Below are 115956 nucleotides of genomic sequence, written 5' to 3'. Positions count from 1 at the left end.
TACACTCACCAGGAATAAGGTATAACCAACAAGCAAAATAAATCTAAAAAAAAATTTGGGGGGCAAATGGAGAGGTCGTCAATTTTACGATGTGTTGCCCCCCAACGACAGCTGAAAAACACGTATAGGTTTCGTGATTTTCTTCCGAATTAATTTCGTTATTGGTATGAGCTGACACTCACCAAGTTCATTACACAAACTGTCGTATTTAACATTTAGAGGGAAAATTAATAAAATCACAAAAAAACTTATTGAACACATTTTATGATGATTTGAAAACAATAACTGGATAAAAGTTGACGTCTTCTTTTTGAAAATTTGTATTTTTGAGCGTGTGTGCAGTTTTTCGTACTTTCTTGTTACTAATTGTAAATCTTATGTATTGATTATAATCGATATATTGTTACTTGGACGTTACATCAGATTCTTATGTACTCTGATAAAGAAATACTCGCAGCAGGCTAAAATAACGGTTCCCACATCCACCCCCTTTACAATATCCCCTCCCCTCCTACTGGATGCACGAAGTGACCAACAGATGAGATAATAATATTAAGCTAAACTGACAACAATATATCCACGTATATCCTAGATCCATTTTATTGTTAATTATTTTTTACAAGCTACTCTAGCAAATAGTGTCTATATGTTACTGGGTAAGATTTTAGTTTTTAAATGCCTTATTTATGACTAGCGAATACGCCCCTAGAGGTCTTTTGGAGTACTTGAAGTGGCGGGGGGGCCGGGAGGGGGGGTTGAATTCGATCCCGCCATTTTTTATTTCAGTTTTAAAAAAGAAAAAGTAAAACAAAATTGGGCACCCCACCACAAAATAGTGCGTGCCGGGGGGGTACCCTACCACAAAATAATCATAAACCCTCCCAAGGGTATATTAGCGAATTTGGAACTATGAATTATCTAAATTGTAGAATAATATCATAATGTTGAGAAGCAAACCTTTGTTAATAAAAAAGTATTACAACTGTGAAAATTTTAGTTTAGAATATGAAGAACCCATTTTTAAAATAATTTCTAATTTGAGGTATTTTTTTCAGAGAAATCAACATTTTACAATTTATAAAATCGGCCCAACCCTCACTCAAATATGGCAAAAGAAAATTCAAAGCATTTAAACTGGTTTAAATTTGAGGCTTTTCGCGGTTAACGCGCAGCTGCCGGTAACTATTTTTCCCCCTATAGATTACTGAAATATTAATTTTCGTTATTTATCTAATACAAAGAATTGCTGCTTTGCAAGATTATCATCTTTGTTATAATTTGAATTCTAACAGGATTTTTTTACTTAATCTAAACAATGTATATACATATTATGTAAATTAGACATGTATAGTCAGCGACTGATGGTGGCTGAGTCTTATTGAATAGCTTATGTAAGCTGACAAAAAAAGCTTCTATAAATAGCGCTGATGATAAAACTACCGAGCCCAAATTTTAAACCTGTCTATCAATAATACAAAGTAGTACGATGTCTGTCTGTCTGTCTGTCCGTCCGTCCGTCCGTCCGTCCGTCCGTCCGTTCGTCCGTCTGAAGCTTAAGATCTCGGTAACCACTGAACCGATCGGATTCTACTCTTGAGGGTATATACCTATTGGTCCTGTGGTGGTTTTAAGCTATTTTCTTGGGGGGTTGGACACCCCTAACCCCCCCAAAACGAAAAAAATCCCCCCCTTATTTTTCATTTTGCTGAAGATTTCCTAGGTTCTTTAGGTTTTGTAGAAGATTTCCTAGGTTCTTTAGGTTTTTTAGAAGATTTCCTAGGTTCTTTAGGTTTTGTAGAAGATTTACTTGGTCCTTAACGAATTTCGCCTTATTTTTTTAATCACCTCTTGGGGCAAAGCCCCTAGAGGCTAGGGGCGAAGCCGCTAGTTATCCAAAAAAGCAAAGAATACTAAGTGAAATAGACATTTTATTTTAAACTTGGACCTAAATTTTGTAGAAGCTTAAATATTTCTAATCATTAAATGACCAAACATATCTAATGGGTATTTTTTATTCTATGGTCACCATCTTTGCATTTTATAATCAATTGCCAATTCCCTTTGTTTTAATCAAAGCTCGGCAGCTGCGCCTCTTCCGCGCATAAGTCTACAATGTAAAACCGCTTATGCAAAAAAATTCCTAAAAAATGGATTGTTTGATCATGAACAGGATTAGGCATCCAGCTGAATATTAAAGTTGTAATATGACGATTTCACTAAGGCTTACTTGCAGCTTATGCGCGGCAAGCGAGCCAAGGTTTAAATAGCAGTGGCTTAAATATTGATCAGTAGTTTCTAAATCCCTAAAAAAAATGTACGCCTGTAAATCAAAGATCTATGATTTTAAGATAATAAACATATATAATATGTTAGTTTATGCATGTGTAATATGTATATTATAACAATAGTTGACATACATGATATGTATCACTGACTGAACAATAATTTCTCCGTAAATGATCTACTATAACATATAATGATTCCGTCATTTAACACGAATAAAGCGATCTGTGATATTATTTTTTTTAATGAAACAAAAATACTTAATGATTTGTTTTTTTTTGCTTGGACTTTTGATTGGAAATGTGCATTTTACATCACAAGGTTGTCTCAGATAGTAAGGAAAGAATTAATATTAATATGTTCTTCATTAATTGATCAAATTCAAATAAAAAGTTAAATGTATATAAGCTTAAACCAACAAAGCTCATACAAAGAAGTATCTTGGTATTTAATTCAATATATTACAATATCATACTACTAGCGGCTACGCCCCCTAGAGGCCTCTAGGGGCACTTGAGGAGGGGAGAGTCGAATTTAATAACCTAATTTATTATTCTAGATTTTAAAAAGAATTTGGGAGGGGGTAATTTTCTTTTAGGGGTGATTTCTCTTGGAAGGTTGGTGGTGCCCTCCCCAAAAATAGTTACAAACCTTCCCGGGACCTATTAGAAGCTACCCTGTTAAGGAGAACCCGATCGGTTCAGCGGTTAGCGAGATTCTTCGGTACAAACACACAAACATACAGACAAATAGACATCCTGTTACTTTAGTATAAGGATATCATATTTTATTTATCATGGAAAGGAAACGAAGTTGCAGGTTTTATCGTATTGTCACAGTAGCTTTTCTCCCATTTTTAGCCCCAGCGGAGAGCCCTAACCCTGTGGGGCAATTATTACCATTTACCTTTCAATAGCTTCTGTAAAAATACGACGAAACCCGCAACTTCGTTTTCTTTCCATGATCCATTTTATCTAAAACAAAGCACCAATAGGCGTAAAAAAAAATATTTTATTTGTAGGATCGGCTACATCTCCTTAAGTGATAAGTATAAGAAACTCTAGCAAAGTAACAATATGCTGGATGTAGAAATTAAAAATATATAAAAATTTCATTAACTTGTTCTATGATTCTCAATTTTTAAATATTTTTTTACTTTTTTCTTTTAATTGATTTAATATCCCTTTAAGACATTTTTATCCTTTAGTTGCACTTTTTTTTGTTTTAATTTGTTTAGGTTATGCTATTGTGGTGATAGCCTAGTGATGGATGCAAATTGTGCACTGGTGGATGCATTTTAATCAGAATTATTATTTTTTTTCGTATCTCAATTTAATAAAATGATCTGTCTATGATATGAAAATGATTTAAACCATTAAAATAAAATTATCTTTTTCAAAATCAATAGACTTTCAAACAATAAGACATGTTATAACTCATTTACAAACCCTTTATTCATGATTCTTAACAAGGATGACAACATCCATAAGATTAAGTACCGAAGCTCAAAAATTATGAATGGATATCGGGAAAAAGTTTACTATAGATCGAAGCAATGTCATACAATAAACATTAAAGTTAATGAAATAGTAAAATCGCCCAACTTTTAACATCACGATAAATAAAAATTTAGGAATCGATCAAGCACCGCAATTAATAGACAAATCTTAATGAAACCTAATGGAAATATGTAAAATATGAGCATATTCAATCCCTGATGATTTCAGTCATCAATCCTGAATAGGAATAGAGAAAACAACAAAAACCTAAAAATCTGAGAATCGATCTAGCACCCCAATTAATATACAAATCTTAATAAAACTTAGTGAAAATATGTAGAATGTAAAATTTATTAACCCTTGAAAATTTAAGCCCTCTAGGAAAATCTATGAAACGATCTAGCACCCCAAATAACAGACAGATTAACAAAACAATGTAATAGGAATCTACACTAAAAATTTCAGCTATCTATCTTGAATAGGAGCCGAGAAATCACGTTTCCCCCATAGCGTTACGGACGGACTGACTGACTGATGGACGGACGGACAATCAAAGTGGATTATAGAGTAACTTCGTTACTAAAAATGCAAAGGCTAATCATAATTCTAAGAAAATAAAGTTATGTGTCAACAGGCATTTAGAGAAGGGACAAGCGGCAATTAATGGAGCTTTTTTAATGGTTACAGAAGTAGAGTTTCTGTCATGGTCTTCCTATGCTCAGAAAAAAAAACATTTTTGGGTATAGTCTTTTTCGTGGCAACGCCTCTTAAGGGTCGTTTACTTGTAGCTTTTCACGGTAGCTTTTGAATATATTTTATAATATTTTAGGTTAGGAACTTCCCGCAGGGGCTAGAAATAGGAGAAAACCTGATATGAAAATAATCTTTTTTTAATTTGGTTTAGTTAAAACTTTATTGTCTGCTATGGATTGATAATTTCAAAATGCCTAGCTGCTGAAAGAATATTTTTATTGGCATTCTGTGCTGGTATCCAAATTCTTTAAGATAGCCAAAATAAGAAAAGATTGCCTGGTTATAGACCCAAAGTCTAAACAACCATAAAAATAAGTTTTAGATCAATTTCTCAACCCTTTATCCCTGATTGCTAAACATTATTTTTTTCAAAAAAAAATTAATTACTTCCTATAGCACATTTTTTTGCTTTTATAATATAAACAAGGATTCCTTTTTGTCTGTGTACAAAATATTGGCACATAATGATGCTGATTTCTTTAGAAAAATTTCACGTTATAAAACAGAAAAAATTGGGTGATCACTGTTTGAATAACAGTGAACAATCACATGCTATAAGTAACATGCTTAAAGTGATTTAATATTATACCTAATTGGTATAGGTCTTGTTATAGTGGTTTGATATTGAAAAAAAAGAAACAAATGTCCGAAGCGGACATAAAGTAACTGTGGAAATGCTTCTCACTTAATAATGTGCATATACAATATATCATTCAGATTTATAAGTATTGACAATAGCTTTTTGTCGTGCTAAATTTTTGAAACTCATTGTTATTGTGAATTTAGAGCCATTCTATGACAAACTAATTGTCTATAAGGGATAACAAAAAAAATTGAGGTGGATATTTAATTCTATTATATAAATGACTACTGGCTACGCCCCTAGAGGCCTCTCGGATTACTTGAGGTGGGGATGGGAGAAAATCAACCCCGAACCTTCCAATTAAGTTTTAAAAAGAAAAAGAAACAGATGAAATGTGTTGGTACCCTCCCCCAAAATAGTTATAAACCTTCCTAGGACCCTTAAAAAGCTGAAGTGTAGTTCAGCAGTTAGCGAGATTCTTCGTTACACACACTCCCAAATCCTGTTATTTTATATCAGGATTATTGTTTCTTTGTTTGTTCTTTGGTATCTTACTAACCATTAAAAATATTTAGCTTCCATTTCAGAAACTTAACAAAGGGTCTACTTTATTTGAAGCTGGACAAAGTGTCTCAAAAATCAGCCTTGTGACGTCAAAAAAATGATGGATTATCCATCCGTTTTTAGGGGTTTTCTTTCCCACTTATTCTCTCGTCTCTCTCATTTTTATGACGTCACATGGGTGATTTTTGAGACAATTTGTCCAGCTACCCATATTGGGATGGCTTTAGTCTATTTAGCTTCTCTCCTTCCTCCTCTTCATCCTTTTCCTAGATGCTAGGGGCACATCCATTAGTTGTTTTTATAAAATTATTAACCTTAGATACAAACAAAACCATTCTAATTTGCTAGAACTAATGTTTATTCACTTTTTGTGAAAAATATTGAAATACCTTTATCCACTATGCCTTCGAAAACCGACTATTGTCCCTTGGATTGGAACCGGTTCACAGCCATATTGAAAAATCATGTATAGCGTCGTATTACAGACAATTTTCTACGAATATTTAAATAAAAATCATAAAATTAATACCTGTTAGCACAGGCCTTCGGCCCCTCAGGCCTTACAAAACTGGTTTTAACCTTATAATTTTGATTTTATTATCCGCGGAATCCGGTCTATAAAACGATGCGATAAATAACTAGACTTTTGACTTAAGCTATTAATAGCTCCAATTATTAATTTAGTTTTGTTTTTATTGTTTCACAATCAGGAAAACACAAATACAAAGTGCATCATTTCTGTATATGTATATTGTATGTTAGTAGCGAAGCTACATTAGTAAAGGTTTTTTACATTTAAAGATAGATAGCGAAAAACAATAAGCGAGCAGATTTCTTTAATACTCGTCCTTTGGGGATATAATGTATGTATATGTCATGATGCAATATCTTAAGAAAGGGTTAATGGCTAATGGTTAAAATTATAATTACCGTAGAATATAATTGTTCTTGTTAGTAACTAGGCTACTCTATAATTCACTTTTGTCTGTCTCTCCGTCAATCAGTCAATCCGTAACGCTTATTGGCTAATGTAATTTTCTAGGCTGCTATTTAAGATATGCAGCTGAAAATTAGGGTTAGGCCGGATATCCGGTGTGGCCGGATATCCGGCCATTTTCAATATCCGGCCGGATACCGGATATTGAAACTATCCGGCCGGATATCCGGCTCTATAATTTTTTATACTTTACACCAAAAATCTCTGCTTTTTAAATATTAAATGGCTATAATATTCTTATTATTGAAGCTAGAAGTACATTTTTTCTGAACAAGTTTAACTTTATGTAAATTTATATAAGATTTCGGATGAAATTTTTTTTTTGCTTCTTTAATATCTGGTAATTTGGCCGGTTATCCGGCCGGATATTCGGTAATTTGGCCGGATAACCGGATATTTGCCGGATATCCGGCGTTGGCCGGATATCCGGTCGGTTACCGGATATCCGGCATTTGAAATCAGCCGGATATCCGGTATCCGGTATCCGGCCCAACCCTACTGAAAATATCAGTGAACATTTATGTGACCTTATCGCATCTAGTCTATACATTGTTCTGCCTGTCTGTCTGTCGTTCATGCTTTAAAAACCTAAACACTTATTGTCAAGGTTTCGTGGTTTTCTTACATTTTGCTTCGCACATTTTTGGTTTTCATTACAACTGAACATCAGCTTTCTAATTCACTTTTTCTGTTTGTCAATCCATGTTTTTTTGTGTCTTGCTATTTATGAAAGTTGTCATCCTTATTAGTTTGTATTAAGTTGCTATGCCAGAGAAAGTAACGCATATTTCGTCTTAATTCGTGCGTGTTTATTGTCACATATGATGTAAATAAAAAGATATTATTGCATGATATATAATTTTATTGATGAATGTATTGATGACATACATGACTTGCGTACGCTTGTTAATGGATAGATACTGAACCAAGACTGCGTCATAATCAATTAAATAAAGATATATATGAATTTTTTAAATCTAGGCCCTGAAACAGGCGCTGCATAGTAATAAATCCAGCAATGTCAGCTAGTTGTATACATTTGTAAGTGTCAATTATTAGGGTTTTCTTTTTAATAAAATCCCACACAATAGTGTTTTTGCTTTTTAGAATCAAATCATTGAAAACTTGGGATCTTAAATTTTTTTTTAAAGCACAGTCACTACAGAACAAATTGTATATCATTAGAAAATGCTGTGTTTGTCAAGAAAAAAAGAAAACTTTTATTCTTGCTACATTAGTACATATAGTTTATATATTTATTGTTTAATCTTATGGAAGTAAGTAGAATAAACCAGAGTTTGATAAAGTTAAGTTTCGAACCATAAAACTGATGCTGTAGTTTCCAGGAATAAATAGAAAAGTAAATGACAACATTTTGTAAAGGCTTTTTCTACTCAACTCATTTCAAAATATATATTATGTTACTCTTAATAATAATCATTCTGTAGAAAATCGTTCATAGTAGACAAGTAAATATTATCATATCTGCTAATATGGTCCCTTTAATACAGACCTCTAGACTGAAACGTTTTTTCCAGGGGAAACTAAGAGAAAAATAGGTTTGAAGATGTAATCAAAGGGAAGTAGGTACAAAGAGGAGAAACAAAAGTTAAAGTATAGGTTACTTGATTTGATTTTCTATTCATTTCATAAACAAAATAAACAACATTTTCAACTCAAAAATTCAGTACTGCTAATATAACGCCGTGTTCATGTTCTGATGGAAAATAAAATTTTCTGAATATTAATTGAGAATTATAAAATTTGCAACTCAGACCAAATGATTGGCAAATTTTCTTGTTCTTGTATCTATACATTGTTGCATTCCCAAAGGAAAAGGTTGACATGATGGATGGTTAAGTACACACAAACACAACAGAGATTGTTCTTGCATGAAAACACAATTTTAAAGTTTAAACATCATATTTTCTAGAAAGAAAGTAGCAGGTTGTTCTATTTCAACTCCCCTATTCCCATTTAGTTGAGAAGATTTAATTGGTATACTGGACCACTGGTTTAGGATATTTATAAAAGATACTTGGTATATTACTATTTAAATTTGAGCGTCTTTTACTTATTTTTACTTATTGGGTTTTAATCTTAAAGCAATAGATCAAGTAGTTAAAAATTTCAAAAACTAATCCTACTGCTACTATGCAAAATGTTTACACCAAATATCTTTTTTATTTTATGTTAATTTTTATTTCTTCCTAAGCCTAATCCTGAAATTAGGTACACATTTAGTATTAATATACATTCATGTTATACATATGATGGTGACTTTTTATGCGAAGAAGATAGAGATGATCATTTATCACCTCAGCTCTGTTCTTGCACACACAAGACAACCAAACCTTATTCTACACTATTCTTTAATGTTAAAGATATTCATAGAAAAATAGGAAAAATTGGCTACAAAAAAATCAGAAAACTACATTTTTTGTCTTTTTCATTGATTGAAATATATCATGTAAACTTGATTAAAATCTAGTGAAAGGTTTTGTGTTTTAATGAAGATAAATTAAAGAAAATTTTTCTATTTTATTCAAAAGTTTTGGATTTGAAACTCATAAATAGTGAAAAGTTTGCAAGTCAATCTTAATATTTATTCTCTTTTACATTTATACTACCCAATCTTATTTTAAGTTTGAGTTGAGGAAATACAATATTTACCCTCAGAAAGAAACTATTTTTCCTTAAATTACCACAAACCAGGTGAAACCACATGAAGAAAAAAGTTGGTAAGATGTTAATATACCCAACTTGTCATGTGAAAAAAAAAGTAGATGCAAACTCACTCACACTAACATGTGAACCAATGCACACATATCATGAGTTTATTATAAAGGTGCATAACATACAATTCACAAAACACCAAAAGAAAAATGTTTGGTGAAACTATTTTTAATTAAAAACTTACATCTTAGGCTAATGAATAAAGATTAACTAAAAGTATGTACAGTAAAGAATTGTTTTACAACTAATTAGCTTACAGGTGCCAAGACTAGCTTAACAAGGTGTCAAAAAAACCATCTCATAGCTTAAAATGTGTTTACATATCTCCAAATTAAAAAGCAACGAGAAAACAATTATTACTGACTTATTAGCAGCTAGCAAGTCCACAAATGATACAATTTGCACAATAGCAAAATTTCATCTTCTTTGTGAAAAAAAGATTTATTTATAGACATTAATAGTAATGTAATCACTCCCTGTTTGCAATAGTTGCAATCTATTTTCTTTCTTTAAAGATTCTTGCAATTCTAATGCAGAATTAGCAAAAAGAGTTAGAAGTAGGATTTTAAGGATAGCAAGAGCATTATTAAAATTTATTGGAAAAATTGTAATAACTGAAAGTCTGAAACACAAAAGATTTCTTTAGTAATGTAAACATGAAACATTATTAAGATTATTGTTGTTGCTTATTTGAACAAATACAAACTGTTAACTTAATAGATAAGCAAATCTGAATTTTTAGATTAGAAGCAGTGCCTTTTATTTTCAATGGTTGTTCTATGCTTGTAATATATGAATGTGTCCTATGGTTACTACATATTTTTAATAGTTAATTTGCTAAAAATCAGTGCATTTGAGGCACAAGAACTAAAAATTATAGATGAATCATAAATATTTACAAATCAGAAAAAAACTCAATAGAATAAGTACCTTCCATCACTTTTCTCATAATTTAATGTTTGATTATGCCAAATTAACAATTTTTCAAAGGGTTTATGTAATAATTTTATTAAAGCATAATATTCGGTAGAAATTATTTATTTTTCTAAAACCAAAAATTTATATTAAAGTTTTTAGGGAATTAAAAAATGGTCTACATGCAGATAAACTTAGGATGCCAAGCACTAAATTTTTTATTGCAACATCACTAATTAATTTTTATGAGTGCATTATTTTGGTTTAGTTTACACATCTCTATATCCCTGACTAAATGGGTGTTGCTTTGAGGAGAGGGAAAGAAAGAGAAGAGAAGATAGAAAAATATATAAAAGAGATGGAGGGGATGGAGGGGATCTCATGAGGGTCGATGACAAATTAAATCCACGCTGTATCACGGGTTGGGGGCGTGATTGAAATGTGAAATATACTCCTTTGATTAAACTCAATTTACGGGTTTTTATATAATTGCAACGTAGTTATAAGACTTTTGGTAGCAATAAATTGAGACGTTGGGTATCCCTCTAACTGAACCGATTTTTGATTAGTCAACGGTCTAAATTTGACTCGGCCAGGATATGATTAAAAGCCTAAATCGGCCAAGGAATAGCCGATTACAATATTTTTAAACTTAAAAAATTAAAAATAAAGAGCTAAATGATTTATTGCGTCTTTCTCTTTTTATCGACAGACGCACTTGGATATATTATTTTCATAATTAATTATATGTATTTCCCATGTTAACGTCACCTTATGTGTAAATTTGGTGAGCTACGTTATTGAGTAGCGTTGTTAAGTTAGGATGGAAGAATTTTGTAATGAAAGCAAAAGTGGGGTAGAGGATAAGGGATGGGGTAAAACGGGTTATCATAATGTTTTATTTTCTTGACTTTAAGTTAAACTCTATCCTCATGAGATTTACTGGCCGAATACATCTTAGAATTAGTAACTGGACAAAGTGTCTCAAAAAGTTTGCAAAGTGACGTCATAAAAATGAGAGATTAGCCATCGCTTTTTTGGGGGGTTTTCTTTTTCCTTTCATCTACCTTATTTCTATGACGTCACATGGCTGACTTTTGAGACACTTTGTCCAGCTACATCTTAGAATTGCCTTGGCGTCAATTTATATTTATTTTCTATGTAGTTACAGTTTCTGCAAAATTACAATTTTTATTAGAAAAACAGTGCTATTTAGGAAAATGCACTATTTGTACAATTTTTTTCTTAATTAAGTTAAAGATCACGCAACCTTAAGCAATTTATACACACGTCAAAAAATATAATTTTTATAGAAAAAAATAAACAGATGCAAACAACAAATCGGTTCAGCGGTTAGCGATTCTTCGGTACAAACAAACAGACAGACATCGTTCTACTTTGTATTATAGATAGCCCATGAACGTTTCTAAAATAACAAAAAAACGAACTTGCAAAATTGTAATAACCATAATGATCAATTTTAATATTCATGAGAAAATATGCTCTCACTTGAAACATACAAATTCTTTCAAATAAATACTTTTTTAAACGTGCATTTTCTCTGTAGTACGTCTCTTGTACGTTTATTAATTCCTAAAAGTTAATTATTCCTGATTTATTGGCGAATTAAAATCTCAAATGTAAGAGAAAATTTTTTATCCTTTAAACATTAAAGTAAAAAAAATCATGATAAGAATATTATTATTTAACATGTAATAACAAAACTAATTAAATTATATTTTGGTAGCAAAGCTAATCTATAATTTACTATGTCTGTCCGTCCATATGTAGGGCTATTGGGATATTATACTTCATACTTGTTTAAAATTAACCTTAAAAAGAACAAAATAGAACGTTATAAAAATCTTACTAAAACGTTTTTATATTGTTTGACATTAAGGCTTCATAAATATTGGATTGTACATCATAAATATAAAATGAATGGAAAAAATGTAGAAAAACATTCCCATTATCAATGTATAACTTTTGTATGAGTGTGTGTTCAGTTGGGAGGTTGATAGATATTTCCAGTTTGTCTTCGAAACCGATTAATCTCTGCAGGATTAGAACTGGCTCTCCGCCATACTGAAAAATCATTTATAACATAGTATTACAGACAGCTTTCCGCGTATATTAAAATAAAAAGCATACATTTAATATCAGTTTTGTTAGTCCGGGCTTTCGGCCCCTAGAAGTTAACAAAACTTGCTTTAATCCGCGGATAAAATACGATGCGAGAAATAACTATTATCGTTTTGGATTATAAATAGCTTTAAGCGAATAGTAAATTCCGGTTTCAATCCAAAGGAAATTAATCGGATTGAGAGCTAAACTGGAAAAATAATCCAATTACTAAAACAAATATGGGGAGTGGCATAATTATTATTTTAAGGGACAAGAAAAACAATCATCCTCTCAACTGGTTCAGATATTGTAGCAGAGTTATTACTTTTTATATATAGTGAAAGAATCACATCTATGTCAGAATACAAATTAGGTTTCACCAGCAATGTAAGTCTAATAATTTGTTGGTTTGTTAGACACCAAAATAGGGTCATTCGGTGCGATTTTGTAATGATCCACACCCTGTGCGTGCAGAAGGGGGTGTAAAGGAAATACACACCCCCATGGAAATTTACGGAACTGGATACACCCCCCGTAATGTTCAATCCACCATTATGGAGTCAAAATCCTGTGAATGCCACGGCGATTTCCTTTGAATTACATTTGGATTAAGTTAAAGTTAGAACCCTAGAGCAATGGTAATCGTAGGTAGGACCCTGCATGGTTATAGCCCCCTGCAGGAGATATATATATATATGTATTAAATATTAGAAATAAGAAACAACTTTGATTTTAAGTACAAGAGATTCCAACAGGACGCTATATGTATGAATGTCCACTCCAGTAAAACCACTGGATCGATCGGTTCACAATTTTCAGCATACAGTAATGGTCTTAGGCAGAGTTTGGCTATTTTGGTGGATGAAAGTAGTTAATCACCATGTAAAATAACAACTACAAATTTATTTTGATATAAATAAAAACATAAATAATTAGTCTAATTAAACACAAAAGTTACCCTAATCTGTTCCTAATTACACAATATCTAAGAAGAATATATTTAAACAGTTTCATAAAAAGATTTGGTTAGGTAATATAAAGATGTCTAAAGAGGTTTATTTAAACATTTATACCAAATTTTAAATATTTTTAGTTTGAATCTTTGATATTAGATAACTAGAAAGATAATTGAATCTATAATATAATAAATATAAAAATCTTGAATTCTTTAAAGATGGATTAATTTTCACTTAGTGGCTAGGGGCGAAGCAACTAGTATTGAATAAAGAAATAAGAGTTCTTTAGCCTGGAGCTTAAGATTTCGATATCATCTGTACAGATTCTGTTTATCATTATAGGGAAGCTTTAAAAAGGTCTCCGGATGGATTTAGGCTATTTGTTTTAAAATACAAGTTTTGTTATGGTTATAGGCTATAGTTTTGACCCGCCCCCCAACCCTTTACATACCCGGCCCCAAGATGATTAGGGCACAGTCGCTAGTTTATTTATATACATGAAATGTATCTCCAGTTAGTCTGCACAGGCGAGCCTGAGAAAATGTTACAAAATTTTGCTAGTTTTGATGATAACCAAAATTATGTGAGAGACAATTCTCATAACCAAACATTAGGGATCAACTCATATTGTCTCTGACTTCCAGGGATATTAGGGGATAAGACAATCAACTCATATTGTCTCTAACTTCCAGGGATACTAGGGGATAAGACAATCAACTCATATTGTCTCTAACTTCCAGGGATATTAGGGGATAAGAAAATCAACTCATATTGTCTCTGACTTCCAGGGATATTAGGGGATAAGACAATCAACTCATATTGTCTCTGACTTCCAGGGATATTAGGGGATAAGACAATCAACTCATATTGTCTCTGACTTCCAGGGATATTAGGGGATAAGACAATCAACTCATATTGTCTCTAACTTCCAGGGATATTAGGGGATAAGAAAATCAACTCATATTGTCTCTAACTTCCAGGGATACTAGGGGATAAGACAATCAACTCATATTGTCTCTAACTTCCAGGGATACTAGGGGATAAGACAATCAACTCATATTGTCTCTAACTTCCAGGGATACTAGGGGATAAGACAATCAACTCATATTGTCTCTAACTTCCAAGGATATTAAGGAATGAGACAATCAACTCATATTGTCTTGTTTTCAGAATACAGGGATAAAACAATTAAAGGGCGATTCTTCGTTTTTTTCACAGTAACTTTTCTTCTATTTCTAGCCCCTGCGGGGGCTCTAGCCCTACGGGGCCAATTGCCTAACCCTGTTGGGCAATCACCTAACCCAATATAACGTAACCTAACCTAAATTAACCTATCAAAAGCCATTTTAAAATACGACAAATCGCCCATTAAGGAGCATTGCCACGAAAGAGACTATTCCCAAAATATTTTTATTTATTTTTCCTAGAAAAACGTTTTTTTATATATATATAGAATATACGTGGATATTATGACAGGGGGAAATGTCGTCAATTATGGTTGCTAACATTGACATCATTTATTGGTCAGTTTTTTCATCCTGTAGAAGGGGAAGGAATAGAATGAAGTGGGTAATTGTTGTTTTGACCAATTACAAGTTTCACTTTATTATGAATAAAACAAGATAATCTGGTGTATGATCAAAGTAATATTAAATCCATTTTTTATATGTTTTGGCAAAATATAATCTTTGCTTAAACTTACTTAAACTTGCTTAAACTTACATAAACGTTGTCATATGTATAATAATTGAATTTGAAATATACATACATACATTAAAATGAAATAAATCAATAAGTTAATTTAGTTCGTTACTTATTAATATTGTTCAGATATTATTTTATAATTTTAGTTGTAAAATTCGTTTTTAAAGTCAGTTTATAACTCATTTAAATTAATCTAAGTTAAAAAACTAAGCTGGTAGTGCTTTTTTGAATTCATAGTTTAAAATGTAATATTTACTTCTTAAGACGTATTATAGTCATAGTGGAATTGTCTGTAATAGGATGTTATACATGAATTTTCGGTATTACTTAGAACCAATTCTAATCCTAGTACTGGAAAAATGTTTCTTATTCCTTTTTTGTATGAAAATAATTTTTTTTTTAAATTGTATCACTCTGCAGGTTGGCTGTTCACTTTACAACTATCCACATAAACCATATAGTAAAACCAGGATTCAACAAATACACACTCACACACACACACACCCACACACACATAACCTCTCATCGGAGTAAGAACCATTTTTTCTCTCGGTGAAACTATATGTAGAATGAAAAAAAGTACCGAAATTTTACACATCATCACGAAGAGTAATTTTAAGTTAGAGCGTATTGTGCGTACAGTATTTAACAAGGATGATACTTGTATATTTTAGCGTAGATAACATCTAATCATGGAGAAATGATTAAATTTGTAATTTCTTAGGTATATAGGTTGATGACATATATATAGGTTTCTCATAATTGGCTGAATCGAATGAACTGGATATTCACGTCTTGCTTGAAGATCTTTTGTTAAAAATATATACTTTGTATGATAGTTCTATATGGCATTCACAAAAGTTATGGTTAACAAAAGAGAAAAACAGAAAAAATTAGAAGGTATAAATTAAAGGTTCAATTTAAACAGTACATTTTCTGTACACATGGGATTTCCTACGATATCTATGATTATTTTTTAAAGGGTTATTTGATAAAATGTAAAAAAGCAAAAAAAATGTTTCAAATAAGTACCTATAATTATATGTCTTTTTATTTTATTAAATGTACATAAATTTTAAAAATCACGAAACCTTTTTAAAAACGTATTTGGCCAAAAACTAAATAAACTATTAATATCGTGCTTTGATTACTTTAATGCTATAAGAATTTTAAAAAAATAATGTAATCAGTGGCATGCGGTAGGGAAGTTATCGGGGTGTCAACTCCCAAATTAAAATTGAAATAAGGAGGGCCAAATTCACTATTTTTACCCCCCTAATGGTTTCACCCCCCCCCCCCTGGTGAATCGCTGAGCACACCACTGCATGTAATTATTATCTTAATTTCTAAATTGCCAAAGTTGGATGATTTTTTATGATAAAGTTTTGTGCTTCATCATGTGAAGAAGAAAGATTAAACTATCAAATTTCATTCAAGTTTCAACATTCCATGCTAACAAAATTTTATAAGTACATAGAAGGTTTTAAAAGGCGAAGCATTTTTAAATGCGAAGCTTTTCTCTATCTTGGTTTGGCCCTTCCGTCCGTCCGTTACGGTTAGCTCTTTGTCCTATTGTCCTATCGACTTCAAACTTTGCATGATGATTCCTATAACAGTTGGGTAACAAAGCGCAGCAACTCTATAATCGCTACCAGAAAGTCCGTGTTGAGTTTTTACTTTTTTTTAAACAAATTTTTGTATGCTAAAATTATCCGATTCATCTGCTTTTTGGAATACTGGTTCCTATTACAACAAGGTACAATGCTATAAGCGAATCGTCTTATATGATCTTAAACAGTATCATGTATTCAAGCAGTTTTTTAACAAATTTACTTACAATTTTGCATTAATATTCTGCTTATTCAGTTCTAACACTCTACAATTGTTAATATCTTTTGTCCTTCCATTTTAGAGCTTCGCTTTTATGGATGTTGTCATCCTTGTTTGATTAGGGTTTATACAGTACTTCTTTAAAAAGGTAAAATAAAGCTACTCTGTTATTAAGAATGTTAAAGACAGCTTTCCGCGTATAATAAAAGGAAAAATTATATGATTAAAACCAGTTTTGTCAGACCTGAGGGTATATGCATCCGCCTAGTAAAATTAAGGCGGGTGGAAAGTAACCTACACCCCCCCCCCCCCCCCTACACACATTTGAAAGGGGTCTATAACCCTATAAAACAGCTAAGGGGATGTCAAGTTAAAAAAGTAAAAAATAGTGAGAGAAAAAATATGTATGGGTTGGACACTAAGGGAGGTATATCCACCCCTAACCATAAAATCACTTCTCTTGTTGCCTTTATTATACAGTCTACACCCCCTCTCCCAAACTAGATTTTGTTTAAGAGAATGTTTCTCGTGCACTTTATGCACCCACCTGATAAACCCCAGTGCACGTCCCTAAATTCTTTATAATTTCATTTCATCGTTCCTTTCTGTTTTATAGCATTAAATTTTCTTATCTAAACTGCGCTTACCTCATCAGCAAATTTAGCTTAATTTGGGCTTAATTTAGCCGTCTTTAAAAAGACATTTTAAGATGCCTAGTATATGAAGACAATCATGTCCAAATTAATTTATGAGAAAAAAGAGCAGTTAACTGTTAAAAATTATAAAGGAAATATTATAAAAGTAAAAGGTTCAGGACTACGGATTGTCTACACAAACGAAATATGTAAATGAGGAATAGGATGATTCACTGATAGTTTTGCGAGAAAACAGCAAATGGACTTTAATTATGAAGAAATAAAACAAAGTAAAATTCTTTTATGGTAGCTGAGAAAATTGACATATCCTGATTTATAGAGCATGTGTGTATGAATAAATATCATAACAACAAAGCAAAACATTTTTCTGTTCTAAAATCAAATGTTAATTGTTATTATTTGTCTTTAAGGCCCAAGTTTATTTTTAATTTTTCTAGTTGAATATCTAATATAATATTTTTTCACTATTGCAGTATCAAAATCTAAATAAACACACCACCATGAAGTGTTAACAAAAGAAGATAAATATTTTAGATAAATTCAGCTGTGAATCATTTTAGTGGTGAGCCAGATCGGGGTGAGCCAACTTTCCACCAATGAGAGCACAGCATTTTACTAAATGCCGCGCTGTGATTGGCTGAAATTCGGCGCACCCCGATCTGGCTCACCACTAAAATGATTTAAAGATCCAGCTCAGTATTCCTTTCCAGGGATATAAAGGAATAAGACAATGATCAATAAATTTATGTTTATCTCACTGTAGATTGCAACTAGTGGTTGAAACTTTTGGAAACTCAATTTAATGAACCAACCAATCAAAATTCAATAAAAGTCTTCACTGTTGTTAAGCCAATGCATAAGAAAACGGTATAAAACTTTAGGGACTAAAGTAAGAGTAATAAACTGCCCAATGTTCCCTCCCTTTCTGATTCCTTTCATAGAATATACAAAAGGCTAAACAAAAATAATAAATATGACACAAAATGAATTTGATATTTTAGGTTATTATTAAATTAGAACAAAAGCATAGACGTCTAAAGGTTGGGGTAAAGGGGTATTTTCCCCCCTAAAAACCTTTTCAACCCTTTATTTTACCCCCCTCAAAATAAAAGCTTGGACGTCCCAGGGTTGGTTCTTTCAAATGACCGCCCCAAAACTCCTCCCAATATTTTAATATTTTTAAACAACTTAATTTAAGCCCCTTGGGGTTCCCTATCCCTAAGTGGTGCTAGCCCTGCGAGGCTTTCCTAACCTTTGTGCCTAACATAATTTGAAATGGGTTTCAAAGTTACTATTTTTACAAATGTTTGTTTGTGATTCTGATATGATTTGGCGGAAGGTTACTGGAAGAAATATTTCCTTTAGAATTGAATATTAAAGTATAAGAATATAATGGTCTTGAGCTGTATGTAACTCTCCCACAGGGCAAGGACCCTGTATCGATTTTGTATAGGGTCCTTTAAATCAGCTAATAGCGTCGGAAATATAAAAACAGCCTAGTCCCTAAAAAAGAACAAAAACAATATTCTAGCAGACGATAAGAGTCTCTGCCATTTGAGACAGGTAGTTGTCTGGATCATACAACTGCACTTATACATTTATTGGTAGAATCTTGGTCCCTTATCCCTGGGTGTAATGCATTAAAAATAGCACTTGTCTTTATCAATTTTCATTTTGCAAAGGATTTACCCACGAGACAGCCAGAACTCATACTGATAAGTACTGGCGTGCACAGAAATTTATCACGGGGTATGCTAGATTTAGAAATTGTAAACACTCTTATCTTTCAAGGACAAAGAAGAGGGTCCTGTAATTTTAATTATTTGGTCCAGCGTGCAGAGTCATAAATGGAGAAAAAAGAACAAAGTACTCCTTTCAATTTATTTCCTACAAGCCCCAAACCTTTTAGAGTAATATTTTTTTACAGAAAGACATTTTCTTAAAAATATAAGGGCAAATAAATTAGCAAACAAATTTTAAAAAAATAAGGTGCATATAAAAGGAATTGTACCTGCGGCCATTAAAAATGGATCGTAAAAGAGAGTTATTAATATTAAAAATATATTATTCTTTGCCATATAAAATTTTCTAAACACATCCACTTAAATACTTCACTCTGATAGTCAGGACATTTAGTTTCTAGCTAGCGAACAGGGAGGGAGAGGACATAGGATTGTAAATTACATCGGTACCCAAAGTTTTTTAACCAGGTTATCTTATTCATTGGCTCAAAAACTTTGGGTATCTTTAGTAAATCTAAATAGTTGGTCCCAAAATAGTAGTGTATAAACTTTGAAACCAATGAACTTATCCTACAAAATGGGTAATTTTGTTTATAATCAATATCATTGGGGATGTATATAAGTTTTTCGTCCATTGTCTCATCAGCGACAAACGTGCAGAATGGGACACAATTATATAACATTCAAATGTCAAGCTTTAATTTTTAAATGATTTACACAATTTGTTTATATAAGAGGATCTTTGAAGTTATACAGCTAGACATCGATTTGAGTAAAATTTCTAAACATTTCGAGCCACGAAACTGATTGATATATGCAGGATTAGAACCGGTTCTAAGCCATACTAAAAAATCTTGCATAGCATCGTATTAGACTAATACCAAAACTGGTTTTTATGTTCTTTATTTTAATATCCGTGGAAATCTGGAAATCGCGACAAATGTAGTCTATAAAGATTAGAAAAAAGTCTTTTTACACTTTTATTTCCTTGTTTTTCATAAGATTTTCAAATGTTTATTTTTAACATAATTGTTTTATATCATTAAACATTAAAAGCTTTCAAATTACAAAAAAAATTATATCAAAGGCTTGTGTCAAAGTTTGTCTTTATATAAACAACAAACACACAAGAATGAAAACATCCTTAACAGAAAAACTTTATATTAACTATAGATTATAATTTTCAAAAGACTCAGTTATTGATGAAATCAAAGATATATTCTACCCTAAACCTAGCTTTGCATTTTTGAAATGCTTCATTTATGAAGATATAATAAGGACGACAACATCCATAAGTAGTGGGGGAAAATATGTGTGGACAAACGTACAAAGTTAGTTAAAGAGCATATGGTCATAAAAAAGAAAAGGAAATAGAAAGAAGTATATGATAAACTAAAAAATAATATCATGAAACCTTTATGAATGAATATATTTTTATTTATTCTTTTGTAGCATGATCGACGGTCTGACAAAGTAAGTTGTAAACTGTATGCACATTGGTACAGGAATCTTCACACACAAAATTATGCTGTTTATCTTGATTAGCTGCTGAGAAATTCAAGTTTCTCCGATTCCGTTTCTTACAGGGTTGGACAGACATTTCTAATTATAGAGTAGCTTAGATACTAAAAAAAACACACTGTAAAACGGAAATAGCCACAGTGAGAAACAAAAAACTTACATAAATCAGGAACCGATAAAGTGATATGTACATCAGTACATTTCTGGTGTGTTTTCTTCCTTGTTAGACATAAAGTGATGTTCTTTCCCTCAAAGTGACTTATCGAGCATTTTTAATGAGATTAAAAATAAGGGGGTTAGGGACAGTTTTTGTTTGTTACTTTAGGTAATATTGGGTTAGGTTATATTCAATTTGGTACTGGGTAGCTCCGCAGGGTTAGGGCACCAAGCTAGTTTCGGCCCCCCAGGCTAAACCCCATCCCCAAAATTATTCCCCTCTTACTAGATATACAACTACCTGTCCCAAGTGGCAAAAGACCTTTTCGTCTGCTATCACATTCCTTCTTCTTCTTTTGTTGGGGCTCAGCTGTATTTATATTTCCTACACTATTAGCTGATTTTAAAGATTCAATACAAAATCGGGACAGGGTACCTGCCCTTAGGGGAATATTACTCATAGCTTATTATTTTACTTTACCATTGACCTATCCCTTTATCCTCACTTGATAAAACTAAACTTGTTTGTGAGATTTGATACGAGTGACAAAGTGACAACAATTTAACATCATATTTTAAACATTAAAAAAAGTGAAATCTTTTTAAAATTCATATGTTTGTGTGTTTTTGTGCATGACACAATTTATATTCTAATAATAAAGTAACAGGATGCCTGTGTGTCTGTCTGTTTGTTCTCATAGATCCTGGGGAGGTTTATAACTATATTAGGGGAGGTTACAACCACTTTCACAAGATAAATCGCCCCTAGAAAAAATTCCCCTCCCCCCCCCCCAAAAAAAATGGTTTATCGAATTCAACTCCCCTCTCCTCAAGTGCCCCTATCTTCTATATCCTATTATATAAAGTAGTAAGCTTTTTTTGTCTATAGCGAAGGAGCTCGCTAACTGCTGGACCGATATAATTATCCTCTACTGTGAAGCTTCTTATAAGTCCTGAGATGGTTTTAGTCTATTTTATTTTAATAAAAAGTCCAGGTATGGTTTTAGGCTATTTTTCTGTCCTTTCATATCCCTAGAATATCGAGACCCTATATGCTAGGGGCCCAGCCGCTAGTAAAATACAAAGTAGAACGATGTCTGTCTGCTGTTTGTCTGTCTGTTTGTCTGTTTGTTTGTAGCGAAGGGTCTCGCTAACCGCTGAACCGATCGGGTTCTCCATTACAGGGTAGCTTCTCATAGGTCCCGGAAAGGTTTATAACTATTTTCTTGGGGGGTGGGACACCCCCAACCCCCTAAAAAACTGAAAAATACCCCCCCAAAAAAAAAAATTTCTTTTTAAAACTAAAATTAAAATAGTGGGGTCGTCTACCCCCCCCCTAGATATACCACACTTTTCTGGGATCTTGCTGAGTCAAGTATCAACTGTTGGGAATATCAAAGGATGACTCCATGCAAAATTTGAGCCGGATCCGGCCAAAACCGGCCGTGAATTTTATGAAAAACCGTTTTTTTCCGGTTTTTAGGGGGTATCTGTAAATCGATTCAGCTGGAGCAAAACCGGTTAGAGGTACAAAAAATTTTACTTCACATGAAATTTAGCCAATGCAATTGCGTACAAAAATGTACTTCATCATCAACTTGATTGGACAACTCTTTCCCCTCCTAAATGTCCATTAAAACCTCGGAAACGGCAAAAATCGCCAAAAATCACGCCTTCGGCGGCAAATAACGGCTAAACGGTCAGCCGGAGGCGAATGAAACATAAATAAAGAAATGTCTGCCTCAAAAAGTTGTTCAACATCAAAGAGATGCTTGAAGTCTCTAAAACGACTCCTTCCCCTCCTTTAAGGGGAAAAACTGAAAAAACGTGATTTTCAAAAGTATGCCCACTTTGTGGGTGTGGGGGGCACTGAACCCGTCACCCCAGGGTCACCAAATATAAAGTCTAGGCGGCCCACAATGCTGAATTTTCACCAAGTGAAAGTCTTGTGTCATTATCTCTTATGAGAAAAAAGTTATTAATTAATTAAAATTTCAAATTGTGATTTTTTGATGGATTTCTTTGATGAAATGATAGGCTGGTCAATTTTTAGGCCATTTTTTGCTGTTTTCGGCCCGCCACGACCAAACGGTTTGAGATAATCTCACGGGACCTTTTGCCTGACCTAAGCCTGGTTATTTGTAAGGTCTAAGAAAAAAAAAATCCCGGATTAGATGAAGCACGACGTCGCTGCGTGCCGTCAAAAATCGCTGGTCGGCTCATTTTGCCCCCTTAAACCCTCACCTCGTGCCATTTTTCTGTGTAAAGATTATAATTATAATCTTTTGCGTAAGTCTGTTTTTTCCTAGACCTCACAAATAACCAGACTTAGGTTGGGCACCCCAGGGTCACCAAATATAAAGTCTAGGCGGCCCACAATGCTGAATTTTCACCAAGTGAAAGTCTTGTGTCATTATCTCTTATGAGAAAAAAGTTATTAATTAATTAAAATTTCAAATTGTGATTTTTTGATGGATTTCTTTGATGAAATGACAGGCCGGTCAATTTTTAGGCCATTTTTTGCGGTTTTTGGGCCGTCACGCCCAAACGGTTTGAGATAATCTCATGGGACCTTTTGCCCAACCTAAGTCTGGTTATTTGTGAGGTCTAGGAAAAAAAACAGACTTACGCAAAAGATTATAATTATAATCTTTACACAGAAAAATGGCACGAGGTGAGGGTTTAAGGGGGCAAAATGAGCCGACCAGCGATTTTTGACGGCACGCAGCGACGTCGTGCTTCATCTAATCCGGGATTTTTTTTTTTCTTAGACCTTACAAATAACCAGGCTTAGGTCAGGCAAAAGGTCCCGTGAGATTATCTCAAACTGTTTGGTCGTGGCGGGCCGAAAACAGCAAAAAATGGCCTAAAAATTGACCAGCCTGTCATTTCATCAAAGAAATCCATCAAAAAATCACAATTTGAAATTTTAATTAATTAATAACTTTTTTCTCATAAGAGATAATGACACAAGACTTTCACTTGGTGAAAATTCAGCATTGTGGGCCGCCTAGACTTTATATTTGGTGACCCTGGGGTGACGGGTTCAGTGCCCCCCACACCCACAAAGTGGGCATACTTTTGAAAATCACGTTTTTTCAGTTTTTCCCCTTAAAGGAGGGGAAGGAGTCGTTTTAGAGACTTCAAGCATCTCTTTGATGTTGAACAACTTTTTGAGGCAGACATTTCTTTAATTATGTTTCATTCGCCTCCGGCTGACCGTTTAGCCGTTATTTGCCGCCGAAGGCGTGATTTTTGGCGATTTTTGCCGTTTCCGAGGTTTTAATGGACATTTAGGAGGGGAAAGAGTTGTCCAATCAAGTTGATGATGAAGTACATTTTTGTACGCAATTGCATTGGCTAAATTTCATATGAAGTAAAATTTTTTGTACCTCTAACCGGTTTTGCTCCAGCTGAATCGATTTATAGATACCCCCTAAAAACCGGAAAAAACCGGTTTTTCATAAAATTCACGGCCGGTTTTGGCCGGATCCGGCTCAAATTTGGTATGGAGTCATCCTTTGATATTCCCAACAGTTGATACTTGACTCAGCAAGATCCCAGAAAAGTGTGGTATATCTACCCCCCCCCCTAATTTTTAATTTTAGTTAAAAAATAAAAAAAATAAAAAAAAAATTTTTTTGGGGGGGGGATTTTTCATTTTTGGGGGGTTGAGGGTGTCCCACCCCCCAAGAAAATAGTTATAAACCTTCCCGGGACCTATGAGAAGCTACCCTGTGAAGGAGAACCCGATCGGTTCAGTGGTTAGCGAGATCCTTCGGTACAAACAAACACACAGACACACAAACACACAAACATCCTGTTACTTTAGTATAAGGATTTGTTTGTTTGACCAGATAAAACCGGCGGCGCAACCAATTAACGACTATGACTAACCCATTTTCTTAAAAATATGCTTATGTAATCAACAAAATTGTAAGAAAAATCAAACATTCATAAAAAAAAAAAGTATTAATTTTTGTTAATTTACTTAACACTTTTACACAAAAAAAAACTACATATTCCATAAGCATTTGTATATAATTAGCTATGCGTGGGAGGGGTAGAGAGACACTTTTATAAAATCACAAACACACAGACACGCATTATGTGGACAGTCGCACGTCAGTTTCATGCCAGGGATATAAAGGGATAAGACAATGGCTGATAAATGGATGTACATCCCGAATGATGATAAACAAAATTGCCCCTACTGTAGATTACAATTAGTGGTAGACAATTCTAGGCACACAACTTAATGAACCAACTAATCAAAATTCAATAAAAGTCCTCGAGGTTGTTAAGACAACGAATAAGAAAACGTTATTATAAGTCTTTGGTGACTAGTGTAATAGACAGTCCAATGTCCCCTTCCTCCCTGGATTCATGCACTGTTCAGGCAGAGCGCAGTTCTGCGTAGAGGAAATACGTCTAGTTATATTTCATTTTTTCTTGCATAAACAAAACGTGAAAATATATTTCAATCATCTTCAAAATAGTTAACTTTAATACATAGTGATTATTTTTAGTTGTTATAATTTAGTGATTTAGAATGAGACAGTTTAATGAGGTAGAAACTGAAGGAATGAAATGTAAAGAATGTATTGTATAGTTTTTGTAAAATTTTATAAAGGCAGAAAATAAACAATTGAATATTACATCTTAGCTATTCGTATAAATCATTGGTGGCTTCGTCCATAGCCTGGATGTGGGAGATTTCTTTTATTTGAGGCGTTTGGTGACACAACCCCCAGAAAAAAATAGCTTAAAACCAAAACAGGACCACTAGATATATTCCCTGAAAAGCACAGACTAAATTTAATTGCCGTTAGCAATATCTTAAGGGAGAAATATACGAACGGACAGACATTTCTCTACTTTATCCCTATTTATCCATATTAAAACATCCGATTTTAAAGTTTTAAAATTAGTTTGAAAAAAAAACAATGATGATAACATACTGCATAAGTAGCTATGCACAAAAACATCATAGATTGCCAAACGGACAACGTGAGTTGCATTCATTTTAAAATGTCAGATAGACCGACGGACGAAGTGATTTATAGAATAGCTTCGCTACCAAAAATAATTATGCAAGTGGATTCATTTAATTTATATAGCTTGATAATAATCTATATTAGCTTAAATTATTGTATGTTTAGAATGTTTGATAAGAAATTTCCATGTATTTCAATAATACTTCAAATACATGGAGGATTTTTGTCCAACAATAAATTATTTTATCACATTTAGTGAAAGAATATTCCTATTATCATATTCAAAATAAATGTTGGAATAAGCCTTAAAATATTTAAACACTAGTCTCTCATTGGAAACGAAATGACATCCAATAAGAAAAAGGAATAAAAATATTGGAAAGAAAATTATTTTTTTTCAAAATTAATTCTTGGCATTTTGGAATAAAAAATATAGGGGAAAGAATAGTTATTTCTCGCATCGTATTATAAACGGCTTTCCGCGGAAATAGAAAGTACAATTATGAGATTAAAACTAGTTTTTTTGGCCCCGAGGTGCCGGAGGCACCGGCTAAAAAAACTAGTTTTAATCTTATGATTGTACATTTCTATATTCGTAGAAAGCTGGATATAATACGATGCTAGACATAGTTTTTTCGTATGGATGAGAACCGGTTCCTATCCACCGGATTCGAATGAATACGAGAAAATTTTTTTTTCAAATTTATTTCTGGTCTTAAAATAATATTTATTATTTCATTTTAAATCGAGTGTCAACCAATAAGAAATAGGCATGCTCTTTTAAAAGTTTGGAATAAAAATTATTATTTTTTGTCAATTCCTTTTTTCAGAGTATGAAATGAAAATAAATTTTCCATCATTATTATTGATGTTTAGATTAACATTGCATACAGAAATAGTTATTTCTTGATTTATTTGGCATTCTAAATCAAGTTTCATAAAAATAATAATACTGTTTTTAACCTATTTTTGAATGATGGGTCAAAAATATACTAGGACACCTATAGAATCAGACTGCAGAGCCCAAATTTTAATTAAGTCCCCAATAAACTTTTTTTGGGGGATTTAAAGATTAATTTTTAGTGTTGCTGTAATCATTTTGACCAGAGCAAAAGCTCTTTTTTTACTTCGGGTAATATTGTGGCTTACAGAACATTTTTATATAATTCACTTTATATTGATACAATAAAAAAACATTACTCTGTTCATTGGAAATAATTTTTTTTCTCGTATTCATTCGAATCCGGTGGATAGGAACCGGTTCTCATCCATACGAAAAAACTATGTCTAGCATCGTATTATATCCAGTTTTCTACGAATATAGAAATGTACAATCATAAGATTAAAACCAGTTTTTTTAGCCAGTGCCTCCGGCACCTCGGGGCTAAAAAAACTAGTTTTAATTTTATAATTGTACATTCTATATCCGCGAAAAGCCGTTTATAATACGATACGAGAAATAACTAATCTCGTATTCATTCAAATCCGGTGGATAGGAACCGGTTCTCATCCATACAAAAAACTATGTCTAGCATCGTATTATATCCAGTTTTCTACGAATATAGAAATGTACAATCACAAGATTAAAACTAGTTTTAATCTTATAATTGTACATTCTATATCCGCGGAAAGCCGTTTATAATATATACGATACGAGAAATAACTATTCCTGCATTCATCAATATTACGAAAATATGATAAATAACTATTCTCGTATTTATTCGAAACCTATTAATATCCGGTGGATTAGAACTGGTTCTCATCCATACGAAAAAATTATGCCTATACAAAAATAGAAAGCCCGTGCATTCGGCATCTCAAGACTTAAAAACTGGTTTTAATCTTATGATTGTGCATTTCATACCCGAAGAAGGCTGTTTTTAATATTTTGAGAGAAATAACTATTATTGAAAAAAAATGTAAGTACTTTTAGACTAATTCTGGAGAAAATATGAAGAACAGTCAATGTACTTAAAGAGTTTAGTAGTTATTTTAATATTTTTATTAAATATAAAGATGACTAGAAATGGCTTCATTCAAATAATATAATTCCTTAATATATAATGGTAACGGGATTATGTTTGTGTGTCTGTGGTCTAAGATCTTGCATACAACTTGGCGATGTTACAGTAAATCTATATGTCATGGAAAGGTTTATATCTATTTTGGGGGAAGGTACGTATTAAAAGAAATCGCATCTGATAAAAAAATCAGAATCCTCCCCTGAAATAAAAAAAGGGATGGTCGACTTAACCCCCTCCCTTCCTCCACGTTTTAGAATTGTTACTAAAATAATCGTCTTTGTTCAAAATCTATTAAATTTTTTGCACATTATTGATGATTTATAAAATGATTCAAATCCTACGCTTTTTAACAAAAAAAAGCTTTTTCACAATTTAGATATACGCCTTGGTCTTAAGATTTAGGCATGTCAGAATCGTACTAATGATTCTAAATATTATACACTGATTCCTGTAAAGATTATATTAAAATATGTGAAATCTTTACAAAAAGGCAAGTACATGTAGTATTGACTTTAACACTTTGTTATGATTTTTTATTCCTTTTCTAATTAATAATGGATATATTAAAGTAAAAGATATAATGGGCAGTTGTTAAACCTGTGCAGACTTTCAATTGGGCCTTTGAATATCAGCCAATAGCATCGGAAATATATCGCATTCAAGTCGCAAAAAAAGAACAGAAATCAATTTGCCGACCACTAGAACCAGGTAATTGTCTTAGTTAAACATCTATATTCATACATTTATTATGGATATTGTTATCCTTGTTTAAATCTTTTTAATATCAAATTCTACTTATTCATCTTTAATATTAGTAATCTTTATTGAGATTATTACAATCTGTACATAACAAGAAAAACAAAATCCATTCAAGTAAATCTTTATATCATCATTTAGAACCATCAACCAATTATAATATTACTTTGACTCATTGTCTTTCTCTTTATGCAATTTTGTGACCCAAAATAACTTTTCTTACTACTTTGTGTTTTTTGATGACACATCAGTTTCTAGCAATTTTTAGGGGGTGAGAGGAGTAATTACCACGGAGTAAAGTTTTTTTAATTTTTTTTTGTTTGGACGGGATAAACTAACGCCATTTCACCCCCAACAAAGTTGAATCAACTCCCTCCACCCATGAAGGTCCAACACCCCACCTCCAAAAGCAATTGAAAAGTGCAAAACTGTGAAAGAAAAGACTATGACTAAAGAAAAGATTTGCTCCCTTTCAAAAATGTGTAAATGATTTTTAAAGAGTTAAACAGATTTTAAACTAAACTATTAACAATTACAGTTAGGTGGCTGATAAAATATTAATCTGTTAAGTTTTATTATTTTCTTGTAAATATAAAAAGTTATATAACTGGGAATATTTTAAGGTGTATTTTTAAAAGCGAAGCTTTTCTATAAATAGGGTCGGTCCGTACGTAACGGATAGTTTTTTCGTTAATTTAGGCATGTTAAAATTGTCCTATCGATTTTCAAACATTGCATGATGAATCCTGTAATAGTTAGGTAGTTAGTAGCAACTCTATAATTGTTACCAGAATGTCCGTACGTCCATTTTAAACATGTTGATTTTTTAACTTTTTTAACAACACTTTTTTATTTGATATAATCATTAGATTGATCTGATTTTTAGAGTACTGATTCCTAATACAGTAAGATACAATATTATAAGCAAAGCATCTCTATAATCAAGTCCTAAAAATGTCAGTATGTCCTTAAACAAAAATTCTGTATTTAAGAAGTTTTGCAACAAATATATATATAATTTTGTCAAAACGTTTATATTTATATTTTGTAAATTCAGTTCTGACACTCTATAAGAGTTAATATTCTTCTGTCATACCGTTTCAGAGCTTCGCTTTTATGGATGTTGTCATCCTTGTTATGTATTTTGTATTGGCATTGTTATAAGATTTATCTTTGTTCTTTAAGATCTTGCGAACTTATCAGGTTCCCTTTTAAGTTCGTGATGGTTTTAAGCTACTTCACTTTTAGATTCAAGTCTTAAGGTAGTTTTAGGCTATTTACTTCCCAATATTACCGTCCACTTCTCATTCTAATAGATCTCTTTTAATTTGGGGTATCAAAGCAGTTTTGAAGCAGCTTCAACTTTCCATTTTCTTACTTAATTAGCATGTTGTTGCTAAGCTGCTTGGTGACATATTTGTTCTTGTTAAGAAAAATATAGGTAACTTTACAAAGTGTCTACAAAATCAGCCATGTGACGTCATAAAAATGAGGGATTATCTATCGTTTTTTATGGGTTTTTTTCCCACTTTTCCTCTCATCTCTCTCTTTTTTTATTACGTCACATGGCTTATTTTTTAGACACTTTGTAAAGTTTTGTAAGTATAAATTGTTTATCTGCCCAACTGTGCTAACTGTTGCATCCTTTGTGCAAAAATATCAGGGAGGAAGGGGACAACTCAGGTTAACTCAATTTACAACCCTTCTTTTCCCCAAAACTACCAGCTTTATAAAGCAAAAATTCTCATATAATACCATTATGAAATAAAGTTTACCAACCATTGTCTTATCCCTAGATCTTTTGGTAAATGTGTAAAGTACTTTTAACTGACTCAGTCAATAAGTGACAACTTTAGGAGAAACTTGTTTATTTTCATTCATTACTTGATCAACTATGTAGTTTATGTAAGTGATTTCATTTGACTTTTGTGCTGTTAACATATCAACATAAGAGGTTGTGGGACTTAGTGTCTAAAAAATCAGCCATGTGACGTCATAAAAATGAGTGAGATGAGAGGAGAAGTGGGAAAGAAAACCGCAAAAAAGAGATGGATAATCCATCACTTTTATGACGTCACTTGGCTGATTTTTAAGAAACTTTGTCGCACTTCCTTAAGAGTATAGTCATGATTTCATCGTTAGAAGAGCGTTATATGTAGATAAAGATTATAATAGGTTGATTTTATTGGTGTGTCGATATACACATGTAGTACTTCTTTTATTAAACCATTAATTACGTAGAAAATTGACGAAGACACTAAATTTCCTGGTTTGACTAGAAAAATATTCTATCAAATGTGTTCCGTTCAATTGGAGGGAAAGCAAATCACCTCCTCACTTGTTATAAGAAATCTATTGTTTGTGATGGAATGACAAATTCTAGATAATAGCTGTAACTACTGAGAACATTGCTCTAATTATATCTTAAGGTTAGGTTAAGTAAGGTTTACTTCTTACTTTAAACCCTCTATGCTGCTTGAACGAAAACATGTAACGAAATCATGTAATGAATAAAGAACTTGTTTAGACATCATTCTACTTTGTATTTTAGATAAAAATTATATTATTCAAATATTAAATTGCAAATTCCTAAACACATTACAATTACATCAATAAGATATTTCGTTCATAAATAAAAAATTTAACTAGAAATAATATTTATAAATGAAATAGCCCACACAAAATACGTGTTCTTTAAAATCAATTTAGTAGATCAATATAAAAAGTACAAGGTGTAATATTTTATTCCTATAGTGGTTTGGTTGAAGACAAGCTAGATTTTACCCCCTTAGATTGAACCTGATATAAGAACAGCTTACTGGATTTAAAATGTACAATCATATTAGTTTTATACTCTTACAAAACTGGATATAATACGATGCTAGACATAGTTTTTTTTCGTATGGATGAGAACCGGTTCTTATCCATACGGATCTTAGTCGGTTTCGAATGAATAAGAGAAATTATTTTCTAACAATTTAGTTCATAAAAACTTAAAGCACAGCATTAAAAAGCTAACAAGGGTTAAGGAAGATACAGAAAATACGGTTTTCCAGTAAAAAGCCAAAGAGGAAATTTTTTTTACTTTTTTTGTTGGATAAAAAATGGCTGTTACTTTGTTTACTTTGGCAGGAAATTGTATATAAATCAACAAAATCACAAGATAACCCTTTGAATTTAACATAATTCTGTAAAAGAAAGATGAATGACGGACCAAGTCAATTATATGCTCATTGGTAATTGGGAATCAACACCAAACATATAGCTGGAAATCACATTTCACCCATAGCATTACTTATGGACTGGCGGATGGACGGATATACAAAGGGAATTATATAGTAGCTTTGCTAGTAAAAACCGATGTGACCAAATATGTAATTGTACAGCAAGTGTGTGAGTGTGTGTGTGTTTGTATTGTTTGTGAGTATGTGTGTGTGTGTTAGATTTCTGTGTGTGTTCACTTCTGTAATAGGACAGGAAAGGTATTTATTAGATTAAGTAATTAATTAAAGCCTCATATATTTTATCAGGCATTTAGGAATTATAAAAGATATCTGTTTAATTCATTTAGGTTAGGTAAGATTATATTGGGTACTGGGTAGCCACACAGGGTTACGCATCCAAGGTATTGGCTTCGCAGGGTAAGGCTCCTCCGCAACTGAAGGCTTAAGGAAAAAAATAACCAACCTTCTTATTTGCATTTTATTTCAAAAGTACATCCCCTTACAAAGTTTCAGTTATTTTTTCTTGCTCAAATACCTTAATGATCTGTTCCCCCTTTATTTGAAAATTCTAAAGTTAAAGATACCAACTTTCCAATGGGTGAAAGAATAAACAAATCGTTGAGATACAACAAACAGGTGGAATAAATATCCCTTTTCCCTTTTAAATTTGGTATTGTGTAAGGTTCATGAAGCTTAAAGCTAAAATTAACACATACACGCACATCGGCCTGGTAAATTGGATTCTTGGAAAAATATAAATTATATGAAATTAAGAAAAAGCTAAATTCAAATCAATATGAATCTGAATATGAAGCCAAAAAGAGTTGCCATTTTGAAGAAGTCATTAAAAAAGATTAATTTAGAGAACACCCGGGCAGCTTACAAATTATAAAGAATAAATAGTTCGCCCCTAGCATCTGGGGTCCTAAAAATCACCCCGCCAAATATGTAAAGCTAGCAGTCAAATAAAAAAAATCATTAGTTTTTATAATAAAAAGCAATGGCATATAGAATTGTCTTATGAATGTATTTTGTATTTGATTTATTTTAATATCATAGATTTTAGATTAGATTAAAAAGCAAACATTCATCAAGGAAAAAGTGCATCTAAAAACATAAGCTGTCAAACAAGTTACAAATATCAATAACAGATAAAAAGTAGATAAGTTTATATACTTAGCTTAATGGATATAATATACTTGGATATTATGACAGGGGAAATTTTGTCGTCAATTTATGTTGCTACTTCACTCCTCTTTTATTGGTCATTTCTTTCCTCCACAAGGAAAGGATGGGATCGGATAAAATAGGTAGAATGTTATTTTAGTCAGCTGATAGGTCCACTTTTTTAGAGTTAGAAAAAAATTAATATTAAAATAAACTCATATTTTTGAGGTGCAACATTCCTTCTATAATACTATTTTTTCAGTTACTTCATTTTGCTGCTTAAATAATGTACTTTTTGTCTTCCAGCTTTTAATGAATAATATTTTATTTGAAGCATTTATTTAGAGATGGTGTGATAATTTTCCCTACACTCATTTAAAAAAAAAGTGCCACTAAATAATTTCCTACTGCTTTTGTGACATTTTAAAACAGACAGACTTTAAGACAGGAAGACATCCGGTTACTTAAGTATACAAGACTGTTACACTCTCCCTTAAAAAAAACTTGTTTCAGATCTAAAATGTCCGACTCAGACATGGACAGCTCTGATGAGAGGTGGGAGGATCTTATGTGGGATAGGCTTCCACATATGTCCAAATATTCCAGGTAAACTAAGGTGGGAATAATTCTGAGGAATGTGGATGGATCTTATGTGGGACAGGCTTCCCCATATGTCTAAATATTTAAAGTAAACTTAGCTGGGAATAATTTTGAGGAATATGGGAGGATCTTATGTGGGACAGGCTTCCACATATGTCCAAATATTCCAGGTAAACTTAGCTGGGAATAATTCTGAGGACTATGAAAGGATCTTATGTGGGACATTCTTATACAGATGTCAAACTTTTCCAGCCAATCTTAGTTTTCATTAATGTGTTTGGTAGTCCCACATAGATACAAACAAATTATATAAGTGTCAAAATCACTTTAATATTTTACTAAAACTGTAAGTAATTGCTATGATACTCATATATTGAACAAAAAATATTTTACATAAAAACAAAAAAAAATTTAAACAATAAAAAATTGAAATCAAATGCATGTACAAACAGACTTTAGTAAAAGTGTTTGTTTTTATTGGGAAATTTATGGGACATAAATCTGATTTTTTTTAGTTTTAACAAAAATGCTATTTTAGAACATGTTTGAGCTGGCTGGAAAAATATGTTGCCTTGACCTTTGGACTTCAAAAATTACACAAGGTATTTAAAGCACTTAGAGTAACTTGCAAGGGCAGTGACGAGATTTTGATTTGGGGGTAGGGGTAAAATTGACACCAAAGATTTTATCCCGACCATCTCTTTTAGAGGAATGAGTGTTGAATTATTTCTACTTTTGAAGACATTGTTTGAAAAGACAGTTGAGCCTTCCGGATGGGGGATTGCGATAAATTTATGTACAATTTTTTTTAGACTTACAAAATAATGTCCTGCTTTTTAAGTTCTAAAACTTTACTAGAGTTATTGTTCGTTTGCCGTATCTAATGATTTTAGTGCTTCGCTTTTATGGATGTTGTCATCCTTGTTTTGCTAAAAAGCGGAGATAACAAAAGAGACGAACCTAACTTTATAGCCAGGTCATTTATATTCAAATATTTGTACCACATGACGTACAGATAGACGTGCCGACTTCAGCACATACATTCTTTAAATGTAGAATGTTATCGCCTTAAAAACGTGAATGATGGTAAAAATAATGCTGAATTTGTATTCATTTCAAAATTCTTGGAATGTAATATCATCAGTAATTATAATTTATTACTTTCCATTTATATAAATGTATTAATAATAATTAACAATTGTTTTAACAAAATGCATATATGTAATCAAAATTGATTAGGCACTTTTTTTCCTATGAGCTTAAAACAATGCATGAAAATTGATTAAAAATCTGGAATTTTTCTGGAAAGGACGATATTAGAAATTGATACTTATCCTTTTTTTACAGGCGAAGCTTATCTCCAACTCACAATAAGTCATAAACTGCCTAACTCGTATCCTAGACTTAGGGTCAGGGTTCTAATATGGCTTGGTAAACCATAACTTGTAAGATAGCCTAAAAATATAATATAATTTGACCTAATATGATAATATCAATTTATCTATATCCGTTTCTTAAATTACTATTGCCTTACCGCGGGTTATTAGACTGGCTTTCTAGTCAGCAAAGAAAAAAACTAAACAAGGCCGTCTAAGCTCTATATTCTGAAGGGGAGGTTTAATCTAATTAGGTGGAGGGGAGTCGTTTAAAATACTTTCTTGGTGGGGGGTTTTTCAGAGATTTTTTTTTTGGGGGGGGGGAGGGTAAATGATATATTTTCACACACCATTTTTATTTAGGGGGGGGGGGGATAATTACTTCTGGAACCCTTGTACATCCTTAAGCTCACAAAGTTGCAGAGTAGCTTTGCTAGTTTTCAAGAAACATAAAAAAAATGTTTACAGGGAAAACGCTGGGGAAAAGTTCATTTTAGCTTCTACAAAAATTTGTGTGTCAGTTAAGATGTATGAAATTTATCCCGTAATTATTTTTTGGAGATCTATATGACCCCCCCCCCCACCCCCCCCCCCCCCCTCTAATCCTCAATCCCCTTCTTCAGTGGTAAGTTATTAGATTGAACCATGAAGGCAAAAACTAAATTTAAAAATTAATGTTGAAAAACATGGCCTTTAAAATAATCACATTTCTAAGCTCAACATTAGTAAGGAGCTTCTCATGTACCTAACCCATTTGTAGGTTTTGTTGGGTGGAGGGATTCAATATGATCTGCTATTTAAAGGATTTTCCTCTTTGTTAAGATTGCTGATGCAATCTAAAGATGCAACTCTTTATACATCTATTCATACAATTATTTACATCTTATACGACATCATTTTTTTCTCAAGAGATATAATAAGAAATAAGGAATCTATAATACAAAATAGCTTGATGTCTGTCTGTCCCTTAAGATCTCGGTAACCACTGAACCGATCGGATTCTACTCTTAGGGAATATACCTACTGGTCCTGTGGTGGTTTTAGGCTATTTTCTTGGGGGGTGGGACACCCCCAACCCCCTCCAAAAATAAAAAAAACCAGCCCCCAAAATTTTTTTTTACATTTTTTGTAAAATTTCAGTAACTGCTGATCAAATTGGGCTCTACCCTTCTGGGAATATACCTACTGGTCCTCTGGTGGTTTAAAGCTATTTTTTTGGGGGGTGGGACACCCCAACCCCCCAAAAAATAAAAATATCCCCACTTTCAAAAAATTTTTTTTTTAAATTTTTGTAAACAAAACCCAGTAATTGGGGTGGGGGAACCCCACTGCAACAAGGGGCGAAGCCCCCATCAACCCCCCCCCAAAAAAAAAATTTAAATATTTTTTTTTTTAATTTTGATTTTTGTGTATGCGAACAACCCAGGTTTAATTTTTGCGAATTAAAATTTTTATGTATACGGCAAACAACCTGGGTTTAATTTGTACAAATTAAAATTTTTGTGCATAAAGCGCACAGCCTGGGTTTAATTTTACCACAGAGTAATTAAACAAAGAATAATTTTTTTGAATATTTCTTTTAAGCAGGGTTGACTTCCCATAACTATATAGGGCGAAGCCCCTAGAGGCTACGGGCGAAGCCGCTAGTAATCATATAAAGTGAAGCTACTTTGTAACTAAAACTAGTTGCTTTGCCCCTAGCCTAAGGAAAAAAGCCTTAAACATCCTATGACATTTATAAGCCCTCTCGAAAAGCACAACCCATTGGGACCAGTATTTTCAGATATCTTTATCTTCAGACAAAAAACCTTCAACTTTTCATTTTGAATAACTATAAATATATGTTTGTCTGTCCGTCTGCTCTAACGTCTATTCCTAAAAGTAAATGAATTTACTCAGGTGGTATGTTAGATCTTTTTTTATTCCCATATATGTAACCAATATGACTCTTTCAGAGCGCTTCTTATTTGTCCCGGGTAGGTAGAATCAAGGTAATAGGTCAATGTAACTCCCGCCCCCCTCCATGTGGAAGTAAACTCTAAACTTATTTACATATAAAGAACTTTGGTGCCAAAAATAACATATTGCCGGAAAATACAAAATATACTTATCTCTTGCAATTTCCTGAAAGGTATTAAAAATATGCAGATTTTTGGCTAGATTAACGGCAGGTAGCTTATTTAGCCTGGATTTGCGGTGCACTAGCCCTGCTCAGCTAAGGACCCACTATAGCCTAACTAAATCTGACCTAGTTTAACTAAAACATGAAAACGACTCCTCTTATTTTCAATTAATTTAAAATAAGTTAGAAGGGGTTGTTCTGGGCTCGACTAGGTACTTTTAGGGTAACTGCGGCTGTTTCCCAAAAAATCTTGTATATTTCTTAATATTCTATTTTATCTATTCTAAGATGTTATAATATCTTTATATTTTTACCTACACAATACAAATTTAATGGCAATTTCCCTTAATGTGCCTTGTCCATCACAGAACCACTCCCCTCCCATTCCCCTTTATTTTTTAAATTAATTGAAAATAAGGGGGGGGGGGGTTAGTTTTTAATTCGTTTGTATATTGATTTAGGCTTGATTAGGTTATATTGGGTGCTAGGTAGTCCCTAATGGTCAAGACGCCACACGAAAGGTTATGATACTCACATGGGTTTGCCATTGGAAAGCATAATTTATTTCTTTATTGGAACTAGAAACATCTTTTGAATCAATATCTGAACTTTGAAGAACATCGGTCATGCATACGGACGGACGAACAACAATAGTTGTTGAGTAGGAAAGCTATATAAACAGCTAAGTGAGGGGGGGGGGGTGTTGTGTTTAGCTTTCGAGAAATAAAGAGATCTTAACCTAAACTTTGTAAAGATTTGCAAATTTTGTAAAAGATGCAAACATCAATGAAATTTTGTGCTAATTCAGAGAAAACAACTTAACAAGGACGAGAATACACATTGAGGATTAAAGTTGGAATAAATTTCACCTATTTACATCCTTCAATTCTATTACTACTGAAACGATTGAGATCTCCATTTTAGAGAAGCTTCACAAAAGGCCATTTTTATGCTCTCCTATGTAAATATCAGAGCCCCTAGTGTAGTAAAAAGTAATGTAGAATCAAAATAATTAATATCTTGACAACCCTTTGTGATTTTCATTTTTATTTACGAGAAAATCATGTACGCCAGCATCAATAATAGAAAAAAGCTGCAAATCTAAAGATGAAATATATTATATACAATAAGCTTCTTGAATCATAAGGGTACTTAGCGGATTTCAACTAAATAATTCCAGATATAATGAGTTATCTTTTACTTCAATGATAAGAATTGTAGCTAATAATTTTAATTCTACATTGAACAATAAGTTTTTTACTGTAAGAAGTATCGAGCATAAGAGTAACAGGATCAGTGTTTGTCTGCATGTCTATCACGAACTGCTGAACCGATATAGTTCTTCTATACAGTGTAGCTTCTTCTAGGTCCTGGGAAGGTTTATAACTAATTTAAGGGAGGAAAATGATATCTATAAAAAAAAAAGTTTTTACTTTTTCTTTTTAAGACTAAAATTGAAAATGAGTCGACTTCCCTGCCGGCTCTCAAGTGTCCTTAGATGCCTCTAGTGGCGTATCTACTAGTAGTAAAAGAAAGTAGAACCTATCAGTTTAAAACAAAAACAATTACTTCTTAAAGTAAAGCAGCTTTTGAAAACTGATCAGATCAGCAATGCAAAAAAAACATTTAGATTTTTAAATCGCGTTTTCTTTTCACAAAACTTTGGGTTTTATAAATGAAATTAATCTGTTGGTACCAAATTAGTTTCCGTCAGTTTACCTTGCTTTAATTCATTTGTTAACAAGGATGACAACATCCATAAAAGAGAAGCTCTGAAATGGAAGGACAAACGAACATTAACACTTGTAGATTGTCAGAACTGAATTAGCAGAATATTAATGCATCAGTACAAACAATATTGTTAGTAAATTTGTTGCAAAACTGCATAAATATATGATACTGTTTAAGGACATACTTACATTTTTGGACTTGTTTATAGAGATGCTTTGCTTATAACATTGTACCTTGTTTAATAGGAATCAGTTTTTAAAAAATCAGAAGAATCGGATAATTTTAACATACAAAAATTTGTTATCAAAAAAGTTAAAAATCGACATATTTCAAATGAACGTACGGACATTCTGGTATTGATTATAGAGTTGCTACGCTTTCTAAATTGTACCTAACTACTACAGGAATCATCATGCAAAGTTTGGAATCGATTGGACAATTCTAACCTGTTTAAATTAACGAAAAGAGCTAACTCTCTATCACGGACGGACCGAACCCTAATTATAGAAAAGCTTCGCTTTTAAATAGAGTGTTTTTTCTAATATAAAACACTGTTATATGAAAAACACACTTAAAATGTAATTCTTGGAAATGGATATGTTAATACTTGTTGTTAAGAATTTCATGTTCTATGATAAAGGGATACTAACAACGGGCTATTATAACGATGCCACTCCCTTTACCCCATCCCCTCCCCTCCTACTAAATGAACGATAATTTCTCCTGTTGTAATATCCACGTACATTGTATATTCTAAATTCATTTTCTTAGAAAATGTTTCTTATTTATCCAGCATTTTGTTGTAAAAACAAAGTTGATAGCTTTCTAGATTAGGTGTCAACATATTTACATCTAATTTTTACTAGAGTTCATACTCAAAAAATAGAAAATAATGAGAAGCGAGGGGGGAGGATGGTATTTTTCTTCTAGACCTAACCCCTGCGGGTTTTGGTACCCAATATAACATAACCTAACCTGACCTTAAGCAATAAACCAACTAACGAAAAACTACCTACCCTCCCCCCCTCCCCATTATTTTATGAATTCGTTAATTTAGGCATGTTAGAATTGTCCTATCGATTTCAAACTTTGCATGTGGATTCCCGTAGTAGTTTGGTAGGATTTAGAAAGCGTAGCAACTCTATAATCGTTACCAGAATGTCTTTACATTCATTTAAACATGTTGATTATTAACTTTTATTAACAGCAATTTTTTTGTGATTTAATTTTTCAATTAATCTGTTTTTTTGACATACTGATTCCCATGATAACAAAGTACAATGTAATAAGCTGAGCATCTCTATAAGTCCTAAAAATGTAAGTATACCCTTAGACATTATCTTTTATTTAAGCAGTTTTCAAAAAAAATTCTTTAAAATTTTGTTACGACTTTCATACATTTATATTCAGTTCTGTCACTCTACAAGTGTTAATGTTCGTTTCTCCTACCATTTCAGAGCCTCGCTTTTATGGCTGTTGTCATCCTTGTTAAAGTAGAAGTAGGTGAAAAGTACAATTTTAAGATAATATATATATAGAACAGTGTCAGATTTCTACATTACATATCTTTATATTAAAATAAAGATTCTAGATAATATAAAATCTTCATTATTATATTTTTAATACATTATTTGGGTTAATACATTTGGTTTTTAGATATAAATAATTGTTGCTTCCATAGCATTAGAGACTTTGTATCGAAGGGGCAGATAAGTAGCCTTAAACCAACCTTGAAGATACTTGCAACTTTCCTAAAATTAAGAACTCAATCGCTTAAGTGGTCAGCGTGACCTTAACAGTCAAACCAAAAACCTTAAAGAGAGTGAAATAAAGTTGTCAATAGGGTTGGGCCGGATATCCGGCCGGATACCGGATATTGAAACTATCCGGCCGGATATCTGGCTCTATCATTTTTTATACTTAACACCAAAAATCTCTGCTTTTTAAAATTTTAAATGGCTATAATTTTCTTATTATTGAAGCTAGAAGAACATTTTTTCTGAATAAGTTTAACTTTATGTAAATTTATATAAGATTTCTGAAGAAATTTTTTTTTTCTTATTTAATATCTGGTAATTTGGCCGGATATCCGGTAATTTGGCCGGATAACCGGATATTTGCCGGATATCCGGTATCCGGTATCCGGCCAAAAAAGTATCCGGCCCAACCCTAGTTGTCAATTTATATTTTGAATTATTTTATTTTTTAGGAATACTCGAAGGGTGTTGCAAAACTGGTGAAAGTTCAGAAAGATAAGGTAATCGCAGATTTATGTACATTTTAGAATATTTCATGCTTTAATAGATTCTGTAATGTACTATTGGGTGCGCCCCTAGCATCTAGAGCTGCTCTGTTTTCAAAGAATGATAAAATAGCCTAAAAACATCCAAAGAATTAATTCTTAAAATAAAATAGCCTATAGCCACTCTAAGAAATACGTAAAGCTTCCATCGATTGAAAATTTCAATCGGTTCAGTATTTATTAAAATCTTAAGTTTCAGGCAAAAAAGCCTTACTACTTGATCTTATAACTATAATTAAAATTGGACGTTGCACCTGGTTTCCATGTACTCTGATAAACTCAGCTGACGTTAACATCCATCCACCACTTTTACCCCATCCCCTCCCCCTTACTGGATGAACGAAATGACCAATAAATGAGGTCCATACTAGTGAGCTAAATTGACGACACATTTTCCCTTGTCAATGTATCCACGTATACCATATATCCATTGTATTTAGACATCTGATGGAAGAAGTCTTGGGTTAAGCTGGACCTCAACTATTGGCTACCTCGGAGATCTGTCGGAGAAGCACAGACAGCTAGCTGCTATCTTTGGTAATTTTTCATTGTCTATTTTTCAATTCTTTTATTAACAACTAAAAAACTAACATTTTGGGTATGAAATGTCCATTATTTAAAACCAAAAGGCTTTAAACTATGGAGCGAATCGGAAAAAAATTTAGGGGTTTAAAACTTTTGAGTGTCTGTTTTTTTCACCCCTCCCTCTTTGAGGAATGAGAGATATTTTGTATATAAAACTTTTGGTACCAGTATAATTTACAGTTAAATCTTTCCTCCTGTCTCATAATGAACAGAATCGGCTATTGTCAGATTTTTTTCTAAAACAAAAAAAAGTGTAATCATATTAATATGTAAGTAAAAAGATATTAATTACATTGCATTACTTGAAATCAGATTTGAAATATTAATATCTGAGAATATGAGCTTTAAGTAGATTAAAGTTACATATATATTCCTTATTTAGATACTCAAATTTCAATATAATCCTTCCTTTTTAATACACTTAAAAATCTGACAACTTTTTATTCAAAATTTTATTAGTTATTAGGCCAAATACTAAAATATTTTCATAGGATAGCCTAGAATTCAGGGTCTCCTCAGCCATTTCGATGAGAAAAAAAAGTTAGAGTACGCACGCATTTGTCAGAGTAATCTTCACAAATGTTTTTATTTTAGATAGCCCCCATCATTATAATAACAGAGTGACAGAAATTGTAAGCTTCACTGTAGCTGTACAATTACATCATAGGTTGGCTTTACCACAATTGGTTAAAAGCTATTTTCTAACTCCTCCTCTTTTTCAAATACAAAGCCTGATGTGCCAGGGCGCTACCGATATGAATAATATGACAAAACATGTTTTCATCTTCCCAACTGAAATATTCTTTGGAGAGCCTTTAAATTGGGTTAAGACATGTATGATATATCCCCGCCAGATGACCCAATAAAATATGTGGGATAAAGTTTTGGGTAAGTGTGTAAAAATGCTTTTCCCTTTTACAGATGGATATAGGTAGTGCTGCTTGCGCATAAATTGACTGTTGAGCCCTCTCCTTATTTTGAATAAATTGAAAATAAGCAGGAGTAGTTTTTCCCATGTCTATATAGTACGGGGTACCTAACCCTAGCCCTGCGAGGCGACTCAGTACCCAGTATAACCTAACCTAACCTGACCAAAAGTAATAAAAAAACAAAAATTACAACTCCCACTTATTTTTTATTACTTTAAAAAGGAGTTAGGTTGGTATTAAAATTACAACTAAAATTAAATCACAAAAAAAGTTTTGGCAAATTATGTCCTCATTTACAAACCTTTTTATCCTAGATTGAAAGTTTATTGGCATGAATTTATTTGAATGCTTCAATTCACACACACACATACACAAACACATACAACCTCACACACACACACACACACACACACACACACATACACACACCCCTACACACCATATATACTGCTTCAAGGCTTGTATAAAGGATAATATTTAAACAAGGATAACAACATCCTTGAGAAGTGAAGCAAACAAATTATGGAAGACAAACGGTCTAAGTGAGCTATTGAGTAGAATTTTAGTTGTCACGAACAGAAAAATAAATCATAATATCATAAGTGATTAAGCCTATATAAAAAAATAAGTACTTATGTTTAAGAAGCATGATAGACTTACGGACGGACAAAGTAAATTACATACAGGATGCTCAATCATAAAGGGAATCTTTCCCAAAAATATAACCTGTATATATTAAATAGTATGCAAGAAAGTCACATTTTTCCCATAGCGTTACGGACAGACTAATAAACATAAAAAGTAAATTATAGAGTAGCTTCGCTACTAAAAATGAAGTTTGAATGTGAGAAAACTAAGTGGGTCTAAGCATGAATAAATCTTCAATTCAATCTTGATTCACAAATATTGTCACGGAGCTCTAGCTCAGCATATAAGTTTCCAGGGAGGGTGGGGACAGTGGACTGGAAATTACACTGGTAACCCAAATTTATGATAAAGCCCAAATTGTGTTAAAATTGTGTCAAAAATTATCCATGTGACGTCATAAAATGAGGGAGATGAGAGGAGACGTAGGAAAGAAAACTCCTAAAAAAGAGATGGATAATCCCTAACTTTTATGACGTCACATGGATGATTTTTGACACAATTTGGGCTTTGTCCAAATTTATCAAAGAATATCCAAAGTGTTTGATATGACCGCGTGGCTAATGAAAGCCTCGCATAGCTAATATCAGCCACTTGGTTGCATCCACTTAAAGAATCAGATCTCAATTAAAACCCCGTTTGGATGCTTTGAAAAAAGTTTGGAAGATAGGAATTACAAAATTTGGTTCAGGTTTAGCTTCTAACTGATTTTAAAAATTGTAAAAGGTTGAATTCCGTGCGGCAACATGCAGCTTACGCGCTGCTGCCGAGCCCTACTAAGAATCGTTTAGCTTAAGCGACACTGTGAAGTTGGTTATGTTACTCTAAGTTTGTCGACTAAAAAAGTATCCCTAAATAAAAAGATGATGCCTGTTTCTATCTGCTGTTTGTACTACAGGACTATAGTTCAGATCCTTGATATAGGTGTGTTTAGTGCCCTAGGGTAATGAGAATAGATGTCACAGCTTTTGGCCTACCTATTCTATTGACGTCAAAGTGAGATGGGGTATTTCCTGATATCAAGAGAATAGGTAGGCCAAAAGCAGTGACAACTATCTCCATTTTGCTAGGGCAACAGAGACAACTACAACAACTATAAATGATATCTGTTGTACAACTCTTGTTATTGTTTAGGTGAGATTGGTGGAAAATATCAAGAGGAGGCAGAATTCTTGAGCTCTGAACATAGGTAATATTCATAAAAACTTTGTTGCCCTAATGATTTATTAATTATGTTTTGATTAGCAGAAAGTTTGAAGACAAAATGTACCTTATTTTATAGTTCAAAAGAAAAAGACGTAAGAGAAATTAAAGATTTAAAATTAATTTATAGACTTCTAATATCCATGTTTTAAAAATATACTTAAGATACAAAAAAAAAAAATATTTTTCATACGTAGTTTAATCTAAACTTGCTAATTTACGTTGATAAAATCTTTATTTCATGAAAAGAAAGTTATATTTCAATCGAATCTTTTAAGTCTTTTATTACGAAGGTTTTTAAAACATTTAAGAATTAAAGAGGGAATGGAACAATTTAGAGATTCCACAAAATAAAATATTTAGTACATTATTAAAAATCATATCAGCTAAGAATTGACTGATAGTTTCTAATAACTAAGTAATAAGAGGTAAATGAAAATAAATATCAAAATCAGTTAATACATAATAGTAAACAGAAATTTACGTTTTTTTATGTTAATTTCAACTGATATTCTCAGCTATTTGTAGCTTTACCCTTGGTTTTAACTTCTTTCTTAATATTGCTGCAGAGAAAATGCAGGATCTTGGGTTCATAAACTGTCATTGCGTATGACCGCTAGATCCGGCATTATCTCCTACCATCCTTTCTTAAGGACATTGGAAGAGAAAGCCCGCTTGCATCAGTCAGAACTGGATATTTCTGTTCTTATCCTGGAGAAAACCAAGGTAAAACCAGTCAGAACTGGATATTTCTGTTCTTATTCTGGAGAAAACCAAGGTAAAACCAGTCAGAACTAGATATTTCTGTTCCTATTCTGGAGAAAACCAAGGTAAAACCAGTCAGAACTGGATATCTCTGTCCTTATTCTGGAGAAAACCAAGGTAAAACCAGTCAGAACTGGATATTTCTGTTCTTATTCTGGAGAAAACCAAGGTAAAACCAGTCAGAACTAGATATTTCTGTTCCTATTCTGGAGAAAACCAAGGTAAAACCAGTCAGAACTGGATATCTCTGTCCTTTTTCTGAAGAAACCAAAGGTAAAACCAGTCAGAACTGAATATTTCTGTTATTATTCTGGAAAAAACCAAGGTAAGACCAGTCAGAGCTGGATAATTCTGTTCTTATTCTGGAGAAAACTTTTAGTTTTCTTGACTTTAACAAAGCATTTGTCAATAGTAAGAAGTTAAATGCATTTAGCTATCAAATACTTTTATATATCATAAAGTTTATTTAAAGTAAATAACATCAAATAAATAGATATATATTTCAACAAAGCATACAAAAATAATTTATATTATTACACTAATTTACATAATTCATGCATGGTTTGGTACTTTCATAACTTGGGGTGGCCATGGCAAAAGCTGAAAATACCAATATTATATTATGAGCCAATAAGGTATCATATGTTTCATATAAAAGTGTGATTATACTCGAAGCTAAACTCCTAGTCTCCAGGGTTTAATTCATAGGTTAAATATCCTAAAACTATCGAAAGTCATATATTAAGCTTCGCGGTAAGATAGATCTCTAAAATCAAGCTTTAAGTGAGATCTTTTGCAATAGAATAAACCTCAGTTCCCTTATTGTTAAAAATCTTACTTGAAATCTAGTTATTTTAATTGTAGGACAAGTTTTTCCAACGCCAAGCAGAAGCGAGCAAAACAGAAGATGCTCTTTTCAGGTACAGTAAAATGTTCAGGGAGTTTGGGGGAAAATTTTAGTGGTCCATAAAGCCTTATGAAAACACGTTATTTCATTCCTTAGCTTTAAAATCAAAGGAACTTGTTTTGTACAATCTAGCAGTGTTCAAACTTGTCCACCATCATGATAGGTGGTATATAATATACATCAAATTATTGTCCCTTAGGTTTACAAGCGGCTGATCCTTGGCTGCCGAGTCCTGGAAAATGCCAACTATTGTGTAATTACTTAGGGCAGAGGAAGACAAGAATATGACAGAGGTTGAGGTACAGAAGTTGAAGAATACTGCAGATGAAAAGAAGGCAAAATACAACAAAGCAAGGTAAGGAATATATCATTACTTGGATATTACATCAGATTTTCAAGTTCTAATAAAGTGAAAATAACGATTACCCCCCTCCCCCCTTTCAACCACTTTACTCCATCCCGTACCTACTGACCAATTATCAAGTTTCATGTTAGCAAGCTAAATTGACGACTATATTTCTCCTGTCATGATATCCACGTATATTCTATATTCATTGCAAGGTATAAATTTTAACAAGGACTATTATACTTATCAAACAGAGTAGCGCATCAATAGCTAATTTTATTTTAAACATGGGGTAATATTAATTAATCAAATTTCACTCATTACATTAAAAACAAATTTATGACTTTCTAAATCTAGTGACAAACAAGGATCTCAGAAAAGCTGCCAGACAGACAGACAGACGTCCAAACCTAAATTATAAAGCGTCTCCGCTGACAACAACTTGTAGTCCATGGAAGTCAAAAGTTGTTAATTATTTTTAAAGTCATTCATGTTATATGATGTTTTTAAACATGAAATATAATATGTTGTTCTGTAATCATTAAACTTATTTCTTTTAAATGTACCAAATATATTTGTAATATTTATTTTCTTAAAAGTTATTTTTTAGAAATATACAAATTGGACCTTTCACTGTAGAAAAAGTAAACCAAAAAAAAAAGAAATCGCTTAAAAAATTATAATTATGATTAAGTTTAATATATGGTGATGTTGTGATAGCCATCATGATTTTTATGTAGCATGCAAGAGTGATTGATTTTTTTGAGTTTTGTTTTTCATGGGTGAATTTTCTTTAGAGGTGTGTGGTACCCTCCATATATCTATAAGGAGCTTCATTGTCAAGAAGAACCATATCGGTCTAGCGGTTAGCTACAAACAGACAAAAAGACATTTAAAGCTCCTATTACTTCTATATAAGCATATACAATATACATATAACCTAAAATATCCTGTATATAGTTAACCACTGGACCAATATGGGTTTCCTTATATTTAGAGAAGAATATTCGCACCAACTGGCAGAAACAAACAGGATTCAGAAAGAGTTTTTCAAAGACAAATGGCCGACGGTTCTTGCAGGTTAGAAATACTAAATAGATTTGAACAATGATATCAATATCCATAAAAGCAAAGCTCATCAATTTAGACAGTCAGACAAACGAACATTAACAAGTTTAGAATGACAACGCTTTAGAAATATTACATTATTCAAAGGAAATAAATATCAGAAATTTTTGATAATACATATTTCTGTTCTTTAAAAACAAATCTATTTTGGAGAGAACTTCCCACTGCCTCTTGGGGCACAGCCCCGAGAGGCGAAGCCGCTAGTAATATATAAAGTAGTAAGGTTATTTTGGTTGAAGCTGAATATTTCGAAAATTGCTGTTCCAAATGGGTTGCAATTTTTATGGAAGCTTTATGAATGTCATGGTTTGGTTTAGGCTATCTTCCTTCGACCCTTAGAGACAAGGACCGAAGCAACCAGAACTAACATTAATAGATAGCAGATTTAATACAAATATATAAATAATCTCTGAAATTATATAATTATTTTTGCAAATTTTATGTTATATTATGATGTATTAAGACTCTAATGACATCAAATATAAACAAAAAGTCAAATTTTATCATTAATTTTGATCTTAACCTGAATTAGGTTTTATCAAACATATGCAAAAAAAATTGAATAATCAAGGAAAACAACATCCATAAAAGCGAGATCTGAAACCGTAGGACAAACGAATAAAACACTTGTAGAGTGTAATAACATAAAAAGCAGTCTAAACAAAATTATACATAAATTTGTTGCAAACTTTTTTTGTGATGATTATAGAGTTGCAAGCCAACTAAATCATACCTAACTGCCATAGGAATCGCAAAGCAAAGTTTGAAATCGATAGGACAATTCAAACATGTCCAAATTAATGACAATAGCTATCCGTTACGTACGGATGGACGACATACGGAAATACCCTAATTATAGAAAAGCTTCGCTTAAAAAAAATTTTATAAAAAATGTTTTGATAAAGATATGAGATCATCTTGTGACAAGGATGATACATAATAGTAACATATTACAAAAGAAGTAACCCCCACCTCACTCCATATTTTGAAATATATTTAGAAATAACAGGGGTAGTTATTCGTTTATTACTTCTAAGGTTAGGTTATATTTGGAACTGATAGCCCCACAGGGTGAAGAAGCATAAAAAATATCCCTCTCTTATTTTAAATTTTATTTTACAATTATAAACATGGCCCCTTATACATTAAATTTTGAAGGTACTTGAAGGATCCCGTCTCTTTTTGCTTTAGATTTAAATTCAGCAGGCGGAAGGGTGATTTGGGGGCATACCAACACTCCTATTAAAATAGAAATTGGGAAGTTCTATCTTCCCCTTTTTTCACACACCCTACTTTAGGCAAAACCCTGTGCACACCACTGTAATTAAAATTGATTATATTTTTAATTTTTAAGGAATGAGAGGTATAATCGACAGGAGTGTAGAATCTGTTGTGTCATTGCTTAGGCGGCTGGACCATTTATCAAAGGCACAGTTAAATTAAGGTTTTGGGGAATTGATAGTTTCGAATGTCGGCAAAAACCGCGTGATAACTAAAGACGTTGAAAGTTATACCAGCAGCTGCTGCTTTTTCAGATGTGCCTAATTCATATTAAGTTTTTTGGCGATGCCCTTGCCCAAAATAATTATATTATTACATCTATTTTAATCAGGGAGGGAGGAGACATTGAACTGTAAATTATACTGTGGTACCCAAAGTTTTATAACTTTGATTAGGTCTTGATAAGTTGGTACAAACAAGTAGAGTACAAACATTTAAATTAATAATTTGATCTACAGAAGGATTATCTTTATCGGGATTGTATATAAATTTAATGTCAATTACCTTATCTCTTAATATCCCTGACTTAAATTTACCTGGTGCTCAGGGTGATCTTGGTGACCTGGGTCTCGTGGCAGATGAACTTGAAAGCTCAGCTGATCAGGCACAGATTATTATAGATTCATGGGCTGATATCCAAACTTAAAATGTTTTGCCTGGGCTTGTCTTGTAAGACCTTAAAAAGAGATTAACTGGAAGGTTTGTAATTTTCAGGAAGCCTTGTATTGTAGGCTATTTTGTGGAGGATTAAGGGGGCAAATTTATTTTAGGCAGGGATAAGGGATGGGAAACGTAGGAAAATATTATTTCAGGCCTATTTCAAGCCTAGGCCTAATAAACCAGTTTTGGGATGACGCAGTGGTTCGTCCTAAACGCTAATAAAAAAGCTGTGTGTGTGTGTGTGTAGATAAAGTATAGAATCAAATTCAGGTAACTAGTTTAAAGTAAAAAACATAACTTTTATAAACCTATATATTAATGGCTTTTGTTAAAATGAAGTTTTTTCTCTCCCAAAATTTTTTATCTTTTACTTTGGTAATTTGAACTGTCAGAATGCTATCGTTGGGTTTCCCTCAGACAGATTTTAGTTTGTATTATTTGCATTTTTATTAATGAGTAAAAATTTTATTTGAAAATTTCATTGCTAATTAAAATTCAAAATTAATAAATAAATATGCACTTGGGTAACATTCTATCAAGTTCTTTGGATACTATAATGTAATGATATATCTGTACTGTGTTGTATTGTACAAAAATTAGGTTTAAGGTGTTGTATCAATTCCGTACTAAATTTTTAAAATTCAAAATACAACATCTAATTTATAAACTATCAAATGAAAATTCGTACCTACCTTCTTTCCAAAAAAATAATCCCGTTATTTTTGTTTTTTCTATATGGCCCTTTTTTAATGTTTAACTCTAAGCAGATTTAATAATTAAACTAATGTGATCTAACACCATTTATATTTATTTTTTCGTAGCAGACGAAATCATTATTTTTTCTAGAATTGTCTGCTTCTAAAATTTCCTCCATCTGTGATTTGGGCTTGTTTTGTATCAACCAATCACCAATTGGCGCCGCCAATTGGTGATTGGTTGATACAAAACAAGCCCAAATCACAGAACACTATTGGTTTAGAGCGGTAGCCAATATGAGCCGTCCGCCAGTAAGGTCATTAAATTAGGCAAATGGTAAAATTTGCATGATCCCTTTCAAAACCAGGCCGAGACCTAATTTATGGCCAGGTTTCCTATCCCTTATCCCTGACTTTAAGTACCAGTGAACTGTCACTGTAAAAATTATTCCACTAAATTGAAAATTATGATTTTGATTGAAAATATATAATGTTTAGATAAGAAATGAATTTAAAAATAAAGTTTTAGACATTTGGCTTCTATAAAACCTTTAATATTTCAATTCTTTGTTATTAACTTTGTTTTCTATAATAATCTATATGGTGACAGGATTTTTGTAGTTTTCTCAACTGGGTCAAATCAGGAAATGCCTTGCCGAAAGATTTTGCATTTGAAGAAACTGGAAATACAGGTAAAGAACAAAATAACAGGCAATGGTGGAATGAGAGTGTTTAAAAAAGAGCATCCTTTTTAAAACACGAATTGCGCAGCTTGTGTTAATGGTAAAAAAGAATTGTTTGGAGCTCTAATTTTTAGAAATTTAATTTCCATCTCTTTGTACTTTAGTAACCAGGGTGATAAATGTTAGGATAGGCGGAAAATGCAACTTTTTACACACCATTAGGCATTAACATATCATAAAAGTAGACCCTCAACTTTCCATTTTAGTTTTAAAACGAAAAAGTAAATTAATTTTGTTTGGAGGGTGGCGGTACTCTCCACCAAAACAGTTATAAACCGTCCTTGGAGCTATAAGAAGCTACTCTTTAAAGGATAACCATTTCGGGCCATTGGAGCAAGATTTTAAGCAACAGACATAAAGACTGACTGACATCCTGTAACTTTTATAAAAGGATTTACGTAAATGTTGAATTTCTTTTGCTGACGAAATAAGTGAAGAATAAGTTATACCTAAGGTATACCTATCCAAAGCGATAGGAAGCCTTCCTGTATGTTAAAACAGTGATATGATAAAATTCAGCTTATACCAACAACTTAATTATTTCGGGGGGAAATCACGAAACCTATACGTGATTTTCAGCTGTTGTTGGGGGCAAAACATAGTAGAATTGACGACCTTTTATCTGCCCCCCAAACATTATTCCAGATTTTTTTCGCTTGTTGGTTTTACCTTATTCCTGGATAAAATTCATAAAACAATCAAATTTTAATTTTGCCTAAATTATAATTTAATGATATTTTAGGAAGAGTTTCAGCTTTTGGTACCCTAAGAAAGAGCTTCAGTAGAGCTAGTGTCAGGTAAAATCTCATAAACTACTGTTTACTCAAATTTTCTAAAATATAGAATAAAGCTTTCCTGGTAAATAAAAGAAGCTTCACTGTATGAGAGCCACATAGGTCCATTGGTTAGGGAGTATTCTTAAAACCAAACACAAACATGGAGTGAAAAGATTGTCTTTACAAATTATGAAGAACATCCAAAATTTAAGATAGGGTTGTAGTTTTCTTTCTTTCTTTAGGATTAGGACTATCTTCATGAATATATTATTACTTGGATCTTTCACCAGATATTCATGTTCTCGATCTAATAAAGAGAAACAAGCAGCGGCATTAAAAAAACGAATCTCCCCTTCCACCCCCTTTACCTCACCTCGTTACCTGCCCTCCTACTGGAAAAACAAATGAGTTCCATGTCAGCATTGACGACAATTTTTGCCCTGTCATAATACCTACTTGTCATCCTCAAAAAAAAAAATACGAAACGTGACTTTTTTTGTTATTCCTAATAAGGAAAAGGTATTATATTTATTTTATAAATGACATGTTTTTCCAAACTCTAAAACTCTTGCGATAACATATTAAATCAAACTTAATCAAACGAAGGAAAAAAACACTTAACAAATTAATTTTCATCTCAAATTTATATTTTTCTGATATTGATACGCATGTTATTTTAATTAGAAAATTAGAAAAAAAACAAGGACGATTATAGTATGAAATTTTCTTTTAAAAAGTTTTGCCTATGGCCCAATACATATATTTCAATTCATTGATTGTCTGAATAGGCTTAAATCTGTTAGATAATAAGTTACTTGGGTCTTATAGCAGATTATCATGTACTCTAATAAAGTGAAACTTGTAGCTGGCTACAATAACGATCCTTCCATCTAACCCATTTGCCCCCTTCCCTACTACTGGATGAACGAACTGGCCAATAAGTAATATGCATGTTAGGAAACTAGATTGACGACATTTTTCCACCTGTCATAATATCCACGTATATTCTATATCCGTTATAATAAAAAAAGTGTAAAGGAGAAAAAAAGCTACTGAATTCTTTTTTTATTATATTAAGGGATCGTTCCCCCTCGCAGTTTTTTTTTTAAACACAGAAGGATTGGCTTTTTTAATAGATTCGCAATTATTTTTATATGACTTTAATATCAAAGATATATTTTGCCAGGTTAAGTACAACAAGAGTTGGAAGTGGATTCAACAGTCGCATGTCATTAAGATCTCCAGCTCCAAGCAGGTATACAACTAATATAGTCGCATGTCATTAAGATTACCAGCTCCAAGCAGGTATACAACTAATATAGTCGCATGTCATTAAGATCTCCAGCTCCTAGCAGTTATACTATTAGTTAGTTCTTATATATAGTTCTATATTATTAAGATCTCCAGCTCCAAGCAGGTATACAACTAATATAGTCGCTTGTCATTAAGATCACCAGCTCCAAGCAGGTATACAACTAATATAGTCGCTTGTCATTAAGATCTCCAGCTCCAAGCAGGTATACAACTAATTTTGTCGCATGTCATTAAGATCACCAGCTCCAAGCAGGTATACAACTAATATAGTCGCATGTCATTAAGATTACCAGCTCAAAGTAGGTATACAACTAATATAGTCGCATGTCATTAAGATCTCCAGCTCCAATCAGGTATACAACTAATATAGTCGCTTGTCATTAAGATCTTCAGCTCCAATCAGGTATACAAAAAATATAGTCGCATGTCATTAAGATCACCAGCTCCAACCAGGTATACAACTTATATAGTTCTATATTATTAAGATCTCCACCTCCAACCAGGTATACAACTAATATAGTTCTATATCATTAAGATCTCCACCTCCAACCAGGTATACAACTAATATAGTTCTATATCATTAAGATCTCAACCTCCAACCAGGTATACAACTAATAAAGATCTATACAAAGCTCAGTGCCTTTCCTCAAAGTTCCCATCAAGCATTAACAGCCCCACTTTTACATATCATATGAAATAAATTGAAAATGTAGGGGTTAGGTAGTTTTTTTTCTGTGCCTGCGGGCTACACATTGCCCTTTATCACCTAACCTATACTGACCAAAAGTGAACAAACGAAAACTAACCCACTTATTTTCAATTCATTTCAAAATTAAGAGGGTGGGGGGTTCTGGGCTCAATAAGGCACTCCGAAGGGAACTGCCACCTGATCCCTTAAAAATATCTAAACGTTGATCGAATTGAGTTACTTCCAGATTGTGTTTTAATATTTTCTGTGCTGTCCGAAAATTTTGACATTTACATACATATATATTTTAAAACTAACTTAATTTTCAAGTTATTTTAATAATATTCTTTTTTAGAACTCCAACTATGAACAACAGATGTACATCTTTGCGAGAGCCAGCGAGAAGAAATATTTACAGAAAACCTTCAATTATTCAGGTTAGAATAATTTTGGGGATTAAGATCTCGCTTCCTTGTTATGAATTTAGATACAAAGTTGGGCATCCTTTTTATTTTTATTCCCAAGCATAATTTCAATTAGTCTCTATAATTAAATACCAAATAATGAAAATCTAGATGAGAAATAATTTGGCATTATTTATGGATTATTTAATTCTGTTTATCTGTGAAAGGACTACGAAGCTAGCAAGGACGAAGTTTGGCGTCCTTGTTATTTTTCTATAAACATAGTTACAAATAATTAAAATCTAGATGAGGGATCATTTTTTATCATAATTGGGATTTGTTATTAGTCAGTTCGTTCAACCAGTAGGAGATGGGGGGATAGATAGGGTATAGGTTGAATGGTGGGTACCGTTGTCAGCTGGAGTTTCTCTTTATCAGAGCACATGAAATTCTGGTAGAACACCCAAGTAATATTATATCCATTGTAGGAGGACTATGAAGCTAGCAAGGACCAGTACAAGAGTGATGTCTCCAACGACAGTCTGGAGCAGGTTAAAGAAGACCAGCGACACTTCCTCAACCAGCAACAACAACAGGAATGGATATATAATATACTTGGATATTATGACATGGGGGGAAATTGTCGTCAATTTAGGTTGCTAACATGGAACTCATGTACTGGTAAGTAGGAGGGCAGGGGGTGGAGGGTATTGTTTATTTCACTTTATTAGAGAAAATGAAAATCTGCTGTGACATCCAAGGAATAATATATCCATTGCAACAGGATAAATCTCATGTCGAGCTTATCATCAGAGAACCCAATGATCCGCCAAGCAGCCCAGCAGAAAAATCCAGGAATATTTTTAACAGAAAATCCGCGAACCTCAACCATGATACACTCGAGGAGTCGACCAACAATGCCAAAGAAATTGAACCAGAAAAGCCAAAGCTGAACATTACTGTTAATCCTTTCGAGGAGGAGGATGGTGATATTGAGGAAAATAATGAGGAACCTATGGAGGAGAGTGATGATCTGAAGAAAGTTAACGGGAAAGATTCTAGTGACAACAAGAACGAGAATAGATATAGCAAGGGGATATCTGGTCATAGTTATGATGATAGACTTAATCCATTCACTGATAACTTTGAAGAATAGCAGATCTAAAAAGATATATTGATAGTTATATATCTAATCGTATTATAGACAGCTTTCCGCGGATATATCAATGAAAAATTATAAGATTAAACCAAGTTTTGTTAGCCCCAAGGGACCGAAAGCCCGGTCTAACAAAACTGGTGATAATATTACGGATTTTATTTTAAAATTAGTGGAAAATTGTCTGTAATACAATATTATACATGATTTTTCAGTATGGCAGAGAACCTGTTCTAATCCAGCAGAAATTGATCGTTTTCGAAGCCATACTGGAAAATATTGAACCATAAATTTTAATAAAATTTTGTAGGTTTATTCATGTTGTATATACCCCAACGTTGCATAAACATTTTTGCATCTTCAATGTACGTGTGATTCAATTAACCCTTAACGGTCGGGGGGGGGGGCGTTGAACGCCCCCCCATCCGGTTTTTTCTATCTCATTTTCTGTGTGTGAAAGATAAAGAGCCCAAACTGCTTGACTTTTTAAGTATGGGTATGACACATAACTGAGAGTTGGAATTTTTTGAATATCTCCATCCTGGCGGGCACAGGATGCCAGCAAACCTGGCAGGGTCATCCAGGTAAAGAGCAAAAATATTTTTTTGACTAAAACAAAGCATTTTATCATACCAAATTACTAAAAAATCCTCTAGTAGTACATCCTTATATGAAATACAGGTGTTCAAGTCACTTTCAGGTTCCAGGTATGATCCTGCAGGTCCTGATCCTCCAGGTCTCCAGAAATCTTTAAAAGGCTCCTGTGGCCGCAATTTTTGATCTAGAGACTTCAAATTTTAAACTTAAGCTTTTCTGACATGTCTACATAACGTATTAAAATTTCATGAAGATCCGCCGCAGTTTTCCCGCCGACCGCCGACTGCGGCGGCTGGCAGCTGCCAAGTACAGCTGCGGCCGCTGAAATTTATATTTTGATATTTCTAATGTAAAATTTACATAAAGATAAACATTTTCTGGAAAAAAAATTTTCTTCTAGCTTCAAAAATAAGAAAAATACAGCCGTTTGAAATTTTTAAGTAAAAAAAGACCTAAAAACAAAGGTTGTTAAATAAAAGGGTGAAGGAAGCGAAAATTGACTTAGACTTATAAAAGGTCGGAAATTCATTATCAAACAGGGGACTTGCACAAAAAAATTTAGCCCTCTAGCTCTAATAGGAACTGAGATAAGAAGGGGGGGCGTTGAACGCCCCCCCCCCCCCCCCCCGACCGATTAAGGTGCGGCTAGGGGCCCGACTGTAAAGGGTTAATATTCTATTCAACGTAACCTTCCTTGCCTAGGCGTCCAAAGTGGGGGGGGGGGGGGTAAAGGGTTGTTTATTCCTCTCAGGCTGGGAAACCCCTTTCAAAGTTGCAAAATATACTTTATATTATCCCACTCAAACGTTTAAAAGTTATCTCCCCCCCCCCCTTATAAAGAAAAGCTGGAACGTGCTTGCTTCCTTAATAACATGGATCTAAAAACAATAGTTGTGGTTGTTCAGAACTTTGAGGACTAGCACAAGCGCAACTTTTCTTATTTTAAACGATTTTCAAGTTTTTGGGGTATTATTTTAAATAATAAAGGGAATAGTAGCTTAAGCAATAATCTCTAAAATTGTAAGCTTCCAGTCAAATGCGCATATTAGGTCAAACTATTTTTAAATATTCGTTAAATTATACTATGCATTTGATCAACATTAAGAACAGTTAGACTTAATAAGCGCATTTGGCTGGACGTTTGCTTAGAATTTTACGGATTATTGCGTAAGTTACTATACCCTTTTTAAGTGTACTTTTGAAACCATCGCATTACAAAAATGTGCCATCAAATTTTACAAAATTTACATATATTGCAAATTTGCATTTTGGCGAAAATATAAAAATTGCAATTATATACGTAGAAATAATAAGAGCTTAATATTGAAATTATAATGTAAAATATCATATTTATTATTGTTAAAATAATGCATATTATGTTAAATATAAAATATTGCAACAGGAGATCGGATAAATATAATAATAAATATTTATCGCATTGTTTTTTAGACAGTTTTCCGCGGATATCAAATAAAAATTATAAGATTAAAACCAGTTCTGTTAGCCCTGATGGGCAGTAGGCCGGGGCTAACAAAAGTGGTTTAAATTCTAGTATCTTTATTTTTGGGGAAATTGTTTGTAATACGATACTATACATGACTTTTAAGTATGGCTAAGAACCGGTTCTAATCCAGCGGATATTATTCGGTTTCGCAGCCATACTGGAAAATAGCACAATAATTATATGCCCCTCATCCTGTGTTATTGTAAACGATGTATTTAAAATTTATCTACCCACTGTATATTATGAATATGTATCGTGCCGTATTTAATTTCAATAAATGCAAAAAAATATCCTATTAGTCGCATGCCATGCTATGCAAAAAATGGGTAATATTCCACATTTTGCAAGTTGAAATCACGAAACAATCCTCCCTTCAAATTAGCTAAAAAGCCTAGTTTAAAATAATCTCTCGTCAATTGACTTACCTACATTGTTGAAAAAAGGATACTCGTCTGCAATTGTCCACAAATTGGGTAGCTGTTTTATTTTTAATTTAACGGCTGGCTTTAATTCTTCAAAAGAAGAATGTTTTAGCTGCATCTGGAGTTCGCAGAAGCCGATTTGGGTATAGTCCTTTCCACGACATCCCTCCATAAGGGGCGATTAGTCGTATTTTTAAAATGGCTTTTTATAGGTTATTTTAGGTTAGGTTAGGTTATATTGTGTTAGATGATTGCCCCACAGGGTTAGGTAATTGGCCCCGCAGGGTTAGAGCCCCCCGCAGGGGCTAGAAATAGGAGAAAAGCTACTGTGAAAAATACGAAGAATCGCTCCTTATGGAGGGATGTCGTGGAAAGGACTATACCCGCCGATTTTTGTGAAAAGCAGATGTTCCAATTGAGTAAGACTAAAAAAACAAGAGGGGAAGGAATCAGGGAGTAGGGGAGGGGACAATGGGCAATTAATTCAATATAAGAGTTATCAAAGAAAGGGCATGAAATCCAGTTTAATCCAATAAATTTGTAGGAAATTATAAAGAGATTGTTAATTGAATAATAGATTTCCATAGCGTCATGTAAAGTGAAATCACAACTTGTTTTTGATGAAATATATTGAGGTTTTTTGGTGTGATTTTTATATTAAAAGATTATTGACCCGGCCAGCTGCTAGCAAGAATATGACTGCCCCTTTTTATTCTGATTATTTCCCTTGCCCCCACCTCCCTTCTCCCCGTCTGCTACATTCCAAACTAACACGAGTGTTTATTTCCCTTCCCCCCACTTCCCTTATCCCTTCTCCCCGTCTGCAATATTCAAAACATACATAACGAGTAGCGGCATTCTATGCGCAAGTCCCCAAACTCAGTCAGAAACTGCTAAATTCTTGCACATTCCCTTTAAGCCAGTCCCCAAAGTCTGAGACTCCTAAAAATTGAATATTCGATCCATTGTCCCCTCCCTTACTCCCTGGGAAGGAATATCGCGAATTCACTTGCAGAACATGGAAATTGAAAAAAGATATTTGAAGAAAGATCTGTATATTAATTGTATGAAAACCCCAATTACTTAGGTACGATATATATCCAATATATATCAATATTTGATTATTATTAACATTGTTATTTTAAATAATATATCATATTTCATTAGTTTCTTATTCATAAAATAACGCAAGAGTGACAAACGTCGGAGTATATAGGACAAACGCAGGATTAGAATTTTATAGGCGAAAAGTAGTGTCTAACATATTAAGAAGTTTCAACAACCAACTTTTGCACAACATCATAACCAACTTAACAGTACATTACATGTGCTTTAAGTAGATTAGGTTAGATAAAGTAAATGGTACAAAAGCTAGTAAGATTAAGGTCAGACTAAGGTGATTAATTTTTTATACATGACAGTTAATTTAAATGTCGGATAGACCAACGTAAATCCGTTATAGAGAAGCCAGAAAACTAAAACAATAAGAATTGAATTCTCCTAAAAAATTTATTTAAATGATAAAAAAACATATGATAAAAAATCAACAAATATAATAATAGCACTAAAAAGTGTGTTATAAAATTACTATTACATATTATTACATTACAATTATGTCACAGGTGACCTAGTACTTTTCCAATTTTAAACATTTACAAAAATTTATATCTACAATTTTACTAGAGGGGGTTTACAGAAAATTTATAAAATGTTTTGTGTGTGTGTTTAAATCCTAGTAAAGCTTTAATATATTTTTTAGAATTTTTCTGTTTTTATGATTTTAATAGTACCAATTTTGCTAAAAGCCTGCTATACTTTAATAATTTGATATACATTATGTTCATGTGTTATTTTTGTACGCAAATTTAGTGCGTACTTTATTTTTTTCAATTTTTTTCTACATTATGGAAAGGAAATTGTTCCTATAATATTATTTTGTTATTATAATTTTCTATGTATATAATGAAGGCATATTCTAGAAGGGTTGGTAACTTGTAGGAAATTTTGCTGCCATGCCTCGCTTTGTCAAACTGAAACAGAATCATTTTTATACAGGAACAAGGATAACAACATCCATAAAAGCGAAGCACTGAAACGGTAGGACAAACGGATATGAACACTTATATAGTGTCAGAACTGAAAATTCAAAATATAAATCTATAAGAGTCAAAGCAAAACTGTAAGTAAATTTGTTGAAAATTGCTTTATACAGGATAATGTTCATGTACATACTTACATATTTAGGACTTGATTATAGAGTTGCTTTGCTTACAACATTATACTTTGTTGTCCCAGGAATCAATATACCAAAAATCAGATCAATCGGATGATTAGATCACATAAAAATTTGTTGTTAAAAAAGTAAAAAAATCAACATGTTTAAAATGGACGTACGGACATTTTGGTAATGATTATAGAGTTGCTACGTTTTCTAAATCGTACCTAACTACTACAGGAATCATCACCATGCAAAATTTGAAATCGATAGGACAATTCTAACATGCCTAAATTAACGAAAAAAGCTATTCGTTACGGACGTACGGACGGACCGACCCTAATTATAGAAAAGCTTCGCTTTTAAAAAATGATAGTTAAATTACAATATCCGTAAAAACGAAGCTTGGTAAATCAACAGTCGAGTAAACAGTCGCTTTAAATTTAACAATACATATTATTGTTATGAAATTAGTAACAGCCTAAGTTATTACATAGGGTTAAGGGGAAATTTACAGATAGGGTTAGGAGATATCCATACGATATAAAAAAAAAGTTTTTAAACTTCAATTTTATAACTATTTATAGAGGGAACAATTGGATGTTTAATACACTAGTCCCCAAAGTTTTATGACAACGTTTTCTTATTCGTTGGTCTAACAATTTTGGTTGTTTAATTAAGTTGAGTGTTCAAACGTTTCAACCCATAATATTAACAGAAGGGGTAATTTTGTGTACAATCATTGGGGATGATTGTACAAAATGTACATCAATTTATCGGGCATTGTCTTATCCTATTAGATCGCTGGGGAACATGGCTCCTACCTTGCGGCATGATCCCAGCCAAGCTTGCTTAGAAGATCAACCAGCTGATTCATCAAATCCTTGGTTTGCTTGTCATCCAACTGCTTTACCACAAACCTAATATTTAAAGTACGGTTATTTAGAAGCTTATACCAACAACGAAATTCGAAAAAAATCACGAAACCTATGAGTGTTTTCAACTATCGTTGAAGGTCAACACAAAGTATAATTGACCACCTTTACATCGGCCCCCCAAATGTTATTTTAGATTTATTTCGCTTAATAGTTATATCTTATTCCTAAATATTTAGTCACTAACAATTAAAGGGGGTGACAAAAATCATAAAAAGTTTCAAATTTTTCGAATGTGCTTCGCGCAACACCCTAACAAAACCATGTGCACGCCACTTTAAGTCAAACCAACAGCTATATTTAGAGAAACGCTTTATAGTTTAGCAGCCATTACAATATCCAATATTAATTACTGTATTTTAGACATAAAGAAAGCATTTGATACAAGGCGAATAAAACCATTTGATTTTAAGATTATCCTTGTACTTACTTCAAAGCTTTAGCAAATAGCTTGTTGTAGATCAGATAGTTAACAACAAATCCTACAACCTAAAAATAAAAACAATTTTATTTAGCAACAAAAAAATTTTAAATGCAAGTCTTATTTAATAAGACTAGAAGGTGAGACCTTAATAATGACTAGATAGGAGATAGGTTAGATTTAGTTGGGTTAGTCAAGTTTAGGATGGGCCCACAAACTAGTTAGGTTACCACTAAGTTTAAATACATGTATGGGTTGGAGGTTTAGGTGTATTTCCCTTGTGGATTAAATTCCAACAAAATAAAATCAGTTAAAATATTGCATGGAAAAATTTGCAATTATTGTATATAATATCCGGCTATGATTAAAGAATCTTCCAGGAAGGAAGGGGACAATGGGCTGTTTATTACACTAGTCTCTAAAGCTTTATAATATCGTTTTCTTATCCGTTGGTTTAACAACTTTTATTGAGCTTTGATTGGTTGGTTCATTAAGTTGAGTGTCTAAACATTTCATCCATTACTTGTAATCTACATAAAAGGGAATTTTGTGTATCATAATTGTACATCAATTTATCTACCATTGTCTTATCCCTTTGGTTCCCGAGATGTCACGTGCTATTTTTCGATAATTGAATTTTTTTTGTAGTAATCAAATTAATATTTAATGTTTACCTTTGTATCAGTGGGGTCTGTATATTTGAGAATACTTGAATAAATTTCATCTAAATCACCAGCTTTCACCTCTTCCACTAAAATAAAGGATAAAGGTAGATAAGATACAGGTAGGGAGGGGACAATAGAGCCTTAATTATTTAGGATTAAGATCCCTGAAATTAGTGAAAAGGTTTATTTAGCTACTCTTCGAAGTGTCTGATTATTAAGGGACTGTGACTTTGTAGATATCGTAAAAGATTTGAAACAAAAATTGATGTTTTATCCATTTTTTTATGACCTAACAAGGCATTTGATGGTTATACTGTATAGAAAATGACGAAAAATAGTAAATTGGGCTTGGTTTACGATATCTGTATAATAGCAATTTAACCCTCAAAAAAAATAGTTTAATAATATTTATATCTTATGTGCAAAATTCTTACTTTTCAGAAGAGCATCTCCTTTAGCTGCAAATGCTTCTAATAGCTGCCCCTTGTACTTCTCCATCTCCTTCTTCACTTCAGCGGCATTGTCGCGCGTGTCTGACTTTGTTCCCAGCCACGCCAACAGTTCCTTCTCATCTATACTCTTCATCACCTGAATAAGTACAGCGTAATAATAAATAGCGGCATTTTCGCTTCTTTGATACTTAATTTTAAACCAAGCTAAAAACAACGTATATTTTATTTTGATCCAATCCATGTATTTATTTACGTATATTCCTTACGGATTACATTGAAATATTTTATTTCCTTTTTATATAATACTATTCAGTATCTTAAACACATTCGAATTCTGATTAAAAAATGAATATCTTAATTCAGCCGGATTCTCTTGTACTGTCAATTTTAGCGAATGATAAAAAATATAAAAATTAGAAAAGAAACATTTTTAAGTCGTTATTTTCTTCATAAAGGGAGTGTAACCAATGTAACCACTATAAAAAATTAAACTTACAGTTTAGCCTTGGGCTTAGTGATATAACACTACGACACTTCCCTTTATCCCATCCTTAACTCCTACTGGATGATCGAACTTACCAATGAATGTCCATGTTAACAACCTAAATTGACGACTATTTTTCCCCTGTCATAATATCCACGTATATTCTACAATCTACATCCAGTAATATATCTAACCTGATCGGCAGTTTCTGCAATAAGTTTATAGTCTTTATTTTCTTGCGACAGGGCCAGTAGTCCCTGGAGCCTGGCGCTATGCACACTTGGTAATACTGATCCCAATTCTATCAACTCCGCGTACAGATCCTGAAATTTTGAATGTGAACAGCAAAATCATATAAATCTATAAGACTCAAATTATGGATATTCAAATTTCAAAATATAAAAATTAAAGCAAGATACAAATATTTTTCAGGGGTGTATATTCTACATGGGATCCCCTGCTCAGGGGGGGGGGGGAATAAAAAATAAGAGGTTGGAGGGAAAAAAAATGTAAAAATTAAGAAAACTGAAAACATTTTTTCCATTTCCCCCCCCCTCCTTGGTGAAAAAAACTTTAAAAAATGTGTGCTAGGAGGGATAAAATAAATAAAATATAGAGTTCTATAAATATTTTTCCATTTTCCCCCTACTGGGTGAGAAAAAACTAGGGGGGGGGGGGGGGGGGGAAGAAAATAAAAAATTTTATAGCAGGGGGAAAAAAATAAATCTTGTGCAGAATATACACCCCTGATATTTTTTTAAAGAAACTTTTATTGATTTGCGCCTCTTTGGGGCCAAGGCATTGCCTCTACTTCAAATATTTATGTCGCGCACCTGATATAGCGGCAGTAAGAACCATTTTTAAAGTCTTTAGTTATGACGCGGTGTCATGCCGAGATTCGAATCAATATTACCTTCCCGACAACGAGTAGTTGTACTATGAATAACGCCACAGTCGCGAGTTAGAGTTAAACGTTAACTTTGTGTGGGCGCACTCCTATACCTTTGTTTGTTGCTGGTTAGCTGGAAGCTTGGCCAGCCAGCTGATCTTTGTATCTCTCACTGATTCTTCGTAGGCCTCAAAATCATCAGTCTTGGTCTTCTTTGCTTCCTAAATACAAATAATACTCATGTTATGTATGTGAAATGGATTTAAACAGAAACTAACATTTGCTAAGCACATTACTATTGTACTTTACAAAGCATAAAAGTAACAGAATGTCTTTCTGTGTGTAAGAAAGTATCTCGCAAAATGCTTATATGATTCTCCATTTTAGTGAAGCTTCTCAGAGGTCCAGGGAAGGCTTAAATATATTTTTCTTTTTATTTTAAAAACCCAAATGAAATTAATAAATGTATTACTATTAAGTATAGACGTATAACCCAGACATCCATCTGGATCAATTGTTCGTGACCTTTTTCGTGTGCTAGCAAATGTTTTACTGCTCTTTTATAGCGAATTGGATGACCAAATTGAAAGTCGACTTATAGTGGGACATAGTTATTTAACCCCTCCCAATCTATTGTTTTATTTTTATAGCATTGACACCCCTTTCCCCTCTTTCCTTCTGTAGGCCTATATGGATGAAGTAGCTTGTATATATTATAACAAAACAGAAAAAAAAACAGAAAAACTTTACCTTATCCTTATTTTTATCTTTCTTCTTAGCAAGTTCTGGTAAGATATATTTGAAGGTATAAACATCAACCCTTTTAGCACCATCATCCTGGAAAAAGTTAAAGCTATAAAAATATCCAGTAAAAAAAATATTTTAGTATATTCAATATATAGATCGATATATTATTATTTGGATGTTGAACCAGATTTTAATGCACTTAAAACAAAGTTAAACTCACAGCTAGCTAAAAAAAAGATACCCTAATTAACCCTCTTTACCACATCCCCTCCCGTCCTACTGGATGAACGTACTAACCAATCAATGAGGTCCACGTTAGCAACCTTAATTGACCACAAATTTTCCCTGTCAATATATCCATGTATAGTTTGGAATATACCTTGGCAAATGATGCAGTGCCCTACAGGTATTGAACCAAAGTTACCTTGGCAAATGTAGCTGTGTCCTGCAGGTATTGACCCAAAGTTACCTTGGCAAATGTTGCAGTGCCCTGCAGGACATTGACCCAAACTTACTTTGGAAAATGTTGCAGTACCCTGCAGGTATTGACCCTAACTTACCTTGGCAAATGTTGCAGTGTCCTGCAGGTTTTGAACCAAAGTTACCTTGGCAAATGTTGCAGTGCCCTGCAGGTATTGACCCAAAGTTACCTTGGCAAATGTTGCAGTGTCCTGCAGGTTTTGACCCAAAGTTACCTTGGAAAATGTTGCAGTACCCTGCAGGTATTGACCCAAAGTTACCTTGGCAAATGTTGCAGTGCCCTGCAGGTATTGACCCAAAGTTGCACCCTTGGTATGCTTGTCCGTGTTGACTGGGGTGATATATGCTGTCACAATTTTACCAGGATAACAAGATTCCGTTGCAAATTTCTTTCCTCCGACTAAAAAGAAATATAAATTAGATTATGCCCTTCTTTCCAAATTATAACAATAAAAAATGATAAATTTCAAAAAGTAGTTAATGCTTATTTATGGAATTCTATTTGGACACAGAAACTTAAATGTTCGTGTGTTTAAATTTATTTTCATTTAGTGTTCAGAAAAACAGGGATAATGCTATGCATAAGTAACGCAAATTTGTAACCAAAGTTACTAAAAAACAAGAGTAATGAAACGCAAAAGTAGCATAGCAGAAAACTTACCAAGAGCCTCTGAATGTGAAGAGTAGACCTCCATCGCCAAGGTGGACGACAGTTTAGATGATATCAAGACAGGCGTGTCTGTAAACCTAAAAAAATACATTATGTGTTAATTTTGCACGAAATTCTATATTTGTATTTATTGAACTCAATTTGTAATTCAAATATTTCATTTTTTTACCTTCAAAAAATTTAAACCTCTTAAGAAACAAAATTATGCAATGTGCCTTAAACAACCCCCCCTCCTCCCTTAGTTTAAGAGGTGGGGGAGGAGTTTTTATATATCTAACCCCAGTAACCAATATAACCTAACATAAACCTAATGTTATAACTTCCCTCTCCCTTATTTTTAATCATTCCAAAAAAGAGGGGGTTGGAGGTTTTCAGTGCTCACCAGGAGTGTAATTTATGCGAAAGCGCTCAAAACAAAAATGTGCTTTACCTGTCAAGAAGATCTCTCTTCTCTTGCCTAACATGTGCTTTAAGAGTATATTCTCCCTTCTCCAGCTTCACTGGCCAATTACTGGGGTAAGCATCTCCAAAACCAACACAGCGCCTAGAAAAAAAAATATTCCATCCAACGAAACATAATAAAACAAAAAAGCGTCAAATTTTATTTATTTTATAGAAAACTTAATCCTTTGTATAGATATTAAAGTAAAGGAATAGAGGGGGATGAGCTATTTTGTATGGGTTCTTTAAAATCAGCTAATAAGTTCGAAAATATAAACACAGCCGAAACCCTACAAAAATTTTAATTAAAATACCCCATTTTTTTAACAACGAATATGAAAACGTAAATTATTGTAAAACTTTATTACACAATATGAATAAACAGTCTATTGGCTCCTCCATCCCAGGTTTATTAGAAAACTGCTTTGCTTTCAAAATAAAACCTTACTTATTGGCATCAAACAGCATCCATAGTTGCGACTCCAGCTCACTTTCATACAACAAATCCGACAGCATGGACATATTAACGGTGATCTCTGTCGCTTTGGGCACACTGAACCCGTACTGCAGCTGCAGCTCATAGGTGTGGCGCCCCACAGGGATAGTGTCGCGACAACCCAGGGTCACTACCTGGCTGTCGTTGGGTCGCAGTACCTGATAAATATAAGACATTGCAACAACCTTTTAAAACAAGTTAAGTTATTTTACATATGATAGTATTAAAAGGAGCCTAACAAGATTGACAACCTCTATAAAAAGCAAAGCACAAAATATCATGAATGGAAAAACGGACAAAGTGAGTTTAAACTTAACTTTAAGTGCAAATGTTCACTGATCATCAACAATTATATGCTAGATGCTTAATATTGGTATACCATAGGTTAGGGAATTATCATAAAAAATCAGTCAACAGTCTGTATTAAATATTAGCCAAGAGAATGACGTTTCCCAAAAAAAGTTTTAGTCAGACATACAGACGGACATTAGTAATATAGTTTTGCGTCTTTTAGCTGATAATGTTACTGTACCTGTACAGAGTTTTTAAGTTTAATTTCTGGATGAATATCTTCGTGGCTAATTCTGGAGGTTAGATCCACACGCATAATTCCCTCTCCGCCGTGCATCACAAGTTCATCTAATTACAAAGTACGTTGAAATGGATTTAAATAAATCTAAAGAGCCCCCTTTTTTTTATTTCTTATTCTTTTTAATTTTTTTTGCGATAAAAGAATTATCATCGTATGTCCATAAGTATGTATAAATTAGGTTAATAGAGTTAATTTTAATTTAGTAATGTTTAAAATCAATATTTGGTGGTCGCAGAGGCTGTGATTCAGCCAATTAATTCAATTTAAAATTTTTACTTCGAATTTTTTGTTAGAATAGCATTCCCTAGTATCTATTTTAAAAATTTGTGGCTGTGCAGTGGTTTCTTAATCTTAACTGAGCTTACTTTGACTAGGTTGAACTCCATGGAATGTGATGGTGTATTCAGTCTCAACAGTACCCAGGTTGTCCCAGTACTTGGACACACAGAACTCAACTACCTGGTTGTGGCCCCCGTTCACTGGGATGTTCATCTGCAGACAAAAAAATGTGTTATTTCTCAGGTACCTAGGGAAAAAAAGTAGGTTTGGCAATTCGAGGAACCTATTACAAATTCGTGTTCAGAGTATGACTGGATTGTCTAAAATAATTGGCGGATTCATCCATAACGGAATCGGATTCCAGACTAATCAGATTTGAACTAACAGACACAAGTCATCCTAATACGTAATGTATAAACAAATTTATAAGGGGGTAACAAGAAAACTGACCTCATCCTCTCCTGTCTCCTTGATCCTGAACATCTTCCTGTTTTCCAAGGTGCGGACCATCTTCTTATCAACTAGCTGGATAGTGTGCACCACAAATTTAGCTAAAAATTCAATAAATCTGGGATTAGACAATGAAAGATGTTAAACTCTTCAATTTTCCTGTATGAAACTCAATTTTTATGACTAATAAACTAGGGATAGGGGTAACTTTGACTGTAAATTATAATGGCGCCAAAAGAAGGACTTATACCTTTTGTTAACTTAGCATCTACGGACGTACGCTTTTACTTTTATTAAATCTTTGGGTTGTGTTTTGTTTGAAACCATCCTCCAATGCCAATAATCATAATCAACATAAGGGGTAATTTTGATTAACATAATTGGAGGTATATATCATAGTTTTTACCCAATTTATTTCAATGGTGAAGACCAAAATTCTTAAATATTTTTAAATCCATGTTACCTTCAAGGTCAGGTGAGAGATTCTTAATTTTGAAATTGGCCCAGGTAGCTCCTTCAGGCACGTTCAGGAAATGATGGTGAATGTCTCCAGGCTTGTATGTTAACTACAAAAAATAAATATCTTTATAATAAAGTAAAAGGATCTCTGTCTGTACAAAAGGATATCACTAAAAGCTGAACCGATATGGTTCTCCTTTTCAATGTAGCTTCTCAAAGATCCTGGGAAGATTCATAGTTAGATGGGGGGGGGGGGGAGGAAACCACCACCCTCCCAAGATAAATTGCCAAAAATCCCCCCAAAAAATAAAAAGTGTCGCCTAGAAGGAATTTTTCGATAAACAGCTGATCTTAAAATAGATTGAAAAGAAAACATTTATGTGCCGCTAGAGGCCTCTAGGGGGCATAGCTTCTAGTCTTAATGATCTACCTAGGTAATAAATCTAATATGATATTATTTGAAAGTTAATTTAACAAATTCCTCAAGATTTTGATTGGACAGTGAAAATTTGACTTACCTTATGAGTGACAGAAGGCTTCAATCCTTTAGTAAGTTCCTCGGATCTCATCACATGAATAGGAATCTCAAACAGCTTTCCCTTCTCAGGACAGCTGCTGTCGAAGGCGTTGATGTAGGCGGAATGTGGTCCTGCCGGCAGGCCAGATGGATCCACGCTGATGAGGAAGTTTCTGGTGGTGTACATGAGGTCCAGGTGAATAGGATGGTGGACCCAGCTGGCCGAGCAGGTCAACACAAGGCGAAGGTTGAAGTCGAGTTTGTCCTAAAAAAGATAGAGGTAACATACGTATTAATGCACTTTCATCATTGGGATAATGTATATGAATTTATAATTCATTGTCTTATCCAATATGATAATATTAAATCTGTAGGTGCTATAAATTGACATAAAAATTAATCTTTCTTATTGCAACAAAAAGTAAAAAATGATTAAATTTTTCTCAGATAAATTGAGATTTTGTGGATAGAAGTACTTAGGTAATTGAGAGCTAAGTTTAATATCTAAAAACTTTTACCTTAGCTGGTCTATTGTCAGCATCAAGGAAAACCGGTTCCACTCTGATGGGCACTTCAGCAGCACGTGTTGACTTCAAGCCACGCAGATGAATACCCTTGTCTGAGCTTCCGTTGCAGGTTATATTAAACCTTTTGATAAAAATAATCATTATTGAAAAAAGAATGATAACATGATGAAAAGCGTCTGACTTTGAGACCCAAAAAGTACCCTTAAAATTCATCTCACAAAACTTTCATTTTTACTTTTTTGTAGGCAATTTAAAAAGGAACAAATTTGCTTTTGTGTTTTTTTTCTGTTATTTGAAATGAACATGGAAAAAAAGGTCATTTTATGAAGGTGGGTAAAAAATTACCGGTTTAGCCCCTTACCTGTCTATGCCCCGCTTGACCCTATTACTCTTTGATTTTGGGTAGGTAAGAATTATTGATTTAATTATAATACACTTTCTTATAGTATTTCAGTATGATAAATCTATTTCCTTAAATTGGTTATAGAGTTGCAGTGCTTACAAAATTATGACTATTCATATTTTCAAACAAAAAAAATAGTCTGATACCTGACGTCTCTGTCTTTAGATTCTGAGTAGGTAGATAGATGAGTGAAAGCAGCTTCTACGTCAACAAGACCATTTCCTTGCCCATACACACACTGATTTTCCAACCTAAAGAAAAGTTAATACCTAGTTATTTATGTTATAGTATTATAGACAGCTAATTTGCGCGGATAGTAAAATAAAAAATATTATTCAATTTACAAAACTGGTAGAGTGATCTTTGTTGAAATGAATTTGTTAAAATAAAGAAGGATACACAGATGGGTAAACCAAGGATCCTATAGGATAATACAATGGACGATGAATCGATGTATTTTCTAAATCTTTGGGGACCAGTGATGTACATTTGAATATTATGTCCCTTCCCTTTCTGAGATGAACAAAGATGAAGAAATGAAATTATTTCATACAATGTTTTTTTCGGTATTTCACTTCTTAAGGCATATTTGTTAAATGTACCTAAGCAAATATAGATAAGTGAAAGGTACCTTCTTGAAGTATTTTCTAATGCTCTCTTGACACTGAACGGGCTCCAGGAGAGATTTTGAGCGCGCATACCCGACAGCATGAGGGCCAGGCAGCCTGTCACGTGCGGGGAAGCCATGGAGGTTCCGTTCATCAGCTGGGTCCCATGGAGGGTGAACTGAGGCACAGATGTAATGGCGCCGCCAGGAGCACAAACGGTTACACCGCGATCACCATCAATGGTTGGACCCCGCGATGTCCAGGTATAAGTGTTTCCTAAAATTATTATTAGGATTTTTTACCTGGTTCTCTATACTTATGTACGATTATCTTTAAATGACATGTTTTAAAAAGAAGGTATTGAACAAGTTTAATTCGCTACCAACCATGATTTTCATAAAATTCCCTCATTTTGGAATAAATTAAAAATAAGAATGGATGTGTTAATGATTAACTTTAAGCTATGTAAGGTTGTATTGGTTACAGAGTAGCCCCGCAGGGTAAAAACCTCCAAAAAAAACCTCCGTTCCCTTTTTTTCAAAATATTTCAAAAACAATAAGGGAGGGGGGGATTCGTGCTCGCTAGATACTTTGAGGAAAAGCATTAAATAAATAGGAATAGTATTTTTGGTAAGCATTAGGAAAACAAACCTTAATTGAAATTAGAACCATTGAATTCTAACATAACAAATATTTTCTAGTAAAGGTTAATGGAAAATAAATTAAATATGATTACCTGGCAATTTCTCTCTGGATGAATACATAGCAGCCATCATTTCCGGGGATACATAAGCTCCAACTCCTGAAATAAGGAAAGTTATTTGAAGCATTCCTCCTATATAACTAATCTACTAAAAATATCTATCTTATATGTTGGTCCAGGCATTAGAAAGAATTAGTGGTCTTTTTGTCATAAAAAACTGATCAATGGATCCCTCAATTCAATCTTAAAATGGTAGGTTGTAAATGGATCACAGATGAAGGTTTTAGGCTTTTTAATTAATAGATTCATGTATATCCGGTATGTTGTAAGACTATTTTTCTGCCCTACCCTACCTCTTCAATTATAGAGCCCCTAGATGCAAGGAACGCAGCCAAAACATTAGTAAATAATAAAAATATTAACTAAAAACTAATGTTTAAAAATGAAATAAATTGCTTACCAATTATCACATTGCGTTTTAAATCCGGTGGTGTACCAACAGTACACAGAGCAGGTCCATTGTTGCCAGCACTGGCCACCCAGGTAACTCCAGTCTTGCCAACAACCTCGTCCACTAGTTCTCCCAGACGGCCAGAGTGGGACCAGTTCGAGAACTCTCCGTAGGACATGTTGATCAAGTCAACCTGGTAGATAAACATCTTATGTTTTAAAGGCTTAATTTCATGAATTGGAAATAGGTAAAAAAAAAGCGGCTAACAAGCAGTCGGGCCACCATGGATGTTTTAAATATGCTCCAATTTTATGAGAATGTTGACAAGAAAAATCAAGTTCTAGCTTTAATAGCTACTAAATAGTTTAATAGTTATTAAACAGATGATACCAACCTTATAATGTTCAGATCTGAGAACATGTGACATGGCCCTGGCCAGAGCTGTACCTGTCTCCATGGAGGACAGCCTGCCATCTCCAATACTGATGGACACTACCTGGGCCCCGGGAGCAACTCCATTCTAGATTAAACAAGGGTTATATCAGAAGCTAGGTAATTGTTTAGTCAAATAAAAAATATATCTTGAAACGACAATGAATATATTGGAAAGGTTATCTTATTTTTAAGGTACTTTTATTGAATTTTGGTTGGTTGGTTCCAGAGTTGTGGATCCGGATCCGCACTTTTTTGAGTCCAAGGATCCGGATCCGCAAAAAAATGCGGATCCGGATCCTTGGACTAAAAAAAAATGCGGAAAAAATGGAAAAATCTACCTAAATTAATATAAAATAGTCACTTACAAAGACATTCTCGTGATGAGAGCCAATCTTTAAGGTTTAGGTTCAGACTTAAAAATTAAAAGTATTTTTGACTTCGAGATTAAGGAACAAATTTTTTTTTTGAAAAATTTGGTGATTTTATTTTTATTGTCAAGGATCCTGAGCCGGATCCGCACTGACCAAATTTGGAGGATCCGGATCCGCATACAATCAATGCGGATCCACAACTCTGGTTGGTTCAAAACTAGTAGTGTGCAAACTTATTATCCAATAATTTAATTGTCAGAAGGGATAATTTTATATATCATCATTAGGAATGTATATCAAATTACGGTTTATTGTATTATCGCTGAAGATTCATGCATAAAAGTGTCATTTATTGCTGTATGGGGGAAAAAATATTCCATTTTGATTTCTTAAATTAAATCCAGGGAGGGCTGGGACAGTGTCGGCTAATTTAAATTTACCTTTTCTGGTTGGTCAGGGAAGTTAGCTGCAGAAATACTGGCTACATGGGTACCATGTGAACTAGGCATACTCACAATTTCTAATAGGTTACCTATAATAAAATATAATTTCTATATAGAAATACTGGCTACATGGGTACCATGTGAACTAGGCATACTCACAATTTCTAATAGGTTACCTATAATAAAATATAATTATTATATAGAAATACTGGCTACATGGTTACCATGTGAACTAGGCATACTCACTATTTCTAATAGGTTACCTATAATAAAATATAATCATTATATAGAAATACTGGCTACATGGTTACCATGTGAACTAGGCATACTCACTATTTCTAATAGGTTACCTAAGGAAAACATAAATTATAGCCAACAATTAGACTAAGCTTGGAGTAAAAATATTTCATAATGATTTAAAAACCAGGAAGGTAGGGGACATTGGACTGATTATTACACTAGTGTTACTTATAATGATGTTTTCTTATTCGATGGCTTAACAACTTTAGGGACTTTTAATTAAATTTTGATGGTTGGTTTATTAGGTTGAGTGTACAAACGTTATATTCACTGACTGTAATCTACAGAAGGGGTAACTTTGAGTATCATCAATAGGGATGTAAAAAATTTATAGGCCATATATCCCTGTAGATCCCAGTATTACACTTACACATTGGTTTGGGCAGGGTTGTCATTCAGAAGTTGAAGTTCAAAAGCTTACCTTCGTCATAAATATTTACACTAACATTAACATTACAGACATCTGACAAACGGCCATATTCATAAGTTTCTCGAAAGATTCCCAGATTCAGACCTAAAACAAACAAAACCCTGTATAATAAAATATTAAAAATATATCGAAGTTTGGAAATACTTAACTCTTGATTGGGTGGTACAAACTAGCAGCGTATAAACTTTTACAATAATACCTAATTAATAGGTGTAAAAAATACGTGGATATTATGACAGAGAAAATATTGTCGCCAATTTAGGTTGTTATTTGACCTGTCATTTACCGGCCAGTTCGTTCATCGAATAGGGCAGGAGGGGATGGGGTAAAGGGAGAAATCGTTATTTAAGCCCGTTGCGTATTTCATTTTATCAGAGTACATGAAATTCTGTTGTAAAATCATAGAGAAAAAAATAAAAGAGAGGAATCGAAGCAACTAGAAGACGAAAATAGGCAGTGGGCCTAGAGGCCTACTCAGCGCTGTTGCCGCGCTAAAATTTATTGCTATTCCACTACTTTTCAAATGTGAGGATTAAAAATTATTAAAAAAAAATATTTTTTTACTTTTTACTATTTCCATATTTAGGGCAAGAATATTAGATTAGATATTTTCGTTTTAATGTTTTAATTAAAAATTACATAGAATTTTATTTTTATTAAAAAAAATTTGTTCATGAAAGATGAATCCTTCTATTTCTAAAAAGGGGGAAATTTTTTTCATAATGAACATTCAGCTGATTCTGACCGCCCACGGCTGTTTGCTAAATATCGCTTTTCTTTTTATTCACATTATTATTTATGATTGACTTACAAAAAGCCCTGGGCGGCTTTTGATTTTCGTCTGCTTCTAAATTTAGGGATGGGGAAGTAGTATTTTACCATGAAAAAGGGGTGAGTATTCATCCTCTTATCCTTTTTCCTTATGTGTAAAATCCAAGTAATAATTTATATGTCGATTTACAAAGGTAAGAACGATTTTACTTGCTTCTAAAATTCCTACCTTTCTCGAGGTCCCCCTGCTCCGAGGTATCAATAGCTGCCCTCCAGGCTGTGCCAGTGTGCCACACCAGACAATCATAAACTGGTCCAGGGTCTGAAAACCAGTGGGCGGAGCTACCATCCCTAAACAAATAAGTGTAATTTTAAAACACCTTGTTATTTATCGCACGTATTATAAACAGCTTCCCGCGGACATTAAAAAAATATATAATAAAACCAGTTTTGGTAGACCCGTAGAGCCGAAAGCCCAGGCTAACAAAACTGGTATATTAATTATATGATTTTTATTTTAATATTCGTGGAAAATTGTCTTTTACACGATGCTATACATGATTTTTCAGTATTGTTGATAATCGGATAGCTGATTAAAACACTTACTTAAATTTCTTTTCCAAGAAGGTTGCCATTTCCACTTCAGCCTCTACATCTTCCTTCTTCAGCTGCTCCTAAATGTTTACATGTTGTTCTTGTTTAATCCTTTTATAAAAGTAAAAGGATCTGTGTCTGTCTGTCTGTACCAAAGGATCTCTGTAACCGCTGAACCGATATGTTTCTCCTTTACAGTGCAGCTTCACATCGGTCATGGGAAGATTTATACCTATCCTCGGGGATGATAAAACCACTCTCCCATGAGAGATCGCCCCTTAAAAAAAGATTAACCCCCCCAAAAATTTCTTACAAATTTAAAAATGGGGGTGGACTGGTCGACTCCCCTTTGTTAATCGTCAAATGTGTTGTTTTAATCAAAGATACATAAATGCCTTTTAATCATTTACGTGATTTTTAAAAGTACAAGTAAACTTTATTATATTAAAAGATAATAAAAGGTTTCTATTTTGCTTTGAACAATGATTATACCTTCATAGCCATGCCTTCTTGAGGACCCTCGCCTGAGGCGCTAGACTCTTGTGCTGCCTTCTGTTTCTTGACTGCCTCTGCCATGCTGCCCTTGTGCTGCTCACCCCATAGCTTGTCAAATCTCTCCTTATCCAACCTAGCCAACAAACGAGTCTTATTTTGTTTGTGGACAAAGATAAATGAAAAATAAAAACATTATTACACGCACTCTTTCCACAAGCCAAAAAAAGTTTCAATTAGCCCAAAATGGACTCCCCCCCCCCCAGCCCCCCATCCTTAAATAAAAAGCTTATTGCAGCTTCCATTAGTCTGACTTAAGGTGATAAATCCTTATACTAAAGTAACAGGATGTCTGTCTGTTTGTGTGTGTGTTTGTGTATCTGTGTGTTTGTACCGAAGAATCTCGCTAACCGCTGAACCGATCGGATTCTCCTTAACAGGGTAGCTTCTCATAGGTCCCGGGAAGGTTTATAAATAATTTCCACCCAAAAAAAGAAAATGCCCCCCCCCCCCCGAAAATTAACTAAAATGAAAAATGAGGGGGGGGACACCAACCCCCCCCCCCCCAAAAAAAAAAAAAAAAATTTCCACCTCCCAAAAAACTTTTTTTTTACTTTTTCTTTGAAAATCTAAAATAAGTAATTGGGTTATCAAATTCGACTCCCCCCCCCTCAAGTGCCCCTAGAGGCCTCTAGGGGCGTAGCCGCTAATTAATAAAAAAAGTAACAACAAAAGTTTAGCGACCGTTTTTAGTGTGAATGAGGCATATAATGAAAAAGCATTATAATATGAATTTATAGATACTTTTTCATCCATTTGATGTCAAAATTTTAAAATTAATTTTTAATATGATTTCTTTTTCTTAGCTTAGGACTTATGGGGATAAAAAACATAACAAGACCCTTACCATTACCATATTAGGTAATATCTAAAATAAATCTTTAAAGCAGTTAGAATTTGTCGATTGGATATCCACTTAGAAATGAGTGAAATTCCTACCTTTCACGTAAAGATTTAGGATAAATATCTGTGGCATTCTTCACACCCAAATGATATTTTCCAGTGGGGTTTACAAATGTTGATGGTATGTTCAGGGTTCTTCCAGTAAGACCTGGGATACATAGAATAATTAAGAAAACTGGTCAGGTAGCTGATCATGCCTAATCGTTCCGTAACCAATAATGAATTCATACGAGGACAATATTGATTACAAAAAGCACTAACTTAATATTCTGTAGGTATCTATTGAGACAGTAAAATAATTTAGCAAAGCTTTGAAGTTGTTATAAAGGTAATGTTTTATCGACAACGAAAGGATCATGTATTGACCTAGATATTGTTTGTAATTTCTGTGATATTTTGATAAAAACTATATGGAACTAATTTAGATGTCTTCTGTGTTCAAACTCGTAGATATCAACGAATAACAAATTTAGGACACATAGTTTGATATAAAAATGTTTTTAGTTGTAATTGTTGTGATATAATAATATTATTCTATATTCCTGTGACTTGATTGTTCTTGACCTCCACAACAGTGGAAGTGTCTACGTCTCCAGCTCCACTACCGTCGTATCTAAACATTTAAATTAAATTGTAGATTTGCTACGCATACAATAAATTCAGTCATCAGCGAGATTTAAAAACAAAACAAGGATGACAACATCCATAAGTAGCAAAGCTAATTAATATATAAGTAGGGCCAGCATAGCAGTTGTAAGAAACAGAAATCATTCTACTTTGTATGATAAAATATTTTACCTATCAATTAATTTATGTTTTCCATCAGTAGTCCATTGCATACCGCCTGCAGCAGGATCAATACCTGGAATAATAACAAGGATCATTGCATTTAATAGGACAATTTACCTCAAATTGCCTACCGAGAACTGAAACTGAATATAAATTATTTGAATAGGTGAAAGAACACAACCATAGAACCTGTAGATTGAAATTATAGACGAGTTTTCCGTGGAAAATGTAAAAAAATAAAAGATCAATCCCTTTGGACCTTAGGTTCTAATGACCTAGGCTAATTAAAAAGAGTTTTTAGTTTCTTTTTCGTGTATAATTTTCAGTAATTAAACACCGTTTTTTAATAATAGCTATGAAATATGTTTTCAAAATGAAATATGCATAATGCATATTAAAAAATGTTTGGATGTTTATACCAGTGAGTCAGATGTCAATTTGAATATCAGATTTTCTTTCTCTGAGTGGTATGACATATTGGTTTATAACAAAAAAGTGATATAAAATGGAACCTGAATCAAAGACAGCAATGATGATGCCTCTACCATCGTATTCCGGATTCTTTGCCAGAAACTGGGCGGCTCCAGTTTCTTTTCTGGGTTGGAGCGCCCAGCTTGGAAATTCTTCACACATTTTGACACACACACAACTCACAAATTTTATCTGAAACACAATTTTTTTATCATACCAAATTCACAAATTTCAAGGGGGTGAATACATAAGTTCATGGATATAAGAAGGGTCTTTTCAAAGAAAAAGAATACACCTAATAATATTTACGGTTTTTTAAAATATACCTAATTATTACTTCCAGGAAAAGTTTTTTTTTAATCAATAGGTAGATTTTTTCCTTATATCCCTGTGAACCAAGTATTCAAAACAAGTTTATTGTTATTGATAATAATATTTTCTTTTCTCACCTAATATCTTTTTAAATATAGTTAAAATATCTTCGACTTTAATTTGATAAATATAAAACCAAACAACACTTACAAACAGATTGAGCTAATATGGCCCAATTGTAAAAGACCAAACATAGAATTGTCATAAAAACTAATTGTTTGAACTTATAAAACTTATAAAAACACGAACTAATCACAGTTGAATAACAATGTTGGCGTGTTTACAATAACAACTGCTCCACCAGTAATCCTGTTATCATTACATTTGATCACGGTTAGGCAGATGAAAAACAATCACATTTCTTAAAAAGACAATCTTAGTTTGTTTTTTTGGTGAATTCAAATTACCTACTCATCATCAAACAGTTAAAAGGAGTGAGAAAAAATTGTTTAAATAACTTTTAAAGAAAAGGCGAGTTTTGCCATCTGCCCAACTATATAAGTTTCAACATAGATAAAAACCGCAAACAAGATATTATTATCAGACATGATGAAATGTGTTTCTATGTTTTGAGATTGTAATATGATATTTTAAATTTAAGTGTCAAAAGAAATGTTATTGACAAAAATTTCTTAAGAAAATTAAAGCTTTAACTTTTTATATCATGTTACATCATAAAAAGGAATCTATGATTAAAATAAAATTATACTATCATTTAAACTTTATGGTACATATTCTTTTCTATTTGTTATTTATGATAAATTGTCTTAACGGAATGAAAAAACTTTAAAAAACGAATTTCCTTTAAAATTATTGAATTGTAAAATTTATTCTACTAGTAAAGTGACCAAATAAACAAAAGGGAGTCTAATATAATTGAGTTTTATTCCCTATTTTTCATTACATCGCCTCCTAATGCATTAAGTGTGCAAAAAGTGTTTAAAGCAAAACTTCATACAGAAAAAAAGTGTATCTATAACGCATAAAGGTAATCAAAAGTCTAATAATTGAGTTGATTGTTCAACTTTGGCACTTTCAATAGAGAAAATAAAGTAATTAACAACAAATAAATCAGGATCAAATGCAGTTCATGGTAAAATGTTCCTGGTAACGATTACCTCCAAAAATCTATTACCTTTAACGGTTGCTGGCTGTCAAACGGCTGAATGTACATTTCATGCCCGGGCAACGTGATAAGCGGCATAAGAAGGTCTAAAAATAATCTAGAATAGCTAAGATCCAATGGTGCACAGAGAAAGCTTTGCTGATGAAAAAACGCGCAAAATAAGTCTTTTACGCGCATTTATGTGCAATGTAAGATAACAATGCATTATTGATGACTATTCCAGATAATGTGTAAGCCCTCTTTGCCGGTTAAAATTTTGTTCGAGAATTATCTATACGTTCCAGCGTTTGGCAGTTAGCAGCCTTTAAAGCTCATAGATTTTTGGAGATAATCGTTACCAGGAAAATTTCTCCGTGAACTGCACTAGATCCATAAGAAATATTACAAAACATACTTTTAAAAAACGCAACAAAATATTTTCTTAAAAATAAACACAAAACATAACCCAAATAAATCAAATAAAAATAAAACTCTGTAACAGGGTGATAATCATACCTAATAAATGAAATATTAAATAAATAATTTTATGAAAATTAAGTTATTATTGCTAATAAGATCCGACTCCTCCTTCATACTAAAATAACTAATGATGCAAAAAATGTTTTTAAAATGAAATATCACCTAATATGCAGTAAGCTCCAAATAAAAAATTGCATAAATAGAATATATTACTAACTGGTACATACATAATCACTTATTTAAAACGACTATAATTATAAAAATCTGCTTAAAGATAAAATCTAGTTAGGCTACTTCTATTTCTTTTTGGCATCCGCAAGCCTCTTCTTATAACTCTGAGCAAGTGAATGGACAATTGAGACAATGAAATATATGACCATAGCCATTACAAACTTTTCAAAGATGCTTGAAAGAATATTTCCGCTTGGCACGTCACCATCCGCCCCAGCTCCCTTCTTGTGCAGTTTCTCCTTTTGTGTGGCTAACAAGGCTCTGATTGGGGCTTCCATTTTTTTACCCACCACAGGGATAGTTTGTATAAAGCTAATGGCATGCTCAATCAGTCCCTCATTGAAAGCAAAAATAACAAACAGTTTCTGTATGTGCATTTTGATGATGGCCTTGCCGATCAGTGTTGCCCCAAAGAAGGTCCAGAAAGGAACTAGAAAATGTCCGCATGTAATACCGGCCAGGTCGAACAACGGGTTGGGGATGGATGCACAGAGCAGGATGCCAAGAAAGCCAACACGCTGGACAGCCCACTGAACGCGGTACTTCCACCTTTCCACGGTTGTCATTGTGTCCGGGTTCTTCAGCTTTTCCTGAAAAATTAAAATATCATTAATTTTGTGTTTTAGTGCAAATATGTAGAAATGAGCTATAAATTAACACCACCCCTCAACCCTATTATTGTGAAACTTGCTAATTTCTTTTTCCTCTCATGTTTCAAGATCAATAAAATAGCGAGCGTAGAAATAGTAAAAAAATCTCTTTTCTGAGAGCAAAATTAAGATACTTTTAATGTGGATCAACGAACTTTAAAGTTTCTTGCACATAGTTTTTGTTAACATTCTTTCTGTCTGTGTAGCCATACTTTCTTAGTGTTTGGACTTAAGTAGTTAACATTCTTTGATAAAATTTTTGTCACCTGTAATTCTAGAAATTCTTTTTCCTCTTCCCCGGGCTCTGAACCTGATAGCCTAGCGGCTCTGGCCATGAAGTAGGGCGGCAGCTCACCAATGGCTGTTCCAGCACCCCAGCAGAAAGCTTCCAGTCTCACCTATTGAGAAATATACATTATAATGCTGGGATCTAAAAGGATAAGACAATGGCCGATAAATTGATGTACATCCACAATGATAAAACTCAAAGTTACCCCTTTTGTATATTAAAATCATTGGTTGAAACGTTAGAACACAAAACTTAATAAACCAACCAATCAAAATTCAGTAAAAGTCCTAAGCCAACGAATAAGAAAACGTTAATTTAAAACTTTGGGGACTAGTGTAATAAACAGCCCATTGTCCCCTCTCTCTTTGATTTATAAATTTATTTCTTTAAGTCACTTAATTTACGAACAATATGGTCTTTCTCTCAAATAAGCAGAAAATAATTCATTCCAATAGGTAGTAAAGAACGGCCATTAAATTTTTTTCCTAGTCAATACTAGGTACCTATCTATAAATACAAAAAAAAGGTAATTTAGGTTAGCAAAAAGATAAATCTATTAACAATAAATAATGCTAAAGCTTGAATTTCTTTGTTGAAGTGTTTTTGTGTAAGGTAAGTAAACAAAGAACTTTTTGTATAGATTTGTGCATGCATATAAGAGCATTTGAAAACAGTTTACTTTTTTAGAGGAGTATGTATTTTAAAAATGTTTTTGAACTAGACATTCTTCTTAATCTTACTATCAATGCCATATTTCTAATATTATATAGCAGCAGTCAGTACAAAAATAACAGCTTCTGTTTTTTTTTAAAGGTTTTGGCAGCTATTTGAACTAATCACCTCAACGGCAACTGTCTTGTCTATCAAAGATTCTTACCTTGGATAAAATTGTCCAAATAGTGACAACAGTTTTAGTCTCCGGGCAAACAATTTCATCTGGGTAGGGCGGCTCGGGAAAGTCGGTACTTTGGCACTCGTAGGCCGCCAGGGTGACGGCAGCTATGTGTGGTCCTAAGTACAACAGGAAGGTGTGAAGGCCTGTGCCGAGGCCTACAGAACTAAGGATACCAAGGCCAACCCACCAGCCGCACCAGAGTAATAGTTTCTCCACGGATTGTAAATGAACCTGATGGGGTCCAGGATAATTATGCGCTACTGATATCAAACCTAAATAAAAATTCAGTAAAATGGGTGTTCTATAGGGGATGTAATATAATATAGTGGCTACGCGCCTAAAGGAAAGAGAGGGGATAATTCTACCCTAAACTTTTAATTTTTTTAGGGGGGGGGGGAGGTCCAGTGAGTAATTTATCTTGTGAGCATGGATTTACCCTTTCCTGAATTGTTATAGGCATTCCCTGGTCCAATTAGAAGCTGAACTATAAAGGAGATCCATATCGGTCCAGTAGTTAGTAAAATCCTTAGATAAACAAAGACAGACATTCTATTACATTGACGTAAGAATACATATACAAATTTTATAATGAATCCCTTACTTGCATTGCAACTTTGCAAGACATACCTACGTAAAATGAATGAATCTTCCCCCATTTAATCAATCATGAAAATTATCTTACCTACTACAAGACACAAAAATATGAGGGTGAGCTTGTGATGTATCAACCATCTGCACCAATCCAGCAAATAGTGTCCCGCCTCCAGGGTGCTATATTTTACTACAAGCCATGGAGACTTCCATAGCACCAGGTCACTGTCGTCTACTAACTTGACTGCGCTGCCTTTGCTGGATTTTCTGGGGTGTCCGTTACCGGTGGGAGAGCTGGAATTACCGTCGTTCTTCCTTTTATTCCGCGAACGGAAATGACGAGCCTCGCCACTCATTTTATTTTGTGTTAAAAAACTATTAAACAAATAAAAAAAACTTCTGAAACATAATTACGTTGGTATGAAATTTAATATTTCTTCTGCTCTTAAAAGCATGAAATAGACTGGGTTAAGATATACGTGTATGTAAGATTATCCTTAAGCAATTCTTAGGGATTTGAAGTTTTATGAAGCTCCCCGCAGGGGGGGGGGGGGGGGGGGTTAAGGTCTTTGGTTCAGCTAACACCTTAAATTTAATATATACGGAAGGGAGTGGTCATTGGACTATACATTGTGTACAAATAAAAAATATATATGATCTCATTCGTTGCTTTAAACTTTTGAGTACTTTTATTACATATCTGATCGAATTTTATCAAATTTACAATATTACAACTTTTCCACATCAATGTTTTCATATTTTTGTGTTTGTTTCGTAGAAATGTACATACATGAATTATTATCCCCATTTGTCTTATTCCTTAAAATCTCCAATTCCAAAGAATTAAGATTAAACTTCGGATTAAGGCATAATTAAATCTTTATTTAATCAGACTCTAAAATTATCTACTGAAAGATCTTAGTACACGTATACTGTAATTTACATAACATATAAAATGAACACTGCATTAATTAAAGACACTTGTTTAAAAAACCGGCCGGCTAATATAAAAAAGAAGCTGCTTTATAACTAATTATTAACTTGGGTATTATGATTTTATATATACTTATTAATTAAACATAGTTCAAGTATTAAAACTACATTTAGGTAAAAGTTATTAATATTACTAAAATCATTACTTCATTTCATCACTTAAACATTGGTCAACAAAGTTTAAACTAGATAAGATTGAATATTTAGTTATTACAAGATAAAGGTTATAAATAAAGTATATTTCCTGTAAGATTACCTAATCATAGACCAAACACGAAAAAAATATCAGGCCAATAAAAGGTCTTCAGGATAGCTTAACTGTGATTATTTTTGCAGAAAATGAAATTCAGGCAAGTAATGCTTGGATGTGCATAAACAAATGTTGCCAGATTAACATCTTTTCAACATACATTTTTTTTAAATTCTTAGATGCAAAGCATCTCTATAAACATCCGCTTAACTTATTGACTAAAATTTTAAAGATCACTAAAAAAGTGCTCCTAGAGTGCCCTCAGAGTATATAATTAGTGTAGGTGTTACATCGCAATCTTTTTTTCTAATTGTCCATTTTTTAATTTTTCCTTTTATGATAGTGTTAGAATAAATTTACTATTATGTGCTGAATTAATAGAAAACTCTAACCTCCGTTTTTCTTTACATTACCGTTATAGGTCTTGTTTTATTTAAAGAATACAAAATGTATATAGAAATTGTATTCATTATTGTCATTTTTCCGAAATCAATCTGGCAACATTTTTGTATAAAATAGACAACCATAGAACAAAACTTATGTATCGGATATAAGAGAAACTTTAAAGTAGGAAGCTGCTATTTCTATCCAACATCTCATATTTAATGAAAGTCCCCAAAGTATTTAAGCAAACCAATGAGAAAACGTGTCTATAAACTTTGGCTAACGTTACAATTTTCACTGCAATGTCTCATCCCTCCCCGACTTTTAATATTATTTCCCATATTAAACTTTTTTGTTTATGAAAAATAAAACGCGGCGTTTGATCTTGTAGGATTATATTTTCTCTATAATATATTTTCCCTCACATTTTAGCTTATAATTTTGTGGGAAATAATGACAATATGTATTTGTGCATGGAATTTTCCTTTCAAAACTCGCAATGCCGCTACGGCCTAACAAGTTTAAATTGTTTATTTTTGAAAGTACACAACATCTACAAGTTTGGGAAAGCTTGCAAAAATTATGTAATTTTGGTGAAAAATCATTATTTATGCAAAAATATTACAATTTATTATGTTTATATTTCATTATAATATTTATCTATGAATATATAGAATATTTATGACTTGCTTTGCTTAACATTTTTAAGTGAAAAATCGCGCGCTTGTAAAATCTATTTTTACTTTTGTTTAAATTCCGGCCTTTAATATTGGCCTGCTTGGGATCCTTGTTTCAAGGAGGTTTGGGATTTCCTGGATTTTGACTAGTGATCATCACACGAATCAGTTAACCAAATTTAAATGTGAAATATATGACTGAAGACTGTCTTAAATTTTCCAGATTTTAATATAAAATTGCGATGAACATCTTATTTTTGCAATTTAAGGAAGATTCGATCTCATAAATCTGGTTGTGTTTTTTAAGGCCAATTTTTGACCCCTCCTTTCCTCTTGTAATATTACACAAAGCCAATATATGTTAGAGACGTTGCTTTAGATTGTTAAATATATACCTATCTATTGTTGCCATTTGTTTTAGAGAAAACAAAAAAAAAACGTCAAAATGGATGAGTTCAGTAAAATGAACTATCGAGAGCTACAAAAGATCGCAAAAACGGCGGGAGTCAAAGCCAACCTTCCCAAGGCTGAAATATTAAAGGCTCTGCGTGATAACGCTGAGAATGGCAGCTTTCTGACTGATGATGAGGATCCACCCATCGCTGAAGCCACTTCCTCTTCAGGTACCTTGGCTATATGAACTTTTTACTTCTTTTTGTTCATACTAGTTGCTTCTCACCTAGCCTTCAAGAGATGACAGGAGGTAGCAGGAAAGTAACCTAAAACTATCCAGGGAGTTATGTGAAGCTTCCCTAGAGTGAAGAACTCATTCAGTTCAGTAGTTATTACAATCTTAAGCTACAAACATAAAAACCCTATTACTTTATATAATTGGATATATTATAATACTAAAATATTAACAAATGTATCTTCAAAGTTTTAATTACACGAAATAAGCAATAGTTTTTCTAATCAATCATAGTACAGTGTTTCAAGTGTTTTTATTATCAATGTCATCTTAATCTTTTAAATATTTTACCCATCTGACAAACTCTAATATCTGTGTGATGACAAAATCCAGAAATATACTTAAATAATCAGAAACACTTAAAAAAATGTTCCACACTTAAATGAATATTTTTTTTTGTAGGTAAGAAGGGAAGGAAAAGTGAGCTAAACACAACATTTGATAAGGATACCTCAGCTAAAGAAGATACTCTTAATGTCACATTTGATAAAGACGAAGAGAAACCTTCCGTCAAAATGAACAAGCGTAGATCATCTGCTAAAAAGCTTTCCATCGGTAATATCCAATCGTCAGCTCTGGCAAAAGAAACTGAAAACTCCCCTGCTTTGAGAAGACAATCATCAGTGAAAACGCCAGTTGTAGTGAAAACGCCTGTTAGGGTAAGCACTGGCCAACGTGTCAGTTCTGTTAAGAAAAACAGGCGAGTTTCGGAAGTTAAAAACAGCCTCCACAGAGTAGCAACTCCTAGAACTTCCAGCGGTGGTAAGATTGTAAAGCCTACTTCGAGAGTTTCCACTCCACGTCGTGTAAGCAACGTTGGTGTTATGTCAGCCAAGAAACCCACTCCGTCCATCAGTACAAAGAAAACTATACCTGGCACAAATATTCCAAGGTTTGTCAAGTATGCCAGGAAGGTGCCGGATTTTAGCAAAATTCATGAGAAACAAATGAACAAGATGGAAAGTCTTGACCAGTATTTGGATAAAAAGAAGAAGCGATTCGAAAATTCTGTTGAAGACCAGAGGGTAAGTAAATGTTTTACATGTTCGAAAGCGTTCTTAAAGTGATCTTAAAAGTTGGATTTTTATTAAAGATTAAAATAGCAATAATAGGGTGGATTGATAAAAAAATAATGTGTAAAAAAAAGGAAATTTTGTTTAGATTCAAAGAGCAAAAGTTCTTGGAGATGAGCACAACAAGTTGATGGAGAAAATGAAGGCTAGAGCTTTTGTGCCAAGTGTCACCTCAACCTCCAAGCTAAATCTGAACTTTGGGGGCAGTACTACCAGCACAACTACAAGTACTCCAAGCAAGAATGAACCTTTCAAGTTTTCCGCTGTTCCCGCCAAATTGTCAGAGAGCAAAAAGAAGCCTGTACGATCACAGGTATTAAATATTCAAGTTTGGATTTTACTTAGTTTGGATATATGTTGACGGCTTATCATAAATATATTAAGCTTATTGGGCAGAATATTTTGTTCCTTCTTTTTATTTGCTTAAAACAGCACGTAGACTTGAACTCGATTTTAATTTTGAAGTTATTATGCACATTACATATTATTTATATGCATATAAGATTATTACATATGCATGCTTTTGTTGTCATTCAAAAGATTAAAAAATCTTTTATCATTCTGTTTTGTCATATTTTTTAGGTTGATGTAAAAGCCGCAACAAAAGCAACCACCACCTCAACAATTACGAACAGAAACAAGCCAAAAATAGTGAAACCTGTCATGAGAAAAAAGCCAGAACCTGTAAAATCCGACTTCTCTAAGCCTAAGGCAATTGCTACTCCGTCCACCGTCACCAAGAGTTCTGCTGTCAAAGTGAGGCCTACTCCGTCAAAGAGTGTGAATAATAAAGCTAAGACAGGTGTCGACATGACACCTAAGAATGGTCCTGCTGCCAACAAGTCTGTTATGCGCACACCTTCCTCTGTGGCTCTTAGCAACATTACCAACAGGAATTTCATGCATAATTTAACATTCATGAGTTATCTTCTGACATCCTTTATCTCAACTAATCTGCATAAACTCATTATTAAATTCTAGATTGGTAGTTTTATGTTACGTGAAGCTTTAAGGATTTTAGCTATCTAAATGTTATTATAAATAACAGCACAACAAAGAATTCTAGTTTATCAAAAATAAAACTAATTTGTAAGTTGTAAATAGTTGAAAAGTAGGTAGGTAATAAATAGGAAAATACTTAGGTAAAAAATTATGTATCTTTTTTTAGGTACTTTTTATTGAACTGTCCCTTTAATTCTAAACAAACCCAGATAACAAAAATTATGCTTGAAAATGTGACAGGTCGGTGAATATGGCTGCAACACCTGGCTCCGCAAGAAAACAAGGTTTTGATTTGAAGGCAAGCCTTGCCAAGCCACTGGGCTACAAGCCCAAAACTGGAAAGCTTCCAAACTGGGGAGACAAAAAGGTAAGATATTTTGCTATTTATGTTAAAAGACACAACTTCATCGGTTAAGCGGTGACCGAGATATTTAGCTTCAGACTAACAGAAGGACAGACAAACATCCTACTATTTTTTTATCATATAACAATAGGACTGTATTTTACTTTTTAGAATAGTTCTTTCTGAAAACAGAGAAAGGTACCTAATGAATTGAAAAAAATCAATAAAAGATTTTTTTATGGTTGGGATTTCTAGTACCTAGGTATTTTAAAACATTTTATTTTATCATTCATATTTTTTCCAGAAAGTAACCGAGATGAGAAATGTAACAGCCAAGGATTTGATGGACAGAACTAGAAATATCATTAAAGGAGTTAGAATGAATAAACGAGCTGCTCTTATGCTGCAGAATAGAAATATTGATGAAGAAGATTAGATTAAATCATAGATTTCATGTAGTGTAAAGTATATATGTATATTATAATATGACTGCCTCGCTTTCTTTAGTAAAATATCTGGTAATTATGTTCAAAAGTTTGTTATCAAAATGCTGACTAAATATTATCATTTAGTGTGAATGAAAAATCATTTGTTTGAATGTTGTTAAAAAAATCTATCAAAATATTATATTCTCTTGTACCTGATTTTTACTGTTCTTTGTTGTGTTAATATTTCCTAATTCATTCTTTTCTTTTTCTTTATGTATAACTAGTTTTTCTTATCTGTTTTTATATTTATGAAAATGAACTAACTACATTTAGCCTTCAGAAGTACCTTAGTAATAACTATTACGCTTATAAATCCTAATGTAAATCTTTGACTTAGATATCAAGAACTGATACGCTTTGTAAGTAATAAATCATTGTAATTACCTATTATCATAAAAGTTAAAATATCATATAAAAAAATTATGTACATGTTTTCAGATCATATGAAATTGTCAGACTGATTTGTTAACTGTGTGTGTGTTTTTATGTGTGTGTGTAGTTCAGTTTAAAATTTACATACAATGGCGAGCAGGCAATGGATATATCAATACTTTGATGTTACACCAGATTTTCATGTTTACTAATTCGAAGCGGGCAAATATAATGATACCCCTTACCCACCCTCCTCACCGCCTCCCTTCTCATACCGAATAAACGAACTGACAAAAAATGAGTTCCAAATTTAGCAATCTAAATTGACGACAATTTTTCCCTTGTCATAATATCCACGTAAATTATATATCCATTGAGCAGGAACTGGAAAAGGATTGGTAAATATGGCCTGGCGGCCACTGGAGCTCTGGCTGGAGGCCTGGCGGTATTTGCCAATATGCCACCTGGAGTAAGTTATTTTTTATTAAAATGATTAAAGCTAAAGGTTATAACATTTTCTACAACAATTCAGAATAACAGCATATTTGCCTTAAAAATGTTTATTTTATAAGATCGGATATGGTTGCTGTTTTATCTTTCCCATTAAGTATACCTACCTATTGTTGTAAGATTTTAACTGATATTTATTACGGAAAAACATCTTCATATAAAAAAATCTTTGGCTGTTTTGCCGTTACCTACCTATAGATTTTTAACTTTTCAACTTTAAATTTTCATTAGTTAAAAAGATTGTTGAACATCGTAAGTTCTCTAACAAAGTTAAATGTTGTTTTTTATCTTTAGACTGGGAACAAATTAAGCCTGAAAGACAATCTAAACGCCAGACCCAGCCAGCCTCTGCCGTCAAGACAGGAACAGATTGATCGACTCAAAACAACAGAGTTTGATGTTCTAGTTATTGGGGGAGGTGCCACTGGTAAGTAAGCTTATTATATTTCACTAGTTGCCTTACCCCAAGCCTGAAGGGAAGGTTCGATAATAGCCTAAAATAAATTGGAAATATGAGGGGAGGGGGGTTATTCATTACCTGACCTGAAGTAACAAACTAACAATCAAAATATTAAGGGAGGTTTCAATGATCGACAAGGTTTTTTTAGGGAAATTACCTTGTCTATTGCCTGTAAATGTTTACGGGATGATTTTAACAGGTATACTTCGCTTTCATGAAAATTGTTTTGCTTAACAATGCACTTATTACAAAAATACCTAAATATTTTCATTTATTTCCCCTGTACTAGTATTTAAAATATTTCAATGCACATATTATCATGACTTTTTAAAATAATTGTTCTGGATTGTTCAAAAACAATTATATTTTCCCTATCTTAAATCAACTTAATGTTTAGGATCTGGTTGTGCACTAGATGCCCAATCTCGAGGGTTAAAGTCTGCCCTGGTAGAATTAGATGATTTCAGCAGTGGCACCAGTAGTAGAAGCACTAAGCTTATTCATGGTGGCGTTAGGTTAGTCGTTTACTTTGTTCGAATTCGTCCTTGTTTTTTTTTTAAAAGCCTAAATGTAATAAAGGATTAATAAAATCAATAAAAAAAGGTTCTATTGATATAAGGGGTATAAGACAATAAAGAATAAGTATATAATAACCCCCGATATTTCGGACAAATAGACATCCTGTTACTTTAGTATATACTAGCGGCTACGCCCCTAGAAGCTTCTAGGGACACTTAAGGTAGGAGGGGGAAAAGTCGACCTCATCCCATTTTAAATTTGGGTTTTAAAAGATTAAAGAAATATTTTTTAAGAGGGAGGGGGGTGAAGACACCCTCCCCAAAAATAGTTTTAAATCTTCCCAGGACCTATAGGAAGCTTCACTGTAAAGGAGAACAATATCGGTTCAGCGGTTAGTGAGATCCTTCGGGACAGACAAAAAATGCTAACTACTTTATATAATAGGGTAATAAAAGAGTTAATACGAAAAATTTAAAGTCTATGTAACCATAAGTTTAAATTTTTAGATATCTGCAAAAAGCCATTATGAACCTTGATTATGAGCAGTACAAAATGGTGAAGGAGGCCCTGCATGAACGTGCCAACCTGCTGGAGATTGCTCCGCACCTCTCATTCCAGTTACCAATCATGTTACCTGTTTATAAGTGGTGGCAGGTGGGTTGGAAAATTAGGATGAAAACATATTAAATCTGTTTTATAAAAATATTGCGGGATAAAGTATACCTTGGAAAACTATTCTTAAATAAGGAGGTTAATTGATCTTTAATGTAAAGTGAAGGTATTTAAATCACTTCTAATGGCGAACGAAATCTTTTGTTTGATTTCCAATAGGTATCTTGAAATACCAAATTAAAATGTTTTTTGATGGGTAATTTTTTTCTAAAATTCGATATTTAAAAATATTTTTCAATTTTAGGTGCCGTATTTCTGGGCTGGCATCAAGGCATACGACTTTGTTTCCGGCAGTGAATGTTTGACATCCAGCTATTTTCTCAGGAATAATTCTTATTTTATAACTAATTTGAAAGGGTAATTTTGTTTAATATCATCATCATTAAAAAAAGTAAAACAGTTTATACCTTGAAATTCCTGAATATCTTTAATTTTCCAACTAAATATTATTTTTAAATAAATATTAAAATGTAGAATTTGGGGAACTTTCAATTAGATAGGTACCTATTTTTTTAAAAAGTTTGGTTAAAATAAAGGTTAACTCAAAGACAAAACTTTCCACTGTGTGTGTGTAGCCATAGTTTCTTAGTGTTTGGACATAAGCAGTCATGGAGTAGGACGAGACACGAGACACTGCGAGACACCAGGGCCAGCTCAAGGTCCACGCTTAAGCACAAGTACTTGACCCGCTGACTCAAGGGACCTACTCTTTATTACCTTACCGTCGCCGCGTATGACAGGTGTCCCAAATTAAGTCACCGTAATGAATGACGCTCTCCTCATAGGAGCTTGGGTAAGGGTTGTACTGATATAATGTACTTGACTATTGAGTATCTAAACTACCCAATTATCACCCTTCTTACACAGCAAAGGGGAAGTTGCGTGAATGAATTGCGAGTGAGAAATTCGATTTGCCAAATGATAATATCTAGTATTCTAAAAATATATTTTCCTTTTATCTTTTTGAGAATTAAAGTAGTCTCAATTTAAGCTAAGAATTATCACTGTATGTCAGTCGGAACCGAGCGCTAGAACTCTTTCCTATGCTGAAAAAGAACGAACTATGCGGTGCCATTGTCTACTATGACGGCATGCACAACGACGCTAGGATGTGCATCAGTATAGCAATAACAGCCGCCAGACTGGGGGCTGCCATAGCCAACCATGTGAAGGTGCTGGACCTGGTGAAGGAGGATGGCAAGGTGAAGGGGGCCCGCTGCAGGAACGAGATTGATGGAGAGGAGTTTGTTATCAAGGCTAAAAGTGTCATCAACGCCACTGGACCTTTTACTGATTCTATTAGGTAATATATTTTTTTTTTATCATATTACAGACTGTTTGACCGCGGATTTATTCCTGTATTGTGGGCCTAACGACTGGGCCAATAAAAGGAGAAATTTTGAAGGAGATTTGTAACGTTAATTCAATAGGTACATTAGGACATACTTTGAGAATGGTTCAGAATAAAAAAATAAGTTTAGGAAGATAAATAGGTACCTAGGGAAAACATATTGTTTTGTCACTAAATTGGCTTTAGATAAAATCTAATACCTAGGTACTTATTTTTCATACAACTTTTCAACTATATCTTTTCTGTAGACAAATGGACGATGGAAAGGCAAGAGAGATTGTGTGTCCTAGCGCTGGAGTTCACGTGATCTTGCCAGATTACTATTCACCTTCCAACATGGGTCTGCTTGATCCAGCCACCAGTGACGGCAGGTAATGGATTTTTTATTTCTTGGTTATTAAACCAGATATATATATCCTATATTGACGAAAAATTTTCCATTTTCATAATATCCACGTATATTCTATTTTCATTCGGTCGGTCAACTTAAAATCTAATCCTAGAAAGCGTAAATAGCCCTTCTCAACTCGAAATTTTGTTTTTGACAATAATAGTTATTTATCGCATCGTATTATATACAGCTTTCCTCGGATATTAAAATGAAAAATTTTAATATTAAAACCATTTTTATTAATATGAATGGAAAATTGTTTGTTATACGATGATATACACGATTTTTCAGAATGGCTGCGAACTAGTTCTGATCCAGCGTATATTAAGGGGTGGGGAGTTTGTACACTTATAGGAAATGAAAATTCAGTATCAAATTTTGCCCTAGCATTTTGGGCTTGTTTTTATAGTTATTAACCTAATTCTTTTTGTAAACTCTCATATATGATTGGATCTACCTGTAAAACTTTGGATCTACCTTCTAGGGGCTAGTGGGAAAAAAGACCCCTCCAAACACTAAAATCTTAAGTACTGAACTTATTTTTAAAGATATTGAGCTGATTTTTTTATTGGAAACTATTTTCACATAACTGTAATAGGTAGTAACTACACATTTTATTTACGCACTATCCTTCTAGGGGCTTTTGGGGTAAAACAACTTCCCCCCCCCCCCCCCCAATAAAAAATTTATAAGTTTTGAGCTTAGAAGCCCCTAGAAGTAAAGTGCAAAATGTAATATGAGGTGGCTAATCAACTCATTTACAGGCTGGCCACAAACATGCTATTTCCACTATTTCCGCTATTTCCACTATTTTGCATGCTATGCATACTATTCCAAAAAATTATGCTATTTCCACTATTGTCCAAAACTGCATACTATTTCCACTATCTTCCAAAAAACTGCATACCTACTATTTGCCACAATTTATTTGTATGTCAGATAAATCTTCAATTTTTAGGTAATTAAAACGAACTGATCATGAAAAGAAAGCGAAGTATCGGGTTTATTCGCATTTTCACAGTATCTTTTATCCTATTTGTAGCCCCTGCGGGGGGGGCTCTAACACTGCGGGGCAATCATTACCACTTTTTTTAGAATTGTTTCCAGAAGAAAGTAGTTCAGTTCAGATTGTTGTACCTTTTTTGAAAGTTATTGGTATTTCCACATTCAGTGTAAAGATATCTTTTTTTAAAATTTTAATAGCATTGAGGAGTACTTTTATTATTAAATGATCCTATAGATAACTGATGTTTATGATCTCTTAACTAATATAAAATCCTGCCAGGTTTGCTAGCATCCTGTGCCCGCTAGGAATGAGATATTCAAAAAATTCTTACTCTCACTTAAGTGTCATACCCAAACCCATTATTTAAGTCACTCGGTGCCTATTAGATCAAGGGGGGGGGGGGGTTCTCAGGAAACAAAATTATGAACCTTGCAGATTTTTTGGACTTAAGCTTTTATGGGTAAATTAACATTTAGTTAGATGTCACCCCACTTCAACTCCCCCTGGCCCCGCGGGGGTTAAAAAAAGCCTTTAAATGAACCTAACCTTAACTATCTTATAAACCATTTGATCATGAGAGCAGATTTTTTTGGACTTAAGCTATCAGAGGTATAGTTTAAGCAAGAAGCAACTGAAGCAACCTAAGTTTTTTTTTAAAACCACTTAATAAACCGTGCAGATATTTTGGACTTAACCTTTTATTAGTGCAGACCAACTTTTAGTTTAAAAGTCATTCTCCCCCCTAGCCCTCCGGGGCTCAATAAAACCCAAAAATGAACCTGACCTGAATTATCCCTAAACCATTTAATCAGATTTTTTCAATTTAAGTTATCAGAGGCATGAGTTATAATTTTAGCAAGAAGCAACACCTTAGCCCCAATCCCCCTAGCACTCTGGGACTTTATGAAACCCTAAAAATTGACCAAACCTTAGTTTTCACTTGGATCGCATTTGAACCGTGCAGATATTTTAAACTTAAACAATGTGTATAAAATAACTTTTAAGTTTAGAAGTCATTCCCCCTGACCCCCCCCCCCCCCTATGCTTCCAGCCTTTTAGAGCTTTATAAAACCCTAAAAATGAACTGGAATCCCTTAAATTACCAACTTTATCAACCAACTAGAAGTTAATTTAATGCCCCCTCCCCCCTAGCCGTCCGTGGCTCAAAAAGACCTGAAGATTAACCTAACCCTAGTTAGGTATCTCTTTAACCATTCGATCATCAGAGCAGTTTTTTTTGGACTAAAGCTGTCAGGGGCATGAGCTATAGTTTATGCAAGAATCAACACCTGAAGACCCCCCCTCCCCTTCCTCCCCTGCCTGCACTTTAAGTCATTAAGTTGATTTAAAAGCTCATTATTGTGTTAAAAATGCATGCTATTTTATACTATTTTGTGTTAAATGCATGTTATTTCATACTATTTTATGGAATTTGTACATACTATTGCATACTATTCACTTTTTTTCTGCATACTATTTTATGCTATTTTGAAAAAAAGTCTGTGGCCACCCTGCATTTATGTAACAAAAGGTTCCATTTCAAAAATCAGGGGCTTCTAAGCTCAAAACTTATAAATTTTGTATTTGGGGGGGTTGTTTTACCCCAAAAGCCCCTAGAAGGATAGTGCGGAAATAAAATGTGTAGTTACTACCTATTACAGTTATGTCTAAATAGTTTCCAATAAAAAAATCAGCTCAATATCTTTAAAAATCAGCTCATAAATTAAAATTTTAGTCTTTTGCACCACTAGCCCCTAGAAGGAAAGTCCCAAAATTCAATTTTCATAGTTTTACAGGTAGATCCAATCATATATAAGAGTTTACAAAAAGAATTATGTTGATAACTATAAAAACAAGCCCAAAATGCCAGGGCAAAATTTGATACGGAATTTTCATTTCCTTTAAGTGTACAAACTTCCCACTCCCCCCTTGGTTTCGAAGCCATACACTGGACATAAGTTCTATATATCTAGAAAGAACATTTCTCACTACGAGTAAGAATTGTTGAATTTTCATTATTCATTTCTATTTAGAGTAATTTTCTTCCTTCCCTGGCAGAATCATACAATTGCGGGTACTACTGACACACCTTGTGAGGTTAGCAAACTTTCATTTGTCACAGCGAAGCTACTCTATAATTAATGATTATGAATACCCGTCCATTTTTTTCGTAAAGATTATTAATACCAATAATGATTAAATAATATTAGTAGCCCAGCTGTACTATAATTATAAATATCCGTTCGTCCTGTGAAATACATTTCGAAAAACCTGATATTGGCAGCACTAATTTAGATAGATGAGTTATTTTTTGTAATGATTCCACATTAATCTTCAATTACTATTAACTTCATTGTTCTGTCGGTAATGTAACTGAGGACATTAAGTAAACGTTGGACAAATTTTTTTTTCATTGGATAGGTACAGGAATCAAACTATTTCGCTGTTCAAACGCTTTTAAAGTTTTTATTATAACTTATTCTTGAAAATAATATAGCATTCCATAATGATTTAGATTACAGCTTTCCGAGGATAGTAAAATTAAAATTTATATGATTAATTCCAGTTAAGCTGACCCGGAGGGACCTATGCCCTTGCCAACTAACCATTTTATGATTTTATTTATTATTCGTGGAAAAAAAACTGGAAAAATTATCACAAAATATTTAAGAATTATTGAATGATAAAATATTTTAGGTTTCTCACCATCCAGGTCCATCAGAAGCTGATATTCAGTTCATTCTCAAGGAATTTTACCTTTTCTAAAAATGAATTGTAATAAATCCTTAAGTTTACATAAAACAGTTAAGATATTCAGACCACGTATTTTTATTTATATCAAAACTAAGTATCAATAAATCTATAAATGATCATAGATAGTTCTCTACTACAGGAAAGGTTTATAGCTATTTTGGAGGAGGGTACATCCATCCTATCAGGAAAAATCGACGCCCCCCAAAAATACAACTATAAAGTTCTTTTAAAACTAAAATTGAAAGTTAATGGTTGTCTTCCCCCCTTTCCTTAAGTGCCCCTTAAATCTTCCAAAGGCGTGGTCGTTTATTATACACACAAGGTTTTGTCCAATAAATAAGCCTAACATTGTATTTTATTTTTGGAAAAGTAAAAATGCTCCAAAAACAGGAGGTGAAAAACTACCTGACACCAGAAATAGACGTGAGACGTGGTGACGTGTTGTCTGCCTGGTCGGGTATCAGGCCCCTCGTCAAGGATCCAAACGCAGAAGATACTCAAAGTTTAGGTATGTGTGTTAAATTTAGGCAGTTTTGGAGATCTTTGTTGACAAGTAGAAGAAAAACCACACTGTCAACTATTACAATGGATTTATTATTACTTAGATAGGTATTACATCAGATTATCATGTACTCTAATAAAGTGAAAATTGTAACTGACTAAAATAACGATCCACTTTCTTTATCCCGTCTCTTCCTACTGGATGAACGTACTGACCAATAAGTGATGTCCATATTAGCAACCTGAATTGACAAAAAAAATTTCGTCATAATATCCAATCCATGTATGTATATTTTTCTATATTCATTCCTTTATTTCAGTGCGTAATCACGTTGTCCACGTGTCTGACAGCGGCCTAATCACTATTGCCGGTGGCAAATGGACTACCTACAGGGCCATGGCTATGGAGACTGTGGATGCAGCTGTTAAGGAGGCCGGTATGGAGCCAGTAGAGAGCAAGACTGATGGCCTCCTCCTGGAGGGAGCACATAACTGGAATCCCACTATGTTTATTCAGTTAGTACAGGTTTCTATCTGAGTACTTGATTTATTTTCTTAGATAACTTCGAAACTGAACAATATCCTCTGGATTAGAACCGATTCTGAGCCATAAATAAAAAGCCCTGTATCGTATGGCCCAAACCTTTGGCAACTCAGTGATGACATAACTGGAATTAATCTTAGGTTCAAAAATGAAAATACAGCAAATATCTGAAATTATTACAGTATCTACGCATTTTTTCACAACATACGCAAATCTCCCTTATACAGTAAAATTACCTAGAAACTAGCGCAAAATTATTCAACTACGCTTTCAAAAGAGATAATTTAATTACCTATAGATTTTCTACTGTTATTATTTTATTACACTAATTTTCTATTAGCTTGTTGTTACTGCGCTATTTATATACATACAAAATTTAATAGTCTTTGTTTTATTTTCTTCTTTATCCTAAAGTTATTATTGTCATAAAATTACAAGCGTCACAATTGTATTTGAAAAATTGAAATGTTTTAGGATCTTGGCGTAGATACCCAGGTTGCTGAACATTTGGCTGCTACTTATGGTGACAGGTAAATTGGACTGTAAATAACTTTGGTACCCAAAGTTTAGAAAAACTGATATCTTATACCTACGTTTGCTCTAAAATCTGGGTAATTCTATTGAATTGTGATTGGTTAATTTCAACCAAGTGAGTCAAAATTTGTCAACCTATTCTTTTTATCTTACTACAAAAAAGAAGATTAAGTTTATTATCATTGACGATAAACTTTAATTTATCGTCCATTGTCTTATTCCTAAATATCCCTGATAGTTGATATTTAAATTACAAGGAAGAAAGGGATAGTTTCACGAAGTGCATTTGGAAAAAAATAGTGAACTGTAAGTTTTTTCTATTTTAAATAACGTAGTAGTTCATAATATAAAGTTATTGATTAAAATTAAAAGATTTGACTAGGGATTTTCCTTAAAAAATGAGTTTTTCATTTTTATTTTCAACTTCGTTGCATGTTATATATGGCAAAAACTTAGATAGCATTTACTAGTTAATAGAACTTCAAACTCTTTATACAACAAAATACACATAACAACAAAGAATGACCAATAAATTATTTAGTATAGTACTTAGAGTAGTGATCTTTTTATATGTCTTAGTAGAATATATTAGGCATTGGATAGATATGATTATGTGATAAAGAATTTTAACATTGACCTGACCGAACTTTTTTTATTTGACAATATCTAGAAAAGTTAGTGATTTGCAACATAAATTACATGAGAATTGTCTTTTTATATAAATATTAAATATCTATAATACAAAGTAGAATGGTGTCTGTCCGTCCGTCTGAAGCTTAAGATCTCGGTAACCACTCAACCGATTGAATTCTACTCTTCAGGGTATATACCTACTGGTCCTGTGGTGGTTTTAGGCTGTTTTCTTGGGGGGTGGGACACCCCCAACCCCCCCCCCATTTTTTTTGCAGAAGATTTCTTTGGTCCTTTTTTTTTGCTTACGATTTCCCTGGTCCTTTTACGAATTTCACCTTAATTTTTTTTGATCACCTCTTGGGGCAAAGCCCCTATAGGCTAGGGGCGAAGCCGCTAGTATATATATATGTTGTATGGTTAGTTGGTATTTCCGCGTGAGATAATGTGTATATTGTAAGTAAACCGGACGGTTTTCTTTATTTTTTTAAAAAGAATCTATAGAAAACCTGTCCTATAATGAACCGGACGTTATTTTTTTTTGTTTTTTTAAGTAACTTGTCCCTAGGGGAACCCCTGTTAAATTTTTTTATAACTCTTGTGAAATATGTGGAAAAAGATTATCTGATATTGGTGTTTTGGCTATACATATTTGGAAAAAAATAGACCATTCTCATGTAATTTATGTGGCAAATCACTTTGACTTTTTTAGATATTGTCAAATAAAAAAAGTTTGGTCTGGTCAATGTTAAAAATTCTTTAACATATAATCATATCTATCCAATGCCTAATATATTCTACTAAGACATATAAAAGTTCACTACTCTAAGTACCTTAACTATTTAAATACACTTCGTAGAACGAATCATCATGATAAATTGGTACCTATACAATACATTTTTAAAAAATTGTTTGTCCATTGTTAACTTTTAATTTGGAATATACAATACCTACCTATTCTTAACTTTACTTTTTAATTTCGTTTGATTGTGATTTACTTTTATCAAATATGAATACATCATGATATTTTTTATTTAGGGCATTCTCTGTTGGTAAGATGGCAGGCTTGACTGGTAAAAGATGGCCTATTGTTGGTAAGAGGCTTCATATGGAGTTTCCTTACATAGATGCAGAGGTTGGTTGTGCACTTTTATGCATTTTAAAAAAGCTTATAGTATCTTGTAATTTTGTTGTTGCAAGGACTGCTAAAACAATTGTCTGCGAAAAAATTTTCTGTCTATTCATACAAAAAGACATTTTTTTTCCCCAAACTACTTAAGTTTTTGTATAAAATAATCTTATTTTTTTCATTACAAAACCTTTTTCAAAGCATTACACTTGAATACCCTGTCTTATCATAATAAGTAGTAAGGTTAATTATCTGTTGCTAAAGATCTCGGAAAATTCTGGTCCAAATTGTCAGTACTTTTAAGGGCAGCTTCTTGAATATCTTTGGGTGGTTTCAGGCTATTTCCCTGAAATCCCTCGCCCACCCCTAGAGGCTAGGAGTAAATTAACTAGTAATATATGTTTAAGTTAAAAAGAATTTCCATTAAAAACAACTGATTTGTTAACTTTTAGGTCCTTAAATGTTTTTACTGTTTCTAGGTTCGCTATGCAGTAAAAGAATATGCATGTACTGCAATTGATGTTCTGGCAAGAAGACTCAGGCTTTCATTTCTCAATGTTCAGGTAATTAAATAAATCAAAAGATATTAATGATATTTTTATAGCAAGAGTATTATTTATCAGGTCAAAAAGCATGATATATATTAAAAGCTTTAAAAGTATATCATGTCGTTAGCTTAAAAACTTATGGTTACTGTTTTTAAATCAAGATTGGTTTGTTTCAACACTAGCAGTGGCATAAGATTTTTGATATCCCATCATAAATTAAATTGAAATTTAAACATTTTCTTTGGAACCATTGGTCGAGTCCTTGCCATGTTAATATTAACCTTTTATCATTCTTTTCTGGTATTTAAATGGAAAATCGATATTGCATCATACTTTGCAATACAAGGGTCATTGACAGGTCAATGTACTGTTGTGACAGTACAATAGGTCAATAACAGGTCAATGTACTGTAGAATATTCCCCCTTAAATAAGTACCTATTCCTGTTTAAACATGTCTATTCTTGTCTTAAAATGGAAAATTCGATATTGCATCATACTTTGCAGTACAATAGGTTAATGACCGGTCAATGTACTGCAAGGACAAGTACATTAGGTCACTAGGCCAATAGGTCAGTAGGTCAATACACTATGGTCTATTTAAGGGGTTTAGTGGAAATTTGGTATAGCTCTAATCAAATTTAAATATTTACACTTCTACCAGTCCGAATTCATTAAAATAAAAATTATGAGTAATATATTACATTAGGCAACTTTTTAAAGTTGGTCATGTATAGGTGCGTGCACAGGAATGTGATTGGGGAGTAACCAAAAAGGGATGATTTTTAAAATATAATTTTTGTTACTACTCTGTTATTTTTAAAGATAATTGAACCAAATTTTTAACCTGATTCAATTACTACCCTAGGTAAACGATTATTAATAAATAATAGGGATTTCCCGCCAAAACCGCCATCTACCGCCGAATTCCGCCGTGTTATTTGCTACCTCATTTGGCTGTTTGGAGTCAATAGAAAAGTGTGATCTATTTGAATAAAAGTATTATAATACACCTTTTTCTATCCACTTACAACTGCTTTTTAATATTTATAATTTATTTAAGAGGGGTTAGGACTGGTTAATCGAGCTTCCTATTTAAGATATTGATTAATTTTTTTTTTGTAAAGTATCTTAAGTGTATTTTTCTACATGTATAGTCTACCATTATAAGTACCTATTTAAATTTAGTACTGTCCCTCAAGGGCCTATGGGGGCCAACACCGCCACCCCCCCCCCCTTTCTAGCCCAACCAGAAGTTAAAATTTTACTTCTGTTTAAAGGTATCAGACTGAGTTTTAAAGGAAAAAAGTATTCTCATAACTGAACTAATTATTTTTTTGTATCTATGCCCCCCCCCCCCCTATCTAACCAAAAGTAAGATAACCATCATAAAATTGATATCAAACAAACTTTAATTCATTTTAGAACAGTAAAGAAAAACCAGTAGACCAAGTAATAAACTAAAACAGTATTTGCCAGCTAAATCATAACATAAAAATGCTTTGTATCTTACAAAAAAAAGGCAGAAGAAACGAGCACATTTACTCTTTGAAATCTTAATGTTCTTACGAGTTTTACAGACAGATAAGGGGACCAAGTGAACTAAAGAGTAGATGCTTGTTGGTGAGCTTAATCATCACAAAAAAATCAGCTTTCTTACAAAATAAAACTGCGTAGTAAAGTAAATTTTCTCTACAGATATCTAATGTCTGTAAGAGAATTAACGACAGACCGACAGACCAAATAAATCTTACACTAGATGGTTGTTTGTACAGATAATGTTCATAAAAAGATTTTCTTTTAACCGTCTTGAGTCGTAGCAAAGAAATTCACGATGTTTACATATCGATTCACACAGACTGACGGACTTTGCGAATTTGAAAGTAGCTACGCTACTACAAAATTTATTTTTGCACTTTCCTTTTAAGGACTAGAGTTGCAAACACCTTCCCTAAACACTAAAATCAAAAAAAGAAATGACCTATATGCAACAAATGTTTTGTTTTTAAAATCTGCGGGCGGCGTTTTTTTTTGCGGAAACTGCGGGTAAGTCGCGGTTTTAAAATTATTGTTCCTCAAGTAATTACTGATTAATTTTAAAAAGTTTTACTCAATTATCTTTAATAGTAATGGAATAACAGAGAAATTAAGATTGCTGTTGTGATTTGTAATTCCCCTCCCCCCCCCTCAAATTTAGGTTTTACGGGCAATTTTCAGATTAAAAATTTTTAAAGTTGCGCTACCGACCCCACTCTGGAAACTTAACTAAAAGTTGTATTATATTCTCAAAATTTAGAATCATATATGGTTTGGTATGGGGTCGGTAGCGCAACTAGGAGTAAAATGATGAAAACTAATTTTTTTTGCTAAATTTTTCAGTAAAAAAATTACGAAAATTATTTCATAAATTTACTTTCAAAGCATAAAATTAACACTTATAAGGTAAAATATATAGTAAAAATGTTTTTATTTATTGATTTGGTGTATATATTTGAAAAGAATATGAACGAAATAAGTTTTTAATAGATATTTATGCAAAAAAAAATTATTTTTCATATCTAGGTAGAAAATAAAAAGTAGATTTTTGACCTTCAAAAAATATTGATTTCACCCAACTTTGAAGTAAAAAAAAACTTAGTTCCAAACGTTATTTTTTCTTTTCCTTGTCCATTATGCATGAGCTGGGGTATGTAAATCAATAATATCAAGTTAAAATAAGAAAATTTGATCATGACTTTTTTGCCAAATTTCCACCCTTAGACCGTTGTGCAATAGGTCAAGGTAATGTTTGATATTCCCCTAAAAAAAGTACCTATTTTTAATATTCCCCTGCAATACTATTTGGGGAACATCCATTGAATGTAAAGGGCTAAGGGAAAGCTTAAAGGGAAAGAATGGAGCTTCTTTCCTTCCAGAGGATTCTCCTGAGGGGATGGTAAATATGCTCTCTATGCGGTTCTCTTTGTAGTATATATAAAATCCAGAATTCCCAGTAAGGCATGTCTATTTTTGGTTTACTCTCCATCTTCAAGCTAGGAAGTAATCATAAACCCTCACCATACTCACAGGCAAAATTATATTTAAACTATTTAATTACTTTAACTTTAACTTATCAATATAATGGATCCTATAAGTTTACTTCTTGAAATGCCTGAAGTTGATTTAAATGCTATCTTTGAGGCTATACCTGAAAAGATAGATTCATCTTGCCAAACCGAGAGTAATGTCATAGACTTTGACTCATTGGTTCCTTTAGGAAGATCTATTCAAATAGCTAATCTTATTGGTATGTGTCTTCAAGATAGGAAAGCACATAAAGGTTTTAAACCTGGCCAAGTAACTAAATTACTTAAGCTTGTTAAGAAAAGTCCAGCTTTGAAAGACTTTGAGCCCCTAATTAATGACATAAAGGATTTTACCCCAATGGAACTATCTCAGCTTTTATTCTTTACTGAATGCATTTGCTGCATAGAATAAACTTATAAAGATATGTTTAATTTAATGTTGTACATATTTTCTATTATTAATGTATATATCTAGTATTATTTCTTATTATGTAAAAGACAATTTGATGTGTAATTATTTAATTCATTTTACTATGCCAATAAAATCATAAAGTAATCAAGTTTTAATTCCTAATTTATATTAAAATTGTAACCCCAAAAACCGACCTATAAAACTAATTGTAGAGTAGCTTTGATTCTTTTAAGAATATAATTAGTTATAGAGTAGCTTCGTCAATTACAGACTTAAATAAGAATTATGGAGTAAAACTTTGCTTTATTTAAAAGCTACCTAGATAACCAACTCTTACCTGCACTTAGCTTTCCAGGAGAGCATTGTATAGATCACATGGTCACTTTGATTCAGTTATCAGAAAATCACTGCCTAAAATAGGTATAACTTGTTATATTGATATTAAACAATGGACTAAAGGAAAATAGGGTATATATGTGAGACTAGCATCATAGACTAATATAGCTTAGATCAGACTATGAGCTTTTCTCATTAAGCACATGGACTAGTGGTTTCCAAATACAAAATCTGAACCAACCAATTGTTAAATTTAGTCTTAAGATAAATAGTTAAGTAAACGTGGCACTACGGAAACCGCCCTCGTGCCATCATTTTAACCAATTATTTAATCATCATTGGGGATGTAAACTAATTTATAACCCATTGTCTTGTTCCTTAATATCCATGATACTAACTGTTTCTTAATAATTAAGGCATCAGAAGAGGCCCTACCTAACATAGTAAACATAATGGCTGAAGAGCTAGGGTGGGATGATACTGATACTAACTATTTCTTAATATTTAAGGCAGCAGAAGAGGCCCTACCCAACATAGTAAACATAATGGCTGAAGAGCTAGGGTGGGATGATGCTGATACTAACTCTTTTTAATAATTAAGGCAGCTGAAGAGGCCCTACCTAACATAGTAAGAGCTAGGGTAGGATGATGCTGATACTAACTCTTTCTTAATAATTAAGGCAGCAGAAGAGGCCCTACCTAATATAGTAAACATAATGGCTGAAGAGCTAGGGTGGGATGAAGAGCTAGGGTGGGATGATACTGATACTAACTCTTTCTTAATAATTAAGGCAGCAGAAGAGGCCTTACCTAACATAGTAAACATAATGGCTGAAGAGCTAGGGTGGGATGATACTGATACTAACTCTTTTTAATATTTAAGGCAGCAGAAGAGGCCCTACCTAACATAGTAAGAGCTAGGATGGGATGATACTGTTACTAACTCTTTCTTAATAATTAAGGCAGCAGAAGAGGCCCTACCTAACATAGTAAGAGCTAGGGTGGGATGATATTGATACTAACTCTTTCTTAATAATTAAGGCAGCAGAAGAGGCCCTACCTAATATAGTAAACATAATGGCTGAAGAGCTAGGGTGGGATGATGCTGATACTAACTCTTTCTTAATAATTAAGGCAGCAGAAGAGGCCCTACCTAATATAGTAAACATAATGGCTGAAGAGCTAGGGTGGGATGAAGAGCTAGGGTGGGATGATACTGATACTAACTCTTTCTTAATAATTAAGGCAGCAGAAGAGGCCTTACCTAACATAGTAAACATAATGGCTGAAGAGCTAGGGTGGGATGATACTGATACTAACTCTTTCTTAATAATTAAGGCATAAAAAGGGGCCTACCTAACATAGTAAGAGCTAGAGTGTGATGATACTGTTACTAACTCTTTCTTAATATTAAGGAATCAAAAGAGGCCCTACCTAACATAGTAAGAGCTAGGGTGGGATGATACTGATACTAACTCTTTCTTAATAATTAAGGCAGCTGAAGAGGCCCTTCCTAACATAGTAAGAGCTAGGGGGGGATGATACTGATACTAACTCTTTCTTAATGATTAAGGCATTAAAAGAGGCCCTACCTAACATAGTAAGAGCTAGGGTGGGATGATACTGTTTATAACTCTTTCTTAATGATTAAGGCAGCTGAAGAGGCCTTACCTAACATAGTAAACATAATGGCTGAAGAGCTAGGGTGGGATGATGCTGATACTAACTCTTTCTTAATAATTAAGGCAGCTGAAGAGGCCCTACCTAACATAGTAAACATAATGGCTGAAGAGCTAGGGTGGGATGAAAAGGAGAAGATTAGACAAACTGAAAATGCCATTGAATTTCTCAGGTAATGACTACTTTCAAAGAAAGGTTAGAGGGGGGCTTTTTTGACCATTGAATAACTCAATTTATCTCTACCTATTTATTTTTATTCATTTATTGACTTCTAAGTATGAAAATTAAAAATGACAATTGCACATGATAAAAATTTTAAAATGAACAAAATGTTAACTTTTTTTAGGTATTTATAAACAATGGCATGAATCTATAAAGAATAAGTGTAGCTTTTAGAAGAAAGTAGTATTTTTATTTGACTCAAAAGTTAGACGCAATAAGTTTTTTTTTATTTTTCATGAATAAGATTCTAACTCATTAATTTTTATGTATAAACTTTTAATTATTTTCAAAATAGAAATTAAATTAATTTTTCTATAGGTTGGAGATGGGTAAAGAAGTGAATAAGGTTAGCAGAGATGAGATACCCATTAATCTTACTAAGGTAACATTTTTTGGTTTTTATAAAAATAAAGAAACATATTCTTTTACAATTATATTGCTAAAAGAAATATTGTTTTTTGTAGGTACCTATTTCAATGTTTATTTTTTGTGTGTTTAAATGATTTATTTATCTTCCTGAAAAAATCATGCATAACATAATAAAGTGTGTTACCTTTTATTATGCTAAGTTTTGGCCAAATAATACTGAAACATATAAAAAGGTAACACACTTTTAAAAAAATGAACATAGAATAAAACAAAATAGACAATTTATTAAATCATATTATAAATTATATGAATGGAGATCGGTCATTATTTCACAATTAAAACATTTTTAAATTTTAAACAAATCAATAAGATTATTTACTAAGCTGTAATTAAATCCAAACCTCCAAAATTGGTTTTGTTTGAAAATGTTCTCTTTTTCTATGTAAGGAAAATCATAACCAAAATGGTAGATTTTATGTACCATAATCAATCATATAATGAATAATCTTTTTTTAAGGCTGATATCGCTAAGTATGTGCAGAAGTTCAACGCATTGGACGAAGGAAAGAAAGGCTTCGTTTCTGTCAACGATATCAGATTTTCTTTAAAGGTAATTTCATTTGTAAAGTAACAGTTTGTCTGTCTGTTTGTACCAAAAGATCTTTCTAACTGCTGGACCAATATGACCCTTCTTTGAAGAAGAGTGCATGATTACGCGAAGAAACTTCCTACAGACAATCAACCCTTTGATTGCAAGACCATTGGATGTCCTTACTCTGTATGGTAATGAGTTGCCCATGTTTTGGTCCAAGGCATTTATAATGATTAACGTGGCACACTTGACACAGCAGCAGTAGGAATCATTTTTAATGAACTAGATACCAACTATTCCATATTTAGAATCAGGGAATAGAACTAACTGGAGAGGAGGTGCATGAACTTCTTAATGAACTATATACCAACCATAATGGACTATTCCATATTTAGAATCAAGGTGTAGAACTGACTGGAGAGGAGGTGCATGAACTTCTTAATGAACTAGATACAAACCATAATGGAATATTCCATATTTAGAATCAAGGTGTAGAACTGACTGGAGAGGAGGTGCATGAACTTCTTAATGAACTAGATACAAACATAATGGAATATTCAATATTTAGAATCAGGGTGTAGAACTGACTGGTGAGGAGGTGCATGAACTTCTTAATGAACTAGATACAAACCATAATGAATTAGATTCAAACCATAATGGAATATTCCATATTTAAATCAGGGTTTAGATTCTAGAACTGACTGGTGAGGAGGTGTATGAACTTCTTAATGAACTGGATACAAACCATAATGGACTATTCAATATTTAGAATCAGGGAGTAAAACTGACTGGTGAGGAGGTGTATGAACTTCTTAATGAACTAGATACAAACCATAATGGACTATTACATATTTAGAATCAAGGAGTAGAACTGACTGGTGAGGAGGTGTATGAACTTCTTAATGAACTAGATACCAACCATAATGGACTATTCCATATTTAGAATCAGGGTGTAGAACTGACTGGAGAGGAGGGGCATGAACTTCTTAATGAACTAGATACAAACCATAATGAAATATTCCATATTTAGAATCAGGGTGTAGAACTGACTGGAGAGGAGGTGCATGAACTTCTTAATGAACTAGATACAAACCATAATGGAATATTCCATATTTAGAATCAGGGTGTAGAACTGACTGGTGAAGAGGTGCATGAGCTTCTTAATGAACTAGATACAAACCATAATGGACAGGTGGAGCTGGAGGAGTATCTACAGGTAAACAAACTATTTAATTATGTCAGACCTTCATTCCTAACAGGAGCTTTCCTGTGAGGGTGGGGAGACTGTTCCAAAAGCTTTTAAGCATGTTCGAGGTGTGTTTATTGGTCTTTACAAAATAAAAGCGGCCAAGCTTTTACACATATAATTTTAATGTGCAATCGTCTTTTGTTTTATTCCATAAGATCCCTGGATACTTTCTTATTTATGCCTAAAACATTTTAATTTAAATCACCCTTTTTAATAGAAACTCTTAGTAGAGGAAAGAGAATCCATATTTCATTATTATATTGGAAATATTGTAGGTATACTCGAATCATCTTCCCAGCTTATACCAACAACAAAATTAATTCGGAAAAAATCACTAAACCTATACAAGTAATTTCAGCTGTCGTTGGGGTCAATACATTTGACGACTTCGATATCTGCCCCCCAATTATTATTTTAGATTTATTTCGCTTGTTGGTTGTATACCTTACCCCTGCAACTACCAACTGATTATGTTCGAGCATTAGAACCACTGCGCTTTATTCACCCATTGAACTTTCTCATTCATCTGAATAACAATACTGATATTTAGATGATGTCTGCCATCAAATCCGGAACAGTTTCTCATTCAAGATTTGCCAAGATTGTTGAAGGAGAATTTAAGGTAAGCAATGATTGTGTTAATATCAGAAACATCAATATTTTTTTAACGCCTACCGATTGTATTTTAGGTATTAAGAAGTAAATACATTATACATCTGATTGTTATAAATAGAATACTACTGAAAAGATAAAATCCAGATTACGTTTTGAAGTTTCCTATACAGATAAAGTCTAAAGTTCATGTCTACAAACGCCAAATATTTCTAATCTATTGATGGGGTGAAATTATTTATTATTATTAGGGATGTTCATCAATTTATGATCCATTGTTTTTGGGTGTGTGAAATCGAGAGAAATAAAAGAAAATAGGATGAAAGATATCTAAACTCCTAATATGATCTGTAAATGGGAATGCTTTTAAACAACAATTTGTTCAGTATAAAAAGAAGACAGGAAAAATGGAGAATTATGAAAGAAATAATTTGAAGGTCATAGTAAGAATTCAATGCACACACATATCAAATAAAACTGTGCTTGTTAGTTGTGATAAAATTACACACACACGCGCAGTTATGACAAGTTTTAAAAACATAGAAAGGGGATAGTCACGAACGAGAGCAAGTATTTTTAGCATCTTATAGCAGGGATGTCTATTGTCTAGGTTTCTAATATTACTCATGTACGAAAAAATATAATTCTTATTAGGGGAAAAATCGGGTATGGTCCCTTTCTTGACATCGCACCTTAAGGGGCGATTCCTCGTATTTTTCACAGTAGGTTTTCTCCTATTTCTAGCCCCTGCGGGGGGCTCTAACCCTGCGGGGCCAATTACCTAACCCTGTGGGGCAATCATCTAACCCAATAAAACCAAACCTAAAATAACCTATAAAAAGCCATTAAAAAAACGACAAATCGCGATGTCACGAAAGGGACTATTTCCGAAAAATCAAATGATTTAGTACATTAATTATAGGTACTGATCATGTATTTACATATTACCTCCATTGTACAAAATGTATCAATATCTAACAGAAACCTATTACCTACATAGATAAAAAAAAAGTTTAAAATAGCTACTGCAATGTACTAGGATCACTTGCTCTAGTTTGTGTATAGTCCCCTTTCAAAGGACTTGATCAGAGTGACTAACTTGACTTTAAACTAATATTAGATTAATAATATTAGCTTTTAATTACCTTTGTTTTACAACTTATTTACATTTTTGACCTTAATTCTTTATCCTTCTCAACTTCAAATAAAAAACTGAACCTTGGCGTTTTGCACAGTAAAAATTTTAAGTTGTGTGTTTTGTGTGTTTTTTATCTTTAAATTGCTGAACATAATTATTTTTAATAATCCCAAGACACAAAGTTTCTTTTATTACGATTATTTATCCTTTTTAAAAACATGGTAAGTAAACTAAACCATAAAAGAAATATGCACAATTTTAAAAAGGTGAGGGTTTTTAATGCAACCATCTCGTAATCAATGATAAATGGCACTTAGAATTCGCATTTCGATCTGAAATTTTGCATGAGTAACCCTTGCTAGGTATTTTCTCTAAATCGAACAAAAAGTTGGAAAAGTAACGGCTAACGGCTCAGCCGTTTTGCCATTTTTTGGCTATCTTCAGGGCAAATTAGTCACGAAACGTATCTCAACATAATAATTTTTGCCGCTCCAAAACGTTATCAAACGGTTCTAGCCGGTAGCTGTTGGTACTAGAAATTTAAAAAAATGGTTATTGCTATCATTTAACATGAAATAAACCAAAACTATGTCTTAAAAAGTTTATTCCTTCGTAATTAATGATGAATTTGCTCTGAAAATAGTCAAAAAACGGCTAAACAGCTGAACCGCCAGCCGTTAAATTTCCAACTTTTTGTTCGATTTAGGGAGAATAGACCTACTAAGGATTACTCATGCAAAAGTGATGGTTGCATTAACCCCCCCCCCCCCCCCCCCCTAGATATACCACACTTTTCTGGGATCTTGCCAGATCAAGTATCAACTGTGGGGAATACCAAAGGATGACTCCATGCAAAATTTGAGCCTGATCCGGCCTAAACCGGCCGTGGTTTTTATAAAAAACCGTTTTTTTCCGGTTTTTAGGGGGTATCTGTAAATCGATTCAGCTGGAGCAAAACTGGTTAAAGATACAAATAAATTTACTTCACATGAAATTTAGCCAATGTAATTGCCTACAAAAATGTACTTCACCATCAACTTGACAACTCTTTCCCCTCCTAAATGTCCATTAAAATCTCGGAAACGGCAAAAATCGCCAAAAATCACGCTTTCGGCGGCGAATAACGGCTAAACGGTCAGCCGGAGGCGAATCAAACATAAGTAAAGAAATGTCCGCCTCAAAAAGTTGTTCAACATCAAAGAGATGCTTGAAGTCTCTAAAACGACTCCTTCCCCTACTTTAAGGCGAAAAACTGAAAAAACGTGATTTTCAAAAGTATGCCCACTTCGTGGGTGTGGGGGGCACTGACCCCGTCACCCCAGGGTCACCAAATATAAAGTCTAGGCGGCCCACAATGCTGAATTTTCACCGAGTGAAAGTCTTGTGTCATTATCTCTTATGAGAAAAACTGTGGGGAATACCAAAGGATGACTCCATGCAAAATTTGAGCAAAACTGGTTAAAGATACAAATAAATTTACTTCACATGAAATTTAGCCAATGTAATTGCCTACAAAAATGTACTTCACCATCAACTTGACAACTCTTTCCCCTCCTAAATGTCCATTAAAATCTCGGAAACGGCAAAAATCGCCAAAAATCACGCTTTCGGCGGCGAATAACGGCTAAACGGTCAGCCGGAGGCGAATCAAACATAAGTAAAGAAATGTCCGCCTCAAAAAGTTGTTCAACATCAAAGAGATGCTTGAAGTCTCTAAAACGACTCCTTCCCCTACTTTAAGGCGAAAAACTGAAAAAACGTGATTTTCAAAAGTATGCCCACTTCGTGGGTGTGGGGGGCACTGACCCCGTCACCCCAGGGTCACCAAATATAAAGTCTAGGCGGCCCACAATGCTGAATTTTCACCGAGTGAAAGTCTTGTGTCATTATCTCTTATGAGAAAAACTGTGGGGAATACCAAAGGATGACTCCATGCAAAATTTGAGCCGGATCCGGCCAAAACCGGCCGGGATTTTTATAAATCAAGCCCCCTCCTGGGTACGCCCCAATGATGATTTTTGCTTTAAGGTCTGATCTGAATTCCTCAACACTGGATATGACCCCTAGAGTTGAAAAAATGGTTAAAATCTGGTCTTTTGATCGGTTTCCAGCCATTTCTGGCCCCAAAAAAAAATTTTAAAAATCAAAATTTTATCGAAAATTAAAAAAAAAATGCTTTAAATTACATTTTTCATTAATAAATTTTCAGATAATGCATAAGAAATGTCCGCCCCAAAAAGTTGTACAAACTTGCTTTTGTGTGTCAATCCCAATAAACAACTCCCTGCATGAGTTTTGGCCAAAAAAACGAAAATCGCTACTTTTTACGGTTGATAACTATCAAATTCGGCTTTTAGTCGGCCACCTGTTAAAAGCTTTCTGGCCAGCCGTACGGCCTTAATGATATATCCTTGGAACCGCCAGGGTATGTAGAATTTTGGTTCAGAAAAACATTTAGACCCTCTCATTGCAATTTTATTGGATATGGCGTGTCTTAAAGACCATAGTCAACCTAAATTCTAACGTATGTATAAATCCGTCAAATTTTTAGGATTTACCAACATTTTTCAAATTGACATAAGTTTGTCAATTTTCAACCTTTTTTCACATTTTAAGTTGCTAAAATTATCTTCATTACCTAAGGTTTTTGGTTTTTGAAAATTTATTAATGAAAAATGTAATTTAAAGCATTTTTTTTTTAATTTTCGATAAAATTTTGATTTTTAAAATTTTTGGGGGGGGCCGGAAATGGCCGAAAACCGGTCAAAAGACCGGATTTTAACCATTTTTTCGACTCTAGGGGTCATATCCAGTGTTGAGGAATTCAGATCAGACCTTAAAGCAAAAATCATCATTGGGGCGTACCCAGGAGGGGGCTTGATTTACAGATACCCCCTAAAAACCGGAAAAAAACGTTTTTTTTTTATAAAAATCCCGGCCGGTTTTGGCCGGATCCGGCTCAAATTTTGCATGGAGTCATCCTTTGGTATTCCCCACAGTTGATACTTGATCTGGCAAGATCCCAGAAAAGTGTGGTATATCTACCCCCCCCCCCCCCCACCTTGAATAGGTAAGTAAAATTGACTATGCAAGAGAGATCGACCGAACAATCACCATAAAATAATGCAATGGATTTATTATTACCTGGATGTTACACCAGATTTTCATGTAAACTGAGCGGGCTAAAATAATATAACGATACCCCCACATTCACCCCCTTCCTTCCTACTGGATGAACGAACCGACCTTTTGTTTACAAGCTAAATTGACGCCAAATTTTTCGACAATCTACGTATATCCTACATCCATAAATTAATGCACAGCTAATATGTTGTCGTGTTTGTGTTGTCATATTTCACTACATCGACTTTAGGACGATGTTTCTAACGCAAAAATAATCAAAATACACTCACTAATAAAGTTTAAAGTTTAACTCAAAACTGTTTTAAAAATATTTAAAAGCACAGAAAAAAAACTTGCTTAAAACCCCTGCAACAATTTTAAATACCTTTTGTGTGCATTTTCATCCTTTTGATGTGTTTTTCTTTACACCTATTCTACCATTGCTAATGTGTCGGTTAGTTTGTCAAACAGACATATACAGTAATGAGATATATTGAGAACAGAAGGAAACAGAAAGATAAAAGTTTTCTTAAATTTTTGTCTGGAAAATCTAATAAAATTGTTCTAAAAATCGTTGTTCGGCAGCCGCGACTAAGCCTCAAGTTAAATCCCGCTATAATTGGGTCAGATTTAGACTTCCTGCTGATTTGTAAGAGGTTGATTTCCCTTACAGGTAGCTGACGAGCGGCTGCCAAGCCCTGCTAAAAATGGACTTTTTTTTTGAAAATTGATATGATTAAATAAAATGTTACATCCTCAAGTCTGCCACAAATGGATGTTACTGTCTTTGTTTAAAGATTTAGATTTAATATTAATAATTTTTATGTGTTATTTCAGCCCGTGAAGTATGGAGAAAAGATGGAAAGAAGTGGAGGTGGAGTCTAGCATTTATAAACACAGGCGTCGTGGCCGTCAGGATGCAATTCAACTATGACAACAAATTAGGAATTTCTTCTATGAATTTTATTCCCATTATTTAGTTTGGTGATTTCCCGCAAAGTGCCTATCGACCACTAAAACTTCACTACCCACAATTTAAAAATGAATTGAAAATAAGTAGGTGGGGTTGTTTTTACACTATGCCTAACCCCTGAAGGCCTATACTGTAACTAAATCTAACCTGTCTTAAAATAATCAATTAAAAAACTACCTCTCATCGCTTAATTTCAATTTATCTCAAAATGAGGAGTAGGTTTCTGTGCTTGTCTTGGTATTTTGTGGAAAACCGCCGTTAGTTCTAGGTTAGATCTGATGTTAATTTTAAATTAAATTGAAACTTAAGATCTGATATAATTTAGCGTTGAATCAAAATTTATTGTAACTTAATTTTTAGTATATTTCAGTAGGTTTTTATTGCTTTACTGTTACAAAAATTTTAAGCAAATTTTTTGGATCTAGTGCAGTTCACGGTAAAATGTTACTGGTAACGATTATCTCCGAAAATATATAAACTTTAAAGGCTGCTAGCTGCCAAACGGCTTAACGTACATGTTACACCGTTTTAAGCGGCATGAAAAGGCCTATAAATAATCTGGATTAGCCAAGATCTTATGATGCATTAAAAAAGCCTTTTTCGCGAATTTATGTGCGCTGCGAAAAGATTGCATTATTAAGTAATGGCTAGATTTTCCAGATAATTTGTAGGCCTTTTTTTCCATTCAACTTTTTGCGAGCATAATCTATACGTTCCATCGTTTGGCCGTTAGTAGCCTTAAAAGTTCATAGATTTTTTTGAAGATAATCGTTACCAGGAACAGTTGAGTTTACAGTGAAATGCACTTGATCCAATTTTTTATAATCAATTTACTGATTGTGATAACTTCTTGTTATTTTTTACAATATTTAATTTTTGTTAGAATTTTAAGTTTTAGATGTATTATAATATATATATGCAATTTTACTATCCAATAACATCAGCTCTTTCAGTAGCGCAGTATATCACATGAATTTATTATTAAGAATGAGTATTTATCGCATCGTATTTTAAAGACAGCTATCCGCGGATAATGAAATGAAAAGTTGTAAGATTAAAACCAGTTTTGGAAGCCCCGAGGGACCGATTTTTTATTTTATTTTAATATTCGTGGAAAATTATCGGTAATACGATGCAATGCATGATTTTTCAGTATTGTTAAGAACCGGTTTTAATCCAGCGGATATGAATCGGTTTCGAAGCCATACTGGAAAAAAAAACATTCTTAAGTTAAATTGAAGTACTTAGAAAGGGTTTAAGGTTAAGAACTGCCTTTTTACAAAAGACCACCAAAAATAAATTACAAACTGTACATTATTTCTGTAAATAATTTTTTTTCGCCTTTCTGAAACATTTTCAAATGTAACTAAAATATGCCAAATTTTTTACCAAATTGGGACCCAAACTATATTTTAGCCTGGAATTTTATATTTCTTGAAAATTTTTAGCTCGATCTTCTTTAAAGAAGGTGTATCAACTATTTTTTTTATAGCTAGCCGGTTCTTTTAGTAAGTAGTAGATGTAAAATTTTTCATAGAATTCAGATATGCAATCGGTTTTTTTGTAGACCTCTTATTTTTTAAGTAATTTAAGTTTAAAAAAAAAAAAATTAAGTCGATTTTAAGGTACTAAAATGCAACAAAAAAAAGAAAGAAAATGGTCATTATGAACAAAAATAGTAAGATCTTTAATTTGACACCTTACTTTTTCAATTCTGTCAGGTAATTATTGAAAAAATCGATTTTT

At 33.2% G+C, this 115956-nt stretch overlaps 5 protein-coding genes across 20 annotated transcripts; 3 read left to right on the top strand and 2 right to left on the bottom strand.

Annotated features, from left to right (window-relative positions):
- The first annotated feature begins 33695 nt into the window (after nucleotides 1–33695).
- Nucleotides 33696–55679, top strand: LOC145320524 (uncharacterized). 2 transcript variants are annotated; one of them, XM_080162815.1, is made up of 17 exons: nucleotides 33696–33793; nucleotides 34326–34389; nucleotides 41226–41273; nucleotides 41759–41855; nucleotides 44612–44666; nucleotides 45334–45406; nucleotides 46310–46365; nucleotides 46618–46707; nucleotides 47696–47778; nucleotides 49181–49254; nucleotides 49655–49711; nucleotides 51073–51154; nucleotides 51948–52002; nucleotides 53168–53236; nucleotides 54339–54420; nucleotides 54876–54979; nucleotides 55171–55679. In XM_080162815.1, the coding sequence occupies exons 1-17, from the start codon at nucleotides 33708–33710 to the stop codon at nucleotides 55541–55543; spliced, it is 1548 nt and encodes a 515-aa protein (XP_080018941.1). In that variant the 5' UTR covers nucleotides 33696–33707; the 3' UTR covers nucleotides 55544–55679. The 2 variants fall into 2 exon arrangements, with proteins under 2 accessions (XP_080018941.1, XP_080018940.1); XM_080162814.1 differs by having other exon boundaries at nucleotides 54876–54985; nucleotides 55174–55679.
- A 3880-nt stretch (nucleotides 55680–59559) lies between these two features.
- On the bottom strand, nucleotides 59560–78236 carry TppII (Tripeptidyl-peptidase II). Its single transcript, XM_080162813.1, has 32 exons — nucleotides 78051–78236; nucleotides 77548–77611; nucleotides 77295–77362; nucleotides 76786–76900; nucleotides 75787–75922; nucleotides 75307–75374; nucleotides 74930–75051; nucleotides 73921–74013; nucleotides 73197–73288; nucleotides 72345–72470; nucleotides 71960–72143; nucleotides 71533–71598; nucleotides 70820–71072; nucleotides 70335–70439; nucleotides 69777–69906; nucleotides 69260–69523; nucleotides 68746–68848; nucleotides 68283–68383; nucleotides 67919–68045; nucleotides 67494–67600; nucleotides 66914–67119; nucleotides 66455–66568; nucleotides 66016–66101; nucleotides 65615–65754; nucleotides 64878–64964; nucleotides 64241–64348; nucleotides 63433–63561; nucleotides 62737–62890; nucleotides 62312–62388; nucleotides 61647–61705; nucleotides 61106–61201; nucleotides 59560–60096 (listed from the first exon to the last, which is right to left on the bottom strand). Exons 1-32 carry the CDS (start codon nucleotides 78169–78171, stop codon nucleotides 60042–60044), a joined length of 3756 nt encoding a protein of 1251 aa, XP_080018939.1. The 5' UTR covers nucleotides 78172–78236; the 3' UTR covers nucleotides 59560–60041.
- Nucleotides 78196–83041, bottom strand: LOC145320550 (vacuole membrane protein 1-like). Of its 5 annotated transcripts, XM_080162819.1 has the most exons (6): nucleotides 82714–83041; nucleotides 82014–82303; nucleotides 81114–81245; nucleotides 80129–80787; nucleotides 79953–80002; nucleotides 78762–78943 (listed from the first exon to the last, which is right to left on the bottom strand). In XM_080162819.1, exons 1-4 carry the CDS (start codon nucleotides 82976–82978, stop codon nucleotides 80263–80265), a joined length of 1212 nt encoding a protein of 403 aa, XP_080018945.1. In that variant the 5' UTR covers nucleotides 82979–83041; the 3' UTR covers nucleotides 78762–78943; nucleotides 79953–80002; nucleotides 80129–80262. The 5 variants fall into 5 exon arrangements, with proteins under 5 accessions (XP_080018942.1, XP_080018943.1, XP_080018944.1 ...); XM_080162816.1 differs by having other exon boundaries at nucleotides 78196–78943; nucleotides 79902–80787; XM_080162817.1 differs by lacking the exon at nucleotides 79953–80002 and having other exon boundaries at nucleotides 78196–78943; nucleotides 80003–80787.
- Nucleotides 83042–85320: 2279 nt separating this feature from the next.
- On the top strand, nucleotides 85321–88959 carry LOC145320492 (nucleolar and spindle-associated protein 1-like). The gene is made up of 6 exons (XM_080162812.1): nucleotides 85321–85549; nucleotides 86017–86639; nucleotides 86776–87000; nucleotides 87270–87581; nucleotides 87931–88056; nucleotides 88337–88959. Exons 1-6 carry the CDS (start codon nucleotides 85372–85374, stop codon nucleotides 88466–88468), a joined length of 1596 nt encoding a protein of 531 aa, XP_080018938.1. The 5' UTR covers nucleotides 85321–85371; the 3' UTR covers nucleotides 88469–88959.
- On the top strand, nucleotides 88957–115686 carry Gpo1 (glycerophosphate oxidase 1). 11 transcript variants are annotated; one of them, XM_080162805.1, is made up of 23 exons: nucleotides 88957–89052; nucleotides 89274–89361; nucleotides 89697–89829; nucleotides 90260–90377; nucleotides 90888–91035; nucleotides 91298–91377; nucleotides 92069–92356; nucleotides 92653–92775; nucleotides 95835–95898; nucleotides 96499–96552; nucleotides 96949–97063; nucleotides 97377–97582; nucleotides 98075–98130; nucleotides 99803–99899; nucleotides 100373–100456; nucleotides 105998–106104; nucleotides 106473–106536; nucleotides 107041–107133; nucleotides 108146–108175; nucleotides 108263–108331; nucleotides 108915–108986; nucleotides 109363–109419; nucleotides 114075–115686. In XM_080162805.1, the coding sequence occupies exons 1-23, from the start codon at nucleotides 89042–89044 to the stop codon at nucleotides 114120–114122; spliced, it is 2205 nt and encodes a 734-aa protein (XP_080018931.1). In that variant the 5' UTR covers nucleotides 88957–89041; the 3' UTR covers nucleotides 114123–115686. The 11 variants fall into 11 exon arrangements, 8 of the variants coding, with proteins under 8 accessions (XP_080018931.1, XP_080018932.1, XP_080018928.1 ...); XM_080162806.1 differs by lacking the exon at nucleotides 108146–108175 and adding an exon at nucleotides 107598–107627; XM_080162802.1 differs by lacking the exon at nucleotides 108146–108175 and adding an exon at nucleotides 107511–107540.
- Nucleotides 115687–115956: the final 270 nt, after the last annotated feature.

The sequence above is a fragment of the Acartia tonsa genome, chromosome 1 (assembly GCF_053477335.1).
Source record: "Acartia tonsa isolate MP-2025a chromosome 1, ASM5347733v1, whole genome shotgun sequence".
Classification (NCBI taxonomy): Eukaryota; Metazoa; Arthropoda; class Copepoda; order Calanoida; family Acartiidae; genus Acartia; species Acartia tonsa.
Note: the sequence above shows the minus strand (reverse complement) of the source record. Positions and strands in the feature narration are given on the sequence as shown.

Bases quoted from the DNA above. Each gene is read 5' to 3' on its own strand.
- LOC145320524 (XM_080162814.1), top strand. From the start codon at position 33,708: ATGTCCGACTCAGACATGGACAGCTCTGATGAGAGGTGGGAGGATCTT. The intron at 33,794-34,325 runs GTAAACTAAGGT...ATGCTATTTTAG, and splicing joins CATATGTCCAAATATTCCAG to AACATGTTTGAGCTGGCTGG. The intron at 46,366-46,617 runs GTACAGTAAAAT...GTAATTACTTAG, and splicing joins ACAGAAGATGCTCTTTTCAG to GGCAGAGGAAGACAAGAATA.
- TppII (XM_080162813.1), bottom strand. From the start codon at position 78,171: ATGTGTGAAGAATTTCCAAGCTGGGCGCTCCAACCCAGAAAAGAAACT. The intron at 75,923-76,785 runs GTAGGAATTTCA...TTTGTTGGCTAG, and splicing joins CCTAAATCTTTACGTGAAAG to GTTGGATAAGGAGAGATTTG. The intron at 75,052-75,306 runs GTAAGTGTTTTA...TTATTTGTTTAG, and splicing joins TTCTTGGAAAAGAAATTTAA to GGATGGTAGCTCCGCCCACT.
- LOC145320550 (XM_080162816.1), bottom strand. From the start codon at position 82,978: ATGAGTGGCGAGGCTCGTCATTTCCGTTCGCGGAATAAAAGGAAGAAC. The intron at 82,304-82,713 runs GTAAGATAATTT...ATTTTTATTTAG, and splicing joins ATTTTTGTGTCTTGTAGTAG to GTTTGATATCAGTAGCGCAT. The intron at 80,788-81,113 runs GTGACAAAAATT...TTAATTTTTCAG, and splicing joins AAGAATTTCTAGAATTACAG to GAAAAGCTGAAGAACCCGGA.
- LOC145320492 (XM_080162812.1), top strand. From the start codon at position 85,372: ATGGATGAGTTCAGTAAAATGAACTATCGAGAGCTACAAAAGATCGCA. The intron at 87,582-87,930 runs AATTTCATGCAT...AAATGTGACAGG, and splicing joins TTAGCAACATTACCAACAGG to TCGGTGAATATGGCTGCAAC. The intron at 88,057-88,336 runs GTAAGATATTTT...TATTTTTTCCAG, and splicing joins CAAACTGGGGAGACAAAAAG to AAAGTAACCGAGATGAGAAA.
- Gpo1 (XM_080162804.1), top strand. The intron at 95,899-96,498 runs GTTAGCAAACTT...AAAATATTTTAG, and splicing joins CTACTGACACACCTTGTGAG to GTTTCTCACCATCCAGGTCC. The intron at 100,457-105,997 runs GTAATTAAATAA...TTAATAATTAAG, and splicing joins TTTCATTTCTCAATGTTCAG to GCAGCTGAAGAGGCCCTACC.